Consider the following 116437-nt stretch of genomic DNA (forward strand, 5'->3'; position numbering starts at 1 on the left):
TGCACTGAGCTCCATGGCTCCCACTTGCATCATCATCATCTTGGAAGCCCTTATGCTCTTGTCATTGTAGATGCTCGTGTGTATGTGTGTGGGTGTGTGGTTCATTTTTCTTCAGAAGCTTTAAAAGCCAGTAGCTTTTGCGAGTGTATACTGGTTTTAATACATTTTTTCACACTGTTTGTCACCTTAGGCAGATTTTGTTTTCTAGTTCACTGCCATAACATTAGTCATGGACAATGTGGGCTGTTTCACATTCAGAGACTTCAGGTTTTGCAGATTTCTTTTTTTATGGAGGAATTTTATTGAACTGTCTTTACTCTTGATTTTTGAATATGTTGAATGTGTTGAAAACCCCCTAACTAAGTGCATATGAATGCCTATTTACATAAAATGTTTAGCGTAAATTGTTTACATATTGATGAGTTCTGATAATTAAAGGACATGATTTATTTTGCATGTCAGGGTATATATTACAAACCTGTTTATAATTTATATTGAAGTTAAAACTTTGTAAATGACTCACATTTAGTTTTTAATTGGACCGTATGATTAAATTTGGCGATATTTTAGATATGCAGTATTCTGGTTCAGTGGGAACCATTGTTTTTAAAAAAATTAAAAAACAAAAAAACAACCTTAACCTTTTAGATTGTGCATTGCAATGTACTGTGTCCAAAATCATTGTTATATTTAAAAGGAAGAGTGACATTTTCTTTTACCTGATGATTTATGTTTATCTAAATGGCCCCTCTCTTATGCATCTGGTAACTCATAAGTTTGCCACTTACTTTCAAAATTGTTTAGTTCAAATCATAGATTATCTATGCTGTGTTTTGAAGGAGAGTCATCTATTTTTGTTTCTCTAAGAAAACAATGTTAAATCCTTGCCATACAGCTAAATGTCTTAGATTGCCATAGAGATTGGACAGGTAAAATTACAATTACATTTAAAGCTTTTTTGATTGTGAACATTGTGTGTTGCCTACAGCTCAAGGACAGTGTCATTGCCTCATGAGTCAAGTCTTCCTTTGAGTTGTTTCTGTGAATGTCCTCATCCCCAGCCAGTGCACAGATATGCCTATTTGCAATTTACTGTCGCTGTCTAACTTGTGTGCAAGAGCCTGTATTTGAGTGATAAGTTACTCTATTATGTGTGTGGGTTTTTTTTGTTTTTTTTTCCTTCTCCTTTGGGACTTTGTTTGCCGTTGACTTTTCTGCACGGTGGCATGGTGAATGGATGAGCTGAGCGTTTGCATAGAGTCCTACAGTAGCACATTTAACAAGAGAAAATACAAAAATGAAACCCTTTTCCTTTATGTGTAAATGAACATTTGTATGATTAAATCGACACTTAAAAACTACAGGAGTGTGTTTCTTTAGAGCAAGGTTTTGTTTGCCTGTAAGCCCAATACTATTTAGTCCTGATTAATAAGTAGGCATTCCATGTTTTGTGCAGTTTTTGATGTATATGATTGACTGTGATCCCTAAATTGAGATCTATCAGTTAATTCAGCCATCATATAAAAGCCAGTATTGTGTGCATACTTCTGTGGGAATCAAGACCTCTGTAGCACATGTACTCTTCAACGATTTATTTTCTTGGGACAGAACAGGTGTAACATAATTAGATGCAGATAAGGTCATAACTGACTTGTGAGTCTTTCCAACATAAGCAGGGCATTTTGATCGTCATACTTTGCAGAGGTGGAGACTAACAGAACACTTGTTAGTACATTAAGTACCATTCTAAAATGTTTGTTTTTAGCTAATTATGCTTTGGATGACTCATTCTACTTTGAGAGCACTGGTTCTTAAATACCTTGGTAGTTTAGTGAGTTTATAAACTGTCCAATTTGAATAGTCTTATTTTTTGTTACTTGGAGGAATACAAGAACTCAAATTTGAGAAGACCACACCTTCATCCTCCCCTCACCCTCCCCTTTGTCGTTTTGTGCTCAAGTTCAAGTTTGTTCACAAATACACATGAGGAGGTTTATTGGAGCACCTATACTTTTCCCTAATTCATCAAAAATATACCTTTCAATATAAATTTATAATTTTATTTTAGGCAATTAAGTGCAAAACTCTAGGAGCCTAAATTTTCTGTGCACATTTCGCATTCATGTCTTTGTGCAGGCCAGTGTCTCCTCCTCCCCCCCCCTCCTCCCCACAATCCCCTCGGCGACTATGAGGCAGAACGCACAGAGTCAGTTTCATTTGGGGCAGGGCAAGGCAGGTTTCATGAACAGACAATTCAGACTGCTATACAGACATAAAAGACTTTAAATGAAGCTTATTGCATCCTGAGCTTTGTCACCTGGGTAAAACTATTCAAATTGAAGTATGTATCATTGATTTAAATAAAAGCAAATAAGATAATTAAATATCTAGGATGTCCCAGGGCTTCTGCCTATACAACAATTGAAAGGGGGCAACCTACGTGGAGGCTTGTGGGGCCTCTTGCAAAACAAACATAAGGACAGCCAGCCACTTATCCCATCTCCTACCGTTTGAGTACAAACATTCAGATAATATTTTTGAAGGTCTGATTAAACCACTTGACCAGGCCATCCAATTGGGGATTGTGGTACTTCCCATGTACTTTGTTCTAATGACCCGATGAAGTCCATATCAGTTATTTCGAAAGGGAACTCGAAAACTGTGGTATTCAAAGGATGGCTTGGAATGGATTTGAGATCTATCACTGATGGCATGACACCTACCACCTATGTACATTACTTTGAATGGCAATAAAAATTGGCCTCTAAATTTAATGTGTTGTCCTGTTCTGAATGGTCTGCCATAGGGTTGTCATCATCCGCATTTAAAAGTATTTCCCTGTGGTTTTTAGATACCAACTGGCTGACAGTCTTATCCATTTGAGTGTCCTGTGTCAGTCTGTACAATCTTATCAATAAAAATGTGGATATTACAGGACCGCTCCTGTCTTGGGGGTGGGGGGATAGGGACGAGCTTTGGGGAGTAGTGCCCCTCGTTTCCCAGGAGTGGGGATACAGGGAGAGTGAGTCAAAGAATGGCCTTTCCTTCTGCTACTGGTTGAACTCCTTGAGCATTTAACCACTTTGAACCACATGAACCACCTTGAAGCACTGCTGCTCTGGACTCCATCCAGTCCACTGTGCGATGGCTTTAAAGCATCATACTCCAACTGTGATGCTGGCGACCATGCCTTAGCCTCAAGCCAGGTTTCTCCAGAGAGTAGGGGATCAGGCGCACCGTCCAGCTCCCCTGCAGCTAGCCACCAGTGGCTGCCATGCTCTCTGAGAGCTCCACGAATGACTCTGGGCTGTCCTATGAGGTCATGCTGGGTGGATCTGGACCACATCTGGAGTGCTGGCAGACTACAGACTTCTCCACCCCAGAAACAGTGTTTGATGGTTTGATATTTGATATTTTATTTATTATCATATATTTATATTTTTCATATTTGTATATGGGTGTGTTGTGTGAGTTGCCTTCTAAGTGAGGGACAAACATTTAAAAAAATTTGCTGCTATTAAAAAGTCTAACTAGCGCTCACTGTACAGATTTGGAGGCTGTGCACAGGAATCAGTCCAAAGTGTGTTTGATTCTACATTCCCGCTTGCCATTGCTGGCTTTGGGATTCATTTGCTGCAGAACAGGAATTATTTTCCAGTTTCTTATTTTTCAGAATACTGTGGCACTATAGTGGACCTCTAAGCAGCTTTAAGATACTTACTTTTTCCTAAAATGACAATTTTGGACTAAAAGCTGGGCAATAAATGTATGTAGAACTAACTGAGCCTACCAGGCAAAGCTAGTGCCCCAGTCAGTCCTGTTATATGTGTAGTTTTCCATTACTATAATATGTGGTTTATATTGGAAGTATAGGATAGTTTAACAGACTTATTTGCATAGATCTAATGATAAGGTTTTTCCCATATCCTTGGCTATGCTGGAATGAAATCAAAACCCTGATATAGACTCTTTACAAATCTGAAAAACTGAGAGAAAATAAGAACTGTGTGTTTGGTGCTTGTTTTATACATATACTTGTTTTATCGTCCTGCTGTTGGTATTGTTGTATTCTAAATACACTTCCTTTCATTGTGATGCCCCTCATAGGAGAAGTTTGATCTTCAATGGATTGGCCTAAGAAAAGAATAATTAATCCCACTTTATACTCATAGTAGGACAAAACTGTTCCATTCAGAAAAACAAGGCATTTAAAATATGATGCAGATAATTAAGGAAATTTTATATATAGAAAAATGTTTTATTTAGACCCTACAAATCCTTTAAGAAAAAGGAAAACTGTGAGTGGCCATGTTCACTTAAAGCATGTATAGTGCATATCTAGACAAATATTTGCCTTAGACTCTTCACTATGTATTGTGCAACACACCTTGGATGCCCTATCTCACCAGTGACAATACTTGGATGACAGAAGGCCATTTACATGCAACACATTTTCCTTGGCCCTAATTCAGTTATCTGTCTTTTGGGAGTTGAGTGGAAGGCGATGAAGCGATAGTCAAACTGAGGTTCTAAAGAGGTCTTGTTAATGAAAACATTGACATGCTCGTTTACTGTGAAGAGTCTGGCATGTGACTGTGATGACATCTCTTTTTAAAATCAAACACTAGAAACTGTTATATCCATGTCTCTTTCTGTGTTTACTGTTAGCCTTTACATAGAATCCTTTTTTGGGTAACCATTTTTTTCACCACATGGAACACAGCAGGGAAGTTTGCCAGACTCCCTTGATAAACTCCCCCCCCCCCCCCCCCCCCCAAAAAAAAAACCCAACAACACTGTAGTCACTTTAACTGTGTTGACACAGGTGTAATTTTGATAATCACAGAATATATTCACTGATATTAAGATATAAAACAGTTTTTAAAAATGTATATATATATAAAGCAGACAGACCTCCCATATCCCTGTTTATTTTGCCAGTGTTATAATGTTGGGCAAATTATTTATCTGTGTCTAAATGAATGTGATTCAAAATAAATATGATTCTAACTACATTTTCTCTCTCTCGCTCTCTCTCATGCATCTGGCTCTGTTTGCATATGTGAGTGTCTGTTACAGAGATGGTTGCAGGTAAACTGTTTAGGTTTTTCATCAGCCACTTTGCCACAATTTAAGCATGCTGGTATTTACTTTGATGCGTTTTACATCTGCTATACTGAGTAAAATCAATAAGTGAAACCTAACAGATGTAGGTATCATTGTCGAAGTATGAATAAGAAGAAAATAATATCCAGTGGTGGGAAAACCACTAAACAAAAATAATGATGCTGTCAAAATCCAATTAAATGCCTCAAAAGGAACTCAGAATAAAAACAATATAATTCCTGTACAGAAAGCCATTGAGTAATCAATGTCCATAAAATGTTTTAATTATTCTGTGGCTATATGAGACCACAACTCTTATAGTAATGTGGTAAGGCAATCCTAGTTTTGCCAGACCATTTACTACATAGCATCTTTCACACTAGTTTCAACAATATGACATCTGAAATGTTTGTGAATTTCAAAAAGAAACATGGTCTGCATGGTCTTGTGTGTCTTACTGCTCAGAGAAATACCTTGGTTCCCAGAGTCCTGCTACTACATAGTGTCTTTTTTGTACCTTGTAGTTGTTAGTTAATAATAATTAAGAACCTTTGATCTCTAGTTTGGACATTTCAGAAATGTGAGGTGGTCACTCCCATACATAAACCCTGTATAACATTAGCCTTAAGAAAATAACATAGCTAACGCTGGCTAGCTAATTAAATCATAATTTCCTCAAAACACTTAATGCAGTGAAATCACTGATATTTTAAAAATGTGACTAATCTTTCATGCTATATAGCTAGCCAGTGAATAGTTCTGTTGGTTTTCTAAGGCTGTGTTCACATTGTGAGGAAGAAGTGATTCAAATCTGACTTTTTGCATGAATGTGTCACAGATTTTTTTTTTTTCAGGTTTATGTGGACGCATATCTGATTTATGGTCATGCGACATGACTGAGAACAGCCAGAGTGGTACTGATGTAGCTTTTTGCAGCTTTTTGCATATGCTTAGAGATGCTGTTATCAGCTGGCAAAGGCAGTGTGGTTAAAACAACAATTGAGGAGAGCAGTAATGACAAGAGTCTAGCTCTCCATCTTTTTTTGCACCTTTTTGACCTGATCATGCACATCTGGCACATCCATTTTGCCTGTTTTAATATCATGCATCACCTCACAAATATGATGTGTTTTGATTTTTGTGGCACAGCTAATTTGTGCAAAAATGCATCCATCTGTGCATGCAAGGGCAGATGTGTTCACACTTAAGACAGAAACAGGTCACATGATTGGGAACTGTAAAGATAGGCGACTCTGATTTGAACAAAAAACAGTGTGGCTTGTAGAAAAATAAGAATGGGGCTTGTAAAAACAGCCTAATATTAATTCATTTTTGCAAGCCCTGAGTAGCTAAAACCCTTAGATTAATAAGTACAGTGTTTGTCATCCCCATCACAAACAAACATCCCTCATTGCAAGCCAGCAAGTTACATTACATTTACAGCATTTACACTTATGACTGAGCAAATGAGGGTTAAGTACCAACAACTACTGTATGTGACAGTTCTTTCTTGACCATGTGGGTGTAAAAGCAATGCACAGAGAGTTCTTCATCGCTATGGCATCTTAGCCAGTAAATCCTGTGTCTCAGCTGCTGTTGGGGTGACTATGAAGTGTCTAACAACAGGAGGCCCATGAACAAACCATCTTGTGTGGACTTGGGGGCACAAGGCACTGCCACAATCTCCACCCAGAGGTAGCTGACTCCCAGTGGTGGAAAAGTAGACCATCATTCTCCAAGAGAAAGACAGAGCGGTAAGCTTTCATGCCCATCCCATAAGGCATAATGGCTGATTCTCTGACTTCAACCCCTCTCTCCTCCACTGTGAGATCAGTGCTAGCACTGGGTCCTTGGCTAGGGCCTTGTCAGTGGCAGAGGCCCGCACCTTCAGAGCCTCTGTGTTACTTTTGAGTCTCTCACAGTGATGACAGTATTCCTCAAAGCATGGCCACCATGAGAGGGCATTCGCCCCAAGGGCCGCCCTATGCTTGATGGTGAGGCAAAATTCCTGCAACACCTCAGTCCACCTGGAGATCTGTCCCTCTGGCTCCTTAAGCCAGGTTAGTGATACCTGATATGAGTGCAGGACACAATGGGAGACACAACAGCTGTATTCAGGCTTGCTCAAACTGGCTGCAGTAAGCAACCACATGCTCCACCCCCTCCTTGACCAGAGAGACCACAGCACGGATTCCTGAGTTACTGGCATCAATGTCTGCTGCTAACTGTGGGAATGCCAGTTTTAGTGCCTTAGAAATGCGTTAGCGCAGCTAGGTGTGGAGTGGTGGAGGTGATTTTGAGCATGGCTTCTGTGGATGCAAGAAGGAAATCTAAGAAGATGATACAGTCTTCTTCGGTTGGGTCTAGCCAGAACTCTTGGATGTTCTGCTCTCCTAAGCACACCTGAAGAAACTTCTTCACTCTCATCACCCCTCTTCCACTGGTGACTGAGCAAAACTGGATTGTAGTGCTCTATCAGCTGGGTGGGGTGCCATTTGTTGTTCCAGGTAATATGTCAGCTTGCAGTAGTGAGATAATTGAGCCAGTATCCACGAGTGCACTAAGTGCAGTCCCGGCAATGACGCATTGTAGCCAAAGCCCAAAGGCCTGCTATCGAAGATTGTTTTCTTCCAAGGCTGTGCCCCTCCACACCCCCTCCCACTCGAATCCATTTGTTATTATCTATTCCATGAAATCTGCTTTGTTTTGAGCTTGAATATTAAATAAAAAAAATTTTGTTTGCTTTCTCAAATATTCAATATAGTGTAACTACTTCATTGTGCTTATAATTTAAATTGGTTATATCAAATGGGCTGTGCCAATAATAGTCATCACCTCTGTCTTTAACTAGTAATAGCTATGATCGAATTGAAATAAGTAAAATTAAAACTTGTGAAAGATTTTCCCAGAACCAGAGGCCATGAAGGAATATTGGTCTTTTTTAACCAGTGCACCAGTGACAAACTTGCAATTACCCAACTTCCACAAATGCTTCCAAAATCAAAGACGACAACTTAAATCTCAGAACATTTATCCTTGCCTATAAAATACTTCATTCCACTTCCAATATTCCTCAATGGAATTTACAGAGAATTATTAACTTCACATGAATCAAACAACCATACAAAGCGGGGTAGTTAAGCTAAGCTGTTTTGACTGATGACTAATCCCAGTTACATTTGCATTGAATAGTTTGGATGCAGATGTTGAAGCTAATCACTGTTCGTCCCAAAATGATTATCCCATTTTATGAGAATGTTATTTTAGAGTGGGGAGGTGAAAAGAGCAAGAATGTCAACTTCTTGCAGTCCTTCAAACTGCCATGCAAATGAACCCACTATGAGAAACATGCTGAATAAACAATGTTTACAAAAGAGACCAAATAAACCCTTGTTTGAGGCACAAAAACCTTGAAAGATATCTACACGGATTCTCTCACCCACCACTCATCAACGTTATGCCTCTATTATCCCATAAATCATATTTAAATCAGTAATGTTGTTGCTTGAACAACAGCCTTGTACAGATGTACATGCAATATAAATAGACATGCATATAGAGATGTGATAACCTCAACCAAATAATTTTCTACAGATGCAGTCCTCTATTAGAAAGCATTTTATTCAATTTCTTTACATAAACCTTTTAGTTCACATAGTTTGTAATGTTGTGCTTGTCTGATTCAGGTCATACCCCAGCATATCAGTAGACCTGAGGTCAGGACTCATTCTAAAATCTAGCATTTCTTGTGCTTGGGCCACAGTGTTGCTGATGAACTCCTCTGTCTCACTGATCCAAACTTTTCTGAGATGTAAGTCACAAACAGATGCCCCTGGAATTCTGCTGGACAATTTCCTGATACAACTTGGAATGCTTTTTTGTTTTGTTTTTTGTTTTTTTACGGCATTGATATTGTAGGCTGTGTAGGTCCTAAGGCAGCATGGCAGTGCCCCTCCCCCATTAGCCAACTCACACCCTTGGTTGTGGTGTTGGTATGAAGTGTTTTATGTTTTATGTTGTGTCCATTTACCATATAATGCTCTTGTTTGAGGGTTGACCAGCAGGCCATTCCATTAATCATTGCAGTACACCCACTCCTAGAGAAAGTATCTAATTTGGAAACTTTCTCTCTTACTGTGGACTACTAGAGGCAGTGAAGTCTAAAGAATTTAATTTCATGTTTCTTCTGAGGTCCTCTTACATCTGAGAAATCTCTTTATATAGGGCCATATTGGCCATATCAGCACATAGCAAGTATTGTAACTGAATTCTGTTGTGAAGAGGAAGTAAGCAAAGTTGGTATTTTTAAGGATATGATGGTATGGGAGGTCAAACCCACACAGAAACTGATTGAAATGCATGACTCCAATGAACCTCTCTTTTAGATGTTTATCATCCTAGAGTTTTTCCATCAGTTCCCTTTACCATTTATACCATTTGTTCAATAAAGATATATCGATGTAAAATTTTGTGTGGCTTATATAGATATTTAAAAATGGTTCACAAACCTTTTTTTCTCGCAATCGTGTATACTCTCCAGCCACTTTATTAGAATCACCTTGTAGGTGTATAGTTCAAATCTATAAACCATCTGTTGAGATGCATGGTTCATGTTAGCCAGTCTCTATTCCTTCATCAGGGTGGCTGACAAATTGCATGTGGCAACAGATGGGCTTCAGCCTGTAGTAGTGCACTAATAAAAGGTATCCATATGATAGGTGTACCTAATAAAATGTCCTTGTGTAGGTAGGTGTTTAAAATAAAGTGGGGCGTGTGTACGCACACGCACACGCACATACACATATATATATATATATATATATATATATATATATATATATATATATATATATATATATATAGAGAGAGAGAGAGAGAGAGAGAGAGAGAGAGAGAGAGAGAGAGAGAGAGAGAGAAAGCGAGAGAAACAGAATTATATACAGTACAATAAAATGCACAACTTGAGTTTCTAATTCTTCCAAGTCTTTTTAAATGGAAACACAGCAAGAGTGTGAGAGAGTATTGGTTTGCATTGGTGTGTCTGTTTAACTGTGCAAACACATGCTGTGCAGGGGCATCATCAACACTATGACGCAGGCAAAACCTCTCTCTCTCTCTCTCTCTCTCTCTCTCTCTCTCTCTCTCTCTCTCTCTCTCTCTCTCTCACACACACACACACACACATACACACACACACACACTCTGTCTCTGTCTCTGTCTGTTTCTATCTTAAAGGTAGTGATATGATATTATATTAAATCACTCTAAAATTTAAGAAAACACATAAGAGCTAGAGTTATTATAGATATAGATACAGTATATCCATATCAGTTTACAGTATACTTTAACACATTTTGGTATACTTAAATGTTTCACTTCTTGTGTGCTTAGAATATTTTAACACTGATTTCTTTTATCTTTCTAATCAGGTGATTAGGGCTAGCATGCACTCTGTGGGGTGATGTTAAGCATGTTCTTTTCCTTATGGTTTACCTCAGATGATTGGTTTAGTGAGGTGTGTATGAAAAACGCTCAACTGTGCACTGAAGGGGCCTTCCAGAACAGTGATTGAGAATCACTGTTTTACATAATCACGCTAAACTCCCTCAAATGCCTCTGGGTATAGCACTGCAACTTCTGTGGAACAGGCAGCAGGTTCAAAGACTTCAAAAGAGGAACTTTCTTAACGGTGATATTGTACAGACTAGGGCTACAGGATGTTTTATTTATACACTAATAAGGCTTAATTCTACAACTTTTTTAAAGAAGTTACACAAAATGATCTGAAATAGAACAATACAACAATAGAACAATAGAAATTGAATAAAATAAGATAAAGCAAAATATAAAGCAAAGAATAAAGTGCGATAAAATGCAGGTCTTCACCTTTCACTTATATGTGTTTGTTTGCAGAAGAAAGCTATTCCAAAGCTTGGGCCATAGTGAGGAAAGGCTGGCAGGTATAGCCAGCATTTTTGCTTTGGTAGACCTGAGTGCTCTTGCAGGAGCATAAAAAGATCAATAATTACAGTGGGGTGAGACTATGATGGCATTAAAATGTCATTAAGAGTATCTAAAAATAAATTCTGAAAGACACATACAACAGTCTGATAACCAGTAAAATATGATCCCCCATTCTCATGCTAGTCAAAACTCCACAGACCACAGACTTCTTTGGCTGACCACAAAAAAAAGAACATTAGTCCAAATGAGCTGACACAAAAGCATGTAAACCTGTTTCACTGTCAGCCGTTGAGAGAATGTCACATACCTTGAATATGTTTTTCAGATGGTGGAATGCAGTCTTGCAAATATTATCTATAAGTTTCACAAAGCTAAGGTCACTGTAGAAAATAACACCCAGGATTTTTAAACATATATGGTTTATTCTATTGGATTGGCTCATTTAACACTAGGTGACTTTAACCCATATAAACTCTGAATAGCTAAAGATGAATACTGATGCCTGGCTTAGTGTCTTGTAGTTTAAAGTAATGTATTTCTTTGCTGCAAATGTGGAGTATTCTTATGTTGTTGGAATTATCAACATCAAGGCAATTTACTCCTTTTATATGAATAGGGTAATTATAAAAAGCCACAAGCATTATGATGCTCTTTTCACAGCCCTGTTTACACTTGTTAGGCAAATTTTCTTTTGCTATTTCCCCTAAACTGCAATTCCGGGGTCCTCTTTGAAACTATAGTACGGTTCTTGTTAAGTTATATATAACAAAAATCTTAATTTAAGATCAAGACCTAAATTTAAGATTGCTTTAGAGACAGCAACTTAGAGTACTATGAAACTTATGAAATTTGTAAATCTTCAAAGAATCTACTCCAGGCTGTTGATTCTTCTCTTTTGCAACGTGGAGGTTGTCCACAGTGACAAGTTGCGGTCTGGAACGCCTTAGCCAGAGGACGGGGCTCTGCAACCGTGTTTGCTCAGGTTAATAAGGCCTCCCTATAAATGCAGGCTATGGAGTCAATGGAACAGGCATTCCTGCACACAAAACTCTAACTTGAGGGCTTGCCTACACACCCACCTCAGGTACACACACACACACACACACACACACACGCACAAACACACGCACACACACACACACATGTTTAGTGTACACACAGCCAGAGACAGCTTGACACCAACAGCGTTAGTCACTGAGATTCGTAATGTAGCAGTGTGTGCATGAAGCCTATCTTGCTGCCTGCTCTCCTGACATCACCCAGAGACTTCAAGCAGTTAGAGGACACTTCACATCTTTCTAGAGACCCAAGAGAGACAAGCTGAATGCCCGTGTCCTGGAGGTCTGACACAGGAGAGGAAACCAGAGGCCATTGTCCCTTCATCATATCAGTGGGAGCTGTCGCGAGAGACAGAGAGAACATCTACTGGGGTCTCCCAGGACAATCATCACACCTTTACAGGTAAGCCTCGGTAGTAGTGTGATCAACATCTGAAGCCACATGAGATGACATGGCAACAGTCCTTTTGCTTCACAGTCATTCTCAAGTTCTGTAATTAAGATCCTTTAGATTGTGCAGACTAACAAGGGCACACAAGCAAATGTACCCTGCAGCTTTATGACAAAACAAACTAGAAATTTAAATACTGTACGAGTAAAATAAAGGCAGTGAAAAAGGCTGACATGAGATAAAAGAACACTAAACCCTAGTCTTATCTTCACTGTCTTTTGTGTGTTCTTATGATGATTAATAAGGGCTGATATGGTTTTCAGATCAAGCGTTCCTGATGCAGGGAGTGCACCTGTGTGCAAGTTACATTTACGTAGTTCAGCCTTTTCCCAGTTGACTCACCAGACCACTGGTGAGTCATAAAAATAAAAACTTTTGTGAAGCTGCTAACTGGCTTTTTTTGATGTTGTGTCCTGGCAGCATGCCAGTGTGCTGCTAGTGTCAACCATGAGTTCTCCCCTAGAGGAAAGCACAAGTCACTTTGCTTGGCTGCCGTACAAGCATAGGCAGACAAACTGGAATTGAAACATCTGAATTCCCAAAGGCACACGTGAATTTCAGTAACCCTCAACTTAGGCAAAAAAAGACATTGTAAGGCCTTTTTCAAGTAGGGTGAATTCAGGTTAAATAGGACAGTCAAGCCCTCTTTACAGCATCTTAGATGTAAATGTCTACAGGTTATAATATGTGAACAATACCAGCACAATACAAATTCCAAGATTAGAAGTTGAATTTCAGTGCAATTAAAGAAAAAGTTCATACGTTTAATACAAATAAAGCTTGCGCTTTTATGTTTTGCCAATTTACATGACATAAATATTTCACAGCTTGGTGGAACAGAGGAGATTTTCATGCCTGATTCACTTGTATTTACTTGTATACTAACATTTGGAGTAGTCAAAAGTATTTGCCTAGATTTCAAAATGCTTTTAAATTCCTTTACACCTTTTTCACTGAACACAGAAATCTTGAATATTGTATAAAATTGTGTCAGTACTCCACCTAACACCCTCACTTAATAAACGATAAACATAATAGTATTAAATAATGTTATAAATTTACAGCTGTTCTTAACTAATGTTTAAATAATGCCTTGAACTAAATCATGTTTTAAGACTCACTTAGTGGGCAGATGTATAAATCAATGTGTATTCAGCCAGTTTACCAGTCTAATAATTATGTAATAAAACACAATTAAAAGATCATTTTTATACATTCTATAAACAGATAATCCTAAAATTTAACCTGCTAAAGTGGTGTCACACCTGCCCCTGAAGAAGAGGCAAAAAAGTAAATTAAATTTGAAAAAACAAAAAAACTGCAAAGAAAATAAAACAACAGTCCCAAGTCTCAAAAGTCACAAAGAGTATTCATATTTGAATTCACAGGCAGAAAAAGTGATTCATAACCCAGTGTTGTTATTAACTTGATGACTTATTGGTAATGTGGTCGTTTGAATGTCAGCATACCATGCAAGTTTTTGGACAAATATATGGGTGGATTTGTTTGTGATGAAATGATCCATGAATTGTAAAGCATATTAACCAGTAATGGGTTGATTATAGGGTTGTAAGAAAATTGGCTGCAATATTCAATCTTACAGAAATCTTTACAAATCTTCTTACAGAAAAGCTCTTTGGGGGTCTTTAGCTTGACCTTGAGGTTAAAGTTCTTAAAGCTGCTACCCAAAGCAGCCTCCTCAGGCACTGTGGCACAGTGGCAGTTAGTTAAAGCACCTTCACTCATACATGTTTTGCCACTACAACCTGCCATCTCACCCCTGATACTTTAGAAGCATGTCTTTTTTTCACATTTTTATATATCGTTTAATATTATTTATTGATATGTTTACAGAAATAGAAACTTGAAAATTAACAGATCAATAATCCAATAATAATAATAATCCAATGATCTGTGGACACAACAGTGTTTTCTTGCAGCATTTTTTCCTCTGCATGGCATAAATTCATTGAAAGATGAAAAGTTAATGTTAAATAACACCCCCTGGATGCAAGGAATAACCTGCAAATTTACTTATCAGAGCTCACTCTCTTTATTAGAGCTCATATAGAATGAGGAATCTAGACTGTAGTAAGTTTATAGGACATTGCAGCAGCAACAATAGTATCATTAGTCAATCCTCTATCACTTTTGATTGCTGTAATCTTTCTCGGATATCTATCATACCTGACCAACTCTCAGAAAAAAACAATCCACAACTGTGGTATATCATCTTTCTGAGATACAGTCAGATGGCAAAACTGTAATCTCATGCCTAATCATAAAAAAGCATTTTATGCCCTGATGATGTGAACAGTTCTCTTGCTGAGCAGATGTCACAGTATGTCTTCCAGTAAGTGAGCTCTTGGAATTCTATATTGATGCAACATTATATTTAATAAGCTTCTGATGAGTCTTTCCTTGCAGCCTTTAATAGGTTACAGAGGAGTCTTTCCTTGTAAGAGTCATGATAATTTATGCATAATGATTGTTGTATTGGAAGTAGTTCAAATTAAACAACGACTGTTGTTTTATATTGTTCTATTTGAGTTTGCTTGCCAGTGTTTCCCATAAGGAAATTTACAGAAGTGACAATGGCACTTTAGAATCCCCAAGAGGATGTAGTGTACAGATGGCAGATTATCTTGTGTACATTCACCATGTCCTAATCCAAACAAGCAAAACGCTTCTGTAGAAAAATGAATAGGAATGGGTAGGGCACAGTACAGAAACTCTTCTAATCTTCCATTTTTATCTGTACCTTCTAATAGTTTTTTTCAAGATGAGAACAATAGATTACTGTATCAGCTAACAGGTATTCAAATTTTCAGTTAGTAGGGGAGAAGGGGGTAAGATGAGCCAGTGGGTAAATTGACCCACTACCAATTTTTGTCATATGGCCCTAGATTTATTTGTATTCTCCATTTCCGGCTTTCTATGGAAAGAAGAACGATGTGGATGGTAGGTCTCAAAGCTTTTTTGGCATATCAGGTATAATCTGATCTCACATCAAACATAACTTCTCTCAAGTAAAACTTGTACAGAAGTGTAGCTGTGGGAGGCTAGACTAAGCACTTTTCCCAAAATGGTGGCTGTGTGGTAAACTGAGCCAGAGCCTTGGGGGTAAGTTGAACAAGTGCTCCATCTGACCCCCTGATGTATACATGAGGTAAAGTCACATATTTTGTATTTAAATTGGTGTTGCATCCTAACAATAAAAAAATTGACATTATATATTGTAGGTGTTGTAGCTGAACAGCTAACATGTCACATAGCTCATTACAGAAAAACAGACAGAAGCTCCACATCCCTGGGGAGCAACACTTCATAGTTCCCTGCAACCTACACACATGGAATGTTGAATAATGTCTATAATTTTCTATGATTCATTGCTGTCATAAAGAAGTAGGCCTAATTTCTTTGTAAAAAAATTGTTACAATTTTTTTTTTTTTGTAAAAAGAAATTGGGTTAAAACATCATATGCTCAACACTGAAAGTGAAAAACAATCTGGATGTTCCTCAAAGTTTCATTTAGAACTGCCACATCTATGTCTTAAACCTGAAGACTTGGTAAACCATCATCAGCTTTCAGAACTCTGGACAAATTAGTAATTTAAATGTATTTCATGAACACTGGCACTATCATTACCATAAGGAATTTAATTATTAAAAAGCAATATTTGGAATTCTACTTTAAAATCTCATTAATTCAATAGTTAGTAATTGTTTTCTATGATGGCTCAACTTACACTATCAGGTGGATCAGTTTACTCCTAACATGGGACAAGTTGAGCCACAAGACCACTTTTTCGTGGCTCACATCTTGAACTTGTGTTGTTTATTTCTGTAAGTTTATTTCTGTCTCAGTAAGTTTATTTCTGTCTCATATTCCCTTGGCAATAGGTCAACTTAAGTAAAAAATGGCTCATCTTACCCCACTCTCCCCTATATTGTGTTGAGATGTTGTTTCAGTGTAATACATTTATTAAAGTGTAATAAATTTATGTCCAACAAAATTGTAATCAAAAACACTTGAATTATACCAGATTCAGACAAAATAGATGATCCAAGCTTGGCATGTTTTCAAAACCTTCTTTAGTTTATCTTTCAAGGAAGTATCCTCCAACAAATAGATTAAGCAATCAGAGCAGATCAAGCACAGAGAAAGATATAGAAAGGCTCAGGTTCTAAATCTATACTGTTATCCAAATCTATAAACGTTCCTCCTCTCAGTAACAATGAGCACCACTGACCTGGCAAATGGAGCAACTCCTAATTCCCCTGAAATGAATTTTCAAGTCTTTAACCAAACTCATTTGAGGATCAGTCATGGACTCTAATCCCTTGCCCAGGGAGTGTGTTTGCATCTTCTTCTTTGCTGGGCTGAGTCAATACACCCAAATGCACCAGGGTAATGGGCTTACTGCAAGCTGTTGCTACCCAGGCTGCTGAGTGTTGTCTAAGCTGACCGTAGATGAAGGAAAAAGATGCAGCCTGTCTTTTCCAGGGAGGAGAGAGGGATGAAAGGAGGGAATGTAGGAGCAGCAGGAGGGGGTTGAGAGCTAGAGTGGGGTTAGGAGATGAGGGGAGGGATTCTTTAAAGGAGGATAACTTCATTTCCTTTAGGGTTAACCAGAGGGCAGCTTCAAAGCCCCTACCAAAGCCTAGCATTTGTGTTATCACAGGGATGCAGAGAAGCGGGAGAAAAATGGCCTGAACTCTCACCCCTTCCATTCTTTTAAATCTTTAATGTAACCACAGCAATATCACTGAATGCTCAAACATGCACTGACAGCTTGTTATTACTTTAACATTGCCTAATTTCCTCTGATATCACTGGGTGTGGAGCCATTAAGAGATTTTATGAATTTGAGTGTCACTATTTCCAAACAAATGTAAGGTGTATCACTGAGCATGTGGCATGCGAGGAATTCACGTGCAGACATAGGAGACCATTGATAGCAGTCTATGACAGCCACTCAAGTTCTCATTCTCCATCTGTGCTTCATTCAGTTCGCCGGAAGACAAGTTACACATGACTGCCATAACTGAAGCACAGACATATGTCCACCACACACACACACACCCCACACACACACACACACAGGAATGTTTCTGGCTAAAACTCAGATTTGCACAATTCTTCATTTACGACAAATGTAACAAATCAGCCAAGACATGTTTGCTTCTTTGTTTTTACGCTGGAGAAATATTCCTAACAAATTTTGAAGTCTATCAGACGTTTATCTGACCCAAATAATTTTTTATTAATACATGCCAAAATCTTCATATACTTGTTTCAAACAACATTTTTGTAGTACATAATTTCCTTTTGAAGTAAATGATTTAGCAAAATAGCAAGTCCATATACTCATTTTAGGAAGAGATTAATTCTAGCTGTCCAAGATGACTGTTCCCAATTCATTTTTTTCAATTTTTATAGTAAGATATAGTGTACTAACTGTATCAGCAAGTGTCTGTGAACAGAATGTGATTTCAGGCAAATGCATGAATGTCTGGCCATATACTTCTAGAAAAGTTTTCAGGTATGCTAGATTTTCTTGGTAGCTACCTTAGCCTCATAGCTCCAGTGCAAAAATAAAGAAGCAAAATGTCCCACAGCAATCATGCCTTGGCTACTCCTAAATACTTTTTTTTTTTTTTTTTTTTTTTTTTTTTTTTAACACATCATACCTTTAAAAACAGTGGTGGAACTAAGTAAAATTTTTGTAGTCACTGAAGCTTAGAAATATTGGACTAATATTTTTTTTGGGGGGGTATACCATGCACTTTTGCTCCATCAACCTGCTGAGATTACATATTTTGCATTTAACATAGATTAACTGCAACAATTTAATAATATCCCCCTCATAATGAATGAATCAATGCCTACTACACTGGAACTTCAAACTATTTTTGCCTCATACGCTCATCATGCTCTAGATTGCCTGGAGAAGATTCCCAAGTCTCCTGTGTGTTATCGTTCTGCACTGTTGAGCTGTCTTCTACTCAGCTCGATCTCATTTCACTTTCATTAAAACCTCATGCTGACAGCAAAGACAGGAGACTCCTGGAACGGCACCTTTGAAAGTGGGTATCGGCAACCAGTGATTTACCAAGATGTCACCCGGCATTCTGTAGTAGTGACCCGTGAGTAAGTCCTTCTATCAAATCCGTTTTGGACCTCGCCTTCCCGGGCTGCACCGTGACTTGCTTTGGTCCATCTTCCCCTGCCTATGGGTCCCCCCAACTTAAAGAGACTAGCAGCCTTACTAGGACTCACATTTTCCTAAGAAAGGTTTTTCGCTTTTGCTATGGAACTGGACACAATGGCACTGATTAAAACCTAGCACTCTGAAATCAAGCCACAAGCATTGATTCTTTTTAAATGGTATTGTGATTTTATTGACAATGTGTTTTATGTTTTGAACTATGCTAAAAATAAATTATCCATCAACTTGCATAGATTATATATTGAGGTCAATGTTATGCCTAATTGTGAATAATTTGTCCATGTCCTGGTTGGGTAAGGTGATATAACTTCATGACATGCCATGCATCTTGTCTAATTTTGTTTGATTCACTTATGTCCTGGATCTGATCTCATTCCTTCCTCAGGAGGAGGCCATGGCCAGTCCAGTGCGGGTCCACCCAGACAGTGCCCTGCTGCAACCACCCCGCTCCAGCTCTGCTTTCTCCGAGGACTCCCTGGCTCTTCTGAAAAGAGAAGAGGGGGTACTGGAGGCTATGGAGCTAGCAGACAGTAAACCACGACCGGATGCTTCTGAGCGGGGACTCCCGGGACTCTACCTGTCTTGCTTTGACATGCTGTTCACGGAGGATGCAGCCTGGCTGGTGAGGGTTGCAGATTCCTCCACTTCGGTTGCTGCTGGACCTCGCCCAGAGTCTTGTCTGGAGCCAGAGCAGTGCCCCGTTATTGATAGCCCTGGGTTAGGGGCTGCGCCACTGTCGCCCAGTCTGGATGACCAGGTTGAGGAGAGGTCTTTGGAGCAAGTGCAGAGCTTGGTGGTGGGAGAAGTACTGAAGGACATTGAGACAGCCTGCAAACTACTGAACATCACACCAGGTTAGAGATTGGGTTACATCATTATGGATTTTCTGTTTCAAAAGTATGCAGTTGCCCCACTCTGTATCAGAACGCAGGATTTTCTACACATAAATGATCTCCAATATTGTATTTTGGATATCCTCCACTGTGTCTTATTGAAAAAAAAAATCTATTGCACAAAAGTTCTAGTTTATGTTTATGTATATGTTTAGTTTATGTATATTGAAATTGTTAAAGAGATACTTTTTGATCAGACTTTGTTAACTCTCAAGATGTTGGATGAGGTTTGAGTCAGACTATGTTAACACGGTCGTGCAATTACAGTCGGAAAATTCTTAATCCACTGATGTGTACTTTTAGGCCAGAAGAAGTACAAATTTGGCTTAGGAGTTCAAGTTGCTTGTGGCTCAGAGACTCATCAAAAAGAGAAACTGTGAAAGGTCTTTGACACAGTGTGCATCTGACGTCAAGCACCGTTTTATGTACCAGGATCTGCTTAATCCTCACACTTGTGCAGTTTTAGCGAATGACCTGAGAAATTTGTCAGAGTAGCTTCGCTTGAGGTCTTTTGGCATTTACCTAGGAGTAGATGTGTACACTGTCCAACCAAGCCCTTCTCCTGCACCTGGGAGGAACCCTGCCTAAAAGAGTAAACTGCTACAACTGCTCCTACATACTGACTATTTTACTCTGGTCTGAAATGCTTCTTATATCCAACCCATCACAAAATAATAAGAAAAAGAGACCTCCCAGTGTACATGATCCTCATCAAAACTTACTATTTATACATTTGGTGTACCTTTTATGGCCTGCAAGCATTTCTAACTGAAATTTTGCCATACCAAAATTGGCACCTTAGAAACAATCAGGCTGCACCTCCTTAGGTAAACATCTTTTTCCTCCTGTTCGCACTTTTCACTCAGACTCTTCTTGAATGAGCCAGTGAAAGGCACATCAAAACATACAAAGCCCTGTCCAAACATTACTAATCTGCAGGTTATAGAACATGACTGGCATCCCAGACATGTACTTGGTTAACATTCATAGAGTAGTGAGTGAGTCACACCTACTTTGGATCTTTTAGACCCAGTGGAGTGGAGCTGCGGGAACGTTCAGAAGTGGCTCCTGTGGACCGAGCATCTGTACCGACTCCCCCAGGTGGGCAAAGCATTCCAGGACCTTGATGGGAAAGACCTGTGCACCTTGACCGAGGATGACTTTCGGCACCGCTCACCACAGTGCGGCGACACTCTCTTTGCACACCTAGACATATGGAAATCAGGTGAGATTTGCACCATTTTAACATCCATGCATGCATAACCATATTCGTGTTTATTTTCATGAGATAATTTGCCTTCTTTTGTGTTCCCAGCTGCCTGGATGAAGGAGAGATGTTCAGTAGAAGAGAGCAGGGTTACGGGTAAAATACAATCGCATTTATACAAGGCAACAAATGTAACACTGCTAAAGTCTGACATTCAGTTTTCTTCTATTCATTTAGTAGAAGTAGGCCTGTAGAGAAAAAAAACTAGGAGCACTTTTTGCTGTTACCTAACACTACAATAATACTTTAGCAGTGGCCTAAAAAGAAATCCAGATAATGGTTTTGCCGAGGAATAACATGAGGCTATCCATTTTAAAACTACTTATTTATTTATTAATTTATTCCAACTTTTATAGAAATTCTTGTATGCAAGTTTGGTGAGTGCTCTTTAGCAATATTTTCCAGTCCTAGAGATTGGCACTGTACACTTTTTTTGGAAGGCAGCATGAACTGTTGAATCAAATGTAGGTACCATTAGAACATACTGTATCCTGTCAAACAGAGGTCAAGCTTGTTTTGTATCAAACAAGGTGTTTCATATCAGTTAATTGGGGTTTGGCCTAATTATGTGCATGTGTAAATATGTGTGTGTGTGTGTGTGTGTGTGTGTGTGTGTGTGTGTGTTCTCATGCGGTAGAGGGACAAGAGCTGTGGTCAGAAGCAGACTCCTCCTGCTCTGGTCAGCCCATCCACCTCTGGCAGTTCCTCCGTGAGCTCCTCCTCAAGCCACACAGCTACGGCCGTTGCATCCGCTGGCTCAACAAAGAGAAAGGTACACAACCTTAAAGGGCCGGTGTGTGGCTGCAGGCCGAACAGTTAAAGGTACACAACCTTAAAGGGCTGGCATGTATCCACTGGCCCAACAGTTAAAGGTACGCAACCTTAAAGGGCCGGTGTGTGGCTGCAGGCCCAACAGTTAAAGGTACGCAACCTTAAAGGGCCGGTGTGTGGCTGCAGGCCCAACAGTTAGAGACCCAGTGTTGCATAGTGAAAGCCTTGCTGAATCTCTAATATAGAGAGTTTACTGCTCAATCCACCTGTTTGTTGGGATGGTTCTTATGTGCCTCTTTTTTTGTTACAAGGCATCTTCAAAATAGAAGACTCTGCTCATGTAGCAAGACTCTGGGGTCTAAGGAAGAACCGGCCAGCAATGAATTACGACAAGTTGAGTCGCTCCATCCGGCAGTACTACAAGAAGGGCATCATCCGCAAGCCAGATGTGTCTCAGAGACTGGTGTATCAGTTTGTCCACCCAGTATGAGTCCATGAACAATACAAGAAGAGACAAATGACAGACTGACTTGTGCACTGATGAACTCCCTAACTCCCTGATGAACACTCTATATTAAAGACTGTGTTCTTTAAAAATACTTGCATAACAACCCTCCTGAAGAAAATGTCAGGAGTTTTTTTTCTGCTTTTAACTGACAATTTGCTCTGGAAGCCTCAAAATAGTTTTATGAGTTAGTGCTCTCCAATGATTGTTTGCTTATTTTATTTTTGAAATTTTCCTAATTTTTATGATGTTCCATTCAGAAATCTAGTGTCAATTCATTAGTGTCAAGGCAAGGAAGTTGCTCCAATTGGGACAGGGATATTTCAGGATGTGTCTATCTCAATACAACACAAGAAACTATGTTAGAAATTTAAGGGTTAAACAATACATTAGTAATACATTTGTAGTTGCAGAAAGGTTGGGATATTCGCATGGTCTGCCTGTCTTTATCTATCTAGTACTTACAATCAAGGATTTAGGTCCATTATCTTCATTTCTTAAAGTTTGGAAGCTGAAACTTGATCAGTTTTTACCTTTTGCAATCGTAATCAGCACAATGTATGGGCAGAGGGGTCCTGATCCTTGATTGGTACTCCAAGACCCTTGATAAATGTGAACCCTGATTTGAATACACTGTTTCAGTTCTGAATACACTCCCAACTGTTTGTGTGCTGACATTTACCTAACATACATGCTCACATCCACACACACATGCACTCTTCATACAGCTTATTCTGTGCCACGTGAACGCTCACGGTGTGTGTTTGAGCAAGCCTCCACCGCCCCCGGCAACAATCAGGTGCCCAGCTCAGTACACACACTTGGGTTCAGCCCTGGCCTCCACCCAGCACTGCTCTTGTGTGCTTTTTTATGGTAATCACACAGCAAACTTATTAACTCCCCCCAAAGGCACTCACATTAGAGAAAGTCTCATTCTCACCTTGTGCTTTCTGTTTGGCAGAAATTGTTCTCTTATTTATGTTCTTGGATTTATATGCGTCATGAATTAGTGCATGAGCTGGATGAAGACCCAATTCCCAAGTTAAGAATTAGGTGAGAGGTCAAGTATTAACGAGCAACTCTGAATATGTTAGTTCTTTCCTGGTCAAAACTTTCATTTTTATGATTAGCAAGACACTGGAGCAAGTTTATTTGCCTTTTCATTTTTCCTCTATGTTTCTACTCTAATATAAGTATACATCACTTATCTTAAATGTGTCCTGGTAAAGGTTTTCCCAGGATTGCTGCAGTATCTCCCATTATGTTGTTAATACACTGATGTACACCTTCCTACAGGTGAATATTGGAGACATACAAATACAAGCTTTGTATTTTCATAAGTTTTATGATATCCACACTGGTGTGGAACTTGTGAAGTGCTGTAAAAGAAACAACAACAGGAGCTGTGACAAATGTTTGTTAATTCCTACTATTTACTATTGTCTTGAGAGGATCTTTCAATGATAATAATGTGTTATTAATATGATAATACAGTTAAAAACATGTAATTATTGTAAGTTTTATGGCATAACTGTGCATGGGTTCTTTTAGTTCAGCAAATCATTTCCTCATGTTCTTATTCACTATTCAGGCTCTGGAAGTTGTGATTTTATCATTAATCCGGGTCCATATAAATTTTCACCATGCTATAATAACTGGATCTGGCAGGAGTGCCTGCAATGCTCTATATAAAACAGGAGAGCCGACACATCATAAGAGCAAGCACTGTAACCAAGACCAAAACAACTCTAATCAGTGCCCCCTAGTGGTCTTGAGGTATTGTTGTTTGGTGTCATCCTATTTGGCACTCAGATTAAAACTGTACTGAAGACAGTTGTTTCACTCAATTTGATGTGTTTTATTTTAGATTATAATTGAACAGTCACTACACCAGCATCAAGAGAAGATTACATCACAAGAACTTAAATATACAGAGGTCATCCTGGTGTTCTCAGCATAAGCAAAACAGAAAAGAGCATCCAAAGCATTTTGAAGAAATATTTCATACAGGAATGCTAACATTGCTAGCAATGAGTAAAGGTTAGCAGGAAACAATTAGCATGTATGTTATCTTGCTAAATAGTACCCACTATCTTTTCTTGATCTTTAGTTGGTTTGTCATTGTTTTCATGAGATGTTTCTTTAATAAATTAATTTACTTTAATGTCCTTTATGCTTTATGTGCATCAGTGTGAATTGTATGGTCCAGAAGTCATAAAGACAGTCAATAATATTCTAAAATATGAATTGAGCACATTTTTGTTTCACAGGCATTCAGCCCTGGTGTTTAGTTCAAGTTAATGAAAAAACAATTTACGATTTTCTCAGGTTCTAGTTGTGATACATTTTAGTAGCTATGGCAATCATAGGCTAACCAAACATTGTTTAAACAATTATTTTCTGTCATCAATGATGATTCTGAAATGACCCATCACTGTAAGAGGTGAAATGGCTCAATGTCGGCACTTGAGGAATATTAGCTTTTCTACCTGAACTGGGGTGGTAAATGCCAGTGCCAGAGGTTCACAGTCTATCTGAAGCAAGTCGGGTAAGACCAGAGCACGCCACTTTCTGTGTGGAATTAAACAAGTGTAAACACTGTAGAACATGCCCAACCATATGTGACTTCATTTACAGGGAAATAAAAACATGTCAAACCATCATATACACCTTTGACAGGGACATTACCAAATCAATAAATAAAAATATAACGAAGGTGTGTGAATAAATGTCTTAGACCAGCGCGATGCATGAAGCAGGGCCACGACTGAGACAGATATTGTCACACGCAGAGTTATCAAATGTACCCATCGCATAGATAATTCTTGCTATGCTAGGTTTCCTGGAATACATTATTTCAATATTTTTACATGAGAACATACTTGCACACATAGGCCATCTGCATATACTGTAAATCCATACAGATAGTTAGGAATACAAAAAGTCTCCCCACTCTCACTGCAGTGAAATATTGGATAAGTTCTGCTTTAAATACCTTGGACAAGCCTCTTGGACAGAAACATTAGAGACACAGAATACTTTATGTGCACACTGTGTTTTGCTTCGTGACAGTTTACTCTTTACTTTGAAAGCTAGGATACAGGAAGACTCTTCATAGCAGACACTTTAGCCAGTCAGTGGTCAGGAAACAGATTATGGAGTCTCTGGTTATGTGCAGCAGACAGCGTAGTCTTTCAGGCCATATGAGAAAAAAGGTCATTCTCTGTACAAGGCAACTAAATGGGCTCAACGTAGTTGGCGGGGTACAAGCCAAGCTGACCGTTATCCAGCCGCCCTTTACACCAGCCTTGACCATCTTCATCCTCCAGTTTGGTCAGCTCGTCACCTGGTAGGGAAGAGTCAACATTAGGTCTAATTAGCTTTCCCTTCTCAGTCATAATGAAGGAAAGTGGTAGAACGTTGTGAGGTCTACATGGGCCAGCGTTTTCAGCCAAGCCACTCACCTGCGCGGAAGCTGAGCTCATCCTGCTCCTGGCCCTCATAGTCGTACAGTGCCCTCACCCGTACCCCTCTGGCCATGTCCTCCTCAAACGGGTTGCGTCCGTTGGGCTCTGCATGCAGTTCATCATCTGACCACTCTGTCGAGTGTGCCTGGGTCTTCTCATAACTGCTCACGCTGCAACAGTCACCATAAAGATAAAAGCATGTTTTGGCTGAGAGGTCCAGAAATTGACTGGGTTTCACCATCGACAGCAATCGGTAAACTACAAAATTCCACAAAATTGATCAAAACTGGTTTGTTAGGATTCTCCAATTTCTTACAGTTCTCCGGTTTCTTTGAATCCTCTATCCCTTCACTATGGGCCTTAATTCACCATAGACTTTAGTTTCATGGTTTTAAATGATAAAGGTGCATAGTGGAAGAGGGATGATACATTGTTTACAGAAGGGCCTTGCCCTCATTGTATAGTGCCTTCAGCACTCTGGAGTTTTACCTGCTCCTGTGTTCAGCTTGTGGCGTGGAGTGATCCCCTGCAGCTGTGACGTGGGTGAGTGTGACTCCATCATGGTTCTTCTTCATTTTCTCTTTTTTGCTGATGACATGGGTCACATCTGTGTTATACTCCTAAGAAAAAGAATAATTCTGGGTAAGACATACATTCATTCAAAGAAGGAAGTTCATTCAAAATCTCAGGGTAAAATGTAATTAGGGTAATTGTTGAATGTACTCAGCACTAGTGTTACAGCTGCATGTAAAACTTTAAAATGCACATTAGAACAGAGAGCTGCATGGAAATGGGCACTATGGGAACACTGTAGTTCTGTGATTACCAGAAGGATACCAGGACATTTTTAAATAATCCCACAGTGTCAGTGGGAATAGGGTTGAGGTTAAAAATATCCCCATGTTGATGGCATTAAACTGTATGTTAGCAATGTAGTAACAGTAATTAAATGTTCATTATTTAATATAAGCCTACATATTTTTAATATGTGAATTACAAATCCTACTTGACACATTACATCCTTTGCTGTTACTCCAACGCCACCTGGTGGTGTGGTAGTCAATGCTGTACAGTGCTGAACAACCAGCAATTCAAAATAAAAGAAACTGCTACAAACTACGTCATATTTTATTATATGTCTCTCGGACATGGCAGAGATGGGAAGAGGATTTCGATAGAGCATGTGAGGATGGGTGTTAGATTTTGTTAGGGATGTGGGTGAGGGTCAGGGGTAGGCACAGATTTTCATCCCCATACAGCTCTGTAAGCTCAGAACTCACATGTCCCTCTGTCACTTTGTATCCCTGTTTATCCCACGTTCTCTCTTGGGTTTCATTTTGGGTGGTCCAATTAATTATTTGAAACGTTTAGCAAGTTTTAAAATCACATATGGAAAGTAACTCTTTTGAGTTTGTCAACAAGCGCAGTAGTCCAAAATGAAATCCTGTTATTTATTACAGCCAGTGTCACAGTACCACACATTTAGTGGATGGAAAGGAATATTAGAAACTCTATATCAATCTAAATAATATAGTGTACTAAGCAAGGATTTGAACTTGAAACTTGATTTGAACTTGAGGCACCTCTACCACTGCAGGAAAGCATCTAAAATGTTTACATATCATTACATATCATTGCTTTATTGTCAGTGGTCTTCATAGTACAAAACACATACCCAAACATAAATCATTGAGAAGAAAGTGTTTCGTTTAAGATTTAAGTGTTTGCCATACAATGCCAGGAAACCATACTGAATACAATACAGAACCATACAATGCCAGGAAAAAATCATTGTGAATCAATGAACTGAACCAATCAACTAAAGTAACATGATACCTCAAACTGTGGCCAGTTCATGTGCATGTCTGGGCCATGATTACTGTTGAACCACTTGAGATCATCTTGGGCACTAGAGGAGGTGATGGCTCGCTCAAGCTCCCTGTATACTGTGGCATAGCTGCACAGACACAAGATCTAGTCAACAACAGGCAAACACAAACATGCCAATCATTCCATTCATCTGCAGTCACATTAGCACTCGGGTCAGAGCAAACAGAAGGCTAGCTCCTGGCTGACCTTTGGTTCTCGGTGAGGTTGAGGTGGTGCTTGATGTCCAGCAGCACTTCCCGGAGGAAAGCCAACCTCTTGTCCTCAAACTGCTGACACTGTTCGAAAACTATCTCCATGTTCTCCATGTACTGCGGCGTGCACTTGTTCAGTTCGTCCAGAGCCTTCTCGTACTTGTCCTTGGCCTGTCACAGACACAACACCCCAACGCAATTTACAGGCTGAGTTTCACCCACAAACGTAAAGCCTTCCCATGCTTCATAGGCCTGTAATGGAAACCATACCATGTCTGTACTCATCCTACTGGATTGTGATATGATCAGCAAGCTAAATTAAGTTGTAGTCATTGACTGGCACATTGCAATGTTAGGCATTACTCCTCTTACTATGAATGCTTTTGCAATCACTACGGCTACAGATATGCTGATGAATGTTTATTTTACTTATTCAATTTATTACTCATATATGCTGTGATCCTACAGGTCATCTGAGAATAATTTGAGGACAATTTCAGACATGGCATGGCATGAATTGGCCACTACTGTGGTTTGGGATTAAGTGATTGACACGTTAAAGCCATTGAATCGGCCCTGTAGTGTATGTGAGGGTTCATTGGGTGGAACTATACTCTGTTATATGAAGTGGACCAAGGGCACTGATATCATGGTGGTCTCAGTGGTCTCAGTGGGCTTAGATCTACCATCATAGTAAATGTTGAATTAAATGACTTGGACAATGTGGTTTGCAATAGAGTTTGAGTTCAATTGTCTTGCTTATGGCATGAATTGCTAACTATTCTTTTATTTGAGTGGAAGATATCAAAGAGGAAAATAATACAATTCATGTGGAGGATAATACGCAATAATACAGGAAATCAATACAAACTATATTGAGTAATATGTTTACATTGTAAATATAATTCTCTACTCTTCCATTCTGGTAGGCTCACCTTCATAGTATCATTTTTGCACTTGTCCACCTTCTCCTGAAGCTTCTTCAGCTGCTCAGGTGTGATGGAGGCCTCTGCCTTGCTGTTGGCTTCCCGGATGGACGCCAGCTTCTCCTCCTTGCAGGCCATGTGGTAGGACTTTTTTGCTGTCTCCATCTATCAAGAAAGAAGGAGCATGTTGAGGAGTTGAACTTTGGGGTATATAAGTTAACAAGAAACGTGTACAATGTTGTGATTTGCAGTTCTCTTCTAAATATTATGATTTAAGCAGAAATGACATTACACTGACATTATTAGAATAGGGCAATTGGCACCTTGGCTGCCAGAAGTAATTATTGAGAAGTTATGGTGAATTCAACAGAATATTGATTCAGATTTAACAATGGGGTAAACATTGTCAGACCTAGGGCAAAGGCAATTAGCAATTGTACAAATGTACAAACTGCAAGAGTGGGGTAACCATGAAAGCTTAGACAGTAGATAAAGGCAAAGTAAAATGTAAAACTAAACTTGTTTTCTAAAAGAATTGTAATGATGAAGTACAGTAAAAATACTAAACCAAGCAAAAAATGTATATCTGCTTTCATTAGAGCACAAGTTCAAAATGTCATAAAACGTATTACCAAAGAAATATGGTTTGCAACTTAGTTATCTGTCACAATCCAGGTTCGAGCAGTGTCTTTTCCCATGGTGAAACTGATTTAGGCTTTGATGAATCTAGTTCATGGGATCTGAGCAATAGTGCTCTTCTCCTCACCTCTTTCAGCTTTTTGGCCCATGGTTTCTGAGCTTTTTTGAAGCCTTCTTCTGCCTCCTTGGTCTCTTTGAAGCCTCCCATCATCTGCTTATGGTAAGAATCTTTTTGCCAGTTCTTCACTTTCTCAAAGTCCTCATTCACCAGACCATTCTTCACCTCCTGATGGAGTTCGCTCACCTTCTCCGCCTCCGTCATCAGCGCGATCCATGCTCGCTCCACCGTCCCATACTGAGGCCCTGGGGTGGGGGTGGAGAGGGCGGGGAGCGAGACAAACAGAAAAAGATGTTGCAGGATTGGGTAAAAATATAATTATTAAGGTTACATAGAAATAAAAAAACATTCCATTAAATAGTCAAACAACACTGAAAAAGAAAAACGAATTACACTGAGGAAAATGTTTCCAGTTTATCAAAAGTACAGCTTTCAAATTACATCTGTTCAATTATTAAAATACATGGCTGTAAGTGATTCAAATTCACTGAGGTCTGTGTAGCTTGTAGTTGACATTCAGCTGTGACTAAGGGGAAAAGCATTTACCCCTTCAGAAAATTTGACTCTTTTCTTAACATAGGAGGTATATTAGAGCATTTGGGCTATAAACTGATTCAGTACCTTTTTCCACCAGCTGTCTCCATCTCTTGGACCAGTCCATTAGCTGCTGTGAATAGGCCTTCTCTATTTTGGCACGCTCGTGGATGCAGTTCATAAGGTCATTACATAGCCTGTGTCCGTCCTCGATCCGCTTCACTGTTCGCTTGTAGTTCCCCACCTGGCAGACACAAAGATGGAACAAATACAGCAATGTCACTGGAAGATGTAGATCATTAGCTTGATATGTTACAGTTAGTGAGACTAAAAAAAACTACTTTAAATGCTAGCTACGTGTGCAAATTCGACCTTCTTTTTTTTTGTTTAAGGTAAATCATGGCAGCTGATCAAATTATGCTCCTGCACACCCCTAAAATATTCTTAACCCTTTCATTGGAGCCATGACCTAATTCAAGCTTTCCATAGAGAAGTTGGTTGATTCAGTGTTTAAATACATAATGCATATTTACAGATCCTGAAGCGTGTTAGGTATGAGGGAATGGCTGACCTCCCAGAAGCTGTCTGTGACATCATCGGGCCCGGTCTCTTCGTAGGCACCAGACATGCTGTGAGGTTTGGCAGAATGGATTCAAGGTTGTAGACAACTGTAGCACTGTTGACTTCACCATGCACTGCAAGACACAGTAAATAAAACAAAAATTTCTACATGGACAATAGATAATTACAATCCTTACATAATTGCTTATTCAATTACTTATGTTATTATGCAAAAAGCTGTTTAAAGTGTCATTAAGAACTTTGATTATAATTCTCTGTCATAAACTATTTGTTGAATAAAATGCTGTGATTCTATTATTTGCTGTAATTGCTAACAACTGATTCAAAAATGATAACTACACTTTTCCCTATTCTATGTACTTATATCAGTATAAATCCACAAAATTTGAACTTTCTGCCTGCAGGCAATGTCCTTAACCTTTTTTCTTCCTTTACACACTGCAATTTCCAAAGCGAGCACCAATGGTAAGTGTCCTTCTAGTTGAATTTGTAACACTGCACATTTTGACTGGGCTTTGATGTTTTGACTACATAACTGATAATGAAACATTGATTTCAGTTGCAGGCTACTTTGGACAACAGAGTGGGTCAATGCACCTGTGAGCAATGTGTCCTGAATATGGTGTTATTTCATCCACTGTTGTGCAAGCAAGGTTATCTAAGATGACGATAAGACCCCTGGCAAGTGAGGAGGTTCAGTAGATCACTGCTTCATATTACCATACTAACTGACTAGTTAAATGTAATTGTTGTTATATTCCATAAATCCATAAAACAACACATCCAGATCTACACTTCCCACTCACAAGATTGGCCTTTTAAAAGAGAACCTCATCAGCATGTTGACCCAGGTGGCGTGTCTGGCTCTTTCAGAAGATTAAAATTGCATGCATTGACAGAACTGAATTATCTCAAACTGACAAGACAATAGTTTCTGATTTAGTAGCACAGAGGAGGTGTGGCTCTCCTGTATGAGATGTGGGAGTGCTGCACTTTTGTTTAATGGGGGCAGTGGTGGGAAAGGGGGAGGGGCTACACAACTATTTGGGTCAGACGAAGCCAAAAGGGTAACGCACTTTCAAAAAGACAAAAGAATATAGGAGAAGAAAAGTGAAAGACCATAAACCACAAAACCAAAAACAAATGAGTGTGTCTGTGGAGTGTAATTAATAAGTAGCTAAAATAACAGTACAGAGGTGTTTCACTGTTATGAATTTGCAAGCCCATGCTAGGCTAATCCACTCCAGTGGCCAGGGGTAGCTTTTGTTCTGGATGCAATCCTCACTTGTGTGTCAGACAAAAGCATTGTAAGCACAGCTAAAATCATTGATTTACTAGCTTAGCTCAATACAGATGTTGATCCTGCAAGATTCTACCAACCTAAGGGCCAATTCATTTAGTCCTACATGCAGAAAACATGCCACAAAGAGAAATAGCATATTAAGTTCACAGAATTAAAAATATTCATGTCCAAGATAACAAACATTATAATGAGTAGATTTTATATCAAATGTGGACAGGATGTTCATATCAATACATAGGTGTGTAAAAGAAACATGGAAAATATATACCCAGTTTCAACTAAATGCATTTGAGCATGTTTTGTTTAGCTTTCTTTTTTCCAGTCTTTTCTACCAAGGCATTTTCTATCAGAAAGTTAAGATTAATCACTCACACTGGAGGTCGTTCCATGCACAGACAGATAACAAAGCTACCTGGATAACCAGTTATACACGCCGTCCCCATAAGCATAGAGCACGACCTCCACACATGCAGTACGCTGCCAAGGAGCAGGTATTGGACTGAGTCATGCATTGTGCATAGCAGTGCTTCCTCTCCCTTCAGCGCAGACAAAACACAGCCTAGTGCACCCAAACAAAGTGCTTCCTCCAGCCTGCCTACCAGAGCAGCGCCTCAGCCTGCTCCCTTTCCGACCCTGGGTGTTGTTGAGGACCAACAGCGCAGCAAGTGCAGAGGAGACAGACAAAGCCAGAGTGCCCCCCCCGCAAGAGAGCAGAGCAGCGGTGACAATGGAGCCTTACCCACGCTTGTCCATCAGAGAAAGGCAGGGGCTGCCTGTGGGTCCCAGGCATGTGGGGCTTCCCTTCCTGATGGCACAACCGTCTTCTAAGCTCGCTTGTTATTGTTTCTGCTCAGCCTCCTCCTGGACTATGGGTAGCCACTCACACAAACACCTCAAACTGGCTCGACTAATGGAAGGATCCAACCCACACTTGTACGGCGTGGAATCAGGAAAAATAAAAAAAACATGGGATGGGGAGTTTTTAAAGAGGGGGTTTGTGGGTGTTGCTGTGGGATTATGTGTGTGTGTGTGTGTGTGTGTGCTTCTGTGCATATGAATGACAGAGGGGGAATCCAATCACATTCTGCTTGAACAGCTCTAACAGATTAATGTGGTGGGAGGGGGGCTAGGGAGAGGGCGGAACAGTGTTTACAGTGTTTACCTCTCATTGACATTTCGGTTGTCTACCATTTAAATGCAGTTAAGTTAGTTGGAAATTAGTTGGGGAAAATTGAGGAAATGGGATTCCTGAATTACAATTAATGACAAATAACCAAATGTACTACTGGAACAGCAGTCACATTTGGTGTGTATACTGAGAAAGTGAAAGCAGAAATTTCTCTGATCAATACACTGATATATATGGGCAATCTGACCATCATTTAGCAGTTTTGTCAGAACAAGCTCAGAGAGAATGACGAATTTGAGCACAGCCACATTTACTGACATGACCAAATATACGGAACAATTGACTTAATGAAAAAATTGTGGAAATTTAGTTTTTTTGGAAACAAGTCAAATAATGCAGGCATTTCATTCAGATATTCGAAAAATGTGAGATAAGCACACCACTCCAAGATCATTTATATGAGAGTCCACAGTTATTCAGTCTTAAAGTTCCACTGTTACAATGATTTTTATCTATAATCTACAATAATAAATGAACACCTCATTAAAACAACATAGTATGGGGTGAGGGTGCTACCTAAGATGTTTATAAAGCTTGAGTGAATTAAAAAATATATATAAAATGTGCTTAATATCTAAAAATAAAATAAAATTGCATGCATGTAAGAATATTTTTCTCTCATATCATTTTCCTCTTTTAATTAATTATATTTCGAATATAGGAGGGAAAAGGAAAATTATCATTATTATTATGATTATCATAGAAAAATTAATCACAAGCATCATCTTTCTTTTTGTGCCAGGCAAGTAAAAAAAAAAAAAAGGTCATTTGAGCCAGAGCCAGAGCTGGAGGTAGAGCCAGTGGTGGGGAGTGCAGTGGTAGCTGGGTGTGGGGGTAGAGCTAGGGGTCCTGGGGGCCAGTTAGAGCTGGGTGTGGGGGTAGAGCTAGAGGTCCTAGGGGGCAGTTGGAGCTGGATGTGGGGTTAGGGCTAGGGGTCCCTGGGGGACAGTGGAGTTGGGTGTGGTGGTAGGGCCAGGGGTCCTGTGGGGCAGTGGGAGCTGGGTGTGAGGGAAGTTGTGGGGGCAGTGACATGATTGATCACCCTCTTAGCATGGTGTAGTGTGGGCACTGGGAGCTAACGCACAGCCTGGCAGGCAGCTGGAGCAGCCACAGGAAAGCTCTACTGCACTAGTGTAGTGGTCTGAGCACAAGCACATCCCTGAATAAGAATCTGACTTGACCTGACCTGAAATGGTTATTTCATCTTAGATATATTTTTGCTTTAGTCATAACTATATATTTCTTTTTGTTTTGTTTTTTTCATTTTATCCAATTTATTTATTTCTGTTTTAATATTTGTTTTTACATTTTTATTATAATTAGCATTCTTCACTTTTTATATGATTTCTATAAAGTTTTACTTTTATTTATATTTATATTGTCTTTGTTTTGCTGTTTTATTGCTGTTGTGAAGTACTTTGAGCTGATTTCTATATCGGAAAGCTATTTTAATTATTCATTTGCTTGTTTGTTTGTATCTATCAGTACAGCCAACATAAACTAGGACACCATACCTAAACACGCTTTGCCACACAGTAATCTAAAGCTCAACGTAACTGTAATTTCCTAGCGCTGGATCACCACAGCACCTTCTCTGCTGCAGTGCTCCAGCAGGCAGCAGACCAGTGCATCCAAGGTCACCAGTCCCGCTGCTACTGCATCTGCACCCACACCAAGAGCAGAGCAGCACCCCTCTCCTCTCTACCCCCCTCTGTATCTCTCCCTCTCTTTCATTATGACCCATCCAGCTAAGCTAACCTGCTAAAACCACTAAGACATGGTCCTGTTTTGCAGCCAGCCTGACCACAGTTCTTTGCCAGGTTTTTATGTGGACAAGGTTTTTATGGGCTTTGCCCTAATGGGAGTTAAATGTGTGGAATGGAGGGACATTAGCATTCCTGAACTACAAAGCCCAACATCTTTGCCCGGGCTTTAAAGATATTACATTTCGCTAGGATTCAAACACAGCACCCCACGTCATATCCATTCTTCTAAACTACAAACCTTGGGAAGAGATTAATTATTCAGGGCTTTCTGTTACCTGATCATTGTAGCACCTAGCTCTGGACTATCCACAGACACACCAGAGATCAGAGGTCATTTCATTTGAGCCATGGGAGCCATCTTTTCTTCCTTATTTGGAATAATTTGAACATTAAATGTTCTAAGGCCTAATGAGGTTTAGCAATTTGGCAGAAATTCTATACTTCATTCATCTGAATGAATTATACCCTTCAGTTTTTTATTAAACTAATTAGAATAGCTGCATTCTGCAATACAGTTTTAAACCACATCAGTGGTGTTAGGCATCTAAATTATAACTTCTAAATCATAACTTGAGGAAGAAATTTCACCAATCTTCATAATTCAAAGTAACTCTAAAATTACTTTCTATGTGCATTTTAAATATTTTCCAATTAATTGAAAAAAGGAACTTACAAAATAAATGCATGTAAAGAGTAAAGATATATAACTATTTGCCTTTCAAAGCTCAAAAGCCCTGGTTTATTAAAGGTCCATGTATACAAAAAAACATGCAAATTGTTAAAAAAAAACCCAACAACCTCACGTATTATCTTAAAGTTTGCTTTAACAAATAGTCATTTCTACCAAAGGGTGCGCATAGGTCATTGCAAGTAGCTTAATTTAGCACAACTAAGGTGATTTACTCACAGGTGATTAGCCTGAAAGTATTTTTGATAATGGAGATGGCATGTGTAAATAATTAATTTATTGCAAGTAAAGGGCAAGTGCTAATCTTCTATGCAGTCACTGTGATGAGAAGACCACAAGAAAGGAGAATACGTAATGTTGAGACGCTGGGTCAGGAGGCCAAAATAATGCTGATACATTTGCTTATCAAAGCCAATTTGGTTTATTTATAATTATTTTGCTCTTCTTGTGTCTTCTTCTATGCCATCATATCTTAACTTCCTCAGCTGCAGTTTTGTTTCACCCAAAATGTTGAAATTTATTTGTATTTGAATTTATTTGTGCGTTTGTTATTTTTAAACCTATAGCTCCTTAATATACACATTTCTTTGATCTACTCACACCTCTAATTCTGTCATATTAAATATCAGTTTCAGTTTACATTTCCAGTGGATCTCTGTGCTCTCCATGGCTATCAAGAGCAATTAACATATGCAAAAGTATAATTTAAATATTGTCTTTATACACGATGCCACTCATGCAAGAACATCTTCTTTTTTTCTTTTTTTTTTAAATCTCCTGCAGTGCAGCAAACTGCATGTGCAGTCTGTTGAACTGCCCATACAAATTTGCTTTCTTTATTTTGTTATAAATGTATTACTCATTCCTTTCCACTTAAGGCTCTACTCCACGTGCTTTTATCTGTGAATCATCACTAGGAATTTCTACATAAGCCGAAACCAGGAGGCATTTCCAACAGTGGCCCATTTCCTGGTGACCATGAGTTTGCTGTATGCAGATGAGATTGTAAGAAAAGCCACATAAAGAATCTTAGAATGTCACAGCTAAACTTTAAGTGCTGTAGATAAATGCTGTTTCACACAATAGAACCTGCAGCACCATGATGATTTGTGCAATTGCAAAAAAAAAAAAAAAAAGTAAAACATACCAAAGTGATTGTGCTTCATTTTGCAAAATGGGCATTAGTTCAGTTAAATTGGGTTGAAATCATTCATATTAAAAAGGTTATATATTCATTGACTAGGACATATACAAACATCAGATAACTTAAACAGAAGTTGCTTGACCTTGACCTGACACCAAAGCAGTCTGAAATTCCAAAATATATCCACAATCTACACCTACAGCACAGTCCCTTCTCCCTGAGTTATCAGCTTGGCTGCCAGTTCTATCAATACAGAAATGATTAAAGCAAACTTGAAAGGTGACAGCACCATAATAACCAGGGAACCAATTTAATGACCGGGAAAAGAAAACCACACCTTCAAGAAAACATGTCAAATCTCAGAGCCAAAGTTTTCAAATTCAAATTCATATTTATTTCGACAGTGGTTTTTACGACATGCAAATGCTTTACAAATGATTTGGTCCAGGACACTAATGAGCAAGCCTGTGGTGAGAGTGGCAAGGAAAAACTCCCTGGGTGGAATTAAGAAAGAAACTTCGGGAGGACCAAGACTCAAGGTGGAACCTGCTCTCGTTGGACAGTTTTGCAATGGAGTGCTGAAGTGCAACAAATCAAAGAAACTGCGCCACATGATGACGGCAGCCACATTCTGGCAGGTCAATATGAAAAACAGACACTCCGTACCCTGACTGAGAATGTCCATTCATCCAGCATGACAGGTTATTCCTGTCTTTTTGACACTCTTATCCCATAGCTCTCCTACGCATACATTCCCAGGTACAAATATTATTCGGCTGGAATATTGTGAAATGAAAGATGTCTGCTCTTATCGAGACTAAAGGTAATTCTTTATGACGAGATTGCATCTTACCTGAGTATCCCTTATGGAAGTTCAACAGTGCAGGCTTGTAACCGATACTCCACTGAGTGCACAAGTTTTAGCATGTCTGGGATACAGTTGAGTCTGGAACAAAGTATGGTGCCACACCTTGCTGTCAGTGCCACACTATACACACTCACACAGACTGAACTTTGACAGTCTTCTCAGGGACGTGCCAGTCCATCAGTAATAAGCAGGCACGTTGACCGGACACTCCTAGTCATAAATACTGTTGAAGCGTCTTAAAGGAAAAAAAAAAAAAAAGGTTGAACTGAAAAGAAACATTCCTTCATATAAAAACAGCCCCTCTACAATCTAAAGTGTGGCACACAATATAACTCCATATTCATGGCAATCTCTCAAACTGCTAAACAAAACTTGCATCAAACACAATGGCCATTGAAGTGCTATAAAATTATTTAGTATCTGAACTGTGAACAAGGTCTCAGTAAAGTAATAATGTAATGTGTGATGCTTCTTCTACACTAAAAATAGCCATGTAGTAGGATTCATGTGGCAGTCGCGACCTACCCCTATCTGAACACTGGATCTAAGTCATAAGAACAATAATTCAGTATTCACAAATTTCAAAGTATGATGTCTTACTTTAGTTACATTAACTTATTAGTATATAGTGTGGCAGATGGCAGATTTTTCTTCCCCCACTGCAGTGTAATATTTTCCCCGTGGCCCCAAGGGATGTGTGGAAGGACCTCTTATTTTCTGCATTTCAATAACCATCTTGCAATGGAGAGCTTCAGTTTCTACCTGCAGAAACCCACTGCTCACCATAGTTCTTGTTTAGTCAAATGCTACATGGACATACTATGTGAAATCAAATATATTGTCTGATATTTCAGAAGTAGTGTATAGACCCAGAAAGCTACTACCTGACTGTGTGTGTGTGTGTGTGTGTGTGTGTGTGTGTGTGTGTGTGTGTGTGTGTGTGTCATCCTTCTCATGGGTGGCCATATCTTTTTTTTTTTTCATTTGTGAGCCATCTGCAAGAGGTCTGTGAGTTTCTCATCGTTCCTCGAATCTCTTGTAGCCGCACCTTCATCTTAGGGGATATAGTCCCAAAGGCTCCTCTCATCATTGGGACAACCTTTATGTTTTCCTCTTTTAGTCCCTGATATTGCTCAAACTTCTCATATTCCTTCCTTTGGATGTTTCCATCACAGAGGAGTTCCACATCTATCGCCATTGCTGCTTTCTGCATCATATCTCTGATCACTGGGTTGGATTAATGATGTCATTATGCTACTGGAACAATCCATACATTTCGGACACACACACACACACACACACACACACACATATTTACACACTTTGGTTTAGTATGTCTGGTTCTGATAAATCAAGCCCCCTCCACCACGTCTTAGCTCAGTGACACACTAGGTGTCTAACAGGCATTAGAGCAGGACAGATACAGATAACAGATCACACACAGCAGCCTCTTATGCTGACTATCATGGTACTTACATCAGTCTGCACTGCAGTTTGAAAAAATGCACCATATAATGTCATTCAGAATGGAATTGCAGGGCTATTATTGTACAGACTTTCCAATTTTGGTATAGTTTATTCTGTACTCACACCAAACACCCTACCTTGCACCTACACTGCTGTTAAAAGTACACCTATCATATTGGTGCATTTTGTAAGTGTACAGCTACAGACTATAGCCCACTGTTGCCCTGCAGTCACCTTCTGTCCCATTCATTGATGGTCAGTTTCTGACCACGGGACCACTGCTGACCAGATTATATTTTGGTTTCGCACTATGCTCTCCTCAGCAGTGACACTGTCAACATTATGGCAGGGTTGTGTGTGTTGCATTGGTATGGGTGTATGAGGCTCAGCAATGTTGTATTTTACATGTGTTTATGCCACTGCTGGATTGAGAGTGGACACCACCCAAAAATGTCCTGCTAACAGCAGACATGAAATACACACCAACAAATTCTTTCTATTTAATAAACATTCCTAATAATGTGTTTGGTGTGTGTATACTGCCCTTACAATTCAAAAATAAAGTGGGGTTGATGATACCAAGTATTAAATTATAAATTTTGTCCCTGATGTTGATACTGTATTTCATTACACTTGTTGTTGTTGTTGCTGTTGATGATGCTAACCTGCGTAAACTGCTTCATGGTGGGTGAAAGTTGCTACCAAAAGAGTCTGAATCATGGATTAATTAAACAGTCTAGCAGGCTGTTCTGAATCATGATTTGCTTTGCCCCAGTGTGGGCTCTTCTCTTCATGGTAATGTTGTAGTAGCTCATTAAATAACCCCTACAGTTGATGACTACTGCTAAACAACACACACACAACAGCCCCTCACACACAACAGCCAAGAGAACAATATTCAAAAACACATGATGTCTTTTGTCATTGCTTGTGAGAACATGCTCAGTGCCTAAGGAACCTATATGAATTCAGCCTCTATCTCTACCCTTGCCTGTCACGATATCTCAAGCTCTGTCAGTACCAATATGTCAGGCCATCCTCTTTCCATTGTCCCCTCTCCATCTCTAATCACCTCAATTTACCTCCAGAGACAATCAACTTGGTTCCCAATGGCAGCCAGAAATCAATGCAAAATGCAAGTAGCACAACCAGTTCTAACACGTAGATGTGTTTGTAAAAATGTTTATCTCTTCAGCAGCTGTAGCCGAGTTGCCATTGACAGGGTTCACTGGTGACTCACAGAAATCTATAATATATTCTGCATGGGGCTCCTGCATGATAAGCAAAGCAGTCATCCCCAAAAGGCTGTGTCATCTTCTCCTAACCAAACACAATCTGTTAGTGGCCATGAGAACAAGCTGCTCAGTAATAATCAAGTGGAGCTCAATCATGTAGGCAAATTACTAAATTTATAGATATATTCAGTTGGAGCCAAAATACTCAAATACCATAATTTAAGATGGCTGAGGAAAATGTAATACATACATCTACCAATTGCACTTTCATAATTAAATATGGGAAGCGCGGATCACTACATTCAATACAGAGCAAGTTAAATGTTTCTGTGAAGAGATAATGTTCTCCAAAGCTGTCTGTCTGTAATTTTAATAACACTTACTGAAGGATTATTCATTACCCACAGTTCTGTATACCCATGAAGGATCTACTGTGCAGGTTACAAAATTAAAATAGACTTTACCGGTGATTAGGATCATATTAGCAACTTGTGGTCAACTCCAGGCCCTATTCTTAGCTTCACCCTAGTCTAAGAAAACAAGAGCATTTCCAGGGATCTAACATGCCAGCCAGACATCATCTTCATCTGCTTCCGTAAGTGCAGACAGGCCCCCAGATGGTAAAGATACCAACTGGTTCACTGATGTGACTAGTGGATTACTCGTTCAAGTCCTAAAACAGGCACTGAGGGTCAAATTAATTAATAACCAGGGAGCCTAAATCTTGTTGAAGAGCACTGTGATTGTCTTTGAGCCTGACACATAATCCCACTATTCCCCCATGAAATACAATGGCATGTTTCTTTTCACACCCAGTTTACTGCTGTTAATGAGCAGTGCAGTTTACAACTTGCTTGGACCGAAAGAGTTCCTTATGTTACATAGCTGAGGCATGCTACATCAGCTATGCACCATGACAATATCTCAACAGTACATTACAACAGCATGCAGAATACTGGAATGGATATAAAAGGACATACCAATCTTGGCTCAAAATTCTTTAAGAGCATCCACTCCTCAGAGTTAATCACTTACTGATAAGATGTAATTCATAATGAAATAAGGGAAACGGCCCTGAACTATACACTCCACTGGTTTTGAACTAGTACCATCACCCATTAGAACCACACAGTCAAACACAAATTAATAGGCCTAAGGAATATCTGAATCTAAAGCAATATTACTTTTCCACTTCAATGACACTAGCATGCTTATTAGCAGCTCATACATGATATATACATTAACCTGAACTTAATACAATTCAGTTCATCACACAATTCCAGTATGCCATAATGCACCACCAAGTGATGAATTAGCATGGTACTATTTATACATGTAAGAAAGACATAGTTACAATCCAAGAGTTTGAGCACACTTGACTCAAAGAACAGATGGCATTTTTGTAAATTAAACAAGATAAATAAGCATAATAAATGACAGGATGTCCATTAATTTTGTCTGAGTGACAACTGCATTTACAAGTTACAACATAACGCCAAGCATAACCAGCAGGTCAACTGACAAGACGGCTAGAAGAATATAAAATGTTCAGGACTTTAAAAAAGTCCCTTTGGTACTATAATTTCAACGTTTGTTTTTTAGCAAAAGAGGCTAAGGAACCAGCTCGACACACCATAGCTGTGTCAAGAGTCCTGGCCCTGCAAAACTAACAGGAATTTACAATATGATTGACTCACATTAGACAATTACAACATTTCATAATTATCAGCAAAACAAAACTAATATTTGCCATGCATGTAAGATTGGCCTTTTCTTCTGACCTTTCATGCAGGGCAATTAGACTGGACCCTAAACTTCATAAGAAAATGTTGAATACAACAAAGGTTTCTTTCTTGTATTCAGAGTAGCTGAATACAGGAGTAGCTGAGATTGCTTTTCCAAAATGGTCTTTTGTGAACATCCACAGGGGTCTGGTTGAACAGAAGTTCTAATTGCCTGTGTTATCTGGTGTGCATTTGTGTCACAGGTGTTTTTGTCTGTGTGTGTGTGTGTGTGTGTGTGTGTGTGTGTGTGTGTGTGTGTGTGTGTGTGTGTGTGTCTGTCTCTCTCTCTAGCTCTCTCTCTCTCACAAACACACACACACACACACACACACACACACACACACACACACACACACACACACACACAAACACAAAGATAAATAATATAAATAAATTTAAGAATTGTTTTCGGGATAAAACGCCTATTTCATCTCCTTAGTTTGATGTCTTATTGTTAGCAAGGCTATCTATTATTTACTTATTACAATATATAATGCATAAATGGAAATGAATTAAATTTTGGATGGATTAAATGTTGTCTTATAAATGAGTATCGTGGCTAACCCCGTAACTCCTTTGGGTAAAACACATTATTAATTCATTAACGGGATAGACTTACAGCCAACCACATGCATCTTGCAACTCCAAGCACGTTTGACAAAATGCAAAAACGAAAAGCATGAATTCAGCACTTCTCAGAATAGTACGAGACCTTTAATTATATGCACTGTACGCGAAGCATGTTGAACTCCCGATTATCCATATCAAATTTGAAATAGCCTTAACAACAAATTTGGACTGCCACTGGTATCGCGCATGCCGCGCGCCATGCGTTGCAATGCCCTATTCTCTGCGGCACAGTTAAATAGTTGTATATAATCATGCGCTGCAACATACCAAAGACGGAGTGGTTAGACTCCAGTCTCCTTGTATATTTAAATCGTCTTCCTTTTCCTTGTAAACGACCCAGGTCTAGATGAAGACTACATCGGCTGTAACAGACGGGGGGGGGGGGGGGTTCTGATGCGCTAACCCTGGAGGCGCGGCGGCAGATGGGGGATGGTCAGCTACGGGACCGGTGTTACATATTCATGATTATTTTAGAATACAACCCTGGACACTAATAACTAAACTCCAAAACGTAGAAAACCATTAAAATGTAAACAGTGTTATACTGTTCATAAACTGATACTTTAAATAATGTAGAAAATCCCGTTGATTCAACCGGTTCTCTTCTTTGCAATAACTGCACAGAGCCTGTAGACGTGGCTCTGTTTATTACAAAAGTAAGGGTTTTATTTTGTTTAGTTCACTGCACCGTTATCGTAAATTTGAAGATGAAAAATAGCGTGTTGTTTAACTGCAAAATATGGTTAAACCCCAGCAACACTCCAGTAAACTTGGTGGCCTAGAGTAATAATTTTTATTAAGCTGTGTGTGCATAATCTTCCATGATGTGGAATTTTACATTTCTTTTGGAATTCAGAAATATTAGGCTATATCTAAATATTTGGGTAGAAATATGTACCGAGTGTAAATGTGAGAACGTCTTCTTATAATTTATTTCAGTGTAAGCTGCAAGACTACATCATTTTTAGGATAGAATTAAAAGGGCATGACGTGCGCTTTCATTCTCACCCAGCCAAAACATTAAACTCCAGATCAGTAGATGGCAGTACGTAGTATGTGAATACATCAGAAGTGCATCAATAATACGAGAAAAACGACGAAAGTGGTCCTTTCCGGCTCCGGTCTCAGCAAGTGTAAAGGTAGGGAAATCCAGAAGGCGATAAATCTATTAAAAATCTAAACGATCATTTGCGGTATTGTGGTTTTTTTGTTGGAATATGTAAGATCACTACTTTAAAAGTATGAACTTCAGAGTATTTCCCAAAAGCACGGTTTTATATTATATATTTGATGCTAACATCGCTTCGCTTTGAGTAAGCTAGCTAAGGCGGTAAGAATTTTTTTGTCGTGCCTACTGTAATGACATAATACCTAACTAGTTGTATTTTTTATGCAGTTACATCTACACTATTATAATGTTAGCGCGCTGCTAGCTCCTTAGCTATTTTAAATAATGCAGTACCTCTATAAGATAACGAGCTAATTCTGTAACCTAAGATAGCGAGCTTCCTGACTATACATATAGTGTTGAATGTACATACGCTTGAGTTAACTTAATATACTAACGTAACAGTCTGGATAACAACTGATACCAGATAGCGAATTAATGTTCCGAAAGTGTTCTCTTAAGACGTTGCTTAAGTGTTCTGGCGGTAAGCGTGCTTTTGTCTATAAGTTCGTCGCACACCTTGGATATATTATAGTAGGTGCGTGTATAATCCTTGAACCCTCCTCTGGTTGCGCAGATGTTGATGCCCAAAAAGAACCGCATTGCCATCTATGAGCTCCTGTTTAAAGAGGGTGTTATGGTCGCTAAGAAAGATGTGCATCTGGCCAAGCACCCGGAGCTGGCTGACAAGAACGTGCCCAACCTTCACGTTATGAAGGCCATGCAGGTGAGTTTACTGATGTAAATTTTGCATTGTGTGCTGACCTGGATGGTGCATGATAATTATGTACAATAAGTAGTATTTTGTGTGGAACAATCTGAAGGAAAGACGGGTGCAGTACGAATGTGTTGGGCTTTGCTGGCATTAAAATTAAAATGGTGTGTTTAGTGTTAAAACAGCCCCTAAACCTAGAATTCGGAGGTAGTCTAGAGGACTCGTCACTGACATGAACTGTCCTAAAGTGATGCTGGGACCTTTTTCAAAGATCCATGTCGCAGTCACAACGGTATTAAAGTGGTTGTGGACTCAGTCAGGAATGCAGTCACTTTGTATACTAAAAGAATGCAGTGCTGCTGGAGACAAAGGTTTGGACAATTCTGCTACTTGGCCTCAAAAAATGCAATTATTGGGGAGGGGGGTATCTGTTAACTGTACGTCATGTTCTAACCTTAATTAGGAGTATTCAGATCACATTTCGTTGGCTGTGTGCTACAGATTTTCCACCTTCCCTTTACAGAGAAGGCAGGTGTCATGGCAACGTGACCCAATGGGTACACTGACTGTTCAGTCAATTACTAGTTATATAACACAGGACCAGATTTGGATTCTGTTCCTAATACCATGGCCAACATTTACATTTGACATGTACTTTTTTAGAGTAAACATTGACAGTTCATTTAATTTGCTAATGTATAAGCTGCTAAAAGGCTGTTTAAGTACATACTCTAATTATATTCAATCCTGTCCTAGGATTAATTTGAGATGCTGTCAGGATCACATTCGTGTTTTCATTGTTTTTATATGGCAGCATATTGTGATTCAGTTTAGAATTTCATACATTACTGATTCAGCCAAATGCACTTGAAATTCACTGAGGAAATATTGTCATCTGTAGCATCTAAGGCCAGCATCAACAGCAAAACCTATAATCTTGCTGTAGGAAGTTCTTTAGTTCCTGAAACATTATTTTAAGATTATGTAGAGTACTTATGTAATAATGCACTAGGAATCTAAATATCTACATTCTCTTTGTGGCAGTAATAATTGTTGGGGGGGGTTTTTGTGTTAAACTGACACTCCCATCAAAATTTAAACACATGTCTGTCTGCAGCTAACAGTAAAATTAGCTCATAGATCAGCATAATTATGCTATGCTTTTCACTGCCGGTCTGGTGGTCTCATTTCCCCACAGTTTCAGGTCCATCTTGCTCCAGTGCACCCACAACAACTCGTCCGCTAATTATCAAGCCACTTTGTGTTGGAGCAAGTGTGCTAGAATGGGGAAACCTTGAGACTACAAGACAGTGTCTCCCCAGGAGTGAAAATGAAAACCCTGATGTCTTGTTGTTAAGCCTCTAAAAACTTGATGCAGGAATGCCTCCTGGAAATTAAGCACTCTGCAACTTGAGATGTCTTAGGTTGCTGCCCTTGGCACTTGTGCCTTTTTCGGAAAAGTAAAATTTTTTAAATGGTCGAGCCTCAGTTTTCTGCAATTAATATGAATGTATATGTTGAAAAAATGTTTCCTGTTGCTGATGCATTTCACATCTCGTTTGTCAAATTTGAAGGCTTCAAGCTGTCATGTGCTACACTGAATGAAGACTTTAATGTAAAACATACTTTCAAGTGAAAGTTCTTTGAGTAAACGACGTCCTAAAAGTCTCTCTTGTCTTTAGTCTCTGAAGTCATGTGGGTATGTCAAAGAGCAGTTTGCCTGGCGCCACTTTTACTGGTACCTGACCAACGAAGGCATCCAGTACTTGAGGGACTTCTTGCACCTGCCACCTGAGATTGTACCTGCCACTCTCCGCCGCCAGACCCGCCCTGAGACAGCCCGACCACGCCCTAAGGGTAACGCTCGTCATGTTTCTGCTGTTTACTTGATTGACTGTTCTAAATAAATAGATATTCCTAATTTTCTTCACTCAGGTTTGGAGGGGGAGAGACCAGCACGTCTGGCGCGTGGAGAGGGAGACAGAGATGCATACAGGCGATCTGCTGCTCAGCGTAAGTACTTTCTCTTCTATCCATGTTAATGGCAGTAAACCAATAACCCACCCCAATATCTAACAACTTGGTACATTTTGTTGTACTGGTGTATGGAATCTAATTCCTCCACATATGGTCTATTTGTGTAGCTGGAGCAGACAAGAAGGCTGAAGCAGGTGCAGGAGCTGCTACAGAATTCCAGTTTGTAAGTAGTACTCCTTGTGTGTTGTTACTGTACTGTAAACTAGCACTGTGCGATCCAACTAAAATCCCATATCCTGGTATAGGTCATTTCATATGGACATAACAATACCCATTACAATATTGCATATTTTCAGGAAAGACCTATTGGTGTATGTGTCTCTCATATATATATATATATATATATATATATATATATATATATATATATATATATATATATATATATATATATATATATATATATATGTGTGTCTATTTTATTTAGAACCTTTGTGCAATTTTGTGATTGTGCAAATAAGAACCTATAAAACATAAATGCTGAAAATAATTTTTTTTTTAAATGAAAATACTCCCTTATAGTTGCAAACAAAAATAATGCTACTAAAACATGAATATGGCTAAAATATCAAAGCCAAACATAATACACAACACTTAATCTTTAATATTTATATATACTGTGAACTGCTTAATAATGAGGAAATTCTCTCTCTCTCGCTCTCTCTCGCGCTCTCTCGCTCTCGCTCTCTCTCTCTCTCTCTCTCAGAGAGGTGGCTTTGGGCGTGGCCGAGGACAGCAGCCACAGTAATTTACCACATGTGTATAATAAAGTTTTCAAAACTGTCTGGAACCCTGTCTTCAATTTTCCCAAAGAGAAATTACTAACATATCACATTTTGTATTGAATTGTGTGCAGATATGGTTTTGGTGACCTAGCATATTCCTGTAGTAGGTTAACAGACTAGGCCGAGAATCACTAACATTATCATGTTACTGAAACTTTATCTGAAATATTGACACTCCCTGGCAAATGCCCTTTAAATGCTACTTAGTCAAAATGCAGGTTGTATAAAACCATAACTCATTCATAGTCAGGAATTGGTGGCATAAAGTAATAAGTGAAACTTTATAAAGGTTGAGTTAATTGGCTTCTTTCTTGTCGAATTGTATTTCAGCTAAGATCTGTATCTTCTGCAGTTTCACACAACACAAACATGTGAAACACCTTAAGCAAGTAAATGTTCTTTAGGACAGTGTTTGAAACTAAAGTTTGTATGACAAAACACTAGATGTTTCAGGTCTTTCCCTGCTCCTTTATGCTTGATTCACCAAAGTTTAGTTATAGAAACATCTGCCTGCTTATTTGATCACATTAAAAGAGGCTTCATCCCTTGCCTTGACTGCAATAATAAGAAAATAAACATCAAATCCATGATCAGATGATGTTCCTGTAACTCACCTTGTAGAACAGGTCATGGGTATGATTCTCAAGCGCACACACCATTATACAGATACTGCCTGTTAAGTAAAATATATAAACAACTCACAATTACTGAGTTAATGTTTCATCTACACTATATTCGCTCGTCTGCCTTCTCACGCATACGAACTTAAGTAACATCTCAATCTAAATCCAGAGTTTATTATGACGTTGGCCCACCCTTTGTATTCGTCATTCCAGAGAACACGTCTCTGCTCTAAAGTCCAGTGGCGGCATACTTTATACCACTGCATCCAAAGCTTTGCATTGCACTTGGTGATGTAAGGCTTGGATGAAGCTGCTCGGCCATGGAAACCCATTCCATGAAGCTCTCTACGCACTGTTCTTGAGCCAATCTGCAGGCTACATGAAGTTTGGAGGTCTGTAGCGATTGACTATGCAGAAAGTTGGACAACCTCTGCTCACTATGCTCCTCAGCATCCACTGACCCTGCTCTCCCATTTTACATGGCCTACCACTTCGTGGCTGGGTTGCTGTCACTCCTAATCGCTTCCACTTTGTTCTAATACAGGAGGAAATTTCATGACTGCACTTGTTGCACAGGTGGCATCCTATGACGGTACCACGCTGGAATTCACTGATCTCCTGAGAATGACCCATTCTTTCACAAATGTTTGTAGAAGCAGTGTCCATGCCTAAGTGCTTGGTTTTATACACCTGTGACCATGGAAGTGATTGGAAGACCTGAATTAAATGATTTGGATGCATGGCAATATAGTGTATATCCAATGCAAAAAGGTGTATAAAATCAAGCACACAGCTATTCAATCATAAACAAACAGCTCCAGGAGATTGGGTCATCCTGAAGATCTCTGTCTTTAAAGGTTGAACTGTCATAGGATGCTACATTGGCCATAAGTCAGTTTGTGATATGTGCTTGGTAGACCACAAAAACCCAGTGAGGCCACCATGTGTTTGAAACACATAGCATGTAAAATTGCATATCCTTACTTGCATCACTCAACAGAGTTCTAAACTGCATTTGGAAGCAACAGCAGCACCATGACTGTAGTGGGAGATTCATGAAATGAGTTTCCACGATTGAGCAGCCTGAAATCACTGCATAATTACAAGCGTCAACTGGAGTGGTATAAAGCACTCCCCCACTGGACTATGAACCAGTGTAAATGTGTCATCTGGAGTGATGTCATGTTTTACTATCTAGCAATATGGTGGACTAATCTGGGTTTGGCTGACAGTAGAACTCTACCCATCAGAACATGGAGCCAACAGTAAAGTTTTATGGAGGTCTGGGGCTGTTTTTCAGGGTTTGGGCTTAGTTCCAGTAAATGGCAAAGTTAATGCTACATCACACAAAGACATTTTAGACAAATACATGCTTCCAACAGTAAAGCACTGTCTTGTCCAGCATGGCTGTGCCCCTGGGCACAAAGCAAGGTCCATAAATACATGATTTGACAAGTCTCCAGTGGAAGAATTCTATTGGCCAGCAGAGCCCTGAACCTAGTCCCACTTAACACCCTTTAGGAAGAACTAGAAAGTCGATAAAGAGTCAGAGCTTGTTACCCAATGTTGGCACCTGATCTCACAAATGCTCTGACTGAAGGGGCACAAATGACCAGACACTCCATGAGTGGAAATGCCTTCCCAGAAGAGTGGAGGCTATTAACAGCCACAAAGGAGGGAGGGCTCTTTAATAATATCCTTGGTTTTGGAATGGGATGTCTAACAAGCTCCTAGGTATGACATTCATGTGTCCATATACTTTTGACCTTTAGTGTATGCAAGTCACTGAATATGAGCATGTCAAAAACTGTAAATGTAAACAATGGCTTGACAATGTTGGAAGGCAAGGCAGGTGTTCTTTCAAGTGTAAGAATAAAATCTATTTTTTAAAGTAGGGTCTAATTTGGGTTTACACAACCAATATAATGAAGACATGGGAGCCTGGCTGAAGTTTCATCAATAATCTCTAACTCTTCACCTGAAACTGAATGAACACATTATACTTTATCTTAGTAAATATTGTGTGCAACAAAAACGTAAGCAAAGGCACTAAAATGATGTGAAATACTGATGTTTATTTGTTGGCACATTTATATTACATTCTCATACTGGTAATATTCCACAATCCCCAAATCACAAAGTAAAGGTTCCAGTGAAGGGTATGAGAGTTCAACTGAAAATGGTCACAGCTTAGGGGCTGGATGTGTTGCATCTTTTTCATTTTTCATTCTTGAAGGTTGATTTCTATAGGCCACATTCCAAAATCAGCAAATTGATTAAATGATCAACTCAGGACATGTGGAAAGATAGGCTATTGTTTTCCCAGGGTCTAATGCGTTATGCTGAGCTAATCTTAAGGTGCAATAGAGGTGAATCAGCATCGTGAAATCTATAGGTGTAATGCAGGCAAAATACAATTCAGAATCAATATTCCATTTAGCATTTTGGAAAAACAAATCTTGCAAACAGCACTCCTCAGTGAAATCTGGATTATCTGACAGGACTACAGTGTTGTGTGTGATATCCACAAGCAGGCCCAGCTAATCCATGCACAGAATATTTTGATTAGTCTAAATTCTTGATCATACAAAGTTTTACACATATGTATTGTGCTACAGGCAGTTCACAAGACAGCCCATCAAAACTGCTGCAATAAAGACAAAAAATGTTAAAAAGGTTTGTTATGGACAAATTTTCTATTTACTTTTATAAGCAGTGAAATAATGGCACCAATTTTTATTTAATTTAATTTTTATTAAACTGCACTGAAGCTAAAAAGCAATTGCTAACACATAATGGAGGCTTATGACTGAATATTAGCCATTACTTCTTGCTACATTAGCATTGTAGCTACAGTGCAACTATTGAGCAAAATTTGCACTTAAATATATATCTTGGCTAATTAACTATATTTGAACTGGGTGAAAAATGTGTGAAAATGTGACTTTTCCCCAAAAAACATTTCTGTATGTCCCATCAGGTAATATGGGAACAATTACATTTGTGGCAAGAAAGGAAATGTTCATCAACCCAGCAACATGACTAAAGTTGTGACTTTAGTGTTTGATCGATAGACAGAATAGGCTAGCCATGTAAACAAAAACTGTAATTACAATCTATTATTAACATTTGTGTAATTAAAAATATTGAACTGAAATTGTGGCCTACACTACACTCGGCATAAACAGATTATGCCTGAATATCCAAATGATGTCTTTGCTTCCTCAAGAATAACAACCAAACCCTTAAAAGTCCTAATCGGGATCTTTTGCATTGGCAAACTTAATAACAACTATATAAGTTGTTTACATAAAACAGATCTCATGTGAGGTGGAAAAACAAATCAAAAACAATTTTCACTTTGAAGAAATTAACATGCAGAAACCATTTAAAATAAACAAATGAACTGTGGCATCACTTCAGCTGCCAAATCAAAACCCAATAAATACCCAATAAGGACAGGTTCCAAACATCCTTGGGGCCTTAACAGTTTCATTGCCAATAAACTCATAATGGAGTATCATACCCAAGCCACATGAACTGTACTTTGTATGTTTGTGTTTGATCTATTCAGAAACGGAAGAAAGGCTGGCTAACTACAGTGGCTCCAGATTCACAGTACTGTGCCAGCTGCTGCTTGCCCTCAGAAGGACAGGTCAGCCTGGCTGAGACAAGTTACTAGGCAATTAAAGAGGAAAAGAGGGGGAAGAATTTACAGGTCAAACATTTTTTTTTTTCACACATTCCAACAAGGTCTCATCCATGCAGGCCTTGATTAGCTCTGCATCTGGTTCTTGATCGCAGGCATGGAGTACTTGAATCAAGATGTACATACAACACTTTAAGAGATGAAGAAAAGGGACTACAGCAAAGATAATAAACAGGCAGAATCAGGGCTATGTAGCACCTTTCTTTCCCATATTGGAAGTGTAATAACTTCCAGTGAAAACCACAATGGACAAGAGGCAGCATTAACTACTTGTGCCTTCATGCAGCTGACATGAGCCTTTTTACAAGCTTAAAAGAGTTGGTGGGAGGACTAAGGCGTGTGGGTTTTCTGTTGGAACATTCAAAGGAACTGTTGCATTTGAGCACACTACTCAGTGTGCTTTAATGTACAACATCTTGGGCTATTGTCTTGGATATGCAGAAAATGTTATATGAATTATATATCACTGCCCTACCAAGTTATGATGGGCCCATATTCAGTGTCCACTTTACCTTTGCCCTGGACTGAAAAGACACGACAAAAGGGATCAATTTTGCCCATGAGACAAGAAGGAAGGTCTATTAGCCTATCAAACTATCTAGTTAGCGCCACCTCTGTCAAAGCTGAACATAATTCCAATGATGCTGGTTTTAGTGGTCGTCACTGAAAATGTTGGGGATTGTAATTAATAACTGTTGACCATTGTAAATGTCTTACTATTAAACTTTACACAACCATTTCTCTCTAACACTTTCAACATCGGAATATTGAAATTAATGGACCTGTTCATATTTAATGAACCCTATAGGACTCACTGCTGGTTACACAAAGCACATTCCTTCAGCCTTTGGACTAAGACTTGGGTAGAGTTCCAATGTTAAACTGACATAAAGGGGTACTCCAGCCAAAAAACAAGCTCAGCTAATGAATGTACATGAGTTGGGGCATGAAATCCATCTACAATGCTTATAGCAACTGCAGACTGTCCCTGCTTACTGAGCCTCATTAGCATTTTTGGGTGAAATCATATTTTTAAAGTCAGCCCATTCCCAGATCTGGGCTCCACACTGTAGTCAGGGAGCAAGCATAATTAAGCCCTCTGCATTTCTTCAGAGCATAAGATATTTACAGAATGGCAAGAGGGGGTAAAAGAGGAGAAAGAAGATTACTCAGAAGACCTACTGACACCAAATACAGTTTGAACATTCATCAGATCACCCAAACTCGTAAGACAAATAAATATCAGTGCTCATGCAAAACAACTGACTTCTCACGGTTCCCTCCGTTCAGGCAGCTAAACATTTTCTCACACTGGGGGCAGTTCCAATAACAAAATACATACATATGTTCTATCTCTCTCCCTTTCTCTCCCTTTCACTCACAGTAAAACATGCTCACTCATACAGGAAAATGAATGCATAAAAATATTGAAAGCCTCAAGCTTAAGCACTAGGCTATGTGTATTTACATCACAACAATAAAAAGTAGTTCTTGCATTCATTTAAACTCACACTTGGGCCACATACAGGGCACTAAAGAGAAAATGACAAAGTAGAGGGAGGGGCTATTTCATGCAACTGTCCATTCGTAATGGTAAGGGCCGGGGGGGGTGGGGTGGATCAGAGTAGAGAGACAAACATTACATTTACAAAACATGAATATTTACCCAACACTTTTTCCAAGTTTGTGCCACTTCTCTGGCACTCAAAAAGGGTTGGCAAGGCAAACCATTTTTTTTCGAGAGAAAAGGAGAAGGAGAGAAAAAGAGAGAGGAAAAAGAATACTGAAAGAATAAGAGCGAGAGTGGTGGCGGAAGCATCCGGAGTGTCAGTGTTGTGTATTAGTTATCTGATATCAGAGACAGAGCTCTGATTAATGTTGTAGGTGGGTGAAAGGTCTTCGCCTATCGTGGCCACAAGGGGCGTCCCATTACTTGTCAAGCAGCCCTCCTGTAGGGCCTCGAAGTAGGTGGCCTGAACTGGCTTGTGACACTGCAGCACTTGTATGGCATCGTCTATTTTAAACCATTCCCTTTTTCTCCCTGTCAACAGATGAAGACGCACAGTGCTCTCTGTGAGGCTATTTAGCGCTACATATTAATATACCACGAAAGGTACTGTATACATAAGCAGAATGGAAACTTACCTAAAACGGTCACATGTGAATATCAAACGGTTCATTACTTGAGACTACAAATCAAAAACACAGGCATGCTCCATAAACTACACTCAAATACTTACCAATGTTTACAGAGTCCTCCCAGTCTTCCAGTACTTCTTTTACAATGAGAACATACACGTATGTCCTGTGTTTCCTATCTCTGTTCTGAGTAAGAAAAAAAGTAATTAAAAATCTATCAATGTTCAGAAAAAAGGGAACTGTTTATAACACACATATATAATACTATGTAGTAACAACTTTGGGGGGAAACTAGGGAAAGAACAACAAAGCAAAGATTATTGTTGCTACTCCCACTTATCTACATAATAGCTGGATCAAAATGCTTCCCTCAGGTACTTAAGATTCCACTGTCCAATATGAACTTCCATAAAATATCTTTCATCCTTTGTGCAATACAACTTCTAAATGAAAATTTGTATAAAACAGCCAAGCTTTTATGCTTTTTATGCAATTACATATTATTATATTCTATGAAATATTCTGTGAAACCATATTTAGAACAAAATTCAGTGATAATTTTAGGCAGGATCCCTGGCAGTTCCTGGACTCCAACTTTGTGTCTGATGCTGAACCAGGTATCAGGTATTTTTGAAAAGAGCAAACACTAAATTGTGCTGTGCAGGGGTGCACCAATACTGGTACCAGAAGCAGTGGAACAGGCAGCAAAAATCATCTGTGTGGTTTGTGTCACAATAAATAAATAAAAATCTGCCATTGGTGCACCTTACCTCAAATATTCCTACTAGTCTTCCTAAAGTGCCCTTGACACCAGCCTATCAGAACAGAACAAAATATGTCGTTTTCAATACACAAAGTATCAGAAACAATGTCTGCAAACATAAGTACACCCAAGTGGTGCACTGGGTCAAAAAACAATGTCAAAATGTCTTGTACATCAATGGAGTGACATTTTCTGTAGACACCCTGATGAGAGTCCATTTAAACACAGAATGCTAGGACAAAATAATGAAAAGCTGATTTTTAGTTTTAGATCAGAGAATTACTATGTAAACTTGCTGTAAAACTGCTCAATTTGAAGTTACAGAGTCCAGTCAAATACACTTCACTTTTCTTGACTGAGATTAATTCAGTGTCTTTCTATGTTTTATAAGATGCGACATGCAAGTAACCATTTTGCACTGTTAGATGACAGTTTTTAAAAGTGCAGCCCAACTCTGGGTGTCTCCTCCCCACTGATGTCCCTATTTAATTATACAAATTTTAGAGAAAGCACCTTCATCAGTATCTCATAAATGTAATAATTTCTACCACAATATAATTAGGACAACCTTTTGAAAGACCTCCTGACCTATCAAAACAAAATCATAGGGACCTTAGGAGGGGACTAACTACATTGAACAAATGATATAAACTGTTGTTCCAGCACAATATGGCAAGATATCTGTAAAGCATAGTGGTCTGCGTTCTGTGGGGCCCAAGTAGATTTATCCTGGGATTACTGCTGGAATCCTGCCTAATTGGCACAATGCCAGGCTGTAGAATAAAGAGCAGTGGTTAATCTGAGTTTAACGCCCTTTAACACTACGCTGTAATGTAATATTCCTTTCCACTTGACTGATCCATATCACTGTATATAATAAGAATATATGATAAGACTATTGGGGTTAGCCTAGAGTGGTCATATGGACCATGGTAATAGTTCCATCATATCATAGTATACAGAGCAAATGTTTACCAACAGTACCACTTTCAGTACACATGGCTAAATTAATTCTAACCTAATAATTTAAAAACTTGAATGTGCTATAAAATGCATTTGTAGATTTTAATGCTATATTGTGTGTTTTAGGTCCACTAATTAGTGCTTCTCTACTATAGACAATATTATAAAAACTGTACAATAAAATGGTAACAAAGCCAAAAACAATAATAACTATACATTACTGATATTTAACAACAGCAATAATAAATTCTACATCCTCATTTTAGTCCAATAATAACAACAACAACAACAACAACAACAACAACAACAGAGATATTACATTTAACAACAGTAAATAAAAGGTCCGACCTCTTCACAAACTTCTCGGACAGCAGCAACATTAGGCTCTTCCTCAGGCTCCATTCCACCTCCTGGAACGATCCACTTGTCTGGATATCGACTGCTGCTCACCAACAACACCTGAATAAACAAACAGTAGCTAACCGACAATACAGACCCGGTAGAATTGATTTCACACAAAACGTCTCATATCCGAGAAGACTGACAAATCCCTTTACATATGCAAGAAAGGTAGATAGCTAGTTACCGTTACTGGTCAACAGTGCTGCGACAAATCGAAGTAGCCATATCCATGAAATTATGACTATAGCTGGACAGGTTAACCGTGCAACTATCAAGTAGTTAACCTTGTCACAGTGCAGTGGAATAGGTTACATGAATAGGTAGCTAGACTGCTTGCTAAGGCTCATGAGTTTATTTAGTTAACGCTAGCTAGTTTAACCATATAATTCTCAAAATATCAAGAACACAATTCCAAATCACTGAAACTAGAACAAGATTAATTCTATACCCCTGTTTAAAATAAACTTTAAAATAACTACTGGTTAAAGAGACAAATATATAGGTTAGCGTTAGCCTATACGGCTGTAGCTATAGCTAGCTAGCACACACAGCGCTTAACAAAATGAATGTTAAGTCAGTTAGCTAGCTAGCTAGGCTAGTTAGTTAACTACCAATATTTTGTTTTGGTTTTTGCGTAGCCACCTCTCTGAAACCTCAACAATTACAGAGGGCCATTTTCATATTGCAGTGATCCTGGTAGATAAAATCCATATGGTACCAACCAGCAATTGTTAACTAGCTAATAATAGCAAGGTAGCTAAAAAAATAAGATAGCTAGCTAAGATAGAATACTGCTATCGAGCATTTTGAACTAGGTCTCCAGTTGACAGACTTGCAGGATAGCTCCGTTGACTAACAAAAGTTGTCAGCTAGCGTTTTCATTGACAAATAACTTCGCTAGCAGCTAACCAAGCTAGCTAGCTGGCTAATGTTCGCTAGCTGTCGTAGCTATCTAGCTAGCGAGCTAGCTATAATATAGATTATCGCATGCGAGTTGTTGAGTCACATCACAATCGATTTCTCGTTCCACTAAAAAACGGGTATTTACAACCTAGTAACACTTCACAGCGTTTAACAATTTATTCAATAGAGCACTATTATAATGGCCCATTCAATCCCTACAATTCACATCCCCGGCCTCACCTCTTCCTCAGTCTCGCTCTTGAAGCACAGGCAAGCGGCCCTTTTCTTGTAACCATCTCCATCATATGTACGAGTTTGGTTAGACTTCATCTTCATCATCTCGATACGTTAGGAAGTAGTATCAGAGCTCGAACCTCCAAATGACACAGCTTTAAACGCAAAGTTTACAAATGGAAACCCCGCGTTTTCAATAACAGAAATAAGTTCTTCTACGCTTCATTTTTCCAAAGCCAAGCGCACCTCAACCATAGACGCCATTACCGAAATTGCTACGCTGCACACGCAAACCCTTTTGCTGTGAATGGGTCTGCACTAGTAAAGTTACGTAACGAGTTTTGCATATATGACGAGAATCTCTACTCTACTCTACTTATGACAAACTGCAATGTTATTTGAATTCAACCCTATAGACATCGATAAGATCATCGCCACCAGGAACACGCAAAATGAGAAAATGTATTTTTATTAACAACACAACATGCTACACAGGTACAATTTAATTCTCAATTTACCGTGAAATAAATAGCCTGTATATCCTGCCGCTGCATAAACAAAATGTGGTATAAGCCTAAAAAAAGGTTTGTAGACAATTTCTCAGCTGCTTCAAAAATAGGTGCACGGCAAAGGCTATTTTCGAGTGAAAGGTTAAACATATTCTATAAAGACGTTATCAGTGCTATCTGAACCCTACCTCGGTCCTTTGCTGCCCATCTGTACACTGTAATTCCTGAGGTGGCTAATGCATATTGTTGCAATGGTTCAGAGAATAGGATGGATGAAATGTGTAATGTAAGCCCAGAGTAAAAACAGTCATTACTACAACAAAACGTGAGCTTGCCCCAAACACAAGCCATGGTACTGAGGTATTGTTGCTCAAGTGAGCATTATTTCACAAGTGTTCATCGTAACTCCCAGTAGTATTTGGAGGGACCCATAAATTGGCAGTTGTAAAGAACTATCTTTTAAAGAACTGTTTTGAACAAATACATGATACTAAAGACTCTAAGTTTCTAAAGATTCTAAGTTTTCCTAATGTGTCCTTTTGCCTTGTGCTAGAAAAGTCACCTGCTGGAAACAAATATAAATGTGGTGAATTTGTCAATGAAAAAAAAAAAGGATACAAGAATAATCCATTGAATTTGGTCGCAAAAAATAAGTGCTACTGGAATGTACTAGAAGTGAGAATTATTCTTGAGCTATCTGCCCCCTACTGCACTATTACAGCTGACAAACGCTGAAAATGGTTCATCATAATCTAAACTCTTTTATGCATGGTCAGTTTATCTCTCAAAATACATTCCAAACCTTCAACAACTGTCCAATATTTAATCATCAAGATATATATAAAAAAGAAAATCTAATCAAATAAAATCTAGTTAGTCTATGCTGCAGGAGTATTAAAATCTTTAAAATCAGCTGCATTTATGCAGAAAGCCCTCCACTAAAACTATAGACCACTACACACCACAGTCAGAACATAGAGCTTGCTTTTTCTAATTCTACAGTCCCCACCTTAGAAGCCACATCAAATACATAAAAGCCAACCCAAACAAAAAAGTAGGAAAGCACTCATTAAGCACCATTAATGTACTAAACACTTATGCATTCTAATTCACAGATTTCTAAAATTATTCTGCTTTTTACTGATTGCATTATAGAGAGACAGAATATTTGATATACATCAGTCCTGTAAAGAAGTGGAAGGGAAGTGAGCAAATGACATTCCCTCATTACAGACATGGGTAATATAATAGTTAATGGTGCCAGGTTGAGTGTCTCATTAAGAGGTAGTGCTGAGAATGAGGTAGTTACTGCTCCTCATCTTCATCCTCCTCTTCTTCTTCAGAGGACTCTTGAGATGCCTGATCCTCCTTTTCCTGTTCACAGAGCACACAACACAACACAAAGGCAATCATCTTACATCAGACCATCTCATTTAGCGAACTTTATTTCACATGGTAAACAACAAGTCCAAGCAAAGAATTGCCAAGATGTTTTGATTGGATCGTGTACTTTATCTCACCTCCTTCTTGGGCTTCCCCTTCAGCTTCATTTGTGATGATGATACTGCTTTCTGTGGAAAGATATTGCATTAGTCCCAAACTCAGGCTTTGTATTGAACTGGAATAGAATACGTCTTTTTTATAAAACCTTCAAGGAGGTCATGAGATTTTTAGGACGGTCCAAACACGGAATATAACAAATAGTTACATTCAAAGAAGAATAACAAACCCGCCTGTCGTTACATAACTAAAAATGTACCACAAGTGAACAGTAGAGGGTGCCATTACTGAGCTGGAAAACAGGTGGAGGGGGCAATGAGTTCATTGAAAGCTGTGACGTGGTGGGCGATAGACTGACATCGCTTTCAGCTAGTAGGCCATATACTAAAATCCTCAGTAGTTTAGCAAGAAACAAGTTATTTTCATTTCACTTATTACACTGAAATGTAAATGCAGGCACGTGTGTGTTTATATATGAGAAATTAAGGCTTTAAATAATCTCACTTTCTTGGAGGGTCCTTTGTTTTTGCTTCCTTTTGGCCTCCCTCGTGGTCTTTTTGGAACTGGGGATCCACCGGATTCCTGGGATTGCAAAATATATAACCATATAAAGAACAGAATTTTACATTAATGTTTTGCAAATTTTGCTCGTTGCTTGCACAGCTGATGAAGGACCTCTGTCCGAAATGTATTCTATTCATATTTCTCTGGAAACTCTGTGTACTTTACAACCATTTCGAGGGGGAGATATATATATATATATATATATATATATATATATATATATATATATATATATATATATATATATAGAGAGAGAGAGAGAGAGAGAGAGAGAGAGAGAGAGAGAGAGAGAGATAGAGAGAGAGATAGATAGATACACACACATACACACACACACACACACACACACACACACACACACACACACACACATCTTTAGTAGCGTACGTATCGGCAGTCTGTACACATAGGCCTGGCTTCATAACAAAGTTCTAGAGACCTGTTTGCCTGTTAGATACATTTTGGGGGACTGGGTGGCAACTGGATTTAGAGGACGAGGACCACGTAGTATCTATGCGTGGGTAGCGTTGCCTACTTCTCAACGAGTAATATTAGCTAGTGTTGTTTGTTACCTTTGGATGTTTTCTCGGTCTTCCTCGTCCTCTCTTCTCCACTCCATCTTTTTCTTTCAGGGAAATGCTCTGTTTTTCGGAATCACTCATTTTCTACGTCACCTATTCGAAACATTTGTAACTGTAGAGCTTTTTTAACTTCTAACATGTATGGACAATTGTGGGTTAACGCGCTGTCACCATATATGCGATAATCTGTCAACGTCTACAGTAAGGTTTATGATAGTAGGTTAGCTACGAATAGACTATTAATGTATTGTGCCACATGATACGTAATCGTTTCCACCCAGTTTGGAAGTAGGATATAAACATACTAACATACCATAAACTGGAACCGAAACATGGCTATACATTTGTCACAGCCTTGGTAAAGACGAGGAACGTTACGAACGTCTAAACTAAACGTATACACTGAGCGCTATAGTTCAAAACAACGGCAAGAAAAGTATAAAACATTAACTTACATGTAGTGCTGGACACTTCTGGTTTTACGGACAAACGAAATGAATTTATGCGTGTATTGTATCTCCAGTAGCCCCACCTCCCGTGCACAATGTCTTCTGATTGAATTAAAGGACAATAGACTACCCATTCGTCGGTTTAGCTAGCGATGAACCCTGTCTAAGTCCATGCAGTAATATGTCCAAACGAATTCTCCTCTGAATGAAGCAAATTTACTCTATATTTGACGAATAAACAGAATTCAGAATACCGTGTTCAAGAATAACTGTGCCGCTATAATAATAAGCCAATAGCAAGCCAGTAGGAGTCTCAGGTTGATAGGAAGACAAAGGGGCGTGGTTTTCGCGGGCCATCTGTGTTTTGCCAAGGCAGCTCCTATTAGCTTACATGAATCTTTATTAAACTGCTACGTTAATGACTCTATTTGCAGCAACATTAGTAAGATGCTATGAGTGTGGAGGTCCATTTGTTTAATTCAGTAATAAAGTGACTAATTGGTAAATCAAATGACAATTAATGTATGATGTGAGAAGTCAATGGATAATAAATAAATAGATGAATTAATCAATAATTTAACAATAAAAACAATTTAAACGAAAATGAACATAGAAGTCTTAATTTAATGGATCAATTAATCAGCAATTAAAAATTACTAAATTACAAAAGATAAATAAAAGTAAATAAGCAATTGACTAATTATCTGTTTATCATATGAAGAAATTATTTATTTTAGATGTTTTATATATTTGAAATTAATATTTTAATCTTTTTTTATCAATTAACCTATATGTTGATTAATATGTGATAATGTTAGCCTGGTCTAACACATCACCAGAACAGGTAAACAAGGGAGGAGAGGAAGCACCTAGATAGTTGAGGACAAGCCTATGACCCTGTATGTTTCTGTCAATGCTGTCTTATCCTCTCTACTAGAGCAGTATGGCAATGCTGTGGTTATGTGATTTTGGAATGACTGTCTGATAGTATTAATTAAAAGGTCTCTTTGACTGAAGGAACTCTTATGTGTCCAGTCTCTACCATTGGTACACCTCAAATTGAAGTCACTCTGGTCCTCACACCACTACAATACAATTTTATTGAATTATTTGTTTCGTTTTTGATTATCTTTGTAGACCCATTTGCCATTGCTTTATCTATTTATCCTTCTTAAAGTATTCATTAATTAAATATTAATGTAAATTGATTTATCAATTCAATCAAGTATGGGTTGTGAATGAAATAATAAGACTGGGAATACAAGCAACAGAGTTCTGCACAGGGTTTTCACTCCACAATAGAGGGTAGAGCCCTGCAATTTAGGAAGACCTTGGAACATTAGGATGTACCAGGGACTCTGTCACAGGAAACAGAGAAGGCTGATCTTCTCAGCCTGCTACCACCATGACCCTCACTAGAAAAAACGGAAAAAGGAAAACAATGTTGACGATGATTCAACATAGTATACTTGTAAGATGTACAGCATTTGATATGTAAACACTGATTCATTGATGATAAAGATGTAAATGAATTCAGATGTTTCCTTTTGCACAGTGTTTTGTTGTTCCTCATTTGATGTTTCTCTCTTTCTCTCTCTGTCTGAGACAGACTGCTCCTTTGGGTGACCTCTTCAGTGGAGATGTACATGTGTTTATGGAGCCTGGAACCTTGGCCTTGCTGCAGAGCTCTGCCTGGAGCACCACAACCAGATGCTGCTAAAGAGACTGCAGGCCCTCTAGCAGGCTGGCCCCACTTCAGATCCCACATTTTTTCAGACCTAAAGACATGTGCCTTTTAATCATACTATATACACTAACCTGGAACTATATTATTAATACCTACCATGTACGTACTCTCTCACTAACACATTAGGTACTAGATATTAGGAACATCTGATATATAGGTGCATTTTATAACTGTATAATTACACATTTGTTAGCATTTATCATTTCAAGTTCAAGTTCAAGTTCAAATTTGGTTTATTCGTCACATACATAGTCATACACAGTATAACTTGCAGTGAAATGGTGGAGAGTGCTCTGTCCAAACTGAGGAAAAGAAAACAGGGGTGCATAGAGAAAAATATATATATGCAAGATAAATATATATATATTCTATGTATGCATTTGTCAGTCATCTTCTTCCCAATTATCACTGGTTAGTTCCTGACCACAGGATCAATGATGGACTGAATACTTTTTAAATGTCAGATCAGTATCAACACAGCATTAATACTGGAAGTAGTATGATTGTTTTGCTCACCACAAGATTTGCCAATGCAACAGATCAGGAAACATGGGTAATTCATCCACATATTTATCATCAGTGAATCAGTGTTTACATATCAAATGTTGTAGAACTTACATGAATATACTATGTTGTGTAAGGATTTATGGCAAGTCGGTGTCATTCCTGTCAATGTCACTGCTTGGATGGTCACATAACCTCCAGGCAGCAGTAGTCCTGTGGTTAGAAAGGCTAACACATTGTGCATTGCAGGGGATGTGCTATAAACTCCAAATGTACACCTACAAGGTGCTTCTAACGAAGTGGCTTCTGAGTATAGGATTGCAGTTGCTGCTATTTAAAGTGCACTCTGTCTCCCTCTTTTTCTTTCCCTCTCTCTCTTGCTCTCATTTTCTCTCTCTTTGTAGGTAACCACTTTGAGTACATTTCAGCCATAATATCCCAATTTCTAATTGCATATGCCTGTATGATAAATCCCCAGCACATTAAAACATACAGAAGAAATATAATATTCTCAGATCATTTGTTTGGGTGGCAAAACCTGAAGACTTGGATATTCCAGCTGATTATTCTGCGGGGTGTCACTAGTATGTTCTAATACATTGCAGAGTATATAACACTGTACATACAGTACATACACCAAGATAATCACAGTGTGATATTCGTAGCTATGAAAGTTGGGGTAAAAACTAGAACTGTTTGCTGTATATGCCCTGAAATGACAGAAGGTGAGATGCACAGCTTGGTAGGGTAATATGATTTTGTTTACCACAGGAAGACGAGGCAATGTTGGCTTGCTGTGCGACATACCTTTGTGTTTCATAGTATGATGAGTGCCTTTTCCATTTCCCTGTCCTATGATGTGTAGCAGTTTTAACACTTTAAATAAATTGTCCATTACAGTGGATAAAATTAATTTGATGCAACACCCTAATTAACATGGAAAATGTATTAATTTTAATTAATTTATTAATGATCAAAGTCATGAAAATTGCCAATTCGATACATGACTATTTCTCATCTACCAAACATTATAATATCACTCACGGATTTAATAAACAAGGTATGTTTATTCAATAAGCATAGATAGGGAAAACATGTACAACAATCATTGACTAAAATTCTACTAATGACCAGGAGTATCAAGATCACTAGAATAACAATGCTAACAAAGCATTGCACTTTTAAAAATAGTTTGCATTTCACATAATACAAAGGAATAAACAATAGAAAAGGAGCTGTCAAAATTGAAAATACAAATTCAGTCCATTATGATTGTATTGTCCCTTGTAAATCTGAATTTTGGGCCTTCCAACACCTTCCAGTTGTCTATGTGTGCTTGATGTTGTCCCGGACCGCTCCTCCCCCCACGAGTCACGTGGTACGGCCTGTTGCGTGCAGGGGGTTCGTTTGTTTGTAGCCACACCCTCCGTGAGGGCGCACACCTGTACAGGGTTTTTACGTTAAGTGTATGTTTGTCTATTTAAACCGCTGTCAGTGTGCACCTCGTCGTTGGTCATTGTCAGTATCAATGTTAAGGTAGCGTGCGTATGTAAGTCAGTCGTCATCGTTGTGTAGACAGTCTGTGTTAAACGGTATATTTGTGTAATACTGTTCCTACGTGTTTATGTTCAGTGTTTTGTTCTGTGTGAGTGCCCTGTTCAATGTTATTAAATGTCTCACAAAGTTGAGGGAGTCTGCGCGTCCTGCTCTACGCCCTTCCGCACTCGGGCCACACGTTACAGATATCCAATCCATACATGAGGTTATAAATAATACTGAATTAGAACCCCAGATACTATTAAGCAAGTTGTGAGACATAATCCATCCAGCAGGGCCTTGTTCCAGTGGGATGTTCCTGGAGCAGCTCCAGTGGGAGCCGATGAGGTGGCTTCCTTATGAGATGCTTGAACTACCTCTTCTGGCTCCTCTCAATCTTGAGGAGCAGCAACTCTGTTTCCTGGAGCAGGTGCAGGTACCCTGGGCTTCCTCTGTGTGTTAGCAGCAGTGAAGGAGAAGATCTTGACCATCAAATGTCCAAGAAACCCCTCTGTCCTCTGAAATGGTGAGAGAGAGAAAAACAAAATATTAGCATATTAGCAAATACTTTCTAAGTCTTCTGGGCCTATTAGTGCAAAACGTAAACTAGTTGGTATTGACATTCAGTTTAGACTATACCGAATATGATTTTAGATTGGGAAGCTGATCCTTATATGGCACTGTGACATCTAAATTCCAGTATGCAGCATAAACCCACACTTAATGCTGAGACAGATGGTCAAGGTGAAATCCCAAAAAAATTGATGCTCACCTTTCCGATGTACAGACCACTATACCCCTACTCGGAAACACACCAGTTTATACTTTAATTGACACACATGATGCAGCTCACCTGAATGTTAACCAAGATCCCACCTTGCCTTCTGACATCATATTTAAAACCAATTTAAAGCAGTTTTTAACCATTCAGAATCCATAAAGTGTCCTAGCACCCAACTTTGTGAAATCTGCTAGAGCCGATACGTCACAACAATATATGCTTGTGAGTTCCACATCATTGCTGTGGCCAGCTGGTGGAGCAAAACTTGCATTCGAGATCATATTTTGTCTGGGGCTGTCTAAGGACCTACAGATCAAGTTGGCATGCTAGAGTGAAACACCCTTCTTATCAGAATTCATCCAGATTCATCCCTGAAGTGTGTGTGCCCATCTACCCACCAGAATTGCCCCACCTCAGCCATGGCCTCACGCAGCATACAACCTGATTTACACCCTGAGGCCCCTGAGTCCATGCAGCTGAGCAGAGCAACACTCTCTACAAGAACATCCCCAATGCTACTCCACAGAGTCTCTACTACAGAATATGGGGACACTTCCATGACCATTGCCCAGTGCAGCCACACAAATCATGTGAGAAGGAGGCATGTTCCCATGTTCAGGTAAACATTTGTTCATTTTCATGTTACCAGCTGTCATTTGTCCCACCTGTAACAGTAACTTATGGCTCTGGGTCCACCTGTCTTCCAGCACTAATCTAATTGGGTCTGTAGGTAACATTCTAGGTGTAGACATGATGTCCACTCCACGTGACACTGTCATATTGGGCCACCACTGGCTAGTCGTCTGTGACCCCACCATCTCCTGGTCTGCCAGTAATCTTTCTTCTTGGAACTTCTACTGCTTGTGTGCACCTACCCATTCAAGTTACATCCATTGACAGCCCTGACAGCCCAGACCTGGCTTACATTCATCCTCCTTACCAGGAATTTGCAGATGTGTTCAGCAAGGTTCAGCAATGCTACCTCCTCACCACCTATGGAACTGTGCCATGGACCTCCTCCCCAGAGCAGATGAGATGAGCCAAGTCCTACGCATGCTCTTGGCCAGAGACTGTTGCCATGGAAATGTATGTTGAAGTGGTCCTTCATCAGGGTTTTATTCGTCCATCCACCTCTCCAGTGGCTGCAGAGTTTTTTTTTTTGTGGAGAAGGGAGGAGGGTGTTTATGTATAAACCATCATGCCCTCCACGTGGTCATCATCAAATTCACTTACCCCTGCCAGTTGCTCAGTGTAATGATTTTTACACAACTGGATCTAAGAAACGCTTACAACCTCATATGCATACAGGAGGGGAATGAGTGGAACAGGGTCTTTGTTATGACTACTGGGCACTATGAATACCTGGTTATGCCATTTAGCCTAGTTAATAGTCCAGTTTTTTTATAGATGAAATCTTTCAAGACATGACTGACTGATTAATTGCAGTCTACATAGATGACCTTCTAATCTTCACCCGGTTGTTATCTGAACATGTTGAACTTATCACAGTGATACTGACATGCCTATGCCAACAACACCTCTACACTAAGGCTGAGAAATGTGAATTTCATTGTACAACCATATCATTCCTAGGGTGTACAATCACTTCCAGCAGTATTTCCATCGAACCTGAAAATGTCTCAGGTGTGATGAATTAGCAACACCTGCCACAGACAAGAATTTGAAATGCTTTCTGGGATTCATGAACTTTTACCAGAAATTAATCTGAACTTCAGTTCACTAACTGCTCCCCTCACTGATTTCTTGAAGAATCAAGGCACAGGCAGGCTGACTTGGACACCCGCCATGAAGAAAGATTTCAAGTTCTTGAAAACTGCTTTTTCCCCAGCTCCTGTCCTCCTCAGCGTTACCCTGCGCTACCTTTCATCGTGGAGCTCGATGCTTCCAGGGTGGGTGTAGGGGCAGTGAGGTAGGGTAAAAATGTGGGAATACCCTAATCTTCAGTGTGTTCCTAGACATGTAATTGAAAAGATGGTGAATCAAACACATAAACATCAATTTATACTGTTATTATTTCCTGCAAGCTGCACTGCAACTTGTTTTCAATCTTTGAATTTCTAACATGAACTGTAATGAATTGATGTGGCTGTAAAATTAATAACACCTTTGCATATACACTGAACGATACACCTGCCGTTTGGAGCTTCCCTGTATGGAATTAGAGCCTGGAGTGCAGCATACAATAGGTAAGCAAGTGTTACATGGATCAGATTCAGTGTGAATCCACATTAGAATGGGAAAATAGAGCAATATGAGTGACTTTGAAAGAGGCATGGTCAAAGGGACCAGTATTTCACTAGCTGGGGCCAGTATTTCAAAAACATCTGGCGAAAGGGGAGTCTGTGGACATAACTCATTGATGAAAAGGGTCAGAGAAGGATGTCAAGGATCATTCTGACAAACAGGCAGAGCATTGTCAAGAAAATTGCACCTGAGTACAATGCTGGCAGTCCAACTAACATGTCTAAACACACAACTTGTCATTTCTTAACACATATAATAGCAGATAACCAGTTTGAGTGCCATTGCACTTGTCACTGAGCAGTGGAAAAACATCAGATCAATCCAGATTTCTGTTGCACCATGCTGATGGAATGGTCAAAATTTGGTGCAAGCAGCATGAATCAATGAGTGCTTCCTTTCCCAGTCCTGTAATACCCCAACCAGCCAGAAGAGGACATGGGGGTCATCACACATTTCAACAGCTTATAGAATTTATACCACAACAAATTGCTCTGGTTCTTAAGGCCAAAGGAGGTCCAACGTGCTACTAGATGGGCATCTCGAAAGTAGACATTCAGTGTTTTTCCAGCCATGTGTCTAGTTACATATGTATGTTTTTGTCCCACAATGTAAAGCCTAGTATATTGATTTGGTCTTGATATAAAATTGTAGAAGTTGTTATAACATTTCTGTCCATTCTACACAAATCTTTCACATGAACTATATACTTCTTTAAAATTTTAACTTACTGCATGGACTTTAGTAGAATTCATTTATTTTTTAGTGAAGTTTGTGTTATTTCTCACCATTTTGAGAGCCTTTTTATGGTCACCTTCTACTGTGTACTTTGATTACATTGTTTTACTGATATACTAACCTTACTGCCACAAGTCTCTTTCTGTCTGATCCAATCTTTGTGGAAGCATATTGTTGGACTCATTCTTCTCTGTAAAGCACAGCTTGTGTATTTCTCAATATTTTGAATTTTGTATTTGTTCCTCTAATCTGTTGTTCTGAGATGGTGAGAACAACACAGTCACAGTGTGACTGTATTTTGGAGGGTTGGAGGAGGGAGGAGAGGTGGCGGTAGGGGTCCTTTGTCATTCAAGAGGTGAAAGTGGGGGTCTTGAATAAATGTTAGGAAGCACGGGATCTTCTGCAGCTCTGGATGGTTTTGGTTTTTAATTTGTGATGGTCTGGAATCCTTTTCAGACACACAGGCAGTTGTGACATGATTTGTTATTTCAGTTTAATCCTGTATTGAAGTTAAAAACATTAAAATAATATTCTCAGAATAATGTTATATTAATGTTCTTGGAACAACATGAAAATAATGTTTCATAATAATGTTAAAATAATTTTCTTGGTTAATGTTACACTAATATTAATGTTAAAATAATGTTTTAAGACAGTATAATATCATTTATGGACTAACCTTTTGCAATAATGTTAAAATTCATGAACTAGTGCTATACTAACATTTTCACAATAATTATAAAATAATATTCTTGGACTACATGTAAATAATGTTTTTGCACTAACATTATACTAATGTTTTCACACGAATGTTACATTAATATACTTGGACTAATATTCCCACAAAATGAGGTAGTTATTTTTGAGGGGTTGTTTAGCTCTTGGGTGTAATTTTGGATTAGGACTAATTTGCTGTGAGATAATTTAGTCTGAGGGGTAATTTCGGTTGTATTAGTTGTGGTATTTAGTTGTGGAGGTAGATTTTGAGGGGCTGTTGGGGTAGTTGTGGTTGAGGGGTTATTTAGCTTTATGTTGGCTTGACAAAACAGCTAAAAACGAATAAATAGCTGTTTAAATGTAAAATTAAATGTATTTACTGTGGGGTAGTTGATGCTGTGGGATTATTTAGCTGTTGTGGACATTTTCACAGTCCACAGTTTTTGTTGTAGAACCAAATTTAGCACAAAAGTTGTTCCCATACGAGAATAGTACACTTGTGCTTTTAGGACAGACCAAAAATTCCAAAACTGGAATGGTGGAATGTTCATGAATGTTCAGATCAGAGTAGGCCAGTCTCATATGACTCTCTTGTCTCCCTCATTCCCTCAACAAGAACTACATGGACAGCTAAATAACCTCTCAGCCAAAACTACCCCACCTCTAACCCAAATTACCTGCCAGCCCCTAAACATCTAACCTATGAGCCAAATTTGTGTCAAAACTACCCCCTAAGCTAAATAACCCCTCCACTCCAACTACCCTACAGCCCATTAACAAAACTCTTAACAAAAATTGCCCACACCACCCCTCATCAACTACCTCATATACTCAAATGCCCACAACTACCCCATCAGCATAATGGCCTTCAATCACAATTACTATAACAGCTAAAAACCAACAGCTCAACCAAAATGACCCCCCACAGCATTTCAACAACTACCCCATTTTACAGATTACACTCAACAACTACCCCCAGAGCTAAATAACCCCTCAACCACAACTACCACAACAGCTAAATATCCCTCAACAACTACCCCATCAGCCTAATAGCCTTCAACAATCCCATAGCCAGTTACATAAAGCAAACTTTGCGTTTCTAGTTTTGAGTGGAATTCCAATAAGAGACACTAGAGGGCAGTCACGGTAGGTCACATTTCTCCAAAGTTAGTTTTGAAAGAATTATAACATTTATAGCACTTTTGGTACTTTGGTAATGTTTTGGAGAAACAGAGAAATGACATGCTGATTACATACATTTAGAGGAGACCTATTATGCTTTTCCAATTTTTTCCCTTTATTTTAGTGTGTTATATACCTTTTTGCTTATGTAAATGGTCTGCAAAGTTACAAAGCCCAAAGTACACACTAGAGGAAGTATTTCTATCCCACAGAAACCACTTTTCTCAACTGGCTGAAATGCCTCATTGGAATTCCAGTTCGTTTCCTCTGTTACAAGATGATGTAATCTTGTAGCACAATCCTTATTGCCCATGCACCAGTAAGCTTGGCAAAGCTTCACACAGTGCATAGCAAGAACTTGGGGCCAGAAAGAGTTTTACACTGAAGAAGATGCTGTGTTATGCATTGTGAGGGAAATCTCATTTGTATGCTATACCAGAAAGATTCCTCAACACATGCAATGTTAATCTAATGAAGTACTTTAGTAAAACCATAAGTTGTTTTGCAACATAGCATATACCTTTAGGTGTGTGCTACTATTGGTGTTTCCAGGTAGTTGGCTACATAATGTAGCAAATGTAGGTTACCTAATGTTTTTGCAGCAAACGTTTTCCACTTTGATCAGCATTGCAGTACAGTTTTGACAAGTGCACCTAAATAGTAAATTAAAAATATACAGTTTGGTCAGTCAGCAGACAAACTGCTGTAACTCTGATTTAGAGAAGTTCTAGCATTACATCTGAAATATTATAGGGCTACTGACTGCAAGACAGGGACAGAACATGTAAGGGTGGAGGGGTGAATATATAAAGTGAATAGAAATGTACAGTCTGAGAAATATAATTGTTTTTAGAACACTGAAGCATGTAGTTCTATTCTAGCAGACCCCCAAAACATAATTATGAACATTGAAAGTGAGCTTAATAGATCCTCTTTAATTCATTCACATCAGAATAGTTTATTAATATTACTAGCATCTCAGCAGCCAATAGAAAAATTAAAGCTGAAATTAGGCAACCTTGTTTAATTACTCTTACTACAGTGAAACTGGGTAAAGTAACCCAAGGTGGAGAAATTGAACTGTGGCATCAGAAAAAAAAAAAAAAAAGGAAAAGGAAAAATCAAAAATATTCTAAAATGTATTTGCAAACCCAAATGTGTGAATACTCAATCATGTTGAAGACTATGATGGCTATTTTATTTTTATTCAAAAATCACCCAGTGGCCATCATCCAATAGCCATTTGTTTAAATCTAGGATTAAACATTATATTGTGGTGGGTAGAGAAAGCATTAATGAACTTTCACCATGTTGCTTTTTCAAACTATAAGCTGTACTATGTAAGTTTGGGGAATTTGGTGATATTTATGGAAGAAGGACACTTTGTAACATGCCTTGCTGCATTTCAGTCACAATATACAGCTGATGATAATTAATAATCAGTGGAGGCTGAATGGAGAGTGGACCTGTGATTGGTGGACTGGGGTGACAGACAAGCTTCTGACAGGTGAATGCTGGGAGCGCAGTTTGTGGTGGTAATTTTATATAAAACTCTTCATCTTAAAAGTAAGACATACACAGTACCTGAATCTTTAACAATAGAATAGTTCACATGGGAAGAAAGGAGGTGTACAAAACCTATTTGGAACAAACTTTAGAAGAGCTTTGAGTAAAACATACTACTAATATGGCATGTTGCCTCTCTGTCCAGCTCTGTCCAGCTACCTGCTTATGTCCACAGCTAGCACATAGTACCCATGTCTCAACTGAACTAAAAGCTCCCCAAAGGGCACTGGGTCCTGTCAGAAATTTAGCAATGAAGAGGTCAGGAGACTCTATCGATACTCAGACTCTATGTTTATTTGTGCATGTGGAGAAGCTTTGGATCAGTTTTTTCTTATCCAGAAAGAAGGGTACTAGTATAACATCAGGCAGTCCGTCCAACAACACAGGAGTGTGATCACACTTAAGATGCAAGAGAGAGACAGGGGGAGGAGTGATGGGAGGGGGGTAGATAGTGAGGGGGTGGAGGAGGTCTGGAAGACCTCAGCTCAGACCATGTTATCACGTCCTGATCTTGATTCCTGCTCAGAGGCACAAGGCACAGTAAACTGCCAGAGACATTCAGGAAAAATTATAAAAGTAAAAATGTTATATGAAACAGTCCATGGTAATATGAAATGGTCCATAAATATAGCCTGTGGGTCTACATTTAGCAGACTTTCATGTCTACATGTCTAATACCAACATTAATGTTTACTAATCCTCATGGTATCTAAATTATGCTACCAAAATAGCATGAGCTTTTAGCTAAAGTTCCGGTCCAAAAAAATTAGAAACGTTCAGTTTAATTATTTAGTTAGATGTATCTCCGGCTAAAAATAACCAAGCCAAAGTTATCTTATTTTTTGATCAGCAGCCTAACTAGCTAGTTATTAGTTAATAATCAAGCTATTAGCTAGATGACCTTATAATGCATTGTAATGTCCAGTTATTCTTGCAGCTGAGTTGTGGGTGAGATAAATCTGCCCGACTATGTCATCATTTCATGCACATGTTGGGCCACATGTAAATGTCAGCTGTCATATCACAAACAATGACGGGATGATGGGTTTATTGAGACCATGCCAATAAAAGCAGTTACTACATGCACATTCCAACTGAAAAGTTGCTACAGAGGTTTAATACTATAGTATATCACTATATGCAGGTGCTGTAAAATGCAACAGGGGGACATGTCAAGCCAAAGATCAAGAAATTGATTGATATCGATTAAAAGATGGCTAAAATTCAACTCACTCTCTTTAACAATATTTAACACTTCACAAAATTGAATGTTAAGTGATTTGTGTTTTAGTTATTTGTGCAAATGGTGTGTTTCACTTTATACGTATTTACGGATTTTAAACTGTTGGGAATTTTTGTTAAATTAATATGTCAATGTTTCATTTCTTGAATTATTTGATTTTTAGAACATTAATCGGAAATCAGTCTGGTGTTCCAATCTGTAACGAATGGAAAATGATGAAGCTGGACTCAAATGCGAGGTGGTTTTATGTAACAAGATGGAAATGTAACAAGAGAGCTGAGACAAAAACCTCAGAACTAGGAAATAAAACACTTGAAACAGAATATCGACCACGACTGCACTTCATATGCCGATTATAATTTGCTTTAAATGATCGTTTATTACTGTTGGTATCGACCACGACAATCGATTAAGGTATAGGCCCAAGAAATTCAATATCAGTGCATTGCTAATTTTTATCATTATTGATTTTAATTTTTAAATAAACACAGAACATTTTTATCGGGGGGTTAAAGCGGTAGGTTTTTGAGAAGGATTAGGAGGTGAGTGATACTAAATTCAAATGAGATATCGCTAGAGTCAGCGCTTCAATATAATTGATGTACCTTAACCAGTTAAGGTTAATTAAAATACGTGTTAGATAATCTTATAGGTAGCTAGCCGAGCATCAGTTGTACATTTTTTACATTTTCTGATGAGCTCAGAAAATTAATTATAATTCTACTTTATTTTAAATGTCATTGATGTTGATCCAACTGATATCACCGAAAGATCATTACAAAATTTTCTTTGCTCTGTGCACACCTTTACTCCAAGATGTCGCAATTAGGTAACTAAGATTTATTTTTTAAATTGTCAGTTTGCATTGTCAGTTTAGTCATACTGCTTGTATTTGGACAAACTTTTTAAAATCATTTAAATTATTTAAAATATATTATTAATATCTGTTAAACCCACTTTAAAGGTGTCCAATCACATATCAACAGCTTTTAAAGTTCCAGCGAAACATCCCACCAACAGAATTCGTCGTGCTCTCTCCAGGAAGAACACAAACGAAAATATGGCGTTGCGAAGGGGACTTTTGACAAACCGGACATCGCTGTAAACGTGAAACTGGCGAAAAAACAGTAATGACAATTATAAGTACAGTACGTATGGCGCTGGTAAAGCATTTTTCCTTCTGTTTATAGCTGTTGACTTAATTAGCTAACTTACCTTTTTTAGTGTACATGTAGAGCTATCGTATATCTAGCTAGTGTACATGTAGATATTGCTAACTAGCGAGCTAGTTATTAAAGTAACTGGGTTATCAACAGCGACATCCTCCAGTAAATGACTAGCATTAGTTATGTTAGCTAGCTGTCATAGCCAAGTGTCTTATGTTATATCCTAGATGAGCGAGGTAGTTAGCTAGCTAGCTAGCTACTATTGTGGGTTACGCAGTTAGCTAGCTAGCTAGCCAGCTATCCAGCCTATCCAGGACAGTTTATCTGCGTAATGTGTGTGGGATTTGGAGGTAAAAAATCGTTTTAAATATCAAAATCCTTAAATATGAGTGATTACAATTAGATGTCATACAATAGTCAGCTAGCTAGGATGCTACCCACCAAAACAGTAGTCTGTCCTAAGATCTAGCTAGGTCTGGGTTTTATCAGTCTTAATACGAGCAAACAATTTAACTAACGTTAGCTATTTAACTGCTAACTAGCTAGTAATCCAGAAAGAGATGGTTCAGATGTATGAGATGTAAGATGTTCAGATGTAAGACCTATTTTTGTCACGCCCACCATTTAAAGCCGGTTAGTAAGATAAGGCGAATAAATAGCAGGAGTATATAAAGCTAGCTAACGGTTTTGCACTGCACTGCAGACAAGTAGAAAGCTAGCTAGCGTTAGTTGCTTTGGCTCATCACTTAATTGGCCTGCAGTGCACATTTGAACTTAACGCCTTTGCTTTGCTTTTGTTAGGTTAGGTAACAAGCTTTGTTGATTGCGTTTTAAAATGATTAGGATGTCTATTGTGGAGACCATCAACCTTACTTTTTAGGTCAGGCAGTGAGTTCAGATTTTTTTCATTTGTGTCCTGAGTAAACAGTTTTACTGTGATGAGTGCTCAATTTTGCTTCATATGTTTCATTTTTGACTTGACAGAACAGGAGCCTGGAATATAAAACTATTCTTTCATGTTTTCTCAGCGCTGATACAATATAATTGGGCGCAATAGTGACTTGATAAGCAAGTAATGAGAACACAGTTGATGTGTCTTACACCAAAAAAACATTTGACTGTGCACTCCTAAATTGTCTGGACTGGGAAACACCAGATTGCATTTTGCTTTGCATTTTGCTTTGCACTTTGTACTATTTTACCAAGCATTCTTATATTATTAAGTCCATATCATTATCTTGCATTACTGCACAGAAACGTGCTCTTTAGGGTTATAATAAGTGCTTAAGTACTCAGCTTCGTGGTTTCTGGCAGTTGCAGTAAGGGATCTGAAGGAGCCTCGGTAGTGCTTTGAAGCCACTACACAAGCTACAAACTTTATTCTGCAGGGTAATGGTTTTTTTTGCTTTACAGCAAAACAGTAGTGTACACCTTCTTTCTTTCAGGCCTGAGCTACGAAGATCTGCCTGCCTTTCACCTGCCTATCCCTCAGAATCATGTCCTGTCACTAAAGATGGGAGGCAGTGGATCCAAAGCTAAAGGAACCTGGCCTTTTACCAGCTCTGGGGCCAGTGGGGACTCTTCTAGTGAAGTCAGTAAGCATGCTTTAGCCAGACTTCGTGGCTCCAAAAATGCAACCCCTTTTATCTTTACAAGGAGGAGGTAAATATTTATCTCTTAAAAAAGTTAAATATGGTGGAAAGATTTGACTCATGCAGTTTATTCAAGAACTATATTCATGAAATGTGTGAGAATTGTTACTTTCAGAAATCATAGTAGGAGTTTGGAAATAAGATTGCTGCAGCTATTGTAGCACTCTTGGTAGAACAAGGTGTTGGCAACACCAAGGTCATGGGTTAGCCTAGTTTCCCAGGAAGTGCACATACTGTCATACTGATAAAAATGTGTAAGTTGCTTTGCATAAGAGCTTTTGCCAAATGGTCTAAATGTGAATTCCTTTGAACATTTTTCTTTTTCTCATGCATTTTCTGGTCAAGGATTAGCTCTTTAGTCCTTTTTAATAGCATGTGGTATTAATATAATTGACAATTGTATGTTGCAGAAAGGTCAGGCAGTATCATGCAGAAACATAATCTAGAGTTATACATTCAATATATTTTAAAAGTCATGTAAATAGCTAAGTTTTCCAAAGAAAACTGGATGTAGAACTACTTGCTGTTTAAATAGTGGCAACCATATGGATTACATATACCACTGTGTGCTTCCAGTTCCCTGTACTATGATGAAGATGGAGACCTGGCGCATGAGTTTTACGAGGAGACGGTAGTAACCAAAAATGGCCGAAAGAAGGCCAAGCTGAAAAGGATACAAAAAAACCTCATACCTCAGGTAACCATTGACATGAGGGTACAGCCCAAGGGCGCACACCAGGTGTTAAAGGCAAACAGGCTGTATCACCCATTTAATGCCCACCCACACCATTGCAAAACAAAAACCAAAAGGAAAAATCTAAGGCAAAACTCTCAAATTAGGCTGCCAAGTAAAAGTTGGTGTCTTACAAACCTAGATGCAAATTTAAGAGTAGCTCTCTGATGTGTGTATTAAAAGCCTACTCAGTTGACTAGAGGGATGTGTTTGCAATGCATCCATAATGAGTCAATTTTATTTAAAGGAGTGAAGTCATAGCCTGCAGGTGTTTGCAGAGGCACAAACCTCAAAACAAAGATGATCTTTTGTGTGATTTCTCACCATAGTTGATTTTGTTTAAAATGCTCTGAGTTCAGAAATAAAAACTTAAAAATGAGCTCAGTTAGGCTCTGAAAGAGCTTCTGGGACATACTCTATATCTATTCTGCCTGTTATGGGTGTGGTTATTGATCTTTTTTTAGCCACTGTGCTAAGCACAGAGAGGTGTTTGACAAATATGGAAATCTTAGAAGTACACTGCGCCAGTACAAACTCTCCATATGAGCTACTCTCATTTCTTTCTAAATCATATGTCTATATGCAGGTTGTCTGTTATTTAATAGAAGCTCTCCAGGCAATAAATAATTAAATAATTTAACTTAAACCATTGTGGCTGCCAATTACAAATACACTAAAATTATATCTTATGACCAAGTAGTTTTTGTCTTTTAATCTTTAAGAATAAGCTCATTGGATGTTTTTTCTTCAGGGAATTGTGAAATTGGATCATCCACGAATCCATGTGGATTTCCCAGTCATCCTTTGTGAAACGTAGACACAGACCTTGAGAGAATACAAGATGTTTCACCAACCAAACCTATCATCCTTCCAATACCATTTTACCTTCTTTGATGGGCTGCAACCACTCTGAACATCATTACCATTGTAGGTGTTCCTCTTGGAGGATGAGCCACATTGCCCTTGTGTGTCTGGGAGGACTTACTGCACCTCAGCAGGATTTGCCTAGAGGCAGCCTCTTGGTGCTGTAGAGTGGAATTTGAAAACTAGGGTGAATTGGAGTACTTCTTTTACACTTTGTTGTACTAATAGAGAGTAGACCTACATACTCCTGCCTTCTGTGATGTACAGATATTTAAGAGTCTTATGTTCTTAGAACATGTGAGTGAAGGATGTGGTATGGAAAATATTGGGACAGGATGTCCATCCTGCATGGTTGGACTGTCAACAAAGTATAGCATGTCTTTATTGTTGTATATAATTATTATACTGAAGTCTGCCTCTGTTGTATTTGAGCCCAGACCTGCACTAGTCATCATCTAATGTACAGTAAGTTATGATATACTTGAATAAAATGAAATGGATTACTAAGATAGCTAAGAAACTGGTATAATTTGTTTGTTGAGTTCACTAGCTGTGCTGCCAAACAGATAATTTTTGTGAAGGTATATTTTGAGAAATTCTCACAAATATTTCAAAGCACTGCACCAGTGCTCTGAATTGTCCAATGCTTTTGGTTTTGAAATGAAACAATAAGAACACTGTGGCAATGTGTTTCTCTAATTTCCGTGGCTTCACAGAAATTCACACACCGCATCAGCATTTAAGTCAACCTGCAATTCAATTTTATTGCAACATTGTAATGATACTTTTGGAATATGTTATGCTAATATACGTTATAATTAGACATCAAAATAAGCTTTATAATATATGTATTATATATTACAATTTTATAATAAATCAAAATTTACAATCTGGTTTATTGTTTTAAAAATTTAAATGAACTTTGTCTTTTAGATAATCCATAGTTCCAGCCCAACAATACATATTTAGGCTCTTTGTCATTAATAATCTCAGTAAAAACTTGGTATTTATGATTTATATTTATTACTACCTTGGCAGGCTGTTTCATGTTTGCAGTCTTTATCTTAGCAGGCTGAGCTGTGCTGTACCCGGCCTGTGGAATGTGGGCCTAGGTAAGGGTGGAAAGGGCTAGAGGTTACACTATTTGTTGCATTTCTAACCCCTGCTTTGAAGCTTGCCACTGGGAGGCCCATCCACCAGCTTCTGCTTTATTACTGTTGTAATAGATGCACTGTCAAAGGCAGGCAGACGCTCAACAGTACATTCCATTGGAAACAGCTGCACCAGCGTGAGCAAGCAGGGGGAGGGTTGCCTAAAGCAACTGGGCTGGGGCCCACGGCGGATACAGCGGGACCTCTTGGGGCACTGGAGACACTGGTTCCACCCACCTACATGTAGTGCAAACATGCCTGAACAGGATACCATGTCTGTGCACAATCACCGACACTGATAAGATGTGGACTGAATGAAGTGTGAATGTCAGGGGTGGCCAGATGATAATTATGAATATGGAAGGTCGCTGCTTTTTAAAGGTTACAATAAAATCCTCATCTGAGAGGAAGCTGTTTTAGCTTTGACAGTTATACTATTTAAGGCTTGTACTGAAAATGGGTTTCCACAATTACCATTATCTTTAGACCTAATCTAATCATAATCTGCTCAGAAACATGCTGGAAGAGCTGTTAAATAGTAGTGAAAATGTGTCTTCATAAATTCACATCAGGACTTCTCTTCCTTGGAAAATAGCTGACAGTTACAAATGATGTTGTCAGGCACCTCTTTGAAACTCTATTGACAGAGAGATAAAGGCATTGCAGATGATTAGCCTGTCCTCTCCGGACATGGAAGGATGGGTGGGTTTGCATTCATGGGGTGTGGGTAGCAGAGGGTGTGTGTGAGTTCAGTTCCTCTCACTTTGTTAGGGTTTCCTGGCCTGGCATGCTTGGGAGCAGCGGGGATGTAAAGCCACTACTCCAGAGTGAGTGGGAAGTGTTGGGAGGAAGGAAGCCTCTCTCACTCACACAGGCCACATACAGAAGCACTAGGGGAGTCAGCAGAATCAAGGAGAAATCGCATAACGGGATCTAGACAGGTCATTCTTGGCCCAGAGCAGGAGCAGTTCAGGCCAACAGTGATCTCATGTCCTACCTGTCATGTGCTCCCTTTAGGATTTCCGACTTCCACACCACACCCCCTGCCCCAAAGATCCCTCATTTGTAGGACAGTGAATAATCACACTTCACTCTGTAGGCTTACTCAAATTTCTGGTGTGCATCCACATCAGTTTAAGAAAATTATCTTAGTTTAATACAAACATTGTAAAAACTAATGTACATTAAAACAGTAACTTAAATGTAATGAACACAAAGCCAGTATGATTAATTTTTATGTAATATTTAATTTAATTGTGGGTTTATTGACAAATCTTGGTAATGACGTATGTTATTTGGTGTTTGCAATAGGTTCAGTGGGCAGGCTGTTATCTTATGTTCAGGAGTCAAAAAAGAAACCGTTCATCATGATGCTAAAGAGATCATCTTCCACGTGGATTCATTTCATTAGTTTATGCAGCATAAGTCCACGTGACGTTGTGAAAAGCACGCCCATTGAAAGTCTACTATAAATATAACGTTTATCTGGCCCCTCCCCATCCTGACAATCAATGGGACAGACGAAAGTAAACCTTACAGTACAGCACTACTATTAATAAAATACTTTCAAACAAAGGAAGTTACTTAAGAAAGAAATTACACTTCGAAATTTTTTTTTATTATTTGTTTTAGTGTTTTAAGACGTATTTTGAGTCACTCTTACTTCGGTGTCAAGGAGTTAGTGTTGTGCGCGGTCAGAGTGTGGTGTCTTAACTCCAGCTTTTAGATAACTGAAGGACATAGTTTATCCGGGAATGTTTTCTGATTTTGATGCTAGCGGTAAGTCTCTTTCTTTCGTCTTTTCTATGTAGGCTATAGATTTGGGTTTCTATGCATATTCTTGTTTTCAGTAATCTTTTTAAATCAAAATTTCACCCGTTCTGCGGGCTGTTAAATCGAAATGCGACGTTTCGTGAGCTATGAACATAAAAGATGTTTATTATTATTATTATTATTATTATTATTATTATTATCTGATATGTTATAACTATGTTGTTAAGAAATAACTTTTCTTAGAACAAAATAATAAAACTAAAACTTGACCCTTTCCGGTTATTTATGAACTTCGTTTCAATTTAAATAGGCATATCTGGATCATCGAATGAACAAAATTATCAGCTTTGGGAATGTAGAATTGTTAACCAGAATATATAACGGTTCCTATTATCTTTTGAACAGAAAGTCACAAAAGGAAGGCAGTTATTGTGAATTCATCACAAAAGCCATGGCTAACTGGTTCCTGTCTAAATGGAAAATCTGGGTACTGCTTCCACTAGTCTTGGACTATGTTGCTGTCGCCCAAAATGTGAAGTCCACAAGATGGCCTCTGTACCCTCAGAAGCCTTTGCTCTTAGCCTGGAATGCCCCCACAGAGGACTGCGGGCACCGCCATGGCATTCGATTTCAGCTGGATCAGTTCCAGATAGTGGCTTCAACCAATGAGGGTTTCACCAAACAGGACCTCACCATTTTCAATAAAGACCGCCTGGGCTTGTACCCATACTTTGCATTGGACGGCACCCCAGTTAATGGTGGCCTTCCCCAAATCGCCAGCCTTTCTCATCACCGTGAGAGGATGCCCATCGGCATTGAGAAATATATTCATGACCCAGCGGCACGGGGCCTCGCTATCATAGACTGGGAGGAATGGCGTCCTCTGTGGATCCGCAACTGGGACACCAAGAACATCTACAGGAACCAGTCACGTCTCTTGGTATCCAAGAAGAACCCGACCTGGGAGAACACCCAGGTGAGCAAAGTGGCCCAGCAGGAGTTTGAGATGTCGAGTCGCACTTTCATGCTGGAGACCCTGCGGCTGGCCAAGAGCCTGCGGCCCAACCAGCTGTGGGGCTTCTATCTTTTTCCTGACTGCTACAACCACAACTATCGCAACAGTTTGGACAGCTACACGGGCCGCTGTCCAGACCCAGAGGTGGCGCGGAACGACCAGCTGAAGTGGCTGTGGACGGAAAGCACAGGCCTCTTCCCATCCATCTACATTGGCTCGGTGCTCCGCTCCACGCCTTTCGCTCGCCAATTCGTCCGGAACAGGGTGAAGGAGGGAATGAGGGTGGCGTCACTGGGTGAGGGACCTGCACGTCCGGTTTTCGTGTACACCCGCCCCACGTATGCCAATGAGATGGAGCTGCTTACTGAGGTAAGGTTGCCAATGCCATTATATACTCTCACTCCTCATACACTTACAATGTATCATCACTACAAAGTGGTTTGAACTGAAGCCAGTACTGGCCTTCCAGTACTGTAAAAGCCTGATGTAGTAATTGTAGAAACTTTATATGATCCCAACAACAGAAATCCGTGGATAAAATATTTTGGGTAATTGTAACTGTTCTTGTGGGTTTACATCAGCATTTTACACTGAGTTTAGCTTGATCAGAACTAGAATATAAGCTCTTGATACACAAAGACTCCAGCATGACTTTTATTTACACTCGTGTTTCTTTGAATGGAGGTAAAATGTGCTTTTTGGAGTGTGGAGGTGCAACTTTGAAACTTTAACATGCATATTTCACTCTCAAATGGCAATATCCTCTTCTGTGAATTTTTCATATTCTAAATTGTTCCACTGGTCTTGAACCCCTTCACCCCTTATCTCCACCAACAGCCTTTTCCCTCTCAAATAATTGTGTGTGTGAGTGAGTGAGTGAGTGAGTGTGTGTGTGTGTGTGTGTGTGTGTGTGTGTGTGTGTGTGTGTGTGTGTGTGTGTGTGTGTGTGTGTGTGTGTGTGAGTGAGTGAGTGAGTGAGTGAGTGAGTGAGTGAGTGAGTGAGTGAGTGAGTGAGTGTATGTATGTATGTATGTATGTATGTATGTATGTATGTATGTATGTATGTATGTATGTATGTATGAATGAGTGTGAGAGAGTGCCTACATTTGAGCATGCAGGAAGGGTGCTGGTCAAATCTTTCGTCACCTCCCACTCCTCTGGTTATTTCTTTACTAAAGTGAGAGTAGACATGCAAAATTGTCACCAACTAAAATAGTTTGTGTAACTTCTGAATATAATAAGAACTACCAAGCAAGGTCAATTAATGGAATAAAGACTTGTTAACGTGATTCTTTTATTGGTTCCTCTCTGCAGACTGACCTAGTGTCCACCATCGGAGAAAGTGTTGCACTGGGAGCTGCTGGCATCATACTCTGGGGAGATGCCAGTTACACCAGAAGCAACGTAAGCATTCACACATTAGCTCGTGATGTCGCAGCTCACACTCAAAACACAATGAAGTCAGTGATGATGAGTGAATTGGGAATATCAGTACAATCAATTCTTTCTGTCTTTCTCCTGCCACCTCCCACCTAGGCCAGCTGCTCCAGTCTTGACCAGTACCTGCGTGGCCCGCTGGGCCGATACCTCCTCAATGTGTCCACGGCAGCCGAGCAGTGTAGCCGCTCCGCATGCAGCGCCCAAGGCCGCTGCCTGCGCCGACGGCCCGACACGGACACGTACCTGCACCTCAACCCCCGGAGCTACACCATAGTGGCCCAGGAGAGCCAACTGGCTGTCAGGGGCCAAATGGGTGCAGAGGAGCTCAAGAGTATGAAGGAGGACTTTGTGTGCCAGTGCTTTAGTGGCTACCAGGGGGACAGCTGTGAGCTTCAGGACCCCCTGCAGCAGAAGGGGAGGGGAAACAGACGGCAGGCAGCGTTGTTGTTCTGCCTTTTGCCACTGCTGCTCACTGTATGAGGCTGAATAAGCTGAGCTCAGTGCATGACGGACACTCACATACTGCTGTAGAGATTTAAACACTTATGTTTTTATAACACTATACAGTGTGCTCTTGAAGCCACTTTGCTGTATCATTGCCTGCGCCTCTTTCACATGTGTTTTATGTGGTTGTTGTATTATAATATCAGTGCTACATCGTACGAATGTTATTTTGGAGCACTGTAGACAGAATGTGCAGTATGGAAGATATGTGCATTGAAATTTGCTATGCATTGTGAAATTCAGGTTTGATTGTGAATGCTAGTGTTCAAAGCAAAACTCTTAAGTTTAAATATGCACTTTTGTTTGTCACATTTATGGATCCACTAGGGACGCCATCATCAGCTGAAGGAAATTGAAGATATTGAGCATAATAACAGTATTTCTCTATAATTACAGATAGTGGTGCTCCTAAGTGATGCACTTTTATCTTTATGGGGTAGTGTAGAAATATTCTCTGATTCCGATTGAATGAGTGAAGCAGCATCTCACATGCCAAGACACGTTATATTTTTATATTTTATATGTTGCGTTTATATTTTGTGTTATATTTTATATTTTGTGTTGCTGTAAGGTGGTGAGACTATCACTAATTTACCAAAAGACTACTACTAAAGGAGTACTGTTGCTGTTTTTTAGGTTTACATTCTTAGTCTCTTGTTCTCTCTCTCGTACAAAACATGCTGTACTTTGGGATGCCCCGTGTTGGCCTTTTCTTTTGTTTCTGTGGAATATCTGGGGTGAACCAACTGCTGTCTGTTCAGGTCAAACCATGGCAAAATGAACATTTACAGTGTTAAATGTCTCCTTTTTGTTCTATTTAATAAATGTCTTTTTTAGGCACCTGGTAGACATTAGATGAAAGAGCAGTGATTATTTGTAACCAGTTTTCTCAAAAACAAATGGACAATAGTGGCAACTTCTGTTGACAATATTACCAGACTGGAACCACATGTACCAGTATTTATTTTTTAAGTACAAGTGCCGTCATAGGTTTAATATGGTATTAAACTGAGACGAATGAAGACATAAAAGAAGCTCTTACGAAACTGTAATACGTAGGTCTGTTTTACAAAGAACAAACATCTGTATGGCGCCAACCCACAATTACAGGGCTCCACATGCCAAGGAGCTATATTTGTGTCCGTTGGTAGATCTTATTGGGAATTTTTCTTTGGCTGTTGCAGTCAAAATGAGCCATACAAGGATCTGACCTGCATATGGCTGATGAATACGGTAACAGTGTTTGAATTCAAACTACAGCTGCCACAAGATGTTCTTTTAGTCTTTATAAATAGATGATTCAGATGAACATTTTAATGCCCACTTATAAAATAAAGATAATTAGGTTACAATATTAATTTAATATTTAACTCAACAATTTAGTGTTTCTGGAAGCCGGGCACACATATCACTGACAGATTAAAGCGGGTGATCTTAAAACAATTTAAGTCTCAATTAAACTTAATGGGTTTGTTGGGGAGGGAGGGGGGACGCCTCAATCCCAATTATTCGGAAATGTTTCACATGGGGAGCGTTTTCTGCTTTTGCTTCTCACAACTCCGCCCTCTCGCTACACTCCGCCCTGTTTGCGGTGGCTAGGGAGTTGTTCCTCTTTTCGAAGCAGTTTGGGAGTCACGAGTAAGCATGCTAAGCAACCGCGTCTAACGCATAGCCTAATCACCGCGTATTAAAATATAGGTAAGGCAGTTGTTTTCTATTAAACGCTTTGTTTGGTTTTGGATAAGAGATAGGAAAGAGCGGTTTTATTCTTTTAATACCTTCGGATAATTCGATAACCCTCGTATTTCTGAGCTGTATTCCCCTTAAAATATTTTTACGAAAATAACATAACCGGGAGGTCATGCGTTTACGTCTGGACGCACACGGACAGAATTGCACTGTATGGTACTAAAGTTAAAATGTTTTTGGAATTACACAAACTCTTTGCATTCAAGAGTTTACACTTTTTTGAATGGCATGCGTGTTGAATGACAGTATCTTCAAAGCTACTTAATTTTGCTGACAAGTTTAGGCTATTAACTTGACGTGGTTGTTCTTTTTACAACAGCAGCTGTAATCTATGACAACGAAATCTACGACCATTTGCTTTTAATGTCCTACAGCTGCTTCTAAAAGACTCTGAACATTGAAGTTTCGTTTTGAAATGAATACTTATCACCTTAATTTACATTTAAATGGTCACATCACATTTAACTGCAGATGTTCTTTCCATTTCTAAAATTTCACCGTGTGTCTCATTATTCCCAGGCAGGTATGGACACTGTTGGGCACTGGACATGCTCTCTGGTTTTCATTTTGACTTTCATGATATGTCCAGTCTTGGTCCAGCCAATCAAGTCTTTGCCTTTGGTCCCCTTCTTTACGGTGTGGAATGCTCCCACCGAGCGCTGTGGGACTCGCTATGGCATCGACCTCGATCTGAGCGTCTTTGACATCATCTATAACCAGAACCAGACCTTCGTTGGCAGTAACGTCACCATCTTCTATTCAGACCAGCTGGGCCTCTACCCGCACTACACTCAGCAGAATGAATCTGTGCACGGCGGTGTTCCTCAGAACTGCAGTCTGAGGGCTCACCTGTTACAGGCAGACTCTGACATCCGGAAAGCCATCCCGGAGCGGACCTTCCAAGGGCTGGCCGTTGTGGACTGGGAGAGTTGGCGGCCACTGTGGGAGCGGAACTGGGCCAGTAAGGAGGTGTACTGGCAAGGCTCACGGGAACTGGTTAGGGCCAAGCACCCTCACTGGCCACCAAAGCAGGTTGAGGCGCAGGCTATTAAAGACTTTGAGGGGGCAGCTCGGGCCTTCATGGAGGAGACCCTGCTGCTGGGCCGTGCCGAACGGCCGGGCGGACTGTGGGGCTTCTATGGCTTCCCTTGCTGCTACAACTACCAATACAAGAAGAATGAGACCTACACCGGAGAGTGCCCTCCTCTGGAAGTGAAGAGGAACAACAAGCTGACATGGCTATGGAATGCCAGTACAGCTCTATATCCTGACATTTACCTGGATCTGGGGCTTAGGGGTCGTGACCGAGAAATTCTGCTGTACACCCGACACCGCGTCCTAGAGGGTATGCGGGCAAGAGAGCAGGTCACCCTCAGCCCTCCATCTGTTATTCCGTATGCCCGGATTGTCTATACCTACACTCTGGAGTTTCTTTCGCAGGTCAGCAACCCTCCCAAAAACATGCAAATAATGTATTGTTAACACTAAAGTATTCATGCACAATTGCCATGAATTTAACCACTGAAGTGATGAGTTACCCCCTGCCCTTTGACTGATGTTTGCATTCTAGGATGATCTGGTTCATACCATCGGTGAGAGTGTTGCATTAGGAGCAGCAGGAGTGGTACTGTGGGGAGATTCACTCTACGCCCGGAGCAAGGTATTAGAGTATTAAAAAAGAGAACTCGTGCCTAATTGTATATGTATATATTTTTAAGTTCCATTTAGTTCTTGTCCCTAAGGTCCTCTTTGAAGCATATACTTTTATGATGTCATCAAAGAGTAAAAGTGGAGCAACCGTTCAAGGTGTCAGAGGACTGAAAGCGGATTTGGGACGCGCTTCGTCTAGCATCCCTTCACCTGTTTAAATCAGTTTTTGCAGTGTCGCTATAGTCACACATTCTTTTCTTTCATGCCTTTCTGATGTGTGAAATTATGCCTATACATCTGCCCAGCTTTTCTGTTTAACCTTAACATTGCAGGAAAAACGGGCAACACCAGATCGTGAGTCATTTGGTATAAACATTCACAAAGTGGTGAACAGGCTTTACTAGATTACCTAAAGCACATTATACATTAAAAACATTACTCAGTTATCATGTCATTTTGTTCACGTGAGTGAGTTTGCTTAAATGTATTCAGTTTTGAAGTATGATGTATAACAGAAAACACAAGTTTCAGTTATGGTAAACTGTCATAATGCAAAATCTACCAAAGCCTTATTGCCTGGCTTGTGTGTTTAATATCACAACGGTAAGTAGTGCTTTTTTTCCCCCCTCAATTTTAGAATTTTGACGTGACCCTCAAAACCATATTAATCTGGGAGAGGTTGCTCTCATGCTCTCTCTTTTTATAGCCACCTTTGGTTGGAACATCACAGGATTGCAGTGAAATGGGTAAAAGCCGCCAGTGTGGCGCATCAAGTGCTCATAGCACTTGTGAAAACATCCCACTGGGAAGCATTAAAGAAATGGGAGACCCTATGCCCGTGCACACCTAAATGGGCATGTGTCTACAAAGGGTGCAGGTGTGAGTAATGGGACACAGCCTCCTGTCCCTGTCTGTAAGGCAGACGCTTCTTTAATCTTCTCCTTCACTTTCCAGAGCACCTGTAAAGCCGTGAAGGACTACCTGGACACTACACTGGGCCAATACATCGTGAACGTGACCGAGGCGGCATTCCTCTGCAGCAAGGCCCTGTGCTCGTCTCGGGGCCGTTGCGCCAGGCGAGACCCAGGGTCAGTGGCCTACCTACATCTAGACCCAACCTTGTGGGTCATCATTCCCAGAGCGGAGCTTCCAGGCGGGCCCACCGAAGGCCCGTCCTATGTAGTGCAGAGGAGGGCGAGGAGTGGTATGGGGAAGAGGAGTTCTTTCACAGGGCCATTTAAGTGCCAATGTTTCCCAGGCTGGAAGGGGGATCACTGTGAGAATCCAATACCTTTTAACAATTCAACCTGAATAAGGGTCCTAGGGTTATTAACAGCCAAATTTCTGGCTTTTATAAACTGGAAGTGTTTTCATCTGGGTAATGACCCAATGCCAAAATCTGATCATTTGCGTATGGAAAGACATGGATAGCTTGCCCTTAAGCAAAGCTACGCTAGGCTATTTGAACTTGAGGGTTCTGACTGTATTTTAAAAAGAAAACAAAAGGCAGTTGACATGTTTTTCAGTTACAAAAGGCCATTTGAAGATGGTACTTCTTACCTTTTTATTGTTATGGCATATAGCAGCTCAAAAATGAATTCATCCCACTATGCTTAGAACTGTATAGCCTCATGAAGGCCTGTTGTATACAGGGGTTGGCTCACACAGTCATCTTCAAGATGCAGTAAGAAATTCTTTATAATGAAATTCATAGCCATAACAAAAATGCACCTTTTAAAATAAATAAAAAATACTGAGGCACAAGAAGCATGTCAATGTCAAGTGACCTGTAGAAATGAATAGTAATTTCTAACGGTGAAGTGTGACAGTCACATTTTTAGCATGCTTGTTTTTTAATTTAAAAATAAATTGATTTTATATAATCAACATTTTATGTAATCTAGAAATGCTGTTCTAATTAAACTGCCCATTTGTTTGTGGCTTTCAGATTTGTAGTAGGTTCTTTTGTTACCCTTCTTTTGTTACCCTTTTTTTTAGTTTATTTTTTAAAATGATTTTCCTATTTTGTTACTATTATAGTTTGCTTTCAGAATGTACACAGCTGTTGTCGTCGTCGTCGTCGTCGTCACCCCAGCCCCCGGCCCCTTCAGGGTTTTCCCTGTATTTCATCTACCACAGGTCCATAGGCGTATACCCCTTGCATCGCCGCTAGATGGCGCTAAATGTATAGCAAAACAATTTTGTTGGCGTTCTTTCTTTACTGCCATTTTAATTTTGGCAATCTATTATATTCAGTAAGGCTCAGCCAGTAGTTTTACTGTTGGGCATCGTTAGAGAGCAGTGACCGGGGGACTATGGCAGAGTGTAGACTGATCTGGACTGAAAAAAAGACTCTATATATATATATATTATATAAATAATATCCTAGAGTTTCTCAAAGGTCAGATTTCACTCTACATAAGAGACTTCACAAGTTATAGGAATCAAACCGATGACTGAGGTCCAATACTAGGATCACTTGCATGAAAAATGTTTTTGGCTCTTATGTTGCAATAAATTGACCCAGAGGACCCTAAAGGACTTATCATACATTAGCAGTATAACCGCTGTTTAAATGTATCTATTTGTAATTGTCTGGGTGCATTAGGTATTTATGCTTATCTTCAGCTGTGGTGTACATCTGCATGTACTAAAATTTTCATTGCAAGTATGGTGAAAAACATCACTTGCATGTTAATATGGGGGGAGGGGGCTAGCCCCCTTTCTGTCTATCTGGTACAATGCTATAAAAATCTAATTTTGGCATAAACTAATTTGTATGTAGATCTTAATACCAGCTGAAGCCTTCAGAGGCTCTAGGCTGGAGGTGTTGAACTGTTGTGCTTTCTTGGTTTCTAACAGCTGTCAGCTTTTTCCACCCAATCATTGTACTGAATTAGTGAGTGAGGTTATGCAATTGTTTGGTACAGTTCCTACTTACTTGGCTCTTAACTGCTTTCTGATCTGGCTCAAAGCTCAAAGGAAGCCTTGATTTCCAGACCATTGTGTCCACTGGATCTGTTACCATTCAGAGTGTACGGACAGTTTGAACAGAAGTCTTACTTCTGTCACATTTATCACTGAGATGCATTCTCTCCAGTGTACAACTTGCCACAGAAATGTCAGAGCCTTGTGCCCCTAGACATTGAAACTGGTCTAGAGATTTAAGATCAAGAGCAACAAACATATCTGGACTTTTTGCCTGTGCTTTCACAACCTTCCTGATAAGCCTGACTGTATATTTCAGCAAATGGGACTTCTGTAAGAAAGGTGGGGTGCCCTGGAATATGTCATCTGGTTTCTTGAGCAGTTAGGGACTGATTCACTGCAATGTATATGCATTGAGGAAGCTATAAATTGACCTAGATATGTTATCAGCTAGAAATACACTAGAATATTTAGATACATGCCTAGGGGACCATATGTGTTGGAGCAAGGAAAACATTAAAATGTGTTGAGAGTGAGCTCCCCTGTACTGAACTACGACCTCTGTCACAATTTTTATTCAGCTGTGTAAACACCACCTAGGCCCTAAGGCAGTGACCATCGATCCTTCTCTTATAGATTGCTCCCTACATACTTCCAACCCCACTCCACCGCACCTAATTGAATGAATCGCTAGCCACCTACCTAGTGTTGGGATGGGACATTCTCTTTTGATGGGCCTAGTGTGTAATAGCAAAGTCACCCAGAAGATGTAACCAAACATGGCTGAGATGCTGTGACCACGATATAGGTCAAGTTAAACTGCTGTTCAGCTGATATCGCCAAAGGTTTGAATGAATGCGTTACATACATCAAAGGCAAATCTGTTCATAGACAGGAAATTAGGCCATTTTCTAAGCAGTTTCTAAGCATGGTGATGTTTGCCAGTAAGTAAAAAATATCCAGGTAGAATCGCATTATGTTTAAAATGGCCATTTCAATAACAGAATAAAATGAAACATAAATAGTATTTTGGCGACTCTGCGTGATGATTGTGAGAAGATCCTCATTCTCATTCCCGGAGATAAGGTAAACGAAGGCCATTAAATTCCGTCTCACTTCCATACCCTAAGAACCGATTGGATTGACCCAAAGAGGCACGCCTGCTGCGATAAGCGGGTGTGGATGCTGATAATGGACGGGTGTTGCCTGTTTTCCATTTCCTCTCCCCCCACACCTTCTTTATCTGCTTCCAACCTGGAACGCCACTCCCAAGACAACTGTCCGAGAGGCACGATCCCTTTTGGCTGCTGCCGTGTCCGTCCTCCTGCCCCACCTCCCCCACTAGTTTGGCCTTCCTCCCCAGGCACTGCATGCAGCTGTTCGCAGCTGTCTCAGCCCCTCTGGTGATGTGACCTCTGTGCCATAACCCAACCCCACCCCCCTAGCTAGCTCCCGGCTTTTTAGAAAGGCTTCGTTATGCGTGTGCCATGTGCCCTTGGAGAGAGTGAGAGCTGAAGGCGTTGGTGCGCTGGCCGCTGATTGCACCTATGCACGAAGGCTTTCAGTCCTGTAGTAGTGCTGAGTGTAAGTTTCCACTCTGTCCTCTGATTATGAGCCTTTCAGATGGAGACCTTTTTGGGGGTGGGGGGGTGGATTTGAAGTGTGAAAAGTCTCCACTGAAACACCCCCACACACACACCCTTTCCAGCCTACGGACTGGTTAGACTAGATGGGTCCATGGCATATGCATCATCATGCTCTAGGTACCAGTAAATGGTTACTGCAAAAAGACTTACAGTATGTGGTCTTGGCCAGAGTATGCCACTGATATATTTGAGTGAATAACTTAAATTGCATCATTGTTTAAGATGTATTAATAAGCATAGCTTTACACTGTTCAAAGTTAATGCTCTTCTCATCTCCTGATTAAGAATTGGCATATCTGTAGTGTATCCACTGTAGTATAAGTATCAATATTGCCTTGCACATTCTAGTATAAGAATGTCCCAGTTCAGGATGCCAGTATGACAAACTACTCTCCATATTACTAGTCATTTCACATCAATATCTAGAGTGAATTTGTACTTATTACAACTCATATATTTCATTTGCCCTCCACAAATCATTGAGCTAATTAGCATGTTTTATGACTCAAAATATATTGAAGCTTGACTGGTATTTGAAAAGTTTTTTTGTGGGTGGGTGTATGAGTGTGTGTTCTCATTCCTCCTGGGGTTTGCTATCTACACTCTAATGTGGTATTGGTAGCGATACTTGACTTGTAACTGGAAGGTTGTGGGTTCAAGCCCAATGCCTTCCAAGGTGCCACTGTTGGACCCCTGAGCAAGGGCCTTAACCCTCAATTGCTCAAGTTGTACTCTGTCATAGTTGTAAGTTGCTTTGGATAGAAATGTCAGCTAACTGTGGTCTTTTTGATGAGAAGTGACCTGACACAGTGTCACATGTACCTCATACTGTCAAGGACAGCTCTGACTGCACCACCTCTCATATCTAAACCCTATTTAGATTTAGAAAAAGACAGCCACACACGTGCAGACCTCCTGGAAAACTCCTTACAAAAGACATAGTCTGACTGCTGGTCATCCAGGAGAAAAATTACTTTGACCAATCAATCACCATCAGGAGGCCTCTCTGCTCTGTGCAGACCAATCAATGGCTCACAAAGGACCATATCCTTTCAGCAACACCCAATCAATTGCTCTTAAAAGGTGTCTGGTCTTGCATTGTTAGATGGAAAGGCACATAGCCTTGTTCACAGGGGTATCTTATACATACATGCATAGATGTAACTTGACATCAATTACCTCAACGTGGATAATCAAGCAATGACATGTTATTGACAGATTTCACATTAACAATTAATTAATATGCAAAAACACAAATTCATTGGCTGTAAACATAAACACCCACTCCCCTTGCAATAGCATTCACAGGTATTCCATTTCAGATTCAATTGTTGTTGTTGTTGTTGTTGTTATTGTTTCTGTTATAATTAATTTAAATGAGATTTCTTCAGCATGTGCTCATAACCAAGTTCAGAATTATTTTTAAAATCTCACACCGTTTATTCATTTTGAATAAACATTTTCTCTCCTTGCACTAATCTGGCTAATAAATTGGATAGCGGGGAAGAACTGTGTTCGCTATCATCACCGAGCCGCTTCAGTGCCCGTTGGGCTGCCTCTGCACCGAATAGAAGTGACACGGCGGTCACTTAGATGTGGGCGAATGCTGATTGCACTTGCAAGAGAAGCAGATGAAACTGCCCTTTTTTTATAATGGATTATAATTTATCTGTATAAAGGAGTGGGTAGTGAGAGTGTCCAATCAGCCCACGGTGACACGGTTACTAAAAAGCTATATGCTGGCCAATTTGAGCATGAGGGAAGCTTTTAACCAGATGCCTCAATATTTGAAGATTATTTTTACTTTATTATTATTATTTGCATTATTATTTGCATTTCTATTTTTTTGTTATTTATACTGGAGTCATTTGTTTGTATGGTTCTTGGTTATTTATCTGGAAATTGCTGCTTCTGATGTTAAGCTTCAACCAAGACATCTGCTTCTTGTATTTAATGACCTGGAATGAAGTGTGAAAAATTGGAGGAGAGAAAGACAAGCTTGCATTAACGTGACAGTGAAAGCAGGAGATGTTCTGATTTCTCTGGTCATTTCATGCCATAGTGCTTGAGGTGGTTGAGTAGACTCAGCTGCCTGGATGTGTCGTTCAGACCTAGAGCAAACTCATACCACACAGAGAACTGCACACACATGTACATGCCATTAGAGCATATGAGATTAGAGGGCTTCTCATTTCTTTGTTTGCATATTTCTCAGAGCATCGTCTTGTTATTCTTTTAGTCAAGCAGTGACTTCTCTCCACTCTTATCATTTTCCTTAATTTCATTCTGGGAGATTCAGCCTTTTCTGCTAATGAAAATAAATCTTTCAACATTCAGCTCTTCTGTTCAGTTTAGAAGAACTATGAGCAAACTTTAAATGTCTGTATTTCTTTCTTTCTATCTAGTATTCACTATCTCCATTTATTATAATGTAAGGTATTTTTACTTAAAAAGGAGCCACCCAAAATTTCTTTTTCTTTCTTTTTCAGAGTGCATATCATTTTTCCAGCCTGACACTAATACAGGCCCTCCCTCTCTCTCACACATACAGATACACACACAAACATGCACATACAGTGAGTATATTAAAAATCTCGTAGCTGGGTTTCAGCAGAAATGTCAGGGTATGTTGTAACCTTTACTCAAGCACATTATCTGCCTCAATAGTGGGATGGGCTAGGATTGGGGGCGGGGACGACATAACGGGATTTGAAAGGTTTTCATTGGAGGTTGGCCCTGGGGCTATTTTCCCTTCACAGGTCCGAGACACTAATACTCTGTGACTCCACCCACCCCCCAACACACACACACACACACACACACACACACACACACACACACACACACACACACACACACACACACACACATTTACATTACCTTCAAAATAAGCATTCAAGACCTGAATTTCTACATAGGGGACTTAATAGGTGCTTTTTGAAAAATGGGCCCCCACTAGGTCTGGAAAATGTGTCCATTTTTCCATAAATCTGTTTGTAAAAGTTTTTCATGGTATTGAGAACATGGGCTCAAAGGTATAGGTTACTGAGAAGTAAAATTACATCAGAGAGGATTTAGATGTCAAGAGAGAAAGGAGAGGAGGTCTATATTGTTACTGACAGAGAAAGCCAGAGAAAGCTTTAACATCATCAGTCTACGTTACAACACTTCTGCTCAAGTCTCCTTTGTGATGAAGTCTCATTACAATGAAGTTCCCTTTAGCTATTTGTCTGAAAATTGTCAAAAGAAAGAGTCTTTTGTAAAAAGTCAACTGAGAGACACGAAACAGAAAAATGTTTAGTTAAAACTGTAATAACTGGCTCGAGACTTTTTTTTTAAATTTAGCTTTTAGCTATTTCCTTTATGAACTTAAATATTAAATGGTACATGTTGGGGAAAACAAACTTATGGACTTATTATAAATGTATAAAACAATTCCATAAAAGAAAAAAAACAACAACACCATGTGGTTTCAGTGTTAATCAGGGTGTTAAGGTGTTAATAAGGTGTTATTACAGTGTTAAGGTGTTATTAATATGCTATTAAGGTATTAAGATGTAATTAAGGTGTTATTAAGGTATTATTAAGGTGTTAAGGTGTTATTTATGTGTAATTAATATGTAATTATGGTGTTAAGGTGTTATTAAGGTATTGAGTTGATATAGTGTTATTAAGGTGTTATTAAGGTATTAAGGTGTTTTGAATATTACATTTCAGTTCAAAATGATGACAGTATCAATTAAAATCCAAATTAACCAGCAGTGGTCTCCATTTAGACAGAGAGATGGAGACAAACTTATTTTTAATATGGCTGAGAAAACAGAACATTGTGAGGTAACAAACAGCTGAATTTTTCATAAAAACAGCTTCTTCATAAAAAACAGCTTGTAATACAGGGTGTCTCTATTCCCAATTTAGTGGAGCACATGCCTCAGTAAAATGTTTCCATGCCTCACTATAATCATGTGGGTAAAAAGTTGAAATAAAAGCCTTAATAACTTCTATTTTAACCTGGATTGTTGAGCAGAACTACGCAACACAAACATTAGCACTCTGCTTCACTACAGGTACTACATTTTCCATAAGGTAATAACACAGTATAATAACCATGCAGTAACACATGGAAATAAGGCATTTTAATCTTAAGCAGCCTTCCAAGGAGACCATAGCAATCATCTTAAAATTGTGTGTGGCTCTCTTAATATGTCGCGTGCTGCTATGAATGTGTTACAAGTAAACCCTTTAGCTAAAATTGTGGCTATTAACAATGTTAGTAAACCATTAAACCAGCTTTTATAATAGGCCTTCTTGTTCTGACATAAACACCACTCTGTGCTAGCATTCATTAATGACTATAAAACAAATATATAATAACTAACAATCATTATCAACCTATCAGTTAATGAGGACGTTTTTATTTTTTAGAGCTTGTTACTGTAAAGTATTATCTTCCTGGCATTGCTATTAGGCTATACCTAGCTAGACAAATGTTATATAAAGAGAGAGAATGTCATATTGAGGGTAATATGTCTTTCAGTGGACACTTTGATCAAATTGAATTAGTGAAAGGAGGAGCAGAGGGCGAATGTTTCTAGAAATGCTGATGAACCTACATGTCATATTTGGGATGTCTCAAGCTACTTTCATTATGTGTAGTGAAGTACTGGAGCACTGTGCTTAGTAGAAATGCAATACTGTCCATGGCACTGGAGTTACAGACACAATGTGTTTGGAGGATTACGTTTTCACAGAAAATCTCAAATAATTCATTTTGGTTTCAGTGTAATCCAACACTTTAGGGGCTATTCATGTAGGCCATCGTATCAATGAAACACTTAGAACAATATGTAAATGGTAGCAGGTTAAAGTTGGAAGCTATAATTTGTTTCTGTTGCTATCTCTGGGTTGCTGTAGCAAACTGTCAAGTTTAAAGATCACTTTAACCTTATATGTGCATATTATCCTATAAATTGTCAGGATAATTGAGAAGCGCACCATGTTTACACACCAAGGTAGCAGTCTGAACTGAAGCCATGTCATGGGGTAAATTCTGCATCTGAACACCCCATGTACCATTTCTTAATTTGTTGCTTTTATAACATCCTTTTGGAATACTGTGCAAATTTGTGCATTAGAGGTTTCATGAAGTGGAGTAAACCAGTGTAGATCATTTCAAATCTTTGGTGCAGCCTCACCGAGCAGAATGATTACACTGTTCGGCATGACTGTCACCGCTTCCCTTAGACAACACAAAGCGCAGACATTAGAAATGCAGTATTAAAAACAGCACAATGCAGACATCAGAAAAATAGCAACCTGCATGTGTATTCATGACCTAGTCATCACTTAGATGTCAAATATGACTCAGTTACTTTTCAAAACTCAATTGCCTGTCATATATAACTGAGTAACCTTTAAAACTTAAACTTCTACGGTTTTTCAGGACTGCTTTAGAATAGATCAGCATTCTCAAATGCAGTAGTGCATGCATGATTATTTGATCTTTTAGAACTTGAGAAATTCATCTTTCCTGAAGAATTCACTATAAATTCTAGATACTACAACTACCAAAATGCTTTGCTACATTGTGCTACAACATAGGTTCTACCTTGGGAGATGTACCAAAGCCTCAGGTTATTGGAACCCAATGCATCTGTACAGTGAGCTACTGTGCAACCAGGACACTGCTGTCTGCATTTTTCTGATACCATGTTTTTGACTCCAAGTCAAATTTGCAGAGCAGAGAGCTAATTCAAGAACTAAATGAAGCACCGATATACTGCTATATCTGTTTATTTTTCTTGCATCATGAAAAAGGCACAGATTTTCCTGTTTAAAGACTGGTGAAGTCCTCCTGAAACATGGATACCTACAGTGCATTATTTATAGTCTTATGGTCCACATAGTCAGTGCTGCCTTGTCATGCAAGCTTTGCTGAAATGGCCTCCCTTGGTTTCTCCTCCAGGTGCTGTCTCCTCCAGCACCTGCTGAGACATTTCTGTCTGCAGTCCTGTCTGCTCCTCCCTCCTTCTTTATCACTCCCTTCTTGGAGGCAACTCATGTGCGTCCAACCCTTTCGTATAGAGGGAAGAAGGCCGCTTCAATCTGGCAACCCATCTTTTATTGCCAGTTCATAATTGAGATGGTTTTTCTGAACAGGTGAAGTCTGCCAAGCGCAACTAATGGGATATCTCTCTATCTCTGTCTCTTCTCTTTTTCTGTCTTCCTCTTTACTGAGAATCCTCTGCCATTTATTTTATTATAGGAAAAAGTCAATTAATGAAGATCACTAAGTAAAGAACGATTCATGTATATTAGACTGCAGGATTTCCTAGTATGCTGGCCTGAAGATTCTCATTCAGTTGGTCTGGTCAACCATGCTGAGTGTTTTTCTTTAGTCCCTGATCAAGATAAGGCATATTCATCAAGTCAAGGTGTAAGACTTCTAAGTTGTATCATTACTGAAAGCCATTGGCTATCAATATTATTAAATATTTTGACACTGAGGAGGCCAGGTTTTGAAAATCAGTATAACCTAATTGTTATTTAAATTAGTCACCACCTAGTAGTACCTTCTTTTTTCATGTATGCAGGTTGATGACAATGGCTTGGCCCTACATGAAAATAATGAGATAATTACAAGTTACGTCTACCCATATGTAGAGAAGTAGTTATTCTAATAACCCTTAGAACTCTCCTTATTATCTTTACACATATAAGGAAGATAAATTAGGTTTACTGTGGCATATTTGTTTTGGATACCGTAGTCTTAACCCATGTAAAGTGCAGCAATGGTGCAACTGCAATTTCCAGAACATTTCCAGAAATCTGGTATGAGCTGGTATGTGGCATTGCACCACTTATCAGGAAAGAAGATGAATTATCTAAAATTAGCACTTGTAATATAAAACGTCATCTTTACAGTTTTTGTAACACTGCAAATAAGTAACCAAGCCAAGCATCTCGTAAAAGAGCACTGAGTGTGAAAAAATAATGTTGCTGAATTCTGCTGACAGGGTCTAAGAAGAAAAATGTTTTGATAGTCAGAGGATTGAATTATGTTCATTTTTAATCTGCATAGGTTTAGTCTTAGGCTAAGGCTGTATCCTAATCTCATCATCCTGTGTTTTAGTGAGTGAGAAGGAGCAAGATTGAGCCTAAAGTGCTTCACTGGCTCAAGGTCATTCCATCAGGCTCGCACTCGGCTCAAAGCCAATCTCCTTCTCTCTCTTTTCTGTGCTGCCTTGTCTTTTGTGTCTCTCTACGTTTTGTCTTTGCCCTTTCATTCATTTTTTCCCCTCCAGTTTCACATCATTTTTTGCTCGTCTTGTGCTTGTCCTTCGCCCTCCCTCGCTGTCTCTGCCCAGCAGACAGCGTGTAAGTGCTCTAACTTGGATGAGTCCGCAGGAGGCTCGACGATTGGCTGCGCTTGGTGGCGGTGTTCACAATCGATTATGGCGCGCCGTCCTCCGGCTAACAGCTTCTCTGCGTGGTACACTTTCCTTTCATGGCCCCGAACGCTGCCCGTGCAAATCCCTAACCCTTCTGCCCTCTGCCTCCCCTTCCAACTCTCACCATTCTTTTTCATGGTGTTTGTCTCATCCTCTTTTCATAGCTTTCTAGTCTTCTCCATTGTAGCTGGATTGATCCTCTGCTGTCCCGTTTTCATACGGCAACCTGTTAACTCTTCTCTTCTCTTCTCTGTTCTGTAGCTTTGCACATTGTTTTTACTTTCTTTTTTCATTCATTTTAGATCCCCTGTGAACTACTGAAGTAGGCTTAAACAATGTATATAATAACGATGATAGCTAAGGTATCTTAAAGTGGAGAAAAGTCATGTATGCATATCTGAAAGAAGATACCTGTGTGTGTGTGTGTGTGTGTGTGTGTGTGTGTGTGTGTGTGTGTGTGTGTGTGTGTGTTTGCACACATACATTTGTGTTCATAGCAAAGGCTGGAACTACAGTAGCGCAAGCACACACCCACCTACACACCCAATGAAACCCTCTACAGGTTAATGTGGTGTGACTAAAGATAAGGATCGAAGAATAAATACACTGCCTATAGCTCGTCTTGCACTTGGCTAATTTCCCCGCTGATAAATTACCGCTCATCCATTGGCCTCCAATAACACCCTTTCCCTGTCTCCCAGCCACACTCTGCTGACAAAGGGACTCGTGTCCTTCTGCATTTAAGTAACAGAGAAACATTATGAGAATAATACTGCTTTATTGTGCAAAATGTGCAGTACACCTCTTCCCTTTCTCCAGTGTCCTGCCCCTTTTGTGCGAGTCCTTGTGTGTGTTCCATCTTGTTTGGGTCAACGTGGAGTGAGGAGTATTGCCCATAGAGAATGATTTCTTGTTCTTTCGGTTCGCTGTGGTATTTTTATTACTGAAAGGCACTGAACCGTCCCCAGTGAAACTGACAGAAGGCGACACTTCCTTGTGCCCTGACAGAGCTCTTTCTCTCTCTTTCTTTCTCTCTCTCTCTCTTATGCTCTCTTGCTCTCTTTCTCTCTTTGGCTCACTCGCTCTCATACTCTCTTTTTCTCTCTCTTTCTCTCTCTCTACCCCAGCGTCTCTTTTTGTATCTCTCACTTTTTCAATGTCTGTTTGTTTCTCTCAGAAAAAAAAATAATATCACCATGTGTACTTTTGGAAAGTGTGTCTGCCTGTGTCACGCATTTTTGAAGTCATAGTGTCTTAATGTGAGTGCACATTGCATGTCCCCCTCAAATGCACTCATTCTCTCTCTCTTCCTTTGTCTTTCTCTTATTCTGTCTCTCCCTTCTCACTCCCTCCCTCCCTCTTTCCCTCTTTTTCCCTCACCCTGCTTCTCTCTCCTGCAATCATCTGCTCATCATAATGATTACGGGGCTCTCCAGCCATCTCAGAATGTCCTGATGTATTTTCTGGCCGCATATCAAAGCGCTGCAAAAAGAAAAAAAATCACGCTTTCGTAACTGGCCTGAACAACGTGCCACACACGCCATTTAATGTGGTCTCCCATCTTGGCACATTTTAGCCATATCCTGACGCCACCAGTTATCGCGCCCGAGCCTTACACGCTGTAGTGTAGCCTGTCAAAGCCAGACAGCAAACACAGAGAGACATAGAGAAGGCTAGTGAGATGTCTTAGGGGGCTTTGGGATGGCAAACAAACGGAGATGGGGTTTGTTCTTCAAGGAGCACATTATCATCCTTTTCCCCATCTGCTAACGCCACATGCCTGGCTAATACAGACACACGTGGACAAGGTCGTTGGCTTTAGTCATTGTCGCCGTGCGAGAAAATGCAGGAAACCAAATGGGTCTTCGAAAGCTCAGCTTTCACTGACTATGTTAAAAAGCCTGCATGGTTGGGGCCCATTGAAACAGGGCATACCTGCAGAACAAAGGTGATGAGATTTACCTCCATCAGAGCATGTTTTGTACTTTTTCCTTCTCATGCCTTAACATAGCCAGCATAAATGAAATGCTGTGTATGGTGTAGCTGCTTCCTGCCAGTACGTTTAGATCACAGTTGTATTCTTGTTTGTTTTATTGTTAGTATGCACAATGTTCTACGGTTAAGATATACAGGCCTTATTCCTGTTGATTTGTAAAGCATTCAGCTGCATGCCAGAAAATCTATAGGATCATTAGGCACTACATAGCATGACATTTTGTACAGTAAGTAGGTTTTTTTTTAAATCACCCTAGGGCCATGGGCTCATAGGCTAGGGCTTAAGGCATAGGGCATAGAGAATAGTACTTAGAGGATAGGGCTTAGGGAGCTGACCGAGACAAAATGTTGACTGGGAGCTGTGAAATTCTGTGCGATCACGATTTCTGACTGTAGAATGACTTTAATTACAGCATGCCAACACAGAAACAGTCCTCCTTTATGCAGCGAGCACTGGCTACATCCATTCTGGACACACATATTTGGATTCATTAGATGAGAGTTTTTTGAGTTATGGCAGATTGTAGCAGGCAGAGAAGGACCTCATAACCTTGCCCATCACTTTGAACCAATAACACGTGCTCTCTCTTTCTCTTTCTCGCCCTCTCAATTAGCAGTGAGAGAGGCAGATGTCTGTGTAGTAGCACATGAAAGGAGGACAGCCAGACAGTTATAGCTTTGTGCTTCCCTTGCTCTCCCCTGCTCCCTCTGCACATTAGCACTGACACCGTTTAACATGTAGTGCTGCTGTCTGGAAAACATACCCCCAGCATCCAGCCGGAAACCACACTCTCTGGAATGCATGTTCTGCAGCACACACACATAGACATACATGCATTTATACACACACACACACACACATACACACAGACACACAGTACGCACAAACATAGACATGCACATGCACATGCACATGCACGCACGTACGCACGCACACACGCACACACACACACGGCTTGCATACATTGCCTTTAGAGTGTGTGTTATTGATGAATATGTCCCATCTCCTGAGGTTCCGTGTAAACTCCTTCAGGCTTAATCAATGGCAGAGAGGCGATCAGGAAAAGCGGGGCTTCTCTCCACGGACTGGTCAGGTTTCGGCTGACCATACTGATTCTCATTAACAATGCACTCATAACAGTTGCTACACAGCGCCAGACAGTCGCTTTGAGCTACATGTTAGCAGGGCCTTTTCATCTATTGTTGATATACAATTACACATGCATAGCCTATAGAATGCACAGTGTAAATGTAACATAAGCCTAAATGTCATCTTAAATGCCGCCAAGTGTACTATTACCCTAACATAGGGGACAAGAAGCCACGCCTCCCAAGTTGGTTCCGTTCACTACTGGTCATGTGGTAGCTACTGTACTTTTAGTATTCTGATATCTGTAAGATTAGTGGAGCCAATAAAGTGAGTATTAGAAGGTGTGGTGTTGGAAGAAGATACTTTAATATCCTCAGAAAATAATAGGCATGACTGGAATAAAGATGGTAAAGGTACAGGATGTGTGTACCGTAAAATGCTGGGTGTAACTTGCACTTTCTTTACCAGCCGGACAATTATAGTAACCCATAGTAAATTAGAAATGTTGCATGGCAGTTACCTGTGTAACGCAGAGAGATTTATCTGTTTAAATGCCTTTAAATGTTATAAGTGTCTTGTCTTTCCTCCCCATGTGATGTGATGTTGTTTTTCTTCTTCTTCTGTGGCCTGGATGTGGCAGGGGTGGGGCATGTGATGGTGTGCACACACTCACTACATTACTATTGAAAAGAAAAGGATCCAGTAGTGCAATTGCTTATATCTGTTAAGGAAGCTACTTAACATGGAGACATAGCAGTTTTCATTAAACATTTTGAGTTGTTGTAAAGAAAATTACATTTTTTCCATATTTATCTAATCTACATACTGTAGTGTGCAGCGTTTTCCGAAGATGGATTTCTGAATGTTATGCAAATTTCATGCTTTTATTTGTGAAAGCAGTTGTACTGATCAGCCAATATTTCCAGGTTGCTCTGTGACAGCTACTTGCATGCTGAGTGTGGCCCTGGTAATGGCCCTGGTCCTAGCCCTGGTCCTGGTCTCTGCCCTGGTCCTGGCCCTGGTCCCTGCCCTGGTCCTGGTCCTGGTCCTGGTCCTGGTCCTGGTCCTGGTCCTGGTCCTGGTCCTGATCCTGGCCCTGGCCCTGGTCCTGGCCCTGGCCCTGATCCTAGCCCTGGTCCTGGTCCCTGCCCTGGTCCTGGCCCTGGTCCTGGCTCTGGTCCCTGCCCTGGTCCTTATCCTGGTCCTGGTCTTGGTCCTCGCCCTGGCTTTCCTAATCTTTCCTAATCTGTTCTGCAGCTTCAGCTTCTGAGTCCTCTTCTTCTCCATTTACCTCACAACATGTAAGTCTGGGTCTATTGCCAACAACATACCACCTTCCAACAAATACTGCTCTTTCTAATATGGCTTACTCAAAACTGGGGCATGCATTTGGTGAGAACTTGATTCTAAGCAAGCTCAGCTGTTGTTGAGTTTGACATGTAGTTCCTGTTCTCTTGGGATTTTCCATGGCTAAAATGTACTGTAACTGACTTCCACTCAAAATTTCATTCCAAAATTGGAATTCCTCTACTTCTCCAGATGTGTATAGCATGTGCATAGTTTAGAAGGAAAGATGACATTGAGTTCGTCTTTTTTTTACACGGCTCCCCCCCCCCCCCCTCTCTCTTGCTCTGAGTAGTAATCACAGTGTGTCAGTGTGCCCTGTTCTAATTGGCCTGTCACTCCCCATGTGCTGGTGGGGAGGGGTCAGCCTTTGTGTGGCTGCCATGGCGACCGGCGGAGCTAATGAGAGGGAGAGTGCTGTGACTAATGACATTGCTCCATCCATCTGAAAGTGAGGCAGAAAACCACACACACACACACACACACAAACACACACACACACACACACACACACACACACACACACGCAAACTGACACTGTCAACAACTCTAGCTTTCTGGAGTCAGTTTGTAGGATATTTGTAGCATATTGTCTCTTGTCTCACATTTGGTTATTGTACACTATTACAGTTTTCCTCCTCATATATAGTTTCATATTAAGGTGGAAAATATAATATACAGATTTATAATCTCTAACTGCATAGAAAATCATTATACACTGTGTATGGCTGACTGTGAGACAGATAGTTTAGCCACACTAACCATACAGCACTCCCCTCAGTAATCAGCACATGCAATATGCTAAACTAATTCTCTGTTATAATTATATTAATAAAGAATTATGTTATTATAATGTTGTATTTAACAATAGTTATTTAGTGTGGTTCATGGAAATAATTTGTTTGTCTTAGCACTTTTATAGCATCATTACATTTCTCACAATGAAAAGTCACCTTCATGGAAATATTTGAGGCTTAGATTCTGGGAAAGCGTTAGCTATTCTGTGAGGACAGACTGAACCAAATCACAGTGCATATTTAACTTTTAAGGTTCTTATTCATTTGAGTTTCTGAGGTGTCCTCACCATTAGGAGCCTCCTTATGAGTTTCTGTATAATTTTATTGTGTAACTTTAATTAGCAATTTCCATCCCATCATGGCTGATGTCATTTGATTTGTTAGAAAATAACTGACTTTTTGGTCCCCCATCTCCAAATTCTATTGCAGTGCTGTTACATAAAGACAGTATAATCATAAGACAACTGAGTCTAGACCGTTGAACTGATTGGTGGATACTAGTTTCCATTTAATGCTAGCCATGTTAGCATGCTTAGTTGTGCAATTCCTTTAAGAGTCCCAGTCAAGGTCACAAATGCAGACTCTTCTGTGTCCATCACATGACCTGTTGAGGCTGAGGTTAAATTGTTTCCACACAATTATTAATGATGGTTTACTAGTTGCTATTAGTTACTAATTAGTATTAGTTGCTATAGTGTTTATTTCATTTTAATAGTCTTGTGTGTCTGTGATGGTGTAGTTAGTGTATTTTCCTTATTGATATTAGCATTTATGATAGGCACTCGCTTTCTTTTCACTCAGGAATTCAGGGTTTTACCAGGGTGGGTAGTTGAGCAATATTAAAATCCATGTCTGCTGAAGGCTGAATTTGTATGAACTGTATTGGTTCAAAAGTATGAGTGCTTTCTTGAACTCAGATTAGCTCATTAACAGAGTCAACATGAGCAAGAGGAGAGGAGATCTATGGAACTTTTTTGGTGCTCAAACAAGTAAGTTGAAACTTGGAAGAATTAGGACATGGAGTTTTTGTTGTTGTTGTTGTGGTTGTCATGCAGGCCTGATAATGAACTGGATAGTGTGGGTGATGGTGAGTGTATATTTATGTGCTGTTGAATAAAGGAAGCAGAGGACAGTCAGCATGACAGCAGGCAGGAGGAATTCTAATATACTAGGACTTGTTAAAGTGTTGGCTGCTGATAGTAAAAAAAAGCATTACACCATCACAGTTGTCTTATCTTTGTGTGTCTTCTTGTTGTGTGGTATGCACCCCATGAGCTGCTGTAATGGGTTTGTCATCATCTACAGACTGTCACAGGAGACATGTTAAACAGGCAGGACACTGTGGGGATTGTAAGACTTCAGTTCACTGAAGCATGTTCCTACATTATACAGCTTCCCTTTATGGCCTAAAAAAAAAGATTCCTCCAATTGTCAATGTAGAATTTGCACTCTGTTCAGGTGCTCTACCTCTTTGTCTACCTCTCTAAATGTTTCTGTGCTTGATGAGACCCTGACACATATGGACTTTAAGACACCAGTATGTTATGGAAATCTTCATTTTCACATTCAATATTGAGCATTTGAGTTTGCGTAGATGCATAGCATAAGCCCAATAATCACTTCCACTATCCTGAAATTCCGCATTGTCACTGAGAAATGCATCAATTGTGTTCCCACTCTTCACGCTTTAGAAAACCTGCGACAAATATCTGACGTCAGGAAATAATTGGTGCATCTCAGGAATCTCAAGAGGTTGGAATTGCCATCCTCACAATGTTTTTCATCCATCACAATCTTATACTATTATACCGCTGACAAAGATCTAAACATTTCTAAGATGGCTGCACCTTTGAGATGGCAAAAAGAGAGTATAGTGTAAAATATAAACTCTGCATTATATTTCATGCAGTTATGCAATTACATATAACCACAAAATAGTTTGTTTGGGGGATTTTTTGGGGGGGCGGTACCTTTTAGTAACAGTAAAAAAACCACAAAAAAACATGAAATTACTATCCCATATGAAACTCTTTAAAAAGACACTTTAAACTCTTCTTTTAAAAGATCACATAAATTCTGAAATTAACAACCCTGAAAACATATCCCACAATTTTCATTAACTTGTGAAAATTGAATATCAGTAATGGGAGAGAAATTGTGCATTTTATCCCAGTGTTCCAAATGACCACAGCAGCTCAAAGGGGAACCGTAGCCATACTGAGTGAGAATGCTGTCACCATGACAGCATGCCACCTGACCACAGTTGACAGCTTTAGTCAGTGTGTGACAAATTACCTGTCGTTAGACCTCTTGCACCAAACAATACGAGCTTTGCCTGCCCACCGGCCTACTGGCAAACATGTAAATGTGCCCGTGCAGGCAGAATGCAGGTATATCTTATTGATAGATGGTTGTTTTGTAGAAGTGTTATAGAATCTTGATAACAGGATATCTGAGCAGGCCTCTGTGTGTCTATAAAACATCTGTTATATAATAAACACATGCGATCTGGTGCTGTGTCCTGTAATTTAGGAAGGCAAGCAATATTCTAAACATGTGCTCTGTACAAACACACACACAGACGCCTATCTGCCTTTTATTTCTTCACAGAGGATAACTCCAGCATTACAGTCATTATATTCACATGAAATGGTTTCCATGTGAAAGCTGTTTTAACGGGGCAGAGCCCATGACTTTGAATGATACAGCACTCTTGTATGATACCCATGCTGTTTCTTTGAAGTCAATAGCAGGCCCAGTGATCAACACAGTTTAATGGCGTGTGAAGTGACAGCCACACATAAAAACCCCGGCTGTTGCTTTCAGAGCAACGCTTCATGTGTGCATGTGTATCTGTATGTGTGTTTATTTATCTAACTGCTCAGGTGGTGTCTGAGGTATGATCCCACAACATATTTGAATACCATGAACCATTGCTATGAGCAGAACTTTCTAGTTAGCAACAAAAGGAAGAAATTCACCATAATCAATAAGGTCATTGGCAAGAGAAGCACTAATAGCTCTTAGAGTGCATCTGTGTAAAGGTATTTGTTTGGTTTAAGTGGGAATTGTATTTTTTACTGCCTCCTTGCATCAGTGATCGTGTAATGTACCCAATTACTATGCCACCTAATGGCACTATATGGCATGGAAGCTTAATGGGTTTTCATGGTGTTCGGTGACTGGATTTTACTGTTGTCTTGTTGCTATTTTCAAGCTGCTTTCATGCAAACTCACAAGTATTTGTCATAGGTTCTCACCTGTTTCTACCGTGCACCTTGGTAAAGCTTCTCGTCACACGACATTTACTTGTGACTGATGTTAAAAAATACCTTGTACCGCCCCAAAAAAGCAGTGGGCGTGTTTGTCCTTGTCACCACAGCTGTGCCGGGTTGCTATGCAACGGACGTCTGAAGGGATGTGTTTCTGCTTAAAGGGGAAATTTACTGCAATAGATTTTGCGCAGCCACTGTTGCAGTGAATCAGTGTGACCAGGCAGGCAGCTCACTCCTCTCTGAGTGAATTATATGCAGTCACACACTCAATTTGCCCTTTAAAACACACGTAACAAGGAACAGGCAGAGTGGGAAAACTGGACACAACCACACACAGCACACATACATATGCACATGCACAAGCTGCCTTCCATTAGTAGTTATTGATAGATTTCATAGGCTGCATGCTACATACAAATTAACTTGATGGGACACCATGCCTGCTTTTTTCAGTCTTTTAATATTCTCTCAGTAATTCACTCACATGCACACAAATGATTCCCTCTTTGTGCCCAGGTGGTGGCAGTGAGATCATGCTATGAAGAACTATCGGTGGGAACAGCAAAATGGCGCAACACTGAATTTGGAAATCAGTTGTTTGTTCCAGCATCCCAAATGTTTGAATGGAATTATACAGAAATGTGGCTAGGTGCTTTGTTTATTTGACTCCACTAATTGGCTATTTCACTTAACCAGATTTCCATTTGTTAATGTTTCTATTTTCACTTAACCAGTTAGCTGTGTGACATATAACAAATAAGACTGTTGACATTTTTTTCATTTATAGCTAAAGGCATGTCACATGTAACCTTTTCATCTGTTCACTCTATATATATGCAATTTATAATCTTGTCATGGAAAAAAAAATCAATGCAAACCAATTGCTAAATAAAAAGTAACACAATTTGTGACTCAAACAAATTGAAGACATACATCCAAAACCATTCTGTATACAGCCACTTGAAAAGAAAAAAATATTTTTGATCCAAAGGATCCTTGATGGGGATTCTTTTTTTTTTTTTGCTTTACTGTAGCTAATTCCAAAGCAGTATTTTTAGGTCTCTTCTGTCTGATAGAAACTTTCCAGTCAGCACAGACAACTACTGATACAGTTACAAGAGACAAAATTGTCTCTGTCAAGGCAAGTCAGTGATTTGAGAGAGAAGCCTTATTAAAGACCAATTGATTTAGACCAATTGAAGTGACCTTTTCTTTAGTAACGGAAGGCCCTGATTGGTCTAAATTAGGGCAGTAATGATGATGGCTATTATCTGAACCAATTAAGGGGGTCTCAGAGTGCATGAGACTGCAAATTACTTCATATAGCCAGTGACTGTGAAGAAAATGATTGCGATTGTCTGTGTGTGGTCAGCAGTCCTATAGGTCTCTCTGGGCTACTACATCCATGTGTCCGTGTGTGTGTGTGTGTGTGTGTGTGTGTGTGTGTGTGTGTGTGTGTGTGTGTGTGTGTGTGTGTGTGTGTGCTCTTCCATCTGCACTGGTTCCACTCCTCCTCATGCTAAGCACTCTCATGTCCCTCTTTAATGTGATCTGCTCAGTATGAAAAATTCATCCCTCGTCTCCTTGGTCGCAGATCATCAAGGTGTTCTGCCCCGGTCGGCCTTCACTCCTCTCCTGTGGCCGAGGGGAACAGCTGGTGGAAATTAAGACACCAGACTGTGTTACTTACACCAGCCAGCTCGACTCATGCTGATGGCTCCGTAACCCAGAATGCAATCTGTCAGTGCTGGAGCTTGCAGAGGACTGTGGCCAAATAGGAGTATAACTCTGTGAGTGCTTGTGTGTGTATTGGGGGTATTTGTTTTTGTGTGTGTACTTGTATGTACCTTATTGTTTGCACCAAATGTTCCCATGATGATATGAAAACATGAAATGTTTAAAATAGTTGGAAAAAATAGGGGAAGTTAAAAATTGAAAAACAGAAAGAAGGCAAATATTTCATTTTGGTTTTTGAGGTTTAGGTTGCCTCTTGCCCCTACTCTCTGGAAGTCATTGAGTTTACATGCAATAATAATAACCTAGTAGCTCTTTTGATCTTCCATTGACTTCTTGCATTCTTAAAAAACATGTTTGCCCAATTTCTTCTATGGCACTGTATTTGTTTTCTGCACTTACCTTCACTTCTAGCTCAAAGACGCATAGACGTGTTGGGTAAGTGAAGAATGAGTGTGTAGCTACGAGATGGAGAGAGTGAGAATGCTTGTGGAAAATGGCTATCCATCCCTCAAGAGAGATCGGCGACTCGCAGCGAGTCGCTTGTCCTGGCAGTCCAGACCAATAAATGAGTAATACTCTGTGCTCAGTAGCTTCTCCATTATAGTCCCGTAGTACGGCTGCACAGTGTTAAACCTCCTGGAGAATATAATCTTTAATAACCACTTCGCACAATAAGTCAGGTTTTTTTTCCAAGTTAAAAAAGATTCTCTCATTCTCTCGCGTGTTCGAGCTATCAGGGAAAATAGGAGGGTTGATAGATGACCGTTTTCTCAAAAGGAGACAGCAAGAAGATTGTGATTAATTTACTGACAGTGCTGTCCGCTGCAATCGCCGAAAACTTTATTTTCTGGGGGGGGGGGGGGGGGGGGGGCTCGTTAACCGGGACACACGCACGCGGACTCCCGGCGTGCGCCTTAATTCGTCTTTTCATCTGCGTGCGTCACGGCGCCTAGAATCCCCGCTATACTAATACCATTCACTCGTGCGTCCATATAATTTAAATGATTCTTTATTACGATCGGGCCTTTTTAAGATGAAAACGAATAACCCTCCAACAATGACTTCCAAATTGGAGAAGCTACACTACAGTGAGATGAATTGGAATGACCTCGACTCAATCGAAAATGGATATTATCCATTGAGCTACACTTAATTTTGTCATTTAAATTAGAAATCTGGGTGATTAAAGGGACGTAAAAAGTATCCCAAGCAAGCATCAAACATAGGCAAGTCTTGTTTTAAGATCTTCTGTCTTAAAAGTGTCTTGCCCTGGTAACACCAAATTAGCGTTTGTGATAGTATTTGTCTGAATTGTTGTTCGGCGGACAATGCTATAACTCAGCCCGGTCGATAAATAAACAAACAATTGCGTGTGTGCTCGTGTCGCAGGCAGACCCATTAAAATCCACTGCGCCTCTGTGCCAGGTTAGTAATTGCTCTTTTTATGGTGGTAATTATTTCCTCTGAGGTGCGCGCTGTTCCACAATGCAATTATGCATGTGCCACTGTCACCAAGTGCTGGGAGGGGAGGGGGACTTTCATTTGGGTGTTTGTGTGAAATGCAGTGTGTTTCTTTATGATTTTATGGGTGTTTTTAAGAGACTGAATGCATTTAGACGTGGAGAGGGGAGGCTGTGACGGAGAGCGTTTACTTTGCTCTTTTGACCCTTTGACAAACTCTCTGAGAAACGCTACAAAGTAACAGCTATTTCAGCCTCAGCTTGAAGGTCTGACATAGGCGACGACGACATAGACCATTAAACCAGACACAGACACACACACACACACACACACACACACACACACACACACACACACACACACACACACACACACACACACACACACACACACACACACACGGTACTATGGTCTCCTTTCAAATTAGTCTCAATTGTGGCTTATGCTGATGTCAGAGCTCTTGATATGAACATTTCTTAGTTTGCATATATGTACGTTTGTCTGTTTTGAAAAGCATATGTAATGAAGAATTTCTGTGTCATATAAGATATGTAAAAAAGCAAGGTAAACAGATGCTGTCAATATGTCATGTCTTTTGAAAAAAAAAAGGGTGCAAGGAGCACATTAATGTAGCACAGATTTATGGATGGTAGCATTGTTTGGGTCATGCCACATAGAGATAATCATGTTTCTTTTGACATCATGCACTAATACTCACACAGAACCTTTATTACACCTTTTGGAACATTTAAGCTTATAGTTGAAATAGCTGTTTATTTCTGTGATCTGTAGTTGTCCATTTATGTTGACTGGAAAAGCATTTCTTTGATGTTTGCTTCAAAGTCATGTTAGCGCGACCTTTTGGTTCTTCCCTCTTGTTGCTGCTGTTGTTTCATCTGTCTTCTTCTTTTACCTTCAGTTACCTCGAGCTGACTTGCAGATGCTTCGCTGAGACTAACACAGCCGAATGTTCTCACTACGCTCCTGCAGCGATGTCCAGGGCATTTCCCCTGAACGTTTCCTCTGCAGCCTATAGGTGTTGAGGCATCACGTCAACGCTAGACATGAAACAGATGTTCCATTGTCTGATTCGTCATAAAACTTTTAGGGAGTTGCGTCTGCATGTTTGTGAAAGAGAGAGAGAGAGAGAGAGAGAGAGAGCGAGAGAAAGAGAGAGAGAGAGAGGTAAATAGGTAAATAGACTAAATTTTAGGCAGAATTATTTTTTACACCAAATTCACTTGATTTTGGTTTCCATAAATAATTAAAAAAATATTTCTCTGCATGACAACTTGTAGGAAGTATTTCCTTCCTCCTCTCTCAAAGGCTTCCCTTTTTAGTGACTCCAGGCATACAGACATGTCAGCACACGGAAGATTGTCTTATACAATGAAACAAACACCTTATCTCTCCTACTGCGTGCTTAATTCACTATCTCCAGAGTCCAAGTAGGATCAACTCCAGATAATCATTCCATTCCTTATCTGGTATCATAACCTCATTTTGCGAGATACAGTCTCAGAGGGGTGAGGCCAGCCTGTCTCTCTGCAAGCGCCACATTTATGGTGTCTCCTATATTTATCACCCTAGGCTGCCATTCTGAGCACTTGAGGACTAAGTAATCGTAATTCAACCTGAGATTCGCCGAACACCTTCCAATTAACCTGCCTCTCCTCCCTGCCTGACCTCATCACTAATGGTATTAAACTCTCTTTTGGTCACTGGGGCCTCTGTGGAATGCATGCGCTGGTATGTGAATGTCTATGTGTGCACTCTATGTGTGTGTGTGTGTGTGTGTTTGTGTGTGTGTGTGTGTGTGTGTGTGTGTGTGTGTGTGTATAAAAGAGCTAGAGCTAGAGAGACAGAAAAAGGCTATGAGTGTTTTTGTGATAGGTTTTGTCTTCACTCTTCTATCACTCCTTTGAATGTGTGTGCATCAGTGAGAATGCCTATACGGATTTCAATGGCGGTCCATTGTTCTCTCTTTATGAGATTGTGGCCTGCCTCTGCTGCAGGCTAGCAAGCTCATTACCAGCCACAAACCCAGTCCTTCTGAGGGACACACCGATGATTGGATTAGGAATGGAACTAGCTGGTGACATTTAGTCAAATGTGTCCTAATTAACACAAGTAAATCCTAGCTCAGTTTACTAGAAGAAAATGACTGACTTAAAAGTACTTGTGGTGCAGAAGAAAGGTTTGTTACCTTTTTTACTTGTGGCAAAAACAAAATGTCACATTAGAGACTATGTAATGTCTCGAACCTTTACAGTATGGAATGTAATGGGTAGTGTAAGACAGCTTGCCTAAGTTTTCTAACTTGCTCCTTATCAAATTTTATATTTAAATAACAGACTATTTAAATACAGGCTTGACATTATTTATTCTGACCAGCGATCACTGCTTTAAAAGGCAGTGGGGAGATATTTTGTGCTTGCATTTAAATGCAGCCATATTCAAAATGTGATGGAGTAAGTTAAGGAGCAGCCTCCTCTAATGGTATACTTACAAAAATTGCTCCTAGTATGTGATTTACATGGTGTGTGTGCGTGCGTGCGTGCGCACGTCTGTGTGTGTGTGTCAGCAGTGTGTCTGCCATATATTAGCTTTCACCTCACAGTCTGTTGAGATTGTGAGTTTAACAGCATGATGATCTTTTGTCACTGTGCTGCCAAAACCCATTTAGTTCAGAAACTGAGAGAGTGAGAGTGGATGAAAGAGTGAAAGAGAGAGAAGGGGAGAGAGAGATGAAGAGAGAGAGAAGTGAGCGGGCGAGGCAGTGAGAGAGGGAGGGAGATGGAGGGACAGAGGGTGGGAAGCTAGAGGGAGAGAGACAGGGAGTGAGACTGAAAGAGGGAGAGTGCAAGAGAAGGTGAGAGAAAAAGAGGGGAAGTAAGAAAAGGATAGATGGAGATAAAGAGAGAGAGAGAGAGTTAGTAAGGGAGTGATAGAGAGAGAGGGATCAAGAGAAGCAGAGGCAGATGTCTTTTCTTTCACCTTTTACTCTTGAGGTCTTTTTTTCTTTCAGCGTCACTATTTTCATTTTAATGAGTACCAATGAGCATGTTATTATACTATATTATCATAAATATGAATCTTTTCAATGGGAATCTCTTTAGGTAACATTAAGATGCCATTTAGATGTTTATTGTAGACATAGACAGGTTGTGCTTACCCAGTTTGCAGATGTAGCTCTGGCAATGCAACCCTATGTATTAAATAAATTCTGTGCCTTTGCCTTGTGTCCTAACCATTTGGATGACAGTTCAATACGAAAAGCGGTCATAACTCTCGATGTGATGAATATGCTTCTGCACTGGTCATAACTCATCTGAACGCCCTTGTGAATATTTGACTACAGCCTCTCCTGTTTTGCATTGTATGGAAATGTTCCTGCTGTTTTGGGGGCAGGTGTGTGTGTATGTGTGTGTGTATTTGTGAGAATATGTGGGGAGGTGAGGTTTGGATAGACCCACAGAGCTTGTATCAATATCAACAGTTGCATGACCTTTTCAACGAGGAGACAAAATACACTTCTTTAAGTTTATGTCCCATTCAAAAAATATGTATGAGGAAGATTCAGATTTGAAGTGCTCTTCTCTTTCTTTGTGTAACGTAATTGTAATACCTAGGCAGTTCCCTGTATAACACAATTAACATGCTGCAAAATCTGTGTACGTATGAACAACTGTGTATGGTTTATATTACAGTTGTCGGTTCTGTTTGAGTGTTGTCAGTACCTTGTGAATATGTACGACTGCAGCTTGTCTTCGAACACTGAATGCGCTGTATTTGTGACTTGGTTGAATAGAGCAGAGGTTTTGGATAAGACTGAGGTAATGACAGGTTAATACCAGTGCTGTGACAATCACAGTGGCATCTCCATCCTCAGAAGACAGCAGGGGGACTTGCCATACTCATTTTTCCAAGTCACCACTCCATTCTTCTGGCAATCCTCCCCACTCTCTACCACTCTATCTTCACCCCCATCCACACAGGCAAATGTGGGGGGATGAGAGCAAGTGAGCGAGAGTGGGAAAACGGAGGAGAGAAAGAAGATGATGGATAAGGCACAGAGGCCATGAGAGAGAACGCCCGAGAAACTGAGTGTGAGAGACTGAAAGAGATAGACAGAGAAAGACAGAGACTGAGAGATCGAGAGAGAGCAGGAGAGAGACTCAGAAAGAGAGTGAGAGAGAGAGAGAAGGAAAGAGAGAGAGAGACAGAAAGAGAAGCCTACTGTGAACAGCAGGAGGCTTTGATTCAATTATGGTAGCTGACCATTGTTGGCTAACCCCTGATAAGATAGAGGCGGAGAAAGGCGCTTTTAATAACAAATTTTTACTCTTCACTCTGGATCTTGTCGTTGTGGTAACCGCTCTTCTGAGCCCTACCTCCACCCACTTTCCCCACCCCCTCCCTCCGCTGCCGGCCACCCCAGAACACCTTGTTGTTTCCGATAAACGCTGGCTCTCCGGGGGCGGCAGGGCACACGTCTGGCCCCGCTGTTAGCCCCAGCTAAGCGGTCAGTTTGTGTGCGACTGTGATAAGGCGGATGGCAGTGGCTGTACCACAGTGGGGATAGAGCTGGGGAGGGGGTGGGGCAGAGCAGGTACTGTAAGCCTGTTTCCACAACAACTCTGAATGATATGGCTGGAGCGAGAGATGCAAGGGGAAATAGTTTGCTTAAAAAATGGAAACATATTAACGGTGACATTTGGAGGCTTCAGGTCCTTGCTGAGGGTTTTGGTGAAGGATGGGAGGAATTCATTTTTGCCTAAGAAGGAAGATGGTAATATTGAAAGAAACCAACCCAGATCATTTTTGCAAGGCGAGCCCCTCATAGCTTATGTCAGCTTATGTTATTAACTAAGCAGCCATTATTAGCAAAATTTTCGACCCGTGGTTCACTGAGAGACTGCAGTGGCAGTGATAGAGCTGTGGGCTTATAGAGTGTCAACAGATGGCACAGTGATTAGATTGCAGTAGTTTGCTCATATTGTAAACAGACAAACAAATAAACAAACAAAATTCTGACAAACCTCTGTGGTCATCCTGGAAAAAAGAAACCAAATCTATATTAACGGGACCAGTAAGTTCTTACTGTGTCTTTTTAATGTCAGTGATTCAATTTTCATCCAATTAAAAATTTTAAACTGATGTCTGAACTGCTCATTTGATAACTTGGACATTGTGTTGTACCAACTGATAATGCTATGTGATATTTGCTGGGCTGTACTGTGGTTCAAAAAGTCAAAATCCTTTCTAGGACTTTGTTCTAACTTTGCAGATTAGCTGTACTTAGCGAGCAGAATTAATTAATGAAACCAGCTTCGTGATACAAAACCATGACTGGAATTTACATGTCCGTTTATAGCCATGTTAAACTGACTCTGGACCTGCTAGGGCCCGGTTGGACCTGCTGTAGAAATTTTAAAAAGGGATTTCCTAAATACATGAAAAAGAATAATGCGTCAAACCTTGCTTTATAATTACGTTGCTATGACATGTACTATAGATACTAAACACGGAAAACATTTCCAAACGCTGTATGGATGAGTAGGGATCAAACCCTCTTCTAAACACTGTTAATTAGGGTTGTTCTTTACTCTGGCCCCAGAGCAGTGTCATTTGTTTTGTTGTCATATTTAAAAATATGCATATTTAGCACCGGTACTGTGCCAGACATCTTTTAAGAGCTTGACTGGAGCCTCTTCGACTCTCGAGCGCAAATGACCAAATCACCACTTGGGATGGCGGCGCATTGTGGGCCATAATTGTAATCCTCAGCACCAACGAAAGAGCTCGTTATGTTTATTAATTAAAGCTGCAATCAAATTTCTCTTTAACCGGCCACGTAATAGAAGGCTCGCTGTTTAATTCAATTCAATCAAGCGTCTCTATTCTCCTCTCCGATACACAAACAAGGGAGGCGCGTACGGGAGGAGCTGAACTGGGTAATGCTATGTGCTTGTTGTTTGGGGCAATGCTAGCTTTTAGAACCTCCCCATTTTGTTAGGCATGTG

General features: G+C 39.7%; 8 protein-coding genes across 12 annotated transcripts; 5 read left to right on the top strand and 3 right to left on the bottom strand.

Annotated features, from left to right (window-relative positions):
* The first annotated feature begins 18934 nt into the window (after positions 1-18934).
* LOC113571673 (SAM pointed domain-containing Ets transcription factor) lies at positions 18935-22234 on the top strand. The gene is made up of 6 exons (XM_027000751.2): positions 18935-18971; positions 19199-19667; positions 20734-20931; positions 21022-21069; positions 21611-21745; positions 22056-22234. Exons 1-6 carry the CDS (start codon positions 18969-18971, stop codon positions 22232-22234), a joined length of 1032 nt encoding a protein of 343 aa, XP_026856552.1. The 5' UTR covers positions 18935-18968.
* Positions 22235-24086: 1852 nt separating this feature from the next.
* On the bottom strand, positions 24087-43026 carry pacsin1b (protein kinase C and casein kinase substrate in neurons 1b). The gene is made up of 10 exons (XM_027000686.2): positions 42938-43026; positions 30586-30709; positions 30102-30258; positions 29490-29725; positions 28733-28888; positions 27793-27968; positions 27553-27673; positions 26206-26336; positions 25714-25886; positions 24087-25595 (listed from the first exon to the last, which is right to left on the bottom strand). Exons 2-10 carry the CDS (start codon positions 30640-30642, stop codon positions 25486-25488), a joined length of 1317 nt encoding a protein of 438 aa, XP_026856487.1. The 5' UTR covers positions 30643-30709; positions 42938-43026; the 3' UTR covers positions 24087-25485.
* Positions 43027-43701: 675 nt separating this feature from the next.
* rps10 (ribosomal protein S10) lies at positions 43702-47375 on the top strand. The gene is made up of 6 exons (XM_035524690.1): positions 43702-43809; positions 44416-44565; positions 46236-46410; positions 46489-46566; positions 46698-46753; positions 47297-47375. The coding sequence occupies exons 2-6, from the start codon at positions 44416-44418 to the stop codon at positions 47336-47338; spliced, it is 501 nt and encodes a 166-aa protein (XP_035380583.1). The 5' UTR covers positions 43702-43809; the 3' UTR covers positions 47339-47375.
* A 2678-nt stretch (positions 47376-50053) lies between these two features.
* On the bottom strand, positions 50054-57391 carry nudt3b (nudix (nucleoside diphosphate linked moiety X)-type motif 3b). Its single transcript, XM_027000676.2, has 5 exons — positions 57118-57391; positions 55921-56031; positions 54617-54661; positions 53948-54032; positions 50054-53748 (listed from the first exon to the last, which is right to left on the bottom strand). Exons 1-5 carry the CDS (start codon positions 57214-57216, stop codon positions 53552-53554), a joined length of 537 nt encoding a protein of 178 aa, XP_026856477.1. The 5' UTR covers positions 57217-57391; the 3' UTR covers positions 50054-53551.
* A 172-nt stretch (positions 57392-57563) lies between these two features.
* On the bottom strand, positions 57564-61000 carry hmga1b (high mobility group AT-hook 1b). Its single transcript, XM_027000704.2, has 5 exons — positions 60721-61000; positions 60257-60358; positions 59625-59702; positions 59141-59191; positions 57564-58994 (listed from the first exon to the last, which is right to left on the bottom strand). The coding sequence occupies exons 2-5, from the start codon at positions 60344-60346 to the stop codon at positions 58926-58928; spliced, it is 288 nt and encodes a 95-aa protein (XP_026856505.1). The 5' UTR covers positions 60347-60358; positions 60721-61000; the 3' UTR covers positions 57564-58925.
* A 12986-nt stretch (positions 61001-73986) lies between these two features.
* On the top strand, positions 73987-77912 carry tusc2a (tumor suppressor 2, mitochondrial calcium regulator a). 2 transcript variants are annotated; one of them, XM_027000549.2, is made up of 4 exons: positions 73987-74153; positions 75602-75818; positions 76385-76505; positions 77293-77912. In XM_027000549.2, the coding sequence occupies exons 2-4, from the start codon at positions 75670-75672 to the stop codon at positions 77356-77358; spliced, it is 336 nt and encodes a 111-aa protein (XP_026856350.2). In that variant the 5' UTR covers positions 73987-74153; positions 75602-75669; the 3' UTR covers positions 77359-77912. The 2 variants fall into 2 exon arrangements, with proteins under 2 accessions (XP_026856350.2, XP_026856349.2); XM_027000548.2 differs by having other exon boundaries at positions 73989-74138.
* Positions 77913-80068: 2156 nt separating this feature from the next.
* On the top strand, positions 80069-84137 carry hyal2a (hyaluronidase 2a). Its single transcript, XM_027000574.2, has 4 exons — positions 80069-80335; positions 80735-81713; positions 82659-82748; positions 82881-84137. The coding sequence occupies exons 2-4, from the start codon at positions 80781-80783 to the stop codon at positions 83262-83264; spliced, it is 1407 nt and encodes a 468-aa protein (XP_026856375.2). The 5' UTR covers positions 80069-80335; positions 80735-80780; the 3' UTR covers positions 83265-84137.
* A 782-nt stretch (positions 84138-84919) lies between these two features.
* hyal1 (hyaluronidase 1) lies at positions 84920-89340 on the top strand. 4 transcript variants are annotated; one of them, XM_027000682.2, is made up of 4 exons: positions 84920-84986; positions 85561-86477; positions 86608-86697; positions 87642-89340. In XM_027000682.2, exons 2-4 carry the CDS (start codon positions 85563-85565, stop codon positions 87996-87998), a joined length of 1362 nt encoding a protein of 453 aa, XP_026856483.2. In that variant the 5' UTR covers positions 84920-84986; positions 85561-85562; the 3' UTR covers positions 87999-89340. The 4 variants fall into 4 exon arrangements, with proteins under 4 accessions (XP_026856483.2, XP_026856481.2, XP_026856479.2 ...); XM_027000680.2 differs by having other exon boundaries at positions 84927-84986; positions 85557-86477; XM_027000678.2 differs by lacking the exon at positions 84920-84986 and adding an exon at positions 85107-85188 and having other exon boundaries at positions 85557-86477.
* The last annotated feature ends 27097 nt before the right edge of the window (positions 89341-116437 follow it).

The sequence above is a fragment of the Electrophorus electricus genome, chromosome 3 (assembly GCF_013358815.1).
Source record: "Electrophorus electricus isolate fEleEle1 chromosome 3, fEleEle1.pri, whole genome shotgun sequence".
Classification (NCBI taxonomy): Eukaryota; Metazoa; Chordata; class Actinopteri; order Gymnotiformes; family Gymnotidae; genus Electrophorus; species Electrophorus electricus.

What these genes read in the sequence shown, in the direction of transcription:
- hmga1b (XM_027000704.2), bottom strand. Translation starts at nt 60,346, where the DNA reads ATGAGTGATTCCGAAAAACAGAGCATTTCCCTGAAAGAAAAAGATGGA. An exon ending in GACCGAGAAAACATCCAAAG is followed by an intron (nt 59,703 to 60,256) that starts GTAACAAACAAC and finishes TTGCAATCCCAG; the next exon opens with GAATCCGGTGGATCCCCAGT. An exon ending in ACAAAGGACCCTCCAAGAAA is followed by an intron (nt 59,192 to 59,624) that starts GTGAGATTATTT and finishes ATCTTTCCACAG; the next exon opens with AAAGCAGTATCATCATCACA.
- hyal2a (XM_027000574.2), top strand. Translation starts at nt 80,781, where the DNA reads ATGGCTAACTGGTTCCTGTCTAAATGGAAAATCTGGGTACTGCTTCCA. An exon ending in AGATGGAGCTGCTTACTGAG is followed by an intron (nt 81,714 to 82,658) that starts GTAAGGTTGCCA and finishes TCCTCTCTGCAG; the next exon opens with ACTGACCTAGTGTCCACCAT. An exon ending in CCAGTTACACCAGAAGCAAC is followed by an intron (nt 82,749 to 82,880) that starts GTAAGCATTCAC and finishes CCTCCCACCTAG; the next exon opens with GCCAGCTGCTCCAGTCTTGA.
- LOC113571673 (XM_027000751.2), top strand. An exon ending in CCTAGACATATGGAAATCAG is followed by an intron (nt 20,932 to 21,021) that starts GTGAGATTTGCA and finishes TTGTGTTCCCAG; the next exon opens with CTGCCTGGATGAAGGAGAGA. An exon ending in AGAAGAGAGCAGGGTTACGG is followed by an intron (nt 21,070 to 21,610) that starts GTAAAATACAAT and finishes CTCATGCGGTAG; the next exon opens with AGGGACAAGAGCTGTGGTCA.
- nudt3b (XM_027000676.2), bottom strand. Translation starts at nt 57,216, where the DNA reads ATGATGAAGATGAAGTCTAACCAAACTCGTACATATGATGGAGATGGT. An exon ending in AGAGCGAGACTGAGGAAGAG is followed by an intron (nt 56,032 to 57,117) that starts GTGAGGCCGGGG and finishes TTGTTTATTCAG; the next exon opens with GTGTTGTTGGTGAGCAGCAG. An exon ending in TCCGAGAAGTTTGTGAAGAG is followed by an intron (nt 54,662 to 55,920) that starts GTCGGACCTTTT and finishes CTGTTCTGATAG; the next exon opens with GCTGGTGTCAAGGGCACTTT.
- pacsin1b (XM_027000686.2), bottom strand. Translation starts at nt 30,642, where the DNA reads ATGTCTGGTGCCTACGAAGAGACCGGGCCCGATGATGTCACAGACAGC. An exon ending in TCACAGACAGCTTCTGGGAG is followed by an intron (nt 30,259 to 30,585) that starts GTCAGCCATTCC and finishes TGTGTCTGCCAG; the next exon opens with GTGGGGAACTACAAGCGAAC. An exon ending in CAAGCTGAACACAGGAGCAG is followed by an intron (nt 25,887 to 26,205) that starts GTAAAACTCCAG and finishes TGACTGTTGCAG; the next exon opens with CGTGAGCAGTTATGAGAAGA.
- tusc2a (XM_027000549.2), top strand. Translation starts at nt 75,670, where the DNA reads ATGGGAGGCAGTGGATCCAAAGCTAAAGGAACCTGGCCTTTTACCAGC. An exon ending in TTTATCTTTACAAGGAGGAG is followed by an intron (nt 75,819 to 76,384) that starts GTAAATATTTAT and finishes GTGTGCTTCCAG; the next exon opens with TTCCCTGTACTATGATGAAG. An exon ending in AAAAAAACCTCATACCTCAG is followed by an intron (nt 76,506 to 77,292) that starts GTAACCATTGAC and finishes TTTTTTCTTCAG; the next exon opens with GGAATTGTGAAATTGGATCA.
- rps10 (XM_035524690.1), top strand. Translation starts at nt 44,416, where the DNA reads ATGTTGATGCCCAAAAAGAACCGCATTGCCATCTATGAGCTCCTGTTT. An exon ending in ACGTTATGAAGGCCATGCAG is followed by an intron (nt 44,566 to 46,235) that starts GTGAGTTTACTG and finishes TCTTGTCTTTAG; the next exon opens with TCTCTGAAGTCATGTGGGTA. An exon ending in CTGCTACAGAATTCCAGTTT is followed by an intron (nt 46,754 to 47,296) that starts GTAAGTAGTACT and finishes TCTCTCTCTCAG; the next exon opens with AGAGGTGGCTTTGGGCGTGG.
- hyal1 (XM_027000678.2), top strand. Translation starts at nt 85,150, where the DNA reads ATGCGTTTACGTCTGGACGCACACGGACAGAATTGCACT. An exon ending in CACACGGACAGAATTGCACT is followed by an intron (nt 85,189 to 85,556) that starts GTATGGTACTAA and finishes CATTATTCCCAG; the next exon opens with GCAGGTATGGACACTGTTGG. An exon ending in CACTCTACGCCCGGAGCAAG is followed by an intron (nt 86,698 to 87,641) that starts GTATTAGAGTAT and finishes TTCACTTTCCAG; the next exon opens with AGCACCTGTAAAGCCGTGAA.